Raw genomic sequence first — 112,828 nt, forward strand, 5'->3', positions numbered from 1 at the left:
GACATCAAATCATTTTGGATTTGAGTAGGGAATGCTGATCCATCATCCCAAAATACAAAACTTTTATTAAACTCAAAATCTTTCGAAATGTTCAGTAATACAGATCAACTATCATACAGAGCCATCATTACTTTTGCAAATGGTATATTACATACCCGCATCATAATCTTTTATGTAGATAAATTAAATTTTGTTCAGAAAACAGAAAAATGTTTGGTCATTGTATGTAATGTAAAACTAATATTGTTTGGAAACCACTTTTTCTTCATACATTCACAATCACCCTGACCTTTGACTTGTTCTACCCACCAAGTTTGTTGACTGGAGATGTTACAGAGAACTTGTCATTCACAATGAATACATTCAAATTTGATACCCTTGATCTATCTATTCAGTAACAAAACTGTACAATACAGAAAACACAAGTTGGCTGCATGCCATATGAATAACAGCTAATGTACTTCTGAAACTAAAGAACATAACACAGCAACTTACTGAGTAATGCCACAACCATAATTCCATGGGATAAAAACTTACCTATACTGTGGCATAACACATAGCAACTTTATTGAGTAATGCCAGAACTTCATGTGATAAAATCTATCTATACTGTGTCATAACACACTTAGGAATATTACACAGCTACTTTGTTTTGTAATCCAAAATCCTTCATGCGATAAAAATCATTAACCACACTGTGGCATAACACATAAAACATAATAATGCAACTGCGACTTCAAAGAGTAACAAAAGTCCTGGGTTGCATCTAGGAGCACAATTCTGATCCCAACCCCCCATTAAGATTTCCTGCAAAATGTCCAATTTTATGTGCAATGCTATGCAAATAATTAGAATTGTGAGCATTTTGTTGCAATGAAGGCACTATTGTTACACATCACTTTTTAATGTTAAAATCTTGGCTGATACAGTGGCCTTGTGTAGTTGTAAATCATGTCACATATTTCATGTGTATCTCATACTAAATTCTGATTGGTAACTAAGAAAGGCCTGGAGAACATGTCTGATGCAGAGGCTAGCTTGGTATGACAATGAATTCAAAGGCAATCCTATTTACAACCCTGACACTATTTAATCCTTTTAACAGTAATATTTTATTAAAAGTCAGAGTGCAGATATATCTGTCAATAGACAGTGATATATCTGTCAATAGGCACAGTGACTCTCTGGCTAATCATGTATTAAAGCTAGTGATGATGTGCTTAAAGATGGCAGCACTGAAACTGAGGGTCTATTCAAAGAAAATACTCTTTCAATTCCAGCTGATACAAATCTGATCATGGCAGGAAACAAATGGATTTTTTTATAGATGCTTTGCAATTGGTATGTAAACCTAGCAATGAAAATTCCTTCTCATTTTGAAATAAAACTATTGACAGACAAGTTAAATTACCAGTTCACACACAGGTGATTCAGGATTTCAAACTATGTGAAAATCTGAAAATTACATGCATGTGGCACACATGAAATGCAGGAGTTTTTCGTTTTTTTTTAAAGAATGATACAGAATGGACAAAGGAGTGGCATTATTTTCAAGATCGCATTTTATTCTTTAATGGCAAGTGTGTTCAGAAAATGCTGCTATTAAAAAACAAGACTTTGATTTCAGTTTTAAGTGTTATACTATAATATGCAGATCACATGTATTAAGGTCTTATATTGTAATGTACATAACAACTGATGTTCAGTTAATACATTTCCTATAATGGCTACTGCTCTGTTTGAATCTGTTTTTGCTTTGTTTTTACACACAAATGAGAGGCTACCCCACCCCTCAATCAAAGTGTTCACTTTGTTGAATACTCCAAGAAAATTGTCTCAAGTCATCCATGAAAATACATTTCATAAGCAAACGTTTAAGTCACTGGACTTGCCAGAAGGTCTGTGTTAAGACATACTGCAAAGTGGTAGTTAGGATCAACACAGTTTAGTTTGGAACTGGAGGGGAGAGATATCATTGCAGAAAACATAAGAACTTAAAAGCAGCGACAGCTCAGAAACAATCAGATTATCTGCAATCCTATTTTCAATCCTATTTTAAAGCTTTCCATGGCTAAATATGCTGTACTTTTCTTCAAAAGTAAACAAATCACTTTCTGTCTTGAATAAATAATACCGTTCACAAATAAATTGCATTTATAATAAAGTTTAAATGAGAAATTACATGGACGAAACAAGTACCACTACCATGTAAAGTTGCTAAGAAGTCCAACTGCAAACAACACACATTCAAATCTGTGTTGGCAATGCATGGTCTAAATTTTTTCCTCTAGTGAATACATATACTCCTAACACAATGTGTAGGTCTTCTGGCACATTATATCTGGGTCTGTGTAGTTTGCAGTTGGATGGGATAAGCTAGTATACACAGTACCTAGACAAAGATGTGATTACATTCAGTATCTTTACAATGGCAATTCTACACATGCAGATACCTTCTTTTACATTTTCTGTTGGAATATATTTGCCAGTACTGTATAGACACTCTACAGTAATCAGTTTACTTGGTTAAAGAAACCAATTTTTCCTAGTAAAATATGTTTCTTCAAAAATACTAACCCAATCATAATACCTTAGGAGAACTACCACTATCTCGCAAATCCAGATCTCACAGATGCTACATTTAGCTAAAGGGAGCTAAAAGTTGTCTGCCAGCCTATTGATGGTCAGGTGAGTGATCTTCCCTGACATCTAAGTCTTGGCAGCACAGTGTAAGAATATCCCAGTTATTACTGGAGTGGAGTGCACGCTCCCTATGGATGTAACTGCTATGAGGCTGGGAGGGTGTATTTGTATTATGATTGGGTGAGTATTTTTGAAGAAACATTTTACTAGGAAAAATTGTTTTCTTCTTCGAATTTGTTACACAAGCATAATACCATAGGAAAATAGTTAAGAGGTGGAGGGAGGTACATCCCCTTACCCCGATACCATCTCTGGTCCCCTAAGGTATTGAGACAGCTTCAAGGTAACCCGACTGTTGGGGCGCAGCTTCAAAAGGATCCTCCCACCCCACAAATCCAGCAGAAGTCATGAAGCCATATCTTGGGAAGCTGTCGATCGATCATGAATGGAGACCTGTTGAGCTACGGATAAAAGTTCTACCAGATCGAACTGGCATCTTAGGGATGACAGATCTCAGAGATAAAAGCTAGAGAATGTGGACTCGGATCTCCATCCCACAGTCTGATTGATATCAGTTACCTAACAGTTCCAGTCTGATGCTAGGTTGGTGGCAGCTGCTCTAACATCTCGAGTCAAAGTGTGTAAAAGTTCATTGAGCTGGAGCTATTTCCCTATATCCTGAGTGAATAACCTCCTTACTCCAGGACATATTTTGGTCCAATCGATTCTTGTCCTTTTATGAGAAGTAGAAAGAGGTGTGATCTTTCTTGATGCAGCAACTCTGTTCGTATTTACAAATTACCTGAAAGCCCGGACTGGATCTTGTAGATAACCAATTAGTTGATTAGTTGATGTGTCTACATGAGACAGAGGATTCGTGACAAAAGTTTAGCTACCCGTGTAAGGAAGACAGTTACATTTAAATCTGGTCTGCTGATAGGGCATGTATTTTGACAATTCTGCCTGCAGCTGCTAATGCCATGAGGAAGCTGGTCTTCTATGAAAAGGAGTGACTGAGATGCCATTGAAAATGATTCAGAAGGCGTCTTAATGAACCAGGTTAATACATAAAAAATGGTTCTGCTAGGGTTAACATTTCTGGCCATGTATACAAAAAGTGGGTGAAAAGGTCGGATAAGTCCTGGGTTTGTCTGATATTCTCTCTCCAATGATGATGAAAGGTGTCAGCAATTATTCAGCATTAACAATGGACTGTACTTGGCATTAACTTGCTCTCTTCAAAGAGCCAGAGGTGGAAGTTAGCTATCTGTGGTATTGATGCCTGGGCAGGTAAGATATGTTCGTTTGCACACCACTGGGTGAAACTTTGCCATTGACTTCATATACTTTTGGAGTGGAGGGCTGTTGCACCTGAGCAAGTCTCTCCACCACTGGTTGCGAAAATGTTTAATTCTGAGGGCCTGTTTGAGATGATACAGACATGCATGTTTGGGGCTACGGACAAGGATGAAACAACTACCATCATGGTTATATGAGTTGATGAAGGAAAACCCAAATTCTGCAGGGTTTCAAATGCAAGATTAATGAGGTAGTTAATCCAGAAAACCTCCTGACAGAGTGGTGTGATGAGGCTGAGGCTGATTTCCTTGCTTTCTGTATCACTTTGAAATCAGACATGTTGTGGGGTTGGCATACATGTTTAGGTCTGTCTAATCCAAAATTGGGAATCCACTGCCCAAGTTGTTGGGTCTGGGAAGGAAGAGACAAATGGTTGGGGTTTTGGCATTCCTAATCGTCACAAACAGGTCCACCAATGGTCAGTTCCATTGGGTACAGATCCGAGTAAGAACCAAGAGATGGAGACCATTCCTTCTGTTCAACTGTTCCAAGATGAAGGATCAGTCAGTGCACTGAGTCCACGGGACCTGTATGGTGAACCTGTATGGCTTGTTGATGACAACATTTTCACTTCAAACAGTCCCACACCATGACGCAAAGGCCCGGGGACTGGGATCCTCCTTGTTTGAGAAAAGTCTCACACCAAGATGCAAAGATCTGGGGACTGATGTCCTCCTTGTTGAATACAGATCACCATTGTAGGATTGAGTTCCTTGTTGTTGTTTGAAGTAAGTCCCACACCATGACACGAAGGTATGGGGACTGAGGTCCTCATTGCTGGAGATAAATCACTATTGTAGGATTGAGAAAATCCTTGTTGTTGAGACAAATCACTACTGTTGAGTTGTCAGACAGTATGACAACTCCCATGCCATCTAAATATTCTTGTCCCAAATGAAAGGCTTTCACAATGGCTGTCCTCACCAGAATTATTGATATGAAGATGTTGTTCCTGTGGAAAGCTGTCATCCTGAAATGATGGTAGTGGGCGTGCTCCCCAGCCTTTTGTACTTGCATCGGAACAGACTGTAATCTAATGTGAATGGACGAGTAGGTGCATACCCTATGTGAGCCACGTTAGGTTGCTTCAATTCCGCCAATGGTGTCTCAGATTTTGAGGGGATGGTCCAGTGGACAAACAAGAGAAATCCATTTGTGCAGCAAAATACAGTAGAAGTTGACCAAGAAACACGATGTCTGTTGCTGAGTGGAGTCATCTCATGCGGACAGACTTCCTCAAAAGTAAGGTGCTACCATGGATCGTTTAAATGCCCAATCCTGAGGTTCATGTCCTATGAGTGGCCCTTGAGTCCTTTTGTTGATTCCTGAAAGTATGTAACTCTAACTAAAGTCAGAACCTTCCTTTCTCCGCAAGATCAACAGATGCTGGCACGCTGATGCATGCTGTTGATGGAGTCGAAAGAGGACAAAGCTCCTGTGGTGGAAAAATGTCCTCAATGGAGGTTAAGAAGGCAGAATCTTCCCATGCCCTCGTGTACCGTAGAATAGATGATGGTACTGGTAGAACAAGCAACATCATCTTGGTTCTGTTTAGTGAGGCTATGGTCCCCTGTAACACATGAGACTTACATGGTGAAGAGGGACAAGGTCTGTCGCTCATTAAACTAGTAGAATGCTCTGAATTAGAAACCATGACTACAGTTGCTGAGTAAAAAGGCCCTTCATGTGGCAGAATGTAGAGAAATTGCAAAGAGACATCCGTTGAGGCACGAAAATCTACTCATAGTATCATGATGCATGAGTATCACAAGGTGGTATGAGTTAGACTGGTCCCTGCACATGTCTGCAAAAGTTGGGTTAAACGTACTGAAAGCCTGGGCTGTCATTGATTGAAACCATAATTTTGATGTTTGGCCCTTTGTAATCCCTAGTATATGGCCTAGGTCAATCACAATGGAAATAGGTCATCAGTATGAGGAGGATATCATTAGGATCATAAGTTGGTATGGGTTATGGTATATTTGATCTATGCAACCTGTCCATCTGTCAGCTGAATGAGAGGAAACTTGGCTGTTTGTTAGCTCTGTCCAATTCTGTAGGAGGAATCAAGTTGGACCCTGAGGAGGCAAGGAAAGGGGAGTTCCAAAAATGATGAGTACTGTGGTGTGACTTGGGTGCTGGAGCTGTTTCTGAGCAAGCCAATGTATGGCACTTTGTGGCTAAAGGGTATACTGAATTATCTCCCTTGTTCCCCCAAAGATTCACCCGAAGGAAAAAATCAGCATGCAGACTGGTGATGTCTTGGGTTATCTGCACTATGCCCATAATTCTAATCTGTAAGACAAAATAGAGCAAAACAGATAAAGCTGTAGCCTCACACGTCTTAGAATGCAATGTCTGTGCAGAGCTAAATCATTACCAGAGCGACCCAGAATTTGATAATTCTAATAAATCAAGGATGCATACAGGTAAAATCTAATGACAATACCAGCTGTTTATAAACCTGTGTGCCTACATGTGATGTTTGAATATTGTGTGGACGCTTAACTATACCAAATGATGGTTACCTGGAAAAAGTGATAGCTGATGATTCAATTACTATGCTTACCTGTAGGTAAGGTTAATGACAGCCTGACAGATAGAATCCTTGAAACATGGTGTTCCAAGGCTAAAAATACCATGGTAAAATAACTCACCTTTATATACAAAAAAGGATGGAATTATATATATTGAAGTTCTTCAGAGCATAAAGACATGGACACATGTAAATAATATAGCCCGACACAAACTTATGAAGTCGTATAGGCTACATGTGCAAGCAACTAAGTGCTTGATATATAAGATTTAAAGTTTATGCATATAAACTTGACTCAAGGGTCGCCAATAGAAACATGCATGTGCAAGAGGTGACTGAATAAACCATGTATAGAACCAGAATGAAATACAGAAATGTACCAGAGTGTCTACATTACACACAAAAAACCTTCACATAAAGGGAACTGAGGCACCATTACAGAGATGTACACAGTAGGTGCGACAAAATTCATTGAGGCAAAACTTGAAGGGAAAAAGACCCAGAGACTGCCCATACAAGTAAATACATTAAAGTTGGAACCTGAATTCTATGAAAGCCTTGGGTAGGAACTCACCAATATGTACCTGTTTGTAAAGGAATTACACTTATATAGGAGTTATATGAGCACTAGAGACTTGCATGTGTAAATATGTACAGCACAAGCTGACCAGAGTTGCCTAGGCTCAATGTGCAAGTACTTAAATGTGTGACGATGACAAAGTGTGGCAACTTGTAAAGGCAGAACTTAGTTGTGATAGAAAGAAAGAAAAAGTTGATAATATAGACGAAGTATACTTTCCTTAAAAGTGAAAAACTCCTCCAACTTTTAAGTGGTACATCTTCCACATAGCTTCTGGCTTTTGCAAGGTCTCTCTTGACAAGAATGTGCTTCTTACCATGAGTGGAAATAATAACTGGGATATTCTTGCACTGTGCTGCCAAGCCTTATATGCAAGGGGAGATCACTCTGCCAAATAGGTTAGCAGACAACTTTTAGCTCCCTTGAGCTAAAAGTAGTATCTGGTATGGCAGATTTTGTAAGGTAGTGGTAGTTCTCCTAAGGTACTGTGATTGGGTAATGTATTCAAAGAAACAACTACATCAGTTCACCCTAAGTATATCATATAAAAACTCAGTACTGTGAATGTCACTGTATATGCCTACCCCTTTAATATTTAATAACACACTATATGCATAACTTCAAAGTTTTGTGCAGAAATGAACATTTCTTTTTTCAGTCTCAAGGTCTTGAACTTTGGACCCCAAATCAATAAACTTTTTCCTTACCCACAAGTGTCAGCCATGTACAGTTTGGTGCAAATCTCTTACATACATCTAATGTTACCGTATGGAAACCATTTTCCTTCTATATCTCGCAGTAATCATGGCCTTTGATTTTTTTTAAAACCCCAAATCAACTGCCATCTGCCTTGCCCCAAGTGTAAGCCATCCACAAAACATGGCAACTGTAGGGCATGTAAAACTTAGTTACTGTCTGTAAACCAATTACTCTTCGAGTTACCATGACCTCAACTGTTGAGCTTTTACAAGACTGACTGATAGAAAACACAAAATGCCATCATAAGGCAGGTGTATGAAAAAATGCTGATAGGTGTTATATGGGAGATACTTCAATATACCCGAATATTACTTTAAAGCTGACCAGCTTCTGAATACATCTTAAATATTTTAAACTGTACTTGGAACCTTAATGTGATTCTGAATTGTAATGACAGTTACATTGTGATATTTCAAAGTAACAGGATACATGTGACCCCTAATGGTAGCTGCAATTATCATTCATAAACATGTGTGCACAGCATTATTCGACATGATGTATCAATATAGCATTATTCATATGCCAGTATCAGATTCCACACAGCATTATTCGACATGATGTATCAATATTGCATTATTCATATGCCAGTATCAGATTCCACACAGCATTCATGCCCTATCTATTGTTATATCTATTCTTTTCTGGGCTGCACTAAAAACAAAAGGCAGTGTTTTGCATCATGTGTGAATTGACTGAAGACATACAATCCTTATAGGTTCTCTGGTCAGAGAAATAAGAAATTTTAAGAACAGAGAAATAAGACATGTTCTCTTGTATCTGATTTATTCAAAATGATAGTAATAAGTGCATATAAATCAAAATATGTATAAAATCGGAGTAATTTCACATAATATTTACCTGTCAACTATCTCTAAGTTGCTTTATTCCTTAGATTTGACATAGTTTACTGAACAATTTGCTCAATTCATTATTTCTCGACAGATAGCTTTTTTGAAAGAATCTCATCTATTGGACCCTTCATGCTTGAACTTCAATAATCCACTGGGATTCAGTGAATGTTGATTCCAGAAAAAACATGATCCTGATTTTGTGACTCCTTATAGTATTATGAATTATGTTGCAACTTTTGATAGCGAGGAGTTGACAGTGTGACTTCTGAGAGGAAATGAAATGCTTTGATGGGATTAAAAATTTTGACTCTTGCTAGTAAACAAGACTCTTGATGGTGATATGGACTAAAACTTTTTACTCTTTATAGTAAATGTGACTCTTGACAGTGTTTGACATTAACAATGGGACTCCTGATAGTAACTGAGACCACTGATAGTGATTGGAGTTAACACTGGGACTCCCAAGAGTAACTGGAATTTACAATCAGACTCATGAGGGTAAATGGAAACAGCAATGTGTGTCTTATCACTCTTGACACACTATGGATCTATATGCAATTCCCAATTCTATACACAAGCGAGCAAGCAAGTGTACTGCTAACATTACAATGTCTCTCCAGATTACTATTAAGGATATCAGCTGTATATATTTATATCCTAATGCAAAATGAAATTAATAATCTTCAACACTTATTCCTGTCACAAATTATCAACTAAATTCTTTTTGTATAAAAGGAATCCAATCCTGCTCCAAAATTTTACAGCCATTGTTCAATAACTGCACAACTTGTCAGTTATTATCACATGATGATTTACATGTGTTACGTAATGGTCTATCAATTAAAATCACATGACAATGTATTCATTCCAATGATGTGACCGTCAAAATGGTCATTTTCACTGTTATCACTATATCAAAACCCATCACTGTCACATGACCATTCAACACTGCCACATAATGGTCTATTCCTCTTTGTCATGTGGATGTCTGTTCTTTGTATGGTGTGACAGTTTAATCACTGTCACTTTCACTGTCCTCACTGCTGCCCTCTCCTTCCTTGACATCTATGGTAAACTTGTACTCCTGATCACAGCCCATGTACGCATCACTCATGAAGAAGATGGTATAGCTGTAATGCCCTGGGGCTGGGGCAACAAAATCCAGTTTGACCTTTGCCTTCTGCTGTAGGGTTAGCCTCTTAATAGACAACAGGGAGTTGTTCTTACTGTCACCAATCACTACCCACCAACCCTCCTCACGTTTCTACAAGAGAGGAATGAAAAAGGATAAGAAAGAGAAATCTTTTGAATTTTTACAACAGTACAACCCATTTATCAAGTCTTACTTAATATTTTTTTTTAAAATTCCTATTATATACAGTTTTCTTATAAGAGCAAAAGAAGAAGACAAGAAAAGTTTCAACTCTTCACCACTTCATTTTTCACAGATGGAATTGTGTAGTCGTCAGTGAATTATGACTATTATGCCACCTGTTATTATGTCTGATTTCATCATCCACTAATTATGACATAATTATTCAGTATGTGTATACAAGTTACAAATAAACACCAAACATATCAAAATGTACTATCCCTGGATCCTATGGGAGAATGCTTGATAACATCAACAGAATCTTTAAACACAAATAAATAAAATATTATACTGGTTAGACAATTTTAATTTGTGTTCAACCAAGATTTGGGTTGTGGCACTCATTGTCTTGCCTGTAAGCACCAACCAATCCCTATACCATCTCAATCATGAACACATCACCAAGAAATGATGCAACAAAATTAGTGGTACGAGTGTAAGTACATAGCAGACTCATCCGCATTATTTTGATATAAGGGTATCTCAGTACAAGCCTGCTAAATATATCATGCTGATTGAAGCAAAGTTCTAAACTATAAAGAATAAAGTTATATAAAAAAATAAAAGACATACCATAACAATTCAAGTTAAATTTATAGTCCTTCATGCTAAAAGGCAATGATCTTAAAAAGGCTGTGTAAATATACTTTCAATACGATCAAGTCCTTATAGTATAAATTGTTTTTTTTTAAAAACTTTTTTTTATGTCAAAGATTTGTTCTAGAAAAAAGCTGCTTGATCGAGTCAACATAAAAAATTTCTTTTTTGCGATCTGGAGTTGACATTATAAAATTTCCTTTTTCACAGACTGCACATTCATACACTTATCAAGATGCGCTCCTCTGTCAATGAACACTGCTGTCATGGAACAAACTTAAGTCAAGGTTCACCCTTCATGTCTGCATGTGTCAGGTATGTGTTTCTTTTGTGTGGCCAATACAATTCCATCTTATTTTTGTGATTTTTTCTATATGAATTAGGGGTACATCAATATACCCAAAACCCATACTGTAATATATTATGATATACCAAACCCATATTTGTACAAAAATATGTGCACTGAACTGACAGTACTGAAGGCCAACCTTCTTACAGAACCCCAAGTGACCACAAGAATTCTCTCAATAATTACAGAATTTAAAATGACACATATCCTAATTTTATGTTAAACCCATTTTATATTGTTTACCAATTTCAAGTTCAGCATCTGATTCCTGAGAAGCAATTCTAAATACAGTTTGGTAAAAAGAATATCTTACAGCAGCAGCAGCAAAGATTATGACAACCTTCACCATGTTTACTAAAAATGTTGTAAACTGTTATTTCTTAATTTGAGTATATACACAGCTATGCATCTCTGTAAAGGTAATAACACTGATATGTGTTTTGTTATCATTTACCAATGTACATATTCACAACTACATTTTGAAATATGACTTGAAAGAAGAAAAACAAACACCGATTAGGAAACTTACCATGATGTTCGGTTAATCTTGTGTTAATGAAGATGTATGAATGGCACCTAACAGAATGTGAATAAAATCAATGTAATTTAATATCCAGTACTTTGTCCAAACTTGGAAGTTTCTAGCACTTTTAGTTAAAAAAGTTTACTAAACTTGGACATCAGATAAATCATGGCTACAACCAAGGTAAATAATGACTCGAGCCATCAAATTTCACTTCATTATCTCAATCTGTGTCAAACATTGCAAGAAGCCATATTAATATTCATCAATATTATTGGAATCACCCAAATTATCAAATTCAATGTGACAACCCTCACTACCAACATACAAGTTTACACCCAATATGTTATTCTATAGATCGATTTTCAAGCAAGCACTTTTCCAAACCAAATTTTTGTAAAATCTCACTGTGCAAGTGTGCTTTACCCATTTTCTTACCTGGTGATAAAATTCACAACTATTTGTGATGTAAAACACATGTTTCGATAGAGACAAGACATATACATAATAGAATACGACCAAAGGCGTATTTAGGATAAAATGGTTTACTATGACCGTATAAGTATTCAGGATAAAATGGGTTAAGCTAAGTTGTTTGCTATTTAAAAAATGTCCTTATTCCGTATCCATCAAAGTCTGGTTCCCCTGTATTCAACAACATTCATTCTAAACATGTAAGACTGCTTTTTCTTCAAATAAATTGGGGAAAGTAAACAAGAAATATATCATCAATGAATAATTTTGCTTGTTTTACCTGAGGGAAAAACGGAGCAACAACTGGTCCTGATACTTCATCCTCTCTGTCAAGGGAGACAATTACATTGACAGCTGATCCACTGAAATAGCAAACAGTCACATTTGCATATTCATGTATCATATACAAACAACACAAAACATTAAAGACAAAGAAACATTTCCTAGTCTAAATGATGGGTAGAGATGAGCCAAAATATATTATCTAACAATAGATAAATCTCAACCACTGTGGTTTCACTACACATGAAGTCAAAAGAAGAAATAAAAAGGTACACTTGTGTGACCAATGTTGGAAAATAAAACAAGTTATCATGCACTGGACATAAAATGAAACATATTCTAAGCACCAATCCATCTGATGGATACTGTGAATTCATTTGCAGAAAACAAAATTCTGTGTGTACTTTAAATGGCATATTAGAAGGGTTGTCTTCACAAGCTGATCAATGTTCATTATGTATTTAAATTTGTGGTCTTTTGCAACCACAAAATAAACAAAACTATGGTATCTCCCCCACCCCCATGACTGGGCCAACAGTTTATTATTTCACAGTTTTATGATTCTACTGTTTAGTCTGTAGTTTTAATTGAACAACAGTTCCATGAATGGCACAACATGTACCCACACTATGTTTAACAGTCCTCAATGTAGTCAACTGAAATTTTATCACTGATTTTCTTCATTCACAGTGACCTTGACCTATCAGCTTTTGATGCCCAACCAATTGGCTTCTTTCTTACTCTAAGCGCATGCCATCCACAATGTCTGAGCCAATTCTATTATGTAAAACTAATGTTATTTGTGTAGAAACCATGTTCTTATTACAATCAGTGACTTGATCTGTTACATTTAGAATCTAAAACCAATAGTGTTCTTCCTTACATCAAATGCAAGAAATCCACAAAGTCAGGAAATCATGGATGATGAATAACTCTAGTTATGATGTTGAAACCATTTTTCTTTTTTCAATCACCAATGACCATGACCTTTGATCTTTTACCTCCAAAATCAATTGTGTTCTTCCTTACAACAAGCCATCAACAAAGTTTGGGAACTAGATGATGGAGAACAAATTACTGAGCGGGATCTCTTAGAGTCCAAAATTGATGGGATTCTTCCTTATCCCTATTGGGAGCCAGGATTCTTCCTTATCCCTATTGGGAGCTATCCATAGTCTGGTAACTCTGGATGGGGGAGAAATCAAACTTGTTGCACCTTTTCCTTCTTTCAGTAACAATGACCACAACATTTGAGCAGGAAATCGATACAATCCTTCCTTAACCCATGTGCAAGCCATCCACTGACTTTGGTAATAGTAGATGGTGAAGAAATAAATTTATTGTGCAGAAACTGTAACAGATGAGCATGGCTGTAAAAAGTGTAACCTGACCCCAAGGTAAAAAGATGGTTCATGCATGTCACTAAATTAAATGTAATGATTTCATATCGATTCATATAAATTATGAAGAAAATCCATCAAAGGCTTTAGGAAATGTAAGCAAATGAAAAACTTTAAAGCCAAAACCTAAATGCCAATTTTCTATTACCGTATCCTGCCCTAACAGTCAAAGATGAAATCAAGCATATCACAGAATAAATTAGTCTAAATTTCGTACAAGCCATGTATGATGAGAATTTGTCAAAGGGTTTAAGAACTGCAGTCAAACCTGCCCTAATGGTCACCTTTACTCAGCGGTCACCTCTTAAAAATGGTCAATTTCCTGTAAATGTCCTGTATGTAATGGTCACATACCTTTAACAGTCAGCGTTCAAGTGTTCCCAAACCAAACAGTGGTTTCTCATTGCTTAAGCAGTCACCGACATGTATCTGTTCAGTGAATTACATCCCTTTTCTTTAGGGTCAGGGGTCATTCAATATTTCAAACTTCTCTATAAAGGAAGGTGAAGTTCCATCCATTGGTCACAAAGAATAGCCACACACTGCTTCTTTTGATTTCCTATTCATCACAGGTTTCTAACATAAGCCAACTGCCTTTTGATCTTGAAAAGCTGAGTAACTAGCTAATCCATATATTATTTTTAAAGCATGAACATCCGTTTCCAAATGAAACTTATGCAAGCTGGCTGAACACAGTCAGTCCTCTGTTTTACAGTTAAATATAGGCAGTCAATTAGTTGTGAAATTATTGTTTGGTCATGGTGCATAAAACAAACTAACATCAGTGATTAATTTAATGGTTCAGCTTACTGTATGGATTAAAATGAGCAGAATACAATAATCTTGTGTGGAACATACATTTGATAGACAACATCTACATAAATTTTATCATTTTGCTGAATAGTGCATATAAAACAATCCTGATAGTAATAATAATAACAATAATATTATTATTATTATTATTATTATTATTATTCAGTGCAAGGTATTTGTTAAAAAAACAATTTTGACAGGTGAACTATGTACCAGTTTTGCCTTTTCCTACAACCTGCTTTTACTAACAGGCTTGAAGATATACGCAAATGAAAAAAAATTAAACCTTGTAATATGGTTCATGGCAGCAAATATTGGGTAACGGATTGCTATGACTCACTTCCCACTAATATGGGCTTGATAATAAATCCATATCAGAAATTCCATACCAGAAACTACAGTCAATCAACCATACCACTAATACTATCAATATTTTGTTATCTTACAAAACATAATAAAAGAAAGCGGTTCTGTGTTGCAGTATCTACTGGTCTTCTGTCTGGATTACTTACTGACAGTATTTTGACCTCAATGCAACTCACTTTGGAACAAAAGGAAGGTGAATGAAAAGATGATAAAGATGAAGAAGACAATAATGATGATGATGATGATGAAGAAAATGATGAATTTTGCTTGTGAATAAAACTGCAGAATCAGCAGCAATACCTATGGACACTGTCTTTGTCTTGCACCTCAAACGACATTTCGATGTTGGGGTATCGGTTACAGAATCGGGCCACATCTGCCATCTGGGTTTCCGTCAGCATCAACAGATCATTGCGTTCTTCATCCTCCATTTCCATTACATCAAATATGCTCTCTATGTTCTGGGGATACAATAGCATGACATGGTAAGAAATGGTTCTCCCACTCCAAAAGGTGAGAAAAACCTGTAGCATGCAAGATTTACATTCCCACAATACATATCATGGACTGCTTTTTTCTCAAGTCACAATATAACATACAGTATTGGGGAAAAATGATTCTGTATGTATATCAGTACGGATACAGCATTCTAAATACTGAGAATTTTCTAACAGTTTTTACATCATTAGAAAGATAACGAAAATTTACATATCAAAATGTTTTTGGTAAACAAGCATTACTAGTAAAAAGTCAGCCAAATGTGTCTTTTCAATATAAAAAAACACCAACAAAACAAATTGCAGTGTTCATGATGTCATAGCAGTGACACAAAGAGAACTAGTATGGAAATGGTGTATTCCACATGACCCTCTAACATGGGCAAACTGTGTCACACACATAGGAATGAAAGAAAACGTATTCTCTTCACAATATACAGTTTCACAAGTTTACAACAATCTGGAAATATTGAGAGCAAAAATTTAAATGGCTGCCCCAAAATATATCCACCCAATATCCTTTCTCATGCTGAAAATTTACCTCAACTATTTCCTGTTCACAGATCCACTGATAGATGAAAAGATGGAGTTAACATAATGGGTTAACTCTAATTCTGATTTTACTGCTGAAATATAAGCTATAATGTCCGTATTTGGAATATAATAATAGTCCACATATAAAAATATGTTCAAGATTGACCCAACTCACCAACTAAACCAAAAAACAAATTAAAGTGTAGGTCTGTAGTCACTCCACCTCATAAAATTCTCCCAACAGACAAAATAAAACTATTTTTTTTTACAGAAATGGAACATGCAAGAGTAAAATTGAAAAACAAAAAAATCATGAAAAGAACGAATCAAAGCAAACTTTATCTTGACACCCCAACCCCACATTAAGTACAATTACTCAGAAATAAAATCACATGAAAGAATCAGTGTACCTTGCTAGAAATGCAAATAAAATGAAAATCAAACAGCTACAAAAGGATAATTTGATCAGAGACAAAACGTTACCAAATTGGTGTTGCCAGACTACTTAACTTCCCCAGAAAGATCTTGAAACTTCAAAAAACGTCAGTTCTACTACTAAGACAGGAGTTCTTGGACTGTATGGCCTAGCTGAACATCCAAGCCAGTTCTACTACTCATGAAAGAATTCTGGGACCGTATGGCTGTCATGGAATTGTGTAATTCCCTTTATTTATTAAACACATGTACTAGGGTTTAGTTTTTTGTGTACAATGATACCCAAGGGCGATTTATATATATATTGTACAATATTTCCAAACAGTGAGTTCAGTTCATCCTATGCTGCATGTGCGAAGTGTTTTCGATGGGAAAATCCGAATATTTCCAGTGCTCAGATGATGTATGACTGCATTGTCTGTGTATAAATGCCTCACCGTAAGACTAAATCTTCACATTACGGAACGTCTTGTCAGTGAGCGGTCTACTTTAAGGACTTGCACATCTTCAGCTGTAGAGGTATGTGACTTATTTATTAATTTCTTGTGTGTAAGTTATAGCTATTGTACTACCATGTTTATTTTTGTATATTTTCTATGTAGTTTTGACTTACGTGGTATAATGCAAATAATTTCTATTCTTGTTTGTGACTTAACAAGAGATTTATATTAGCAATATAATGTTGCATTTTTAAGAAACGTTTAGTACCATAGGATTCTTATCGGGCACAGGTAGGTTCACTTCTGAACCGGTTTATTGTTTTGTAATTATTGTGCTGATAATGTAATCTGTATAGCTTACTGTATATAACGTCATTACATTTTATTTTATATGCCCATGTCATGCATAGTACATGGTGTTAGATGTATTTTCAGTTGATCAGAGTAAATGTGGTATCAGCTGCAGAGCTAACCATATAAGCTGACCATAGCAGCTGTAAAGCTGAACCATAGCAGCCACAGAGCTGAGTGAACAGTATTGCTGGTCACGTAACAGGTGATCGGGTATTGCTGACTGATTGATAGACACCAACTGCTTGATTGTCCAAGGAATTTAATGGTGGTCTGTGACTACCTGGAATACTGACTGCTTGATTGACCAGTGTGACTGGTAGCCAAGTGTGCTGGTGATGGAGCGTGTAATTCCATATATGTAATCTTTTAACCATGGGCTAATTTTTGCGGTTAGTAATACCAAGTGTTTTGGGATTATAAAGATATTTTGTTTGATATCTGTTCCTTTGTTTTTATCATTTTACTATTTGAATAAAATACCTCATTTGTCACTATCTGAGTGAATTCATTTTTACTATTTGAGTAAATCACATCATTCTTTTCCTCGTGTGAAATTGCTGTGAATCATTCACCTTTGTCTGGTCGTTTATTTGTATAGGTTTGTGCTGATTATGTTAATTTGTCCAATATTTGGATCTTGTACACGCATGTATTAATCATAATTCTTTTTTCATTCAAGTCATTCATCATTAAACATTGTATTTGTATCATCATCCAAAGTGTTCTGTTATAAATCTGAAATCCAACCCTGTTATCTTGTTACAATGGCCTAGCTGAACAGCTTAGACAGTTCCACTACTAATAAATAGTTTTTGGACTTTATGGCCTAGCTGAATATCTAAGCTAGTTCCACTACTAATAAACAGTTTTGGGACTTTATGGCCTAGCTGAATATCTAAGTCAGTTCCACTACTAATAAATAGTTTTGGGACCTTATGGCCTAGCGGAATATCTAAGCCAGTTCCACTGCTAATAAATAGTTTTGGGACCTTATGGCCTAGCGGAATATCTAAGCCAGTTCCACTAATAATAAACAGTTTTGGGACCTTATGTCCTAGCTGAATATCTAAGCCAGTTCCACTACTAATAAATAGCTTTGGGACCTTATGGCCGAGCTGAATATCTAAGCCACTTCCACTACTAATAAATAGTTTTGGGACTTTATGGCCTAGCTAAATATCTAAGCCAGTTCCACTGCTAATAAATAGTTTTGGGACTTTATGGCCTAGCTGAATATCTAAGCCAGTTCCACTGCTAATAAGACAAGAGTTATGGCCTATATGAACATGTGGGGGCCAAAGGGAGGCTTCTGTGTGAGGTAGATGACATCACCTATGTGACAATCTGGATCAAATTACCTGTGCAACCATTTTGGGGTCTACCTACCTTTCCAAGACTTTTCAGGATTACTAGACCAAAGAGCAGCAGCTGCTTGAGTTAAAAGTTCATGGACCACATTGCCTGTGTCATGATATGGGCCAGTTCTACGTGCCTTCTCAGGAAATTATTAAAAAACTTCATGTGGAATGGGAAGGAGCTTTTCAATTTAGGACTCATGAACTGAATGGTCTAAATGGCCATCTTGGCAAGTTCTACTTGATTTCTGCTAACAGTATTTGATGATTTCATGTGTACAGTAGGAGAATCTTTTTTTGTTTGGGGTGGAAGCATTTGAATCAAACACACTGTGATCACTATTGCCATATGGTCCGTGTGAGCATCTAGAACAGTTCTACTTACCTTGTCCTGACAGCGCTTAATGATATCTGCTGTAAAGTGGGGCAGCTGTTTGAGGTATGAGTCCTTGGACCACATTGCCTGTGTGACCATCTGAGCCAATTCCATAGCAGCCAGAGCTGGACTAAGCCAACCATTACTACTTAACACGTCTACACATGCCTGGATCAGTCGGATAGCCTGCAGAGAGGAAAAATACAAATAAAAATCACATACCAGGGCAAAATCTGCACGTTTTACTATGTTGTTTAATATCACCATTATATTATACATATAACATATAAGTTATAGAATAATCAAATGGCAAAGATTTGTGTGTGTGATTTGGATTTTTGATGTAGATTTTAAAATTTTCCAGTCATACTGCTACGATGTCTGCAGTATGGCAGTTTATAGAGATGTCTAGCATTGGGGCATGATGCCGCAGACATGAAGCATGATGTCCCACCCAGTCATATTATCCTTACACAAGACCGACCAGTCCTAACACTAACCTCTTGGTATGACAGCCAGAGTTCAAACCTGTGACTTCTTGCATTTAAGGTGAACACTCTAACCACTTAGGCCACCAAAGCAGTCCCAATGGCTTAGATGGTTTGGCTTAAATCACTTTATTTGTAGTGCTATATAATACCAGCAGGTACTTAGTGGAAATAGAATGAGCAGTTGTATACTAATAAAATGGCCTACTAATTAGTTTTAAAAATATATTGCAGAGTGTTATAAAATGTCTCCAGTAACTCCTAATTTGTAACATGAAGCAACTATAGAGTGTGATAACCTTGCTGAGAATTTCCTCTGTGTCAGACTGGAGTTCTGCCGAAAGCTGCATGCGTGATAAGTGAGCCTGTAGCAGGAGATTGGTCTTCACATGAGGATCTGTGAACTTTGGATTATTTAGCTTGTTCGGCAGTCGACTGGACAGCTGAAAGTTAAAAAGTACATAAGAATTGTGAACTAACACCATTATTCACTGTCCATTGTGTGTCCATCAACAATTGTTATTCTAAACTTCTCAAACAGGTTGACTAAATCTTGTACAAAGCATCCTGGCATGAAGAGCTTTCAAATGTGTATAAATTATGTTGAGCTGCCATCATTTAAAAAAATTATACAAATAGTAAAAAAACCTTAAACAACTTCTCAAAAACACTTGAATAGAATTGGATTAAATTTGACAAGAAGTATCCTGGTCCTCAATTTGACAAAAAGTATCCTGGTCCTCAATTTTGTACAAGTGATGATGCTGATCTGTATTCAGATATGTCACAATGAAAAAAAAAAAAAAAGAAAAAAAAAATTTAAACAACAACTTTTTCAAATGGACCAAACCTAACAGAAAGTATCCTGGCATGAGGCGCTTTCAAGTTTTAACAACTAATACTAATCCACCACTGCAACATTACTACCATTACAAAAAATAGAAAACGATTAAATAACTTCTTTGCAAAAAGTTCTCAACAGAATTTTATCAGAAAACATCCTGGCAGGAAGATCTTTAAAGTCTGTACAAATGATGATGCTGAACCACCACCAAATGTCACAACCATTACTAAAAAAAAAAAAAAAAATCCTTTACACAGCTTCTTCTCACAAACAGAACTTCAAAAGCATTCTGGCAAACAGGGCTTTAAAGTCAATAAAAATGATCCCTATCTGCCATCAAATATGGTCACTATTACAAAAAATACAAGACTACTGTACTGGCTGGTTTGCCTATTAAAACATGACTATTCAGAATGAGAGGTGTGAAGTTATATGAGTTCTGTCATTCCTGAAAATTATTAAAGATTTACAAAACAAAATGTTTAATGCACAAATAATGCAAGTAGATGAAATTACAGATAAAATTAGCTTGCAAAACACCGAAGTACAAGGGAGTGAAATTTTGATCTATCATGTCCTTTGATAAAATACTTTGTTCTCATTAGCCAAGACACACTAACCAAAGCTGAACCATTAACTTAAAATCGTACCATGTTAAACTTTCTGAAATATTTTAGCTTTTAAGTTATTATGTGAATATGCATTATAACATTTCATTAGGTGTTATAGTAATAATAATATGAAGCATGTCATTATTAATCAAAATATTTCATCCAATTTTTCAGATGCCAACCCTAGAATCTTTCCATTACTACACAAGAAAATAAATATACAAAAAGAATTTCATATTTTCTTAATGTTCTGACCAGATTTAACATTATTTCATTCATAGGTAACAGTACTAGAGATCATGCTCACTAAGACGCTTACTATTTTTTCCAATATTTTATGCACTTACTGGACAAAAATCATGATCAATAACAACTACCCTTTGCATGCTGTTCCCTAATGACAGTTGCATCAAATCAACAGCAAGTTATATCAAATGAAAATTATTTTTACAAATATATAAACAGTGCATACCTATTATCTATCGTGCTTCCAAGTAATACTGACAAGATCTTTTCTTGAATAAAATTAGGTTATGCAACCATGATTCACTTTCAGTGAACGGACAGGGTAAAATGAGCATAAATAAATCTCATTTTAACTGACCCACCAATTATTCTGTAAAGCATGAAACAGAAACATCCCTATTTTTTTAGGATTAGCAGACAGGGTGGCAACTAAGTGCTCTTTTTCTCTCCAGAGTTTCAAAACATGTATGAATTTACTTTTACAAGTTTACATAAATCAGGTGCCCAGGTCAATGTGGGCCTCTTGGTAAAGTAAATATCAATGAAACATGTAAGTGATACCTTTGTTAACTGCAGTAAAGTTTCTATTGAGAGAGAGAGAGATAGTGCCTGTCTGGATATTATCTCAATGGGTCATACTCTACCAATAATAGATGCCACTGCTGTGAAGCAATTAAATCTGTGACAAGCTTGGGATACAGCTTCATTCAATCCAAGTACATTGCCTCAGGATATTCTTTAAGTGTTGTGACAAAGGGCAAAGACCATCCATTCTCTTTCAGTTGTTGGATCGCCTGATTCATGATTTGTTACCCTGGGTTGAACTACAAATGGGCAGGGTAATTGGTATTGCTAAGGATGCTGCATTGAATTACCTTAATTGGACTATTTCCGTGTCAATATATGCCAAAGGACAAACTCTGATACATGTACAATGGAGGTGATGAGGATTTTCCTATATATTTTCCTATATATCCACAATGGACAAGAATGGCATACAACACATCATGACCGTCTTACCATAATCAATTCAAGTGGCTGATTGTGAATTGAAGACAGTTTCATGTTTGACAGCAGTCTTTAAGAGCAATGAAAAGCATAATCATAATTATATCTGAGGGAATAAGATTCTTTGCTTTGATATAGGTGCAAAAAAGATATCAGCCTCTTTTTGATTTAGACTTAAGCATTTATTCTAAGGGCTATTCCATTTAAACATACATGGTATCCAGGGAAGGCACATTTTTAAAAAAATATATACTAGGGTATTCAGATTACCCAAAAGAGTTCATATGAAAGCAATAAAAACTCTAAATTGCATCTATGAGTCACCATTCTATATTAAAATTGCCTTCCCTGGGTCCCATGTATATTTTACAAGAACAGCCCTAAGCGTCCCTAATGAATAATTTCAATAATTACCCCAATTACAGCAGTGGGGATTATGCCTTTTTCCTCAGTATATTATTACAAGTAAATGACAACAAAATATTGTTCTCTCTTACCTGTTTGAGAATGGAATCCTCATGATGGCGGATAGGAATGTCTTCATACTCGGCAGCATTGGATACAATTTCTATCAGCCCCTTTATCTTGGTCTTGGCATTTAGAGACATACTGAACAACTCTGAAACAGAGATGGTATGGTGAGGATTAATGACAAAATGTCTACAGATGACAAATAACACTTACAAACAACACAAAATATAAAGCACGGAACTTGTAAATTCTTTAAGATTACATGTTAAGAGGACAAAATCAACAAGAGTGCTGTAAGATTTGCAGGATATCTAAGACATGAGGGGTCTGATATTACTTTCTTGCTGACATCTTACTCCAAGCCATGAACTGTTGGCCAATAAAATCTGGGTCTGTAGCACACAAAAATGTCCTCTAATGCTGTTAAATGCATATGTAATGAATAAATTTTTGAACTGTTTCATGGTTTCTCTTTTATCTTTTGACCTCTTCATCCATATCTGATAACACAAGTGCATCATTTGTCCAATATTGAAAAGGCCTCAAGGCCATGGTGTTTCCCATCAAATTACTTAAATTCTGTTGAGCAACTTTACTGAACAAAAATCTAAATTTTAGCAACAGCCGCCATATTTGATGGGCAAGATTTGTATAAATTTAAAAGGTTTTTAGGCTAGGACGCTTTGACAAATTTGGTTAAATCTTGCTGTTTGATTTTGACAAGCTGTTGCTAAACGTTTTATAGCTTTAGTAACTTCAGCCACACTGTGGTAGATGTGCATCATTTGTAAAAGTTTGAAAACTGATTTTATGCCAGGTTGCTTTCTGTCCAAATATGGTTGAGTGGATTTTTAGAAGTAGTTGTTTTTTCCTATTATTGTACCAACAACCATATTCAAAAGCAAATCATCATAATTTGCATGAAATTAAAAGCCCTTTATGATATGATGCTGTCAAATTTAGCAGGATTCTCTAAAGTGGTTTCTGAGAAGTCATTTAAATGGGGTTTTAAATTTTTTATTTATTGTGGTCATATTTGATGGCAGATCCGCATAATTTAGCAAAATCTGAAAGGCCTCTATACCAGGATGCTTTCTATTACATTTGGTCAAAGTCTTTTAAACAGTTTTTAAGAAGTCAATTACCGTATTTACCATATATGTTGGGACACTATATTTGTTGGGACACCATAAATTAACTTGAAAAGTAATTTTTTGTGCACTGCATGTTCTGGGACATATCATTTTTTCAAGTCAGTGGGACACCTTTAAAATCATTTGAAAATTACATGTCAGAAAATGGACTCCAAGTGAAATTTTATTTAGACAAATATAAAACAATGTACTTGATAAAACTTTAATTCACTGCAGCAGCATCTCATCAACACAACCCTTCTCCTGCATATGTACGATCCATTCTTTCACAACACAACATTAAATAAATCTGCAGCCTGATTTCAACATATGAAAAAAGAATCAGCTATAGGAATGAATTGCTCAGTTCTCTCCTTATATACACCTTCAAGAGTCCATTACCCCACATCACATATCTTAACACCCAATTTAATATTTCAAAATACCTATTCATTTTTGTAACCCATTAAATGGGAAATAACTTAACTCTTTTAAGAACCCACCAACCTGCCAATGAGAAATTACACCAAAGTCGTCAAGAGGTCTTATTCTTAGAAGCCTGACAACTATTTATAGGTCCTATGCAATCTACACTTGCAATATCTTAAAACAGAATTTTATGCCCGAGTACTAAAAAATTAGCTAATATCTTTACTGCAGCTGATCATTACAATTTATTGTCACAAATAAAAAATAAACATAATATAGACACAATCATGCACCAAGAATGACAAATAAATAGAAATACTGAACAATTATAAAACAAGTTACCAATTGTGGTGTAGTTGATATAGTAATAGGCAGCAATCATTCCAAGGTTCAGTGGGGAAACATCCATATCATCTTCAACACTGATACACTGAAATAAAAAAACCCCATATTTTTACATATGGACAACACTTGGATCTATTCAGAAGATAGGCTACAACAGATCACTGAACATAAATGCACTACCATTCCCCACGTGTGTTGGACAGTATAGTGTACTCACCAATATATTCACACAAAGTTTCATGACTGTGCAGCAAACAGTGCACAGTAAAGCGTATGGGAATCTGAATGAAATGGAAGAACTCAAAGTGAATGCGGTACAAAATGTAGGTCACCATGACCAACATTTAATAGGCATGTTGTCACATCAAGTATCATAAGGACTGTTCCATTGAAACATACATGAGACCCAGTGAAGGCAGTGGGGTGCTCACCCATAGATGCAATTTAGAATTTTCTTATCATTTTAATACAAAGTATTTTTAATCAAAGTACCCTGGCATATATTATTTTTAAAACTGCCTTCCCTGGGTACCATGTATGTTTAAATGTAATAGCCCTAATATGGAAACTAGAAAATGATATAACATTTTATTATGAGTTTATACCATGTTTAATGCTAACAAGAGTCCCTTGAAGGAAATAATGCTTTATTGAAACTGACCAAAAAGAATCCACCAAAAGTTTCTTCTGTCCTACTGTTCTTTTTAATGCATGAGTACTGAAACATTGCTGCCAATGCCAGAGTACACAAAAACTGACTGACTACGGTAAAAATAGTGATTTTCAAGAACAAATACAGCTTTTTCAAAACCTTTAATGTATATATAAGTATTTACAAAATTACAACCTACTTAATTATTTAATGTCAAAGATGCATGTATTGCACGTTCTGAATGGACACCATGTTCACACGCTGTTAATAGGAGCCTTTTCACGCCTTGTTTTTTCAATCATTATTGATTCCAATGTACCATTTTTCATTGATGATCTGAATTTTGTGTGATTTTTTTTCTAAACTGTTCTCATTCTAGCACATGATTAATCCACTGCAATTTTACTGTCTGGAAAGTGTGTAAAATAAACTGCCAGCAGCACTAGCAACTGAAAGAGGAAGGTTCATTTCTAAAAGAAATGTAGTAGAATGAAGTTCTGATCAAATTACATCAAGGTTCTTTCTGGTATTTAAAAATGTAAGTTCAGGCTGTGTTCTTGTTGCTGGTGCAGCAAGTAGATGTTGATAAGCTTTTCATGCTGTTTTATGTCATGGGTGCTTCCAGGACCAAAAGCAAAACCACAATCACACAATCTGAAAAACGCAAAGTTTCCTCCTTTACTAGCTGGTTTCATAAATCTAAACATGACTGCGTAATTGTCCTTATTGTTCTGTTTTCTTTTCTTTGTCTTTGTTGGAGAACATTCTGAATCTACTCCTTTCATTTTCGACATGAATGGAACCTGAATATTACATTCAGGACCAACTAGACATCACAAGATGTATTTTAGTGAAAACTCCATGTTGATATAACCATTCAGGACCAACTTGACATCACAAGATGTATTTTAGTGAAAACGTCATGTAGATATAACCATTCAGGACCAACTAGACATCACAAGATGAATTTTAATGAAAACTCCATGTTGATATAACCATTCAGGACCAACTAGACATCACAAGATGTATTTTAATGAAAACTCCATGTTGATATAACCATTCAGGACCAACTAGACATCACAAGATGTATTTTAGTGAAAACGTCATGCTGATATAACCATTCAGGACCAACTAGACATCACAAGATGAATTTTAATGAAAACTCCATGCTGATATAACCATTCAGGACCAACTAGACATCACAAGATGAATTTTAATGAAAACTCCATGTTGATATAACCATTCAGGACCAACTAGACATCACAAGATGTATTTTAATGAAAACTCCATGTTGATATAACCATTCAGGACCAACTAGACATCACAAGATGAATTTTAATGAAAACTCCATGTTGATATAACCATTCAGGACCAACTAGACATCACAAGATGTATTTTAGTGAAAACTCCATGTTGAAATAACCATTCAGGACCAACTAGACATCACAAGATGAATTTTAGTGAAAACATCATGTTGATATAACCATTTAGGACCAACTAGACATCACAAGATGTATTTTAGTGAAAACTCCATGTTGACATAACCATTCATTTAGGAGAAGCAGTGACAGGAAGATTTTCAAAAAAAACCACCATATTAGTTGTTTGAGGATCTGTTCAACATTTTCAATCCAGATCAACATGATAATAAGTCATGTTGATATGACCACATGTTAAGGAGTAGCAATACTGGGCATCATTTTCATTTAGGGCAAATCGACCTTGGGATGAAAGTGTGTGTGTTGTGTAAAGTAGCAATCTTCCAAGTAACTTATGAAGAGTAGCAATAACAAACATGTGTCGATGGTTGGATGCTGGATGATAGACAATCACATAACTTTTTCTGGCCTACGATCAACCGCATTAAAGAAAACATATGCAATTTAATTCGCTGCATAATCCCTTATCAATTGTGAGACTGGAAGTTCCTCCAAGAGGAGGCATATCTACATGTGACAAGTATGGCTCATAGCCTACATAAGCAATTTAAGTTACTGACATGATCTATACAATTTACCATTCAAATGACTTTTTCTATACTAACATATAACCAGAGTTAGGCAACCTAAAATCTGAAATAGCTACTAAAAGTTCCAAGTTGGTTAACATTTTATAACAAATGTTTAAAGGTACAAGGAGTGCTGTTGCACCCAAAAGTGTGATGGATATTGACTTTTTCATAAACCAAGTGATGCTGCCAGAAATTTAGGTGCACAACACCTAAATACAGAAAAAGGGAAGGAATGGTTTGCATGGGTGTGGAGAGATAGGGTAATAATACTGAATGACAGATGAAAGTTGCAAATCTAATATTTTAATGACTGTTCACAATTCACATGACAAGATGCCAAAGTGCCAGGCCATTGTTGCATAACAATGAGTTTAACAGACACACGACTATGACTGCTAGCTCTTACACAGGTAGGATTTACATGTCTTTCAACTTTTGTTTTATTCCACCATCTCTGATTTGATTTAAGACAAAAGATAATGAGATAATACAAAGCAGGCCTGATTTGAACTGAGCATAACACTACAACAGATACTGCTAATGGAGATCGCAACGCAGTTGACACTTTATTTGGTTCTCACAGAAACACTCATTGACATAGCTATGACAATAGATTGATATTTTTCACATTTGTACACATGAGAGATTATTGCATTTATGATCATTACATTCAAACCAATACAGAAGATAGAATTAACCAACATAGAAGATAGAACTAAAACCAGTACAGACGATAGAACTAAAACCAGTACAGACGATAGAACTAAACCATGAAATTCACTCAACAAAACTTATTTAATTGCTATTTAATTATTGAAGTGTCACCTGTATGCATTAGTGACATTTTCACTGACTGAAATTTTATTGAACATTGTTATTTACAATGTACTGAGGATGTGTTTTGAAATGAACATTTAATTAAATAGATGATTTATTATTAAAAGCTGGACATTTCATGAGATTCCTTCAAATTTCCAGGTCATAACCGTATTTTAGACAATAAAACAAGCGAAATATCAAGGTTTCATTTTCCAATTCTGATCACAATTTTCTTCAAGTTCAACAATGAGGGGCCAATTTTTGGGGTATTTTTTGGTTTTAAAAAATGGGATCCATGCCTGGCCCCACATTACAAGCGGGTGTGTGAGCTATCTGGGTGCAATTTATCAAGGCAAGGCAATGAAAGTTTTTAACTCTTTAAGGTGTAAGCAAACTGACCCCCCCCAAAAAAAACCCAGAAAAACAAACAACTTTGGAAGGGCAACCACATATCCATGTTAGAACTGGGAATCTTGGAATTGCTGATGTGGAAAGTAGGTACTATCCATGCCCTAAGAACAAAAATCTACATACCTTTGATTGTTCCAGATCATTAATTGTGTTTTCAACAAGTTCTGACAGGTGGTCTGATAAATGACGGTGGGACACACCTGACAAAAAAAAGCAAGAAAGGATATCAAATCTAAATGCATAGGGTTCTAGAAATTACATACTTGCACATAAAGTAATCTTAATAATATAATCTAACATTATCAAGCAAAGTCTCATATTGTGCTCATCTCCAAAGAAGCTGAATGAACAAACGTTTTACTGAATGTAGCATCTTGCTGGAGATCTGAGACTAATTTCAACACCGCTTTTCCAATCAACAGCATCACAGAGCATTTATATACAAATAGTGTAACTTTACCTTGCAGGTTGTAGTAATTAGGATTCTGAGTCATGCGTCTATAAAGGAAGGTCCAGGTCAGGTAATCCACTGCATCCTGCTTGTTTTCTATTGTCTTAGTAACAATTTCTGCACTGAAGTGGTCATGCAGACAGTGATCCAGGTGGCTCTGGAATTATTATCAGTATTATTATTAGCATTATTATTATTATAATATTTGCAAATGTCACTTTTATTATTACTGTGACCATCATCATCGTTATTACTTCTGTTAACCTGAGAATCCCAAAATACACAATTTCCATACATAACGTGAATTAAGTTATTTTTGTAGGTCTAAATGTTTCTGATTTTTACAAACAATTACATTTTTATAGTCACTTAATTTAATTTGTGGAGTGGATCCTATAATTTCCATGAAAGGATCTACATTTGTGTAATGGATCTTATAATTTCCATGAAAGGATCTGCATTTGTGTAATGGATCCTATAATTTCCATGAAAGGATCTGCATTTGTGTAATGGATCCTATAATTTCCATGAAAGGATCTGCATTTGTGTAATGGATCCTATAATTTCGAAGAAAGGATCTGCATTTGTGTAATGGATCCTATAATTTCGATGAAAGGATCTGCATTTGTGTAATGGATCCTACAATTTCCATGAAAGGTTCTGCATTTGTTGGGTCTGTAAATTTTTTTTTAGCAGCAAACACAAAATCAACTAAAAATATGGAAATGACAATACTTCAATCTTAACACACACTTATAACAACTAGTTAGTGATTATGTAATCCTCTATCAATGGTATAAGCAATATTCAAAAAACCCATATCAACCGTAGCACGGTTACACTTGCCCTAGGACCAAATGTGAATGGAATTGTTTAACTCTACTACACACTGGCAGGAACAGCAAATACCTTGTTAACCTTTATGCAATCCACACAGATTATCAAAGTTAAAGTAAATGGAAACTCACCTCTACTGGAAGGGGTTCATACAAAAATTTCTTGAAGAATTCTTTCTTGGAGCTTTGGCAAAGTATTACAGCTTTTCCTGTAAAGGAACCAATCACATAAGCATATTTACTGAGCCTGACAAAAGTAATGTTTTTAAGGCTCTTCTATTCAGAGGTATAAGTTTACTTACTTTCAAATATATATCGACCTCTTGCAACTTCAGTCTCTTGTTTATTTGTAAGGCTCCAAAATATTATGCTAACAATTCATAAGTTTTAAGGTGATTAATTACATTCCTTCTTCTTTATAATGATTACATGGAAGACATACAAGTGACCTGCATTACAACCAAGGTGGTCATACTAAGGGATGTTTCTAACAAGGTGATAGTCATACTAAGGGATGTTTCTAACAAGGTGATAGTCATACTAAGGGATGTTCTAAACAAGGTGAAAGTCATACTAAGGGATGTTCTAACAAGGTGATAGTCATACTAAGGGATGTTCTAACAAGGTGATAGTCATACTAAAGGATATTCTAACAAGGAGGTATTCATACTAAGGGATGTTCTAACAAGGTGATAGTCATACTAAGGGATGTTCTAACAAGGAGGTAGTCATACTAAGGGTGTTCTAACATGGTGATGGTCATACTATTAAGGGATGTTCTAACAATGCTCTGTCATATTAGAGCTTTAAAACACCACAATATTGTATTAAATCATGTGAAATCATATAACTGATTTTTATGAGTCAAGAATTAAAATACAGTGGGATAAATAAAGTAGCAATGAAACTTGACAAATTTAAAGGAGCAGATATAGTAAAACTTGATCAAACACACAACACCAAGAAAACATTGGGTCCAAAGGGTATTCGGTTTTGAGAGTTTCAATGTATATTGTATTAGGTGTAATTAAAATATGAAATCATTAACATCTCATGGTAGTGCAGAATGCTGTAATTTACCTGTGAACTCTGCTTTTAAGATAACCCTACATTGCATCATTTTTACTAACACACAACACCAAATGTTAACCTATATAGATTAGTCCCATAATAATCACTTTCAGAAATCACAAAACCCAATCTTATCCCAGATGGCAACAACAGTTTTGTAGGAAAAATTATGTCTATGTCTTGCCAAACAGGCTAACATGAATAAACTGACCTTCTTGGTCAATAAGGGGTCAATATGCTTTACACAAACTAGACAAATAAACTGACCTTCTTGGTCAATAAGGGGTCGATTTGCCCTGCTAATCATCTGTAGTACATCTGGTACTGGGTAATCTTCATATCTGGAATAAAAACATTTAAAAAAATTAATTTCATTACACTGAGAAATTATATTTTCAACAAACCGATCAACCGAATTAAAATCGAGATCTACTTATAATAAATAAGTATGAAAGACACTGATACAAGTTAATGTTTTGGTGGCCTTTGGAATTCTTGGTGAATTTATTTAAGTAACCTATCAGATAGATCACTGCATTTTGTTCCAAAAGTGTTACTGTAAGATACAATTTGCTCCAAATAATGTTGTTCACTTGGATAAATATGACACCTGTAAAATGAATAGTGAATTTACAGGTGAAAAGAATATGACCTAATATGGACAGAAATCAGATCTCTGTTATGTCCCAGACCTTGGTTTTAATCCGATTGGTAGTGCCAGCAATTAACTCGATAATATATATCCACAGCAATGGAATGTTCTAAATCTATATAACTTCCTTTTGTCCCATGTCCATATTATTCAAATCCATTTCATGATTCAAGTTACTCAAGAAAACACTGCAGCTTAAATTGATCAGTTTGTGGCATAGCTTGGTGAAGTGTTTAACTAACCAAATCCAGAATAATCTACGTTCTGACAAGAAGCAGATCTAATCAAGTAAACAAAGTCATTTTCTTATACTAAAGAATGAAATCAAAGTATCGCAAACACTCATGGGTTGAACTTTTGTTTTTGTTTGTGTAGACACCTCTCTGGTATTTAACAATGATAAACTAGTAGGTTTTGAGATGAAGTAATGACAATTTACATATAATTAAATGGAAGAACAAAGCTCCTGATATATTGCTTGACAAGGTCCTTCTTAGTGTCATAAAGAGAATGTCACTAGAAAACTTACACTAACATTTGAAACATCTGAGGAATGACTGTGGTGATTTTTTTCAAAGCATTTTCTACAATTGTTACAATTTTTACCATCAGTGTAACAATATCAGAGGGTCTTTAAAGGTCTAATCATTAAAATAAATATACATTGCCCCTCCTGACATTTGAATCTGACCAAAAGACCTGAAAAGCCAGTGTATCTGTGCACTGTTGCTCATTTGAATAAAACCAAACTGTCTTTTACTATTATCAGCAATTCCAGCAAAATTTAATAAAAATAAATAAACACTATACCAGGATTATAACCCCTTCAAGTCAAAAAGCTATTGTAAAATCATTTTAAAAAAACTGAAATATTTAAGTGAAGAACTAACGAGTGTGTTTTGCCATCATAGTACTGCGTGTCCATCACAATAACAAGGTGGGCAGATACATTCATCCCCCAAGCAAGACTACGTGAGGTGACAAGAACTTGTACTGCCCCTGTAGAGAACAACTGCTCCACAACTTTCCGCTCAATGTCACTCAGACCTTCATGAAGGTACGCAACACCATTACTCAATGTCTCCTTCAGGGTCTGAAATTTGAAAAGGGCATAAATGAATGGCTGTGTTCCCTTCCACTATGTCGCAGTGGTATGCCTTTGGTTTAAATTATCAAACTGCAGAAGGACAGTTACCCTGTCATGTTTTAAAACAAGTACGAATAAATTATTTATTAAATACATAAAAGAACTATATGTGGCATAATGTGGATTGAATATGGTGACTTCCTGCTCTGAGAAAATGATCTTTATGTTCTAACAATATATGTGGAATCTCACCAAGTGTTTTGACAGAAAAGTTATTTACTACTTTAATAAAGATATGGAGAATTTTAGTACACCGTGACAAAATTATATTTGCACAAAAACATGAACAGGTTTTAACATCAATCTACAATTGCTCTGAAGGCAATCTCAGAGCAAGGATTATATCTTACAGTAAATCCCACAACAAATAAGAAGTGAAACTTACTTTGTCGGATATCTTCTCAAGGAATGGATCTATATCTTCCTCCCTTACATGAAGGAAACGGCTCCTGGGAGTTTCCATTTCAGGCTGAATTTCAGCAGCACTGAATGTCAAAATGTCAATGGCAGTAAGCCTGGTTTGTTTTCTTGATGGAACAAACACTATGACTGGCTTTCTTGGTGAATGTCTGAGAATGGCCTGATACGTAGGCTTAGCCATGGCTATAATTCTAGACAAGTTGTGACTTATGTTGAAGCCCTGAAATTACACAAAAACAAGGTTATACAATTCTGCAATTATGATAGGGACTATTGTTCAACATAATATTAATATCAGATCATTTCAACATCTATATTGTTTATTTTACCTTCTATGAATTATATTTAGTCTCCTCTGAAATGCCGCCATTCCTGCAAAAAATGGTGCACAGATCATTTCAACATGCTTCTCATCAGTTTGAGAAATCTGTAAGTAAATGCCTCATGAATCAGGCGGATTTTGTGAGGAATGGCTTTCAATCATTTAGGTATGCTGAAAAACTCTTCCCTGTTTCATTTAGCGACATTTCCTTAACACTTGTATGGAAAACTCTGCCATGCTTCAGTTAGCAGTATTTCTTTAACACTTGTGAGACTATTTCGTGTGCAAATTATTGTGTCATTTCACAATATCTTTTATCTTTTTTCACAAAGTATGTTTACATGAAATGTTCACACAAATTTCAACTTGAATATATTCATGCATAAAAATAATTTTCAAATTCCTTCTTCAAAATAAAACTCAACAAAATATTTAACAAACTGATGTAAATTACAAAAGATTAAAAAAATACCAAAAATTAAATGCTAAGTGCAAAGTATCATGTGTATAATGACAGGGTTAACTGAAGAAATGCTAACAACTTTGCTATCACTTTATATTATCTCAGTTTAGAATTTTCAAAAAAGAGTGCCAATAGATATTTATCAAATGTTACAAAAAACAACAACAAATTTTGACCTAGTACTTTAAAATTTACGATCATTATTTCAAAACACTCTAACGTCCATAACATTAAACAAACATAATGACACGGCAACAGATGTGCACAATGCAACTGTCAGACATTAACACATTGCAAAGACTGGTCAATGGATGAAAAGACAGAAGTTGATTAGTCCTGATATTTCAGTGCACTTGGCTTATGTCTCTACACATGCCATTTCAGAGCACACCTCGCCTTTGATAACTTACGCCTGGATAACTTGCTAACCCACTTACAATGTGGTATCAGGTTTGGATTCCATTTTGTTAAATTAGAAAATACCCAGATTATTTGCCTCGATCTGTTGACCATGAGGAAAATGGCAAACAGAAATGGTAAATGAATCCTTCATATATAACTCATTTTAACTGCAACTTGTGTTTAGTGCCAGGAAGTTAAGAATATTTTGAAATTTGCAACATTTAATAAGAAATCACAAATTTTGTGAAATTTTCTGTATACACTTTCAAAAATAACATATGGCAAAACAGCAATCAATGAAAAATACTGGTAAATGTTAACAGGTGGCAACACTGTAGGAAATAAACATCTAATAATGTTTCCTACCTTAATATTTTCAGCATGTTTTTTGTTTTCTAATTTCATGGTGTTTGTTTTTGTGTAATCATATCATTATATATGCTTTTTATCTTACAGGTGTTGTCTAATGTAAAGCACTTAGAGCTTCTAAAGATTAGGTGCTATACAAAGTCCTCATTATTATTATTATTAAAGATAGAAATCATGATTTAATATTTTAATTCTGATTTAATATTTAATTCTGTTTCAATGAATGTTCTCTACTACTGCATATATGCCAAACCCTTGCAAGGAAAAAGTGTAATCCAAGTGGAAAAAAAGAGAAATTCGAGCAGAAAAAGAGTAATCCACATATAACATGATAAAAATTCAATGAGCATGTGTACAAAATGAATCATTTACCCCTTCTTGTCTTTTAACAACAATAACTGCTTCAAATTTTCCTTACATAGCACTCTGAGCTTTAAAAAAGCAACAGTCTCTTATACTGCATTTCAAAACACTTTGTACCAGCTGAGATTATGAATGTTTTGCACACCAGTAGAGAACCATGTGCTGGGTTACAGAGCCTGGATCTGAATTCAATTATTTTACGTTAACAATACTGAACAATCTCTCACAGTCACCATTAGAATGGTAAAGAACCAATATTCTTTTCATAACCTAAAAAAGAAGAGGAAATATATATCTTCCAGTTATTGAATCTTTTAGCTGGCAAATAAGGTGCCATTGCATGTCAACTCTGTCCACAAAAAGTACTTTGTCAGGTAGAAAGCCAAACCGATAATTCAAGGGTTCTCCTTCTAATGTATCAGCAGCCTTCCCTGCAGCAAGGTGCATCGTATGACAGGGACAACCTATGTACAATGATGGAGACATTTTTCAAAATACAGAATGCAACTCCTTTATGAATTCCAGTCATCACTGATGCATTGTCAGCTGAAAACCCCATACAGTTCTGCCAAGTTATGTTTATTCAAAGGATTATCAAGCAAATAAAAAACGTTTTCTCCAGTGGAATCTACTGTTAATTCTGGTAATGAAAGGTATTACAATGCACATAATAGGCTGTAGGTTAAATAACCGAGTCAATTATGAGAGAATAAGTAAAGTCAACATTTTGTAACTATCTAAATAGCATGATATCATTTTACAATATCCCTGCTAGCATAACTGGCTAAGTTCTGATATAATGCATGTCATGATCATGGGTGGCAATATGATCAAAGTGTGGCAAGGTTACTAGCATTACATGAATATACAAATTTTTCTGATTCCGCATAGAGTTTTCTTATTAACCACACAAAGCCTCTGCAATTATATGATTCCTGAAACATGAAACATTTCCCTACATGATCCATACATTCAGCTGAGGGATTTACTTTTAAAGCTTTGTGCCCCATTCTGGTTTTAGAAAAGCAATATCAGAGAGATGTTTTATCATGCTGACATGAAATCTACCAACTCTTATTCATTGAATTTGCAATAAAAATAGAAATGTTCATCATTTTACATAATCATATCCAATTAAAATACGATTTTGATGTTTTGTCCCTGAGATTGGTGGTTTCTATTGTTGAGTAGGGGAACTGGTTTGATAACTAATATCTAAATGGTTAATAATACACAAATGAACAGTGACAATATCTGAATACATTCAAGTAAGCAGGCATAAAGAGCTTCAATTGAATTTGTTCTCAACTTTAATACCTATATATTACAGTACATCAAGTACAACTAGTGATGTAATACTAGTGTGTATTGGGATATTCTGGCAGTGTAATTAGCACAGTGATACTGATACATGTCAATGAATTGTTATACCTATAATGCTTGCTCCATATCAAACACGGTGTAATAGTTACCTGAATGTGGAGTTCTAAGGGCACTGGGCGCACATTGGGGTGGAAATTGAAGAAGCCAGTAGTGGTACTGCCCAGCCACTGAGCAACATCTTTGGCATTGGAAAGAGAAGAGCTGAGAGCGATGATGCGGATATTTCTCTCCAACTGAGAGGAAATGTACCTCATTCTTGAGCAAATCACCTCTAAAACAGGCTGTAAGATAGACGCAGTGTAAATAAAAATCATTTTCATAATGTTGTTATTAACACCACTTTGATACAGCTTGTTGTTTGTACATTTGAAGAGGCAATTTACTTGCTACTTATCCTAATGTGGTTCAGATGTTGTGCAAAAGTTAAAGATTGTGTTAACAAAGCACTCTTTTGCTAAAAGATTCTTAATTATAACACTGTTTCTATTATAATGTATAGTCATGGGTCCCAGTTCATTTAGCAGTAGTGAAATAATATGTAGATTATACTTCATTATAAGGCAATCTCACAATAAGGTGGTGTACTCGATGACTCTCATGGAAATGATTAAAATGAGGAAGCAATGTTCATATATAATGTACTTCATTACAGGACAGTCTCACTATAAGGTGGTATACTCTAAGATTACCATGGGCCATGTTATAATGAGGGAGCAAAGTATATAAGGAAATGTACATGTATAATGTATTTCATTATAAGGAAATCTTACTATAAGACAGTATACTCCATGGCTCACATGGACAACATTATAATGAGGGAGCAATGTATATGTATAATAAGGCAATGTACATGTATAATGTATTTCATTTTAAAGAAATCATACTATAAGACAGTATACTCCATGGCTCAGATGGACAACATTATAATGAGGGAGCAATGTATATGTATAATAAGGCAATATACATGTATAATGTATTTCATTTTAAAGAAATCATAATATAAGACAGCATAATCTATGGCTCACATGGACAACAATTTAATGCTATCAGCTAAATATGTCAATACACGCTTAGCTACTAAGTTTTAAAAAGCAATGTGATAATATACTGTAGATGCTCCAAATAAAAATGTCATTTTACTTAATTAAACCACAGCCCTGGTTGCATGTAAAGTAGCTTTAGCATCATGAATATGTTACATGATGAAGATTATTTCAGGAACAAAAATCCCATAGGGTTCAAATAAAAGTGTACATCTGCAACTATATTTATTGCTTGTAAAAAATGCTCCCCCAAAATAATAACAAAACAATTAGGTTATGATGCGAGTAGATGACATCGATGACAATTCAATGTTTATATGAATCGTCCAACAACTGCCTCATTCAGAGATAGGAAACATTTTACACATGGAAAATGACACTGTAAACTTACCCCTACTTCTCCTCCAATCAAATGAAGTTCATCCACAATAAAGAGGTTGATGTTTTGGACATTTTTTCTTTGCTTCCACCTTCTGGACAAAACATCCCACTTCTCTGGAGTACTAATAATGATGTTGCCCTAAAAACAAAATTACAATCATTACAATCTCCCACTGACAGGAGTGTAATTGGCAGTATAGAGACTGGTAAGGAGGAAAATACCAGATGAGAGTATAAGGAATCTTTCATTTAGAAATGAGTGAAAGCAGGGCAGCTTTGGCTGCTTTATGTACCCTTTCATTACGATTTATACCAGTTGATCCCAACACCAAATCATGGAGAGTCGCCATGACTTTTGTTGAAATGGCAAAACTTATCAAAATGTGGAAACGGGGTTGTGAGGCTCAGAAAAAAATTATTTCTTAGGGTCATGGTCAAAAAGGTTGTAAACCACTGCTTTATACCTAAGTAACTAGGCAGTCAACAGTAAAGAATACTTCTGAATGAGATTATCATGTTTCTGTAATATCTGGGCTGTTGTCAGATCTAAGATTATGCAAGGGTTTCAGCATGGAAAGAAAATCTGAAAGTTTTATGCAGTTTGTATTTTGAGTGGTTTCAATGTAACTCAAAAGCTATGGGTATAACTGTGTAACTCAAAGCTATGAGTATAACTGTGTAACTCAAAGCTAGGAGTATAACTGTAACTCAAAGCTATGGGTATAACAGTAGATTTAGCAGAAAAACCTGTGGCTTTATCTGGTAACTGACATGAGATGGTGTTTTGCAATCGCATCTCCACCTTGGTCTCCATCTTTGAATTGAATATACAGGGATGTACAGCTATGATAGACCAAGGTGGAGATGCGATTGTAAAACACCATCTCATATCATTCAATTTACTCTGAAAAAATATTTGCTGGAGTCTTTTTGAATTGACACAGGTCTGATATTATTTTTGGAGATTTCGATAACCACTGCAGAATTTTATCACATCTGCAACATTGAGTCTGCTGCTTCAATGTGAGTGTGAATTCGTATGCGGTATATACCTTGTATGAGTACATGTTTATGTGTATATACCTTGTATGGGGGTACATGATTATGTGCATATACCTTGTATGAGTACATGTTTATGTGTACATACCTTGTATGGGTACATGATTATGTGTATATACCTTGTATGGGTACATGATTATGTGTATATACCTTGTATGGGTACATGGTTATGTGTATATACCTTGCATGGGTATATGGTTATGTGTTTTTACTTTGTATGGGTACATGATTATATGTATATACCTTGTGTGGGTACATGGTTATGTGTTTTTACCTTGTATGGGTACATGGTTATGTGTATATACCTTGTATGGGTACATGATTATATGTATATATCTTGTCAGACCTGCCAACCCTGACAAGTCCATCTCAGTAAGGCAGTTGATTTTCTTACCCGTAAGATTGACCAGTTTTCAGTAAGGTGTAACAAAATATCAATAATGGCAACTGTAAAGCTGGAAAACATAATTAAAAGTCGTTCCATCGACGATAAACATTATGTTCAACTGAAAACATGGGAACATGTGTATATGCCCTGTATGGGCACATGTTCATGTGTATATAAATTGTATGGGTACAAGTTCATTTGTATATATACACCTTGTATCCACCTTGTAAAGGGTACATGGTTATGTGTATATACCATTTATATACCTTGTATGTGTACATGTTCATATGTATATACCTTGTATGGGTACATGTTCATGTGTATATACCTTGTATGGGTACATGTTCATATGTATATACCTTGTATGGGTACATTTGTATGGGTACATACCTTGTATAGGTACATGTTCAAGTGTATATACCTTGAATGGGTACATGGTTATGTGTATTTAACTTTTATAGGTACATGTTCAAGTGTATATGCCTTGCATGGGTACTTTTTAATGGGTATATACTTTGTATGGGTACTTTTCATGGGTATATACCTTGCATGCGTACATACTTGTACTTACCTTAGCTAAAAGCTTCAGGTCTGTTCCAGTCTCACCAGTCAACAAAACTACCTTCTTCCCCAACTGTAGAGCAAATTTGTTATACCAACCACTGTACATCTGGAAATCAAACACTGAATTTTAAGTACTGTCAATGTTTGCAACAAACAAAAAGAACCCAACTAACAATTTGCACTCAGAACATGTAACATTTAATGGCACTAGATCATAGAAGTGGTCACATGGTGCCAATATACTCAGAATACATCATAATTTCATTCTCATACAAAGCTGAATTACATATATACTTAACAGATGGTGCAATGTTTTAGTGCATGTTGTTGGTTAAGTGGTGTGATGCTGCTCAAATGCAGTACTCACACAGATTGTTCTATACTGGGTATGGCCAAAATGCACCGTATTTACATTCTAATTCATCAACCTTCAATGGTATCAGTGTCCAAAATGACCTTACTTCACTAGAAATCATAGAGACTGCAGAAAACGTAACTCATTTTGAGATGACAGATCACCTAGGTTCACATCTTATGTCAAGTTTCCCACTTAAAGTATCCTGCAGCACTCTCAATACACAATTTATGCTACACTTTGCTTCCATTAAAATATACAAAATATTTAAAGAAAAAAGTTTTTAGTATCAAAAGACATCTCTACACAACTTGCTTGATACATGAATAAAGTTTGTTGAAAAATCTTGAACGGTTTACAAATTATCCTCTGGAAATAAAAATATTTTTGGAGAGAGAAAAAGACAGACAGACAGACAGACTGACAGGCATCTACATGCCCTGCCTTGCCAAAATGTCTGCAGGCTGTTTTACTATTTCACTGTATTACAGTAACCTGTTTTGACAGATTCCTTCTGCCAATAAAAAGCAATAGTCCAAGAGAGGTGACCTCTCATAGATCTGTGCAGAAGGGACAGATTAGAGTCAAAATTCAACTGGGTTTAAGAAGGAAAATCTGGGTCACAGTTACCTATCTTTGTGATGAGGATGTAAAACTCACCAAGTTTCATGATTCAAAGTATAATGATACACATACAGGAAGTAGTGACCTTTTTTGTCATCAGCTGAATACAAGAACTTACCTAAGCCAGTAAAGAGTGTAATGTACGTGGCTGACATTTTTTGTTGTAAGAATGTGGTACTATTAGGTACGTATACAAATCGGCTTAAAATTAACTAATGCCAGGAATCATGAAATGTGGGTCATAGTGATGTTCTTTTGTGATGACAATGTAAAACTTGTCAAGTTGCATCCCCTTACCAAGTTTCATGAATCCAGTTTGAACACTATTTATACAGCATGCAAAAAGCCTGAGCTTAATACAAACACATTACCACGAATGTACAAATAATGTACATGTATCAGCAATGTAAGGCCCCTCCTCAAAGAGTGGGTGCTGTGAAACCCACTAAACTGTCATCTAGGATCTCTGTAGGAAGAATAGTTTATTATGCTTTTATATGGCCAGACAATCATTACTATGTACTTGTGAGCTAAAATCGGGAAACTTTGGGTATAGGTGGAGTTTCATGAAGAACTCAAGGCTGGACTTTTAAAATATAATGCACTCATATGGTTGATTTTTCAGTGTGATCCTTTGAAAATTTGCATGAATCCCATAAATACACATCCTTTAACAGATCCTATATGCATGAATCCCATAAACAAACATCCTTTAACAGATCCTATATGCATGAATCCAATAAACACACATCCTTTAACAGATCCTATATGCATTTTAAATTTCATTCAGATAACTTGAACAGTTTAATATTTATGATCCAGAAACAAAATTGCTTACACACATTCAGACTGAGTAACAGATATACCCCACCACCACCAACATAACATTCAGTGGGTGGGTGGAGAAATATTAAGAAAAGAATAGACAAAAAGACAACAAAGAGATGTAGAGAGAACTCGTAAAGAGAAGGACTGATTATAATGGAGGCACTTTATGTGGAAAAATATGCAAATGATATAATGTTGCTGCGAATAATCTTGAAAATGTATTTCATTTTGGTAGTAAAACAAAAGTACATCAAATTTAAATGCAATATCAAGTACAAATAAACATGTAGGAAATAAAAGGAAAATAACAGTTACTTTAGTGATCTAGTGAGGAACATGCATGTATTTCTGTGCAGCTAGAGCAATTTCAAAGAATAAAGATATTTTTTTAGATCCATCTTTGGAAATCCTTTCTTTCTGATCAGTTATTCTTAAACTTTCTGACGAGAATTTTATCATTAAATTGAAATCCATTGATACCTGGTTGGCTAAGGGTTCCAACGGTGTGACAAACACACATCTTCCCTCTGGGTTGTGTGTGAACATTCTCAAAACTGCAAACTCTGCACAAATCGTCTTCCCACTGCCTGAAGGTGCCCCAACAAACACATTGTCATCACTGTTGTAGATTGCATTGAAAACTGAAAAATATAAAAACAACCTGGATAACATAACAGTTTAAAGCTTTGCTGAGCAGGTATATAGAGTAGAGTTAAGAACAGAGGCTATGTAATCTTTCTCTCAAACTTTATATCATGCTGATTAGACTTATTTGACAATATCCTAATATAAACTCTCTCTAAAGATGTACAGTTTCTTTTTCATAACAGAAGTCAAATATGTTCACGATAATAAACCGATTACAAATATGGCTAATAAAATGTGGTAAGAGCCGAAGTCAGTGAGATGCATTGATCTCACTCATTCTTGAAACAGTCTAAGGTCTTGAATATACACCTCTCCCTCGATAACTTGATCACATCGGGGTCCAAAAACATCGAATGCACTATAAGTGAGGCACGAGTTATCGAGGGACCTATAAAAAAAAGCCAAAACCAATAAAGGGATTGATGTAAAGTCAAAAGGGGGTGGGGGTGGATTGGCAGGTTATAGTGTTGAATACTCAATTTATAATCGTGCTGAGATTAACTGTGAATAAATATCTCTTCATAACGGTGTACTTTATTTTTTCCTCATAGAGCAACATTAATTTCAGGATACATTATAGTATATTCTGGAGATCATCAAAAACATTATTCCACATGGTTTCCGTTCGCTTAGCATGTGTAACACTTCACAAATTGTGTACTATGTCACTAATTTGTGTGTTGGATTGGATACATTCTAGTTTTATTGTCTGATCCAAATTAGACGTTTTTTTTTTCAATACAAAAGATCCACACTCTTGAGAAACATTGTCAATCGAACGAAAGATCGATAGATAGATTTTATTGTAGTAGAAGTAAAATGAAAAAAAAAAAATCACAAGTGTTAATCATTACCAACATGAATTTAATGGGTCTACAAATTTAAAACAATATCAATTGGAACATGATAATACATGCCATTTGTGTACAAACCTGACAAATATAACTTCACATTTTGAAAAAAATCAGTTAATTTTTTGTGTTACTCCTTGATTTCTCTGCTGCCAAGCAAATTCCAGCAGATTTTTCAACTGTATGATCTTTACATAGTCAACATTTTGGGTCTCCAGCCACTGTATGGCAATATTAAAAGGTGTGATTGCTTCCTGTGCAGAGAGGGGAGGTGGGAGGTGGTGCAACATCTGCGTTTGCATCACACTCAACATTGTTGGTACCAATGTTGGAATCATCTTTTGGTACAAATTTGTTCATTATAGAATTAATAAATTTTTCATCTGACATTTATTTGGCTGTGGGACAGTCACTGTCAGCACAAATCTACTCCTCCATATCATCAAGGGAAATGCCCATCTCAGGACCATGAGTCTGTACGAATTTCTCCGAAACAGCCTTGCCATTAATGACATCAGTTTCACTGAAACCTTCAAAGTCACTATCATCGTCACTGTCTCTGTCACTGTTTTGGTTTACGTCAAAGACAGCTCCAAGACCCTTAATCCAGCACACCTCTATGATCTTAGGAGTGATTGCTTTCCAAGCCTGACCACCCATGAATACAGCCTTTTTTAAATTCACACTCTTGAGAAAGGTCATAACACCTTCTCCACTGTTCAGCATTTACTGTATTAACAGCCGACAGTAATTCTGTTTAAAAGTGCTGATAATTACTTGATCCAGTGGCTGGATTAGAGATGTATTTCTAGGGAGGTATTCCACCCGGATCTTTCAATCACTTGTTACGAGTGAATCAGCGGGGGGGCTGGGCAATTATCCAATAAAAGTAGAGCTTTCTCCTCTAAGCCCCTGGATCGCTGGTGGTTTCTGACGGCTGGGACAAACAACTTGAAAAACCACTCCGTAAACATGGTCGCAATCATCCACTCATTTCCAATGTTTCTGTATACAAATGGAAGACTGTCCATGTTCATATGATGGAAACAACGAGGGGATTTGTATCTTCCAATACATAATGGTTTCATCTTGTGTGTACCAGTTTTGTTCACAAAAAACAAAAGTGTTAATCTCTCTTTGATCAGATTGAAGCCCTCATTTTTGTGTGGGTCATCTCTGGTAACAAGAGTTTTGTCTGGCATCATTCTGTAGCAAAGACCAGACTCATCACAGTTGTAAATTTGGTCTTCTGTGTATTGTCCACAGATGATTATCTCTCTGAGCTGGTTTGGATAATTACATGTGGCTTCCTGAATCGCTGAACGTATCTCTCTTGACAACAAATTTTGTTTAATTCCATGTCAGTGCTGGAATCTCCAAAGCCATCCTTGGCTTGCCCTAAAATGAGATTCACTGTCCATAATTTTTTGCCATTTTCTCTGCTTGGGCCTTGAGAATTGTTCCAGAGATGGGAACACCTTGTTCATGTTGCTGTGTGAACCATGTGTACACAGCATCATTCAATTTGGTATCTTGTGCAGTCCGTGCTCGTTTTCATTTGATCCTGTCATCTGAATCAACATCATATAAGTAATCCCGAAGTTTCTGCTCATCATTAAGCCAACCTTGAAGTGTCGACTCAGCAATTTTTAGTTCATTGCAAACTTTGGCACTTGCTTCACCATTATGAATCCTATCTATGATGCACAGCTTTTCAGTCACTGAGTATGCCTTTCGCTTGATTCCTTTACTCTCCATGGTCACATGTACAAATGAGTAAGACACATTACTGATTGGTAATATATACTTTAATGACGTTAAGTACATACAAATGTGAAACCATTTTTGATTGGTCAAATAAAATGAATTTTGATAATGGTAGTGACCACAAGAACTTATGCTCAGATTTGCATACCTCTGAAATTTTTTTTTGTATCTCCCTTGCTTGATTTGATACAAAAGACATATTCAAAGTGATAAAACAACACAGGTCTCTCTGAATTGATTTTTTTATGCAACAAACACTTCCCCAAGTTGTTGATCAAAACAAAGCTGGCATGTAATTAGGTTCTCACAGAAGTACTCATGGGTATCGATGTGACAGTCGATTGACTCTTTTCATGTTTTCATAGAACAGAATATGTTGCGATTATAATGTTTACAATGAAATGGAATTAATGGATTAGAATGTGACTTTCACATAGCAAGACATCTAACTGGTGTTTATTTCATTCTCTGTTGCCACCTGTTAGCATTTACCAAAAGTTTTCTTTGATCGTTATTTCACCAGACTGTTTATTTACAGTGTATTGACAACTATTTATCATTAAAAAAATTACATAATATGATATCTTATTTAGAACTTGCAAATTTTACAATATGGATTCTATCTTTATGGGCATTAATCACCATTTTCGATGATAAATGAGTGATGTATCAAGGTTCAATTTACCAATTCTTATCGTAATTTTTTCACGTTCAGCATATTTTAAAGATATTAAAAATATATTTTCTTTGGAAAAAATAGGAAACCGTGCATGACACCGTGTTATTGCGAGTTATCCGGGTGCGAGTTATTGAGGGAGTTGCGTAGAAGCATATATTTCAAGTCGGATGAAAATCAGATCAGAAATATGGCTTCCCGAGTGGCAACAAACTCAGTCAATCAGATGCAGGATTACATCATTAACATCCATGCATGTCAACTCGTTATCAAACTTGTCCAAAAGCTTGATGATATTGATGACAAAAGCCAATATTTAGAGTGGTAACAAAGTCAGCCATTCAGATGCAAGATTATCTCATAAATAGGCAAGGACCTTGCTTACTATCCAAGGTATTTCAAGTTTCATTCTCATCGGATGACAAAGTGGTCTACACCAGGTTGATTGCAGACATGAGGCAGGGCTTGAAATTAGGATTTTGTTAACTAACCAACTGCAAGACCATATTAACATTTAACTGATCCTGTCTGTGTCACCGATCTGTGCACTTTCCTATTTGTCATAAAACTCAGATCATCAAGACGTCGGATCCTTTTCTGGGTTGTATTTCAGCCATGGGTTCATTTTTCCAAGATTTCTGGCACCTTCTCTTACTCTCATTTGATCATATATATATAACAACACTCATTCCTTTTTTGGTTATTATTTTATTTCTGATCTTTTGGTGGTGACTGTGCACATTACAAGAGCTTTCCCATATTTCCAAAATGCAGTGAATATGCATTACAATGACATAAATGTAAAACCCTATTACTCAATATGATCCTGCATTATTTGTCAAGTCAGCCATCAGGCCAAGTTGTGGAACTCGCTAGAGATCATTTGTCAGTATTAAAATTACTGAAGTATCATCAATTTTTGTGGGGGACCAATTTTCGTGGTTTCATTGTTGCCCCAAACCAAGAATTTAAATCCCCAATGAAAAATGAGCCATTCAGGATGATGCCACCCCCAATTTTTAGTGTTTCATTCCTAGAGACAGTGTATCCCCCAAGGGTGTAAAACTGAGGGTTAAAAAAACCTTTGAGTCCGAACTGGGGGTCAAATAAAAAATGTGGGGGTCAAAAATGTACTGACAAATTTTCATCTGACTTTTTCAGCTTGAAATAGGATATTGCAACTTGCACAACATACTCTCTCTCTCTCCTCTCTCTCTAAACATAGAAATAAACCAACATGCACAATTAACAAACAAATGAACTGTCCATTCAAAAAATAATTTTATTAGTTCATTTTTCTTTTAAAGTCGTAATTTTATTAGTCTCATTATAATCTCTTTGAAGCATTATTATAGATCAACACATTACATACAAGCCAATACAAAAAGCCTACTAAATCTTTCAACCAAATGGTAGTTAATTTACTGCCTGTCATAAAATGTGTACTATCATCGGTTTCATTGTACTTCGTCCTAGAACAAATTTATCCAAAAATCAAGAAGGCTACTGATTCATCTTGTTTCTAATAAGTTACACTTGAACTTTAAGATCTTTCTTTTACTGCAGCAAAGTTAAAACCCAATAAATGCATTTGTCTCGGCAAGTTTACTGATTTCTTTGTTGTGAAAGAATGTTTTGGGTTATAATGTGTTCTCCGGATATCTTGTGGCGAACGAGTGCAGATTTTTTAAAATTCTTAAACCCTGTCACAAAAGGATTATTCACTTTTGCATTCTTCGCAATCATGTGATCAGAAGTCACACCGGTATTAATCATAATGGATGTGTCATATTTCAGTAAAGGGAATTATTTTCTCCATTTTCATTAAAGTTAGATCCACAGTTACTCTTTTGTGTTCTGCTTCTTTCACTTTCTTCGCTAATGATTCTTAGTGCATGACGTTTTAATCTGGAGATCACTTTCTAGTGCAACAAGCATTGAGATTAAACATCAAGATAACATCTTGCTGAGCTTGATGGAAATCATGTGAGAGCTCGTGAGATTAGGGGAAGCTACTCCGTCATAACAATGCCTATGCTTGACTGGTTCCTTATTTCATATGTTCCTTGCATTGCACTCCACTATACGAAGAGAGGAGTGCAACACAGGGTAGCGGGGAACCAGATAATGCCTATGCTCAAAGTATACATCATGCCACCCAATGTCCAATGCATTGGATATTATATAAATCCTGATCGCATTATGCGAATCCTTTGCATAAAAAAATGCACGGCAACGAAACATGTGTGCCAATTTTCTCCAGCGTTTGTCCCTGACACACAAATGTGCGTAAAGGGAAATGCTGTAGAATTAACATAGCTACTAGTATTGATAAATCAAGGTCAATACTGTAATCTGGTAATTAAATAGTAGCTTTTACGTGGGTTTTATTTTTTATTTTAACCTTCTGAAACAAGAATTATAAATCATTTTATAATGTTTCAATGTACATGTTTGATAAGGTATCCGATAGCTATAATTTTACACTCACTGCCTTAAATCAATATGTGAGGTAAGTAAGGATATAGAAAAAGAGAAATAGCATAAGGTATTCAAACAATAATGCTGAAAAGGAAAGAAAAAATAATACAAAATAACAGTATATGAAAATTAAATTAATACTTATTTCAGATCAGTCCTTCATTTGAGTACAACTGTTGTTGAAACATTTAAACCGCTCTGTTGGCCTAGTGGTTAGAGCGTCCGCCTCGGATGCAGAAGGTCGTGGGTTCGATCCCCAGCCAAGTCATACCAAAAATTTACAAAAATGGTACTAACAGCTTCCTTGCTTGGCACTCAGCATTAAGAGGTCTGCCTGGTGTCAGGATAATGTGACTGGGTGGGACATCATGAACATGTCTGCAGCATGATGCCCCAGTGCTAGACATCACTATAAACTGACAAACTGCAGACATTGTAGTGATATGACTGAAAAATTGTTAAAGCTACGTTAAAAATCCAAATCATACACAGACACATGCGAAACGTTTAAATCCTTCTGAAAGCACATTTCATTTTATCCATGAATTTTTAATCCAAAAGAACAACAATCCTGTAAAATACTATAACTATTTCTTGAAACACTATTATTAATGAAACACTGTGTATTTACACTAATTACAGCAGAATATTAAAACTCATGCTTCACAGATTTTTTGACAAAGCCACTGTATCAACATCATGTCAATTAAGTCTCATGTTACTTGCAAATGCTTCTCAGGGCAATAATCCCCTAATTGCTGAATTAAACAAGTCCAGCTTTCTCAAAACCACTGATAATTAGGTATGATCTTTCAATCATTGTTGCGTGAGCTGCAATTATCCATTCAGCGTGATTTGGCTTCATTAATGAGGTTGCAATGGTTTACTAATACTGTGCACTGATCGTCCCCAGTAACATCTTTTTTCGTAATGGCGTCCATGACATGATTAGCATACCACTTGTGAAAGTGTGACTTTAATTCTTCTTTGTACTCTTTATTTACTGTCAATTCTAGTTGTTAAAGTCAGTCTGTACAAGAGGCAGGCACAAACAAAGGAGTAATTCCACTGTCTTTCAATTTACTTAGCATCTTCGCGCTATGGTGGGCTCTAAATACATCAAATACTGCCACTGCTTGCTGACTGCATTGTGCAAGGGGCAGCCGGTCACGTGTTTTGTTCACATATGGAACGATGACATTATCCACATAACGTATCATAGATTCTCCTTACTCCAGTGCAAGTATGTTTGAGTCACATCCCAATGTTCATGAAACCTACACCCTTAGGCATGCAACTGTCAGTCTTCCCTGCGTAAATGACTTGTGGGGGCAGGAGAGTTCTGGATTTTGTAATTACAAGTAAAATCATAATTTGCCTCTTGTCATCAAGTGTGGAAACTGACACTTGCTTTGATCCATGGGCTTCCATCATCCAGTTGCCACCTGTCACCAGTTGGCATCCAGTCTGATGCCAATTTATTATAAGACAGTTTGGAATATTGCGGTGTTAACTTTCTCCAAGAACGTTTTCTTAATGACTTCAAAATCATGAGGCAGCTGTTTTACACTTTCGGTCCTTTCTGCTTAACAAATCCTATATGGCGATGTAGCGACCTTGCCCAATGCTTGGTGATGCTGATCTGTCCACCATAATGTGCCAGCTGGCTGCAAGCATGCTTGGTGATCACAGCCTCTGCCCCTGCCATTACAATCCTAATATTGATCACTCCTCCATTAATTCTAACTTTCTTAATCTAATCTTGTATCTCCACATCAAGCATGCTTCCTAGCATCAAAGGATTACCCCAGGTAGATTTGGATAAATTAGAAAATTCTTGCCCATGTTGCTTTTTTAACTTTATGTATTGGTCCCACATATTCCATACAGTAGTCTCACCGATTGTACAAGTCAGATCATTACTAAATTTGCAGGCTGCCTTGGCAACACCATTATCAATAGAAAATCTGGCTATCTTTGCCTTGCTTTCCTCGTTATAACTGTTATACTCTCCTTGTTTTCTTTTCTGGGACAGTGACTGAAGCAGGGGTTCTACTGTGTCATTAGCTGCCTGGTAAGCAAGTGCCTGCAAAGTGTTTGCAGCTTCTGATGGGTTAGGAAGTCCAGGAACCAAGGTGGGGGTTATAAGTTGAATTTTACCACTCTTAAGCCATTGTGTTAACAATATGATCATCAGAAAGTACTTATGGTGCAACTTGATGGACAGTGGTTTCAGTAAGACATATGTACTTTAATAACCAATTGTCCTAGTTTTGTTGGCTGCATCGGCTTCCTTCGATGTTTAGCACTCAAACGAAAACATGGCAAAAGTGATTAATCTTGACAGCTGTTTTATGTGTGCTCATAGAGATGATAGTATTGTTTTAGTGTTGTTGGCTGCGACGGTTTGAGTGATGTTATTATTCACTTGGTCTAAAACACGGTGGAAGTATTGAACTTGCAAGATCTTTGATTTGTGCTCATACAGGTGGTAGTATTGTTTTAAACATTAAAGTGACAATCGTTTGCACCGGCATAGTTTTATTCTTCTGTATTCTTTATTTTGGGTATTAAACCATGAAATTAAACACCTATTAATATGCAAAACCACGAATTTAAGTACCTATGAAAATGCTTTTACAAAACCAGGAAAACTGAGCCCAACAAAAATAAATGATACTACAGTAATCCAATGGGGCAATCAATCAATGCCCTCATTTACTTGATGTATGGAAGAACACACAAACATTTTTACTGCAGGCATTCAATGAACCTCTAAATTGGTAAACAAAAGAGGGACAATTCAAACAATTACAACTGTGGATGAGGGAATCTAAAGCATCAAGAACCTCTACAATGTATTTCTTCAAGTGAATATGCACCAACTGTACACTCAGATCCACTGTTACATTACATGCTAATAGCTAAAGACCTCTGCTGTTCAAAATAAGGTTTTCATTACAGCATGCAAAACACTGCCTGATCGTTGGTTGGTGTTGAATCGCACAATAGCACATAAAATGGCTACATAATGACGAGGCAAGAGGAATAAAATGTGTTGCTCAGAAACACACCAAAGCAGCTGATCAGGATTCATCTGTATAAGATCTGAATCCACAACATTTCGCATGCAAATTTGGCATGTTATCCACTGAGCCACATGGTATGTACAGTTTGTTTTTACTGACCTTGTGTCTGGATTGGGTTGAAGAAGGGAAATTTGTCACTGAAGAGAACTTCAAATCCTGGGTTCCTTAGGGCTGAGACTGGGAGGGGCTGAAGGTCCAAAAGTTCAGTGGGAGGAGGATATTTCTCTGGTAAAATAAGGTGTCGGAATGACACAGGCAACTGGGTCTCAGCTCCTGAAACGATGAATAAAGGATGTCAAGGAAGTGAAAAAGGAAATTCACATTAGCAATAAACAATGTGGTTTTTTTTTTTAATGAAATTAGAATGGACTTTACAATTTCAAGGTTTGATTATAGGTCATAATTATATGCAGTCTTGAGCAGGTAATTCAGTTCATCTACATTCTTGATGACAGACATAAACCTATCTACATAGTTTTAGTGAAAATGGATGAGAGATATAGTCTCTCGATTCAGAGAAATAATAAACTCAGATCGTCTCATTAATATGTGCAGATCTCACTTATCATAGAAATGGCCAGAGCTTATCAGGAATTCTAACATCAATTTAGCTGTCTGGAATTAAAAATACCTGTGTTAAAGTATCAAACTTCTATCTAATTATATTGCATCTACCTGTGCATAGATACATACCTGTAATCTGTCAGTAGCAATTCCAGGTAAATGAGAATAAATGATGTATCTATTCCTCCAATTCCTGAACCATGAATTCCTTTCAAGATTTCTTTTGCAAATTGTTAACCATAAACACGAGTTTTTCTCAGGAATTATCTGCATCTTATTCTCCTTATCTTTGCTGCCATTTTTCACCAATTTATAGCTGAACCAAATTTTTCTTACTACTTATATTCAGTATTTTAAACAGTTAAACTACATTTTTGTATCAGTCAATCATACTGTGTGTTTTCTGTGTTGAAAGTTTTGGATATTGGTTTCTTTAGCACCAATCAAGTGCAAGATAATCTCATTAATATGAATGGATTTTGCTAATTACTGAACTCATCTGAAAGTGATAGCATAAACCTATATTAAATGTTTGAACAAAATCAGATCCGAAATATGGCATCATGATTGATAACTGTTGATATGTCGATAGGGCCATACCATACAATCACTTGGTTTTATGGCCTGGTGAGATACAAAATATTTTTAAAATGAAACATACCATATATACTCGCATATAAACCAAATAATTTAGAAAAAAATAAAGGCCTGGAAGAAGGGGGGGGGGGGTCGGCTTATCTGTGGGCCAATGTGTAAACTTGACAGATTTTAGGTCTTTTTGTTGACTACTGTAATGGCTGTAAATCTTGGACACGAAACAATATTTGTTTCCATGTCCTAAGACATAGGCAGTAAAAATGTAACTTTTGGTGACCCGACAATTATTAAACTGTTATAAAGTACTATGATTGATTTTGTTATTATTTTGCATGTGCATGTTTTCTGATTTCTCCAACATGAAGTTAAATAAAGGTAAATACAGACTTTATAACTCGCAGGCCAGTTGAGTTTACCAGGGAGACCATGCTGAATTATAATGTACAGTACTTACACAGTGCAAAGCATGCATAGCATCACTTAAATCCTTACTTATTCCCAAACATAGATGCAGATTTTGCTTTATTCATTGTTTCGAACAAATTGCATTCTTCCAGATAACATTTCAACTAGTCCTTAATATCTGTTTCATTTACGTTGAATCATGCGCTCACGAGTTACTCATTTTCAATGATAGAAGCAATCCTATGAACTGAGGTAATATTTTTAAAAACATACACACGATTATTTGTACAAGGCACATAACCATCATAATTTACATGTTCACGCAGAGTGGTAATAATAAAGGCTAAAATTCTCATAGAGATCAACTAAGATCAACATCAATCAATTTTAGTTTTGTGTTTTAGATGAACAAACATAACTTTCCACACAATGGAAAGCCTGATGTTACTAAATTTTGACCGGTAACTATACCAGCTTAACATTGGTATATATGGTATAAAAATGCCAGGTGTTCATTCGTGTAAGTTTCTTTCGTGGGAATGGAGCTATAGCATATAGAGTTACAGCATTTGTAGTGATCATTCTTGGGACTGAAATTAATTGTGGACAATTTATTGTTGGTTTTTTTTTTTGTTCTGGTTTATTTCTTTATTTTTGCATTATTGTAGAGGTCAAAACAATCATTAATTTATGTGAATAATTATTTCATCACAACAATAATTCACAGGTGATACAACAGAACATGTAGGACTTTTCTTGTTTAGAAGAAATGAAAATCGAAGACATAATGTAATAAGCAGGAGTTCTCTGCAAAAATCTGAAGATATTATAAAATCGTAAGGGAGGCGTGGAGCGATCCCAAAAATTGGGAGTTTTTTTCTCCCTCCCAGAGTGAAAGTTGACAGGTATGGTGTAAGGTTGCTTACATCAAAGTAAACTACAACTCAGCTTTTACAGAGTTAGCATAATTTTCGAAGCATTATTTCCGAAACTTTATAAGAAAACAGAAAATTAAATAAATTACTTTTCAAACAAGTTTTGTACTATTTCTTTTTAATGATTATGCACACCAACCTCAAGATAAGGATACATGTAATTTTTTAAAATACAAGTTTGCCTAAACAAAGGCATTCAGAACTTACCTTGTGCATCTCGAGATACCTCGGAGTTACAAATCAGCTTATAAGTGGGTCATGCACCTTTTCGTGTTTATACCTGTTCAGTTTGGGGGTCGGCTTATATGCAAACAGGCTTATACACAAGTATATACAGTATTTTTAAACAATGAAGAAATATATATTTAAATTGAATTATATGTTTGTCAGCAGCTTTACTTCTCTAATAAAAAGTGGTCAGAATTGAACTATCAATTTTAGATCAGCAGAAATGCATCACTAATTGTTCCAATGTACCTATCAATTTTTAACAAATCTGGATCACTAGTTGTTCCAATGGATCTATCAATTTTAGTCAAGCAAAAATGCATTGCTAATTGTTACAATGTATCTTCAATTTTAGACAAGAAATATCAATGCCTAATTGCCTCAAGAGATCTATCAAATTTAGAAAAGCAAAAATACATCACTAATTGTTCTAAGAGATCAATCAATTTTAGAAAAGCAAAAATATATCACTCATTGTTCTAAGAGATCTATCAATTTTAGACAAGAAATACAAATGCCTAATTGTTCTATCAAATTTAGAAAAGCAAAAATACATCACTAATTGTTCCAAGAGATCAATCAATTTTAGAAAAGCAAAAATACATCACTAATTGTTCCAAGAGATCTATCAATTTTAGAAAAGCAAAAATACATCACTAATTGTTCCAAAAGATCTATAAATTTAAGAAAAGCAAAAATACATTACTAATTGTTCCAAGAGATCTATCAATTTTAGAACAGCTAAAATACATTACTAATTGTTCCAATCAATATAGCTGTTCATACCTATCCATCTATCCGACACCACTCGAATGAAGTACTGCGGAGGTAGAGGCTCAAACACAGGTACAAAGAACTTCACAACATGCTCATCCTGGGCAAATTTGCTGAAAAGAAATTGTAAAGGTATAAACAAGAAGACTCAAAGTAATGCCACTGTAAATGTCCAGGTAAAAAAAAGTCCATGTTGGAACATGGTGATCTTGAGGTATTCACTTCAAAGATATCCAGGAATGGAAAGTAGCTGCAGCTGGTATTAGGTCACAGAAGAGCTGGAACCAGTGTCTGACCTGACCAGGGCCAGTCTATAATACTTTTATGGGTTCAGAAAGGTTTTCATGTGGGAGAATGGTTCACCAAATCTGATACCAGTTAAAGGTCAAGGCTGTGTGGAGCTGGAATGGACATGGCAAAGGGCCAGCTGACGTCTGGAGCCAAAGTCGACTAGTTTTATTGCTGGATTGATCATCATTGCATGCACCGGTTCTGCATGTGTTTGGGAGATTGAAAGGACTAAATCCTTCTGTGACTTTCAGTTTGTTAATTAGACTTTTTAAGCAGTTGTTCATAAAACAAGCAAAAAGATACAGTGAACATCTTTCATACCTTGGTTGGACTGAATTTGTGAGGTAGTGGATGTAATTCCAACATTTTTGAAGAAATCACATTTTCATGGGAATAAATTCAAAAATCAAAAAAGGGGTCCAAAATTTTTATATAAAAGTATTCTTGTTCACTGACTACGTAATTTTTGGTTTGTTGCAATAATGAAATCCACAATACAGGTGCCTCACAATAATAGTGAATTCCCATTATTTACTCTTGCCTTAAGAAATATTAAGATAGCTTTTCAAGTAGGGTGTAAACAAGAAAACTATTAAAAAAAGCTTGGCACTGTCACTCAAGCATATATGACAGATTGTTTAATTCAGCTTCTGATAATTTTATTTGCTTTAAAGAAATTAATGAAATTCCTATTAACAAACAAAATGAACTCTTTGAACCTAGTTCTACCTAAAGAAATCAAATGAAACACAAATCCACCTAAAAGTCTGGCAGTAATGAAACTGCTTGAACCTAACTCCCCTTATAAATAAAACCAGTAGTAATGAGCTCTATGAACTCTACCTGATGAAACCTGGCAGTAATGAACTCCATGGACCTACCTCTACCTCAAAAAACCTGGTAGTAATGAACTCCATGGACCTACCTCTAACTCAAGAAACCTGGCAGTAATGAACTCCATGGACCTACCTCTACCTGATGAAACTTGGCAGTAATGAACTCCATGGACCTACCTCTAACTCAAGAAACCTGGTAGTAATGAACTCCATGGACCTACCTCTAACTCAAGAAACCTGGCAGTAATGAACTCCATGGATCTACCTCTACCTCAAGAAACCTGGTAGTAGTGAACTTGAATTGAACATAACCTAAAGAAAACTGGAAGTAGTGAATTACTTGAACTGAACACAACCTAAAGAAACCTGGTAATAATGTACTCCATCGACCTATCTCTACCTAAACAAACCTAGTAGAAGTGAACTCCTTGAAATGAACACAACCTAATCAAAACTGTTAGTAGTTTATTTCCTGAACTGAACACAGCTATGTATAATTACTCAGCTCACCTCTACACAGCTTTAAGTATTCTTCAACACAGTAATAAATAATTTTCTTGAAGAAAAAAATTCATACTGAAGTGAGCATGTGAATGAAACAATTATCTTGTGGAAAAAGTCAGACTAAAGTGAGCCTGCCAATGAAAAAATTATCAAGCAGAAAAGATATTCAGGCTAAAGTGAACCTGCCAATGAAATAATTATCATGCAGAAAAGAAATTCTGACTAAAGTGACAAGCCTGACAATGAAATATTAGCTTGCTTTGTAAAATTAATCATTTTATGCATTTTTTTATCTTGACATTTGTAAAATTTAGCTTCTAATTCACATAATTCACATAATATTGTCCTGATGTACTGGTAAGAGCATAATGACAAAAATCAATAAAAAGAACATTTGTCTGCATGGTGTCAAATCAGAGGAACTATAATGAACTGAAAAAGTGAGTAAATGGCAACTTATATGCTCATCAGTGTTTAATAGTTCATGATACTAAGTATGCCAATCAATATATATATATATATATATATATATATATATATATATATATATATATATATATATATATATATATATATATATATATATATGGCCACCATGTATAGCCTATCGTGTGCTGAAAAATGGCGTTAAACCTTACAACAACAACAACAAAAACTTGTGTGGTCAAGAGTTCAATGCAAACACTTACTCTAAACCACTTAAATGTCAAATACAAGGCACAGTAGTAACACAAATGGTACCAAGAGAGATGTATATAACCATACAGATAATTGATTCCAGCATGAATAGATAAAACTAAAATTATGTCCTGTTAGCAACACATAAAGCTTACATCACAGTGGTCTTTTTGGGTAGCAAGGGCAGGGTACTAACAGAAATGCATCAAATTATCAAGTTTCATGATTAAGACATAGCACCCAATAAATGAACTTCAAACACAAAATTCAAAAAGTCAATGAAGCATTAAATCTAATTTACAGAGACCTCATTTTGTAACAAAAGATTTAATACTTACCAAGACAGATCACCTCACATGCTTCATGATCCCCTGTATAACATGTATACAGGGTACATTAAAAAAACTATTTGCTCATGCACTTAATGCAAACACTTAAAGCCAGTAAAAAAGAAAAATGTGAAATGACGTTCTCAGTAGCCTTTTTTCATTATGAGCCAATGAAACAATATATAGACATGATGACCAACTTTTGTAATGTGTATGTATTACCCTTCAAAATTTATCTCCTGACCAAGTTTCATGATTCCATGTATTTATAAAGTGAGTCATAAACCTCAGCAATAAAATTTAACCAAGAAGATACAACATGACTGTATGTACAAGGCTGGCCACACTGCCCCTCTCCATGAGTGGATGCTATGGCATCCATTCCAAATGACTGCCTAGGACCTAGGATGAAACAACAGCCGAGATGCATTGAGGCTGTACATATCTTCATTTATATATGCAGACACAGATGTTGATGCTGAGGCAACAACTTTCCTCTACTTCAGAAATATCGGCTAAAACCTTGGACACTGGCTTTAATAGGGTCTGGTTGTTATTGTTATGGGGTTTAACGCCATTTTTCAGCACAAGATAGGCTATACATGGCAGCTAGTATTAATGGTAGAGGAAGAAACCGGGAAAACCCCGGAAAGAACCACCAACCCACGAGAAGCTACTGGCAAATTTTCTCACCTACCAACACTGGCCAAATCCAAGACTCGAACCAATAGGGTCTGGACAGATGGACACAAAAAAGTGTCATACTGATCATCTGTCACAGCAATCTTGAAAAAATATAGGTATTGCATGTACTTGAACTGTGACTGAATTTCATATTATTAAGATGTACATACCTTTTCAAAAGGAAGTATTCATGATGCAGAACAACTTCACTGTCAACATCTTCAACTAGAATCCAAAATGCCTGAATAACACAAAAAAGTATTTTCATTTATAGAAAACAAAAAATTCCAAAGAATTATATGTCTGGCTTCTTTTATTAAATTTATACAGATGTATTTTCTCTTTTAAATGATACTAAACATGCATGAAAGTCAGACAGATGGTTTGAATAGAGGGATGAATATGAATGGACAAAGCTTCCTAGTTGTAGTAAAAGTATGATATTTATTCCTCCCAAGGTTTGGGACCTAAGACCACTGAGAAAACTTAACCACTGGAGGAATGACAAGCAGTGTCCCTCCCATAGTGAATTCCTACCATGATGGAGGTGAATCTAACAAGAGCCCCATCAAAGGAATGATTCTCTACTGTCCTAAAAAAATAATCAAAGAATTTAGTATAATACTATTTCTTCTTTATAAATGCGAGTGTTGAAACCATTTCTGATATTCTCAAGATTTTTAAATTGCTGCTACAGCCACATTAGATGTAAGATCAGCCCCATTTCAAGCCCTGTAGTAATAAGATTTTCAAGATGGCTGTTCACTGGATGACAGTTGAGCACCATTTTCATTTAGGACCAACTAGTCATCATAAGAAGTCTTTAGATCAAAAATTTTTGCTGATATGACAATCCATTAGTAGCAAAACAGCGTATTCAAGAAGGCCACTGAGATGGCTATACTAGATGTTCGACGACCAGAACCATTTTCATTTAGGACCAACTCAACATCATAAGAAGTCTTTTGGTGAAAACCCCATCCTGATATTATCATCCATTCAGAAGAAGTATCAAACACAAGATTTTTATGATGGCTGTTGAGATGGTCATATTGGATGTATAAGCAGCAGCATTTTCATTTGAGCCCAACTAGACCAATGCACGAATGTGTTTAAAATTTCACGGCAATCCACCAAGTAGTTTCTATTGAGTAGTGATGACAAACTTGCGCTAATGGATGGATAGACAGATGATGGACGACATACAACTGATTGATAATGGATGACAGGCCATCCCATAGTCTTCTGGTCCAAGACCAGTAAAGCTAAAAATTACAGGAACAAAGTGGTTTGATGGAATTTGTTCTAAGGAGTGCTAGACAGAAGGAAGGATGGATGGATTAACATGAAAATTACTACATACAAACACCTCTAGAGAGATGGGAGTAAAACAAGTAGTCAAGGTTGCATAAATATTAAAGTATGATTGTTACTGTTAAATAGGTTTTTGGGACCTATCACCAGAACTTTATCCAAAAACTTCATCTGCATAAGGATAAAAAGAGAAGGGAACAGCAGCATGGGTAGAGCTTGATTCTTCAGTTCAAGTATGGTAGGTATCATTTCTGGGTTTGAGACTATTAAGAAAAAATTAATTGAAAACTTGATCAAGATTTTAAAACTGCCATAACCTTGCCCGAGCTAAATGTCAAAGGAATGTAACAGATTCACAGAAGGCAGTCTCTTGATTTTACTGCATAACAGTAAACTTTACATTTTCTGGATGGCTACAGGTAGGGTGGGGTAGGGTGAAGATTGAAGACCAATGTTTACTGATGGTCAAAGTATGAAAGCAATCTCTGAAAGGGTTAGGTTCTTGTAACCACACAAAATAACTTTACCAAATCCTTAACATTGATATCATCACTGCCCTGCCACCAAAAATCAAACAGAATGACCCTTATACCTCATCTACACTATCTGACACATGGAAAAAAATGACACATTTGTCTCATCCATGCTAAACTAATGTCATTAACATGTCAGCTTTTACAATAATCGCAATATTTGTAACAAACCCTGAAACAAATAAAATAAATACAAATAATATAGTCAAATTTCTTTACTCTAAAATGTCATTGACCAAAATATTCTAAGGGTATTGTTCTTATTTAGTGAGAAAGAAGTGAAAGTTGTTAAAATCATTTATAGAAGACTAGTGTACAAGCTAATTATTTTCATCAATGCAAATTATAAGTCATGTCATATTTTTGACAATTAACAATCTGAAGCATAGAGTTTTTTATATAAATATTAGGGCTGCATATACAAGTAAAGGATAACAAGTTTTCTATGGTATCTTATATTAATGGTGTAGATAAACACAAGCAAAAAAAATTGTTATATCACTAAATTTTTAATGACATAAAAATGACAAAGATCTGACAAATGAATGATTAATAAAATGTCAGTTACTATACATAATGGCCTTTAACATGGAAAATATTTTTGAGAATTGTTTACTCAATAAATCTGTGACAAATTTTCTGCTCATGAAAACATAGATAATGGTATACAACGCATTCCCTCACTAACCTCTGACTGTCCATGAACCTTTTCCTCCCACTGGAAGTCTGGTGTTATGGTCAACTCAACTCGCAGTGTAGAGCGTGTCATAGGTTGGATGTGAACTGCAAGCTCCAGTTTGGGAAATTGGTGGATATACTTGTGAAGGGTTTTCCCCATTTTGGGCATTCGCACAAGTTCACCAATTTCATGCTGTGTCAAATCATACATCCGCTCAAATGGAAGATTCTTCTTTTCAATCTTCCGTATGACTTCATCTGGAAGCTTTTTGAACTGTCGCAGCGGTGTCATGGACTGCCACCTGAGGAAGGAGAGTATTAGTGGTCAGTACCATTTTAATGGAGGCAGCATGGTCAAGTATTATGCAATATGGACACTGGATAGGAAAATCCTGGGTTTGACCCTCACCTCCACCCTTTTAAGTGCTACCATTCTCTAAAGCAAGACACTTAGTTCTACAGGTTCCATCTGACCTTGGGGTCTAAATGGATGCCTCCTTTAACTCAGGGGAAGGTTCACCTGCAGTGGGCTGGCACCACACCAAGGAAAGCAATGCATGCTAAATTGCATTACCAAATAGTAAGAAGTTAAAAGGCTGGAAAATACTTTAAACACTGTGTCTTACATAGTAACAAAACCATAACATGAAGTCTGTTTTATAACTTCATATAACTACAGTGAATATCGCTGCAAAAAAAATAATTTCAGACCATGACATTTTTTCTTAACTTACACTAGATATGCTTGCTGCATATGACCTTGACCTAAATGGGTGTCAGCTTTAACCTGGGAAGGGGGGGGGGGTAAAGTTCACCAGCTGTGGGCTGACATCCCACCACCCTGAGAAACAAAGCATGTTAAAGTGCTTCACCAAATAGTAAGCTTGTAAAACCGCTAGTAGGCTGGAGAACACTGTAAACACTGTGTCTTAAACAATAATGTCAACCATAACTTCAATTATATTTCTACAACTACAGTGATATTGCTGCAGAAAATCCCACTTTAGCAATGTCAAATTTTCTAAGCTCCTAATGGTACACTTGCTGTGAATACAATTGTTTTCAATGGTATACTTTTTTCTTATTTTGGGAACATTTACATCTTCATAGGGACTTGCATTTATCCATTTGTGAAAGAATTTGTTGTTTCCACAGAAGGGATCCTGTTGTTTCCATGGATGGGATCCTTATGTTTCCACAGAATGAACATTATTTGTTGGGTCTTTCAGATCATGGTTTGAAGTAACCATGAAATCCACTAAAATTGTTACAGCACAAAAAAAAAATATAAACAGTGAAATCACAGTAACTGATTTGCAAAAAAAAATTAAATGCTTAAACAAAAGATGAAAAGTGAAAGAATGAACCAATGTATATTGTTAATTACACAAAAGCCACAATATTCCACCAGTACCAGTACTTTTGCACTCAAATATGTAAAACAAACATATGCAGCATTGCTTCAAACACTTTTTAATGTTAATATTTCATGTTAAGTATATGTCATTATAGCATAGTCATCTTAATAACTTTCAAGCCACCTCCATGTTAGGCCCTTGGGAATTAAGTTTCCTGCTACCTCTATGTTAGGCCCTTGGGAAATAAGTTTCCTGCTACCTCTATGTTAGGCCCTAGGGAATTAATTTTCCTGTTAGCTCTTTGTTAGGCCCTTGGGAATTAATTTTCCTGCAACCTCTATGTTAGGCCCTTGGAAATTAATTTTCAAGCCATCACTATGTTAGGTCACAGGGAATTTATTTTTAAGCCACCTCTGTTAGGTCCCAGGGAATTAATTCTCAAGCCACCTTCATGTTAAGCCCCAAGGAATGAATTTTTAAGCTATCTCTGTGTTAGGGCCCAGAGACTTCAATTTCATGCACCTTAATGTTAAACTCCAAGGAATTAATTTAAGTACCTTACGTGTTAGATTTCATCTTCACTAGCCAAAGCTCATCAATCAACTTTCTTCTACAATGACCATTGCAATATCTAGCTAACCAAAACTGTTTTGAACAAGTGTTCTGTTTCGGATGAAAGAGTTACTGCCCAAAGGAAGTGAAATCAACTGCCCAATGAGAGAACTCATTACATGACCCATTTGGTAATTAATATGCTGACTTCCATGGCATTTATGTTCCTAGACTTGAAAGAAAAACTTGCATAGGAAAGTTTAAATCAGAGAAACTTACATGCCATTGTCTACCACTGCTGCTGAGTTTACTTCCAACCATTATTTTATTATAAATGTGATGAGCAATCTGACTGTATCTCTTTCTTTCAGCTGTATCCGAGCAGTATCAACAAGAACAGATTTAATGACTTAATAATGTTTACTTCCTTAATTATTGTCAGCATGTTTTTGTTTGGTAATTTCATGATGTTTGCTTTAGCAATTTTGTCACTGTATTATTGTACAGTACTTAGAGCTACTTAAGATTAGGCAATCTACTAAGTCCATATCATGTTGCCATCAACACCATGTCCCTCTAATGATAATGCATCTAAACACAGTAGTCATACCATGTTGCCATCAACACCATGTCCCTCTAATGATAATGCATCTAAACAGAGTAGTCATACCATGTTGCCGTCAACACCATGTCCCTCTAATGATAATGCATCTAAACACAGTAGTCATACCATGTTGCCATCAACACCATGTCCCTCTAATGATAATGCATCTAAACAGAGTAGTCATATCATGTTGCCATCAACACCATGTCCCTCTAACGATAATGCATCTAAACAGAGTAGTCATACCATGTTGCCATCAACACCATGTCCCTCTAATGATAATGCATCTAAACAGAGTAGTCATACCATGTTGCCGTCAACACCATGTCCCTCTAATAATGCATCTAAACACAGTAGTCATACCATGTTGCCATCAACACCATGTCCCTCTAATGATAATGCATCTAAACAGAGTAGTCATACCATGTTGCCGTCAACACCATGTCCCTCTAATAATGCATCTAAACACAGTAGTCATACCATGTTGCCATCAACACCATGTCCCTCTAATGATAATGCATCTAAACAGAGTAGTCATACCATGTTGCCGTCAACACCATGTCCCTCTAATAATGCATCTAAGCACAGTAGTCATACCATGTTGCCATCAACACCATGTCCCTCTAATGATAATGCATCTAAACACAGTAGTCATATCATGTTGCCATTAACACCATGTCCCTCTAATGATAATGCATCTAAACATAGTCATATCATGTTGCCATCAACACCATGTCCCTCTGATAATGCATCTAAACACAGTAGTCATACCATGTTGCCATCAACACCATGTCCCTCTAATGATAATGCATCTAAACAACAGTAGTCATATCATGTTGCCATCAACACCATGTCCCTCTAATGATAATGCATCTAAACACAGTAGTCATACCATGTTGCCATCAACACCATGTCCCTCTAATGATAATGCATCTAAACATAGTAGTCATATCATGTTGCCATCAACACCATGTCGCTCTAATGATAATGCATCTAAACACAGTAGTCATACCATGTTGCCATCAACACCATGTCCCTCTAATGATAATGCATCTAAACACAGTAGTCATATCATATTGCCATCAACACCATGTCTCTCTAACAATAAACATTTAAAACAGTAGTCATATGTTGCAATCAACAATTTGTCTATCTAACAATAAAACAGAGTAGTCATATCAGGTTGCCATCAACACTATGTCCCTTTAGTCATAAAACAACTGAACATAGCAGTCATATCCTGTTGTCATCAACACCAGATCTCTCTAACCATACAACATCTAAATAGTTGCCATCAACACCATATCCCTCTAACTATAAAATCCTACAAAGTACTTACATTCTTTTGTCCACCATTTTACAGAGTGCAAGAGCCTTGTCAACAAGCTGTGCCCAGCCTCGGTGAAGGACTATCTCAGATATGGCCCTCATTAGTCGTCCTGCAGACTGGGTTATGAAGACCATATCAGCCATCAAAGCAAATCCCTCCAGTTTGAGTTGGGAGATGTAGGCTTGAAGAAGAACATTCACCTACAAAATACAAATCAGACATATGTGCAGAGACCAAAAGTCAATCTTTGTCCATCTCTTCCCAGTTTTATAAAGTAAGTCTACCTTTACCTTTATCAACAAACAATATATTTTCAAGAACATGAAAAGGAAAAACGGTGTCTGACTGTATTTATTAAACTTTAAATCATATAAAACTCTGTGCAAAATGAGCTGGCTTACACAAAAGTAAATGTACAAACTTTAACTGTGACTTGTATTACTTTACAGAAGAATCTATCCCAGAACTGTTAGTTTGAATATTTACCCATATCTCCGCTCATAAATTACAATCTCTACTTCTGTGATCAAGTACATATATAACCCATTTAATTTTTATTTAAAAAAATGTTCACGTTTTAACAAAATCTACTTGTTCATGCAAAAGGCTTATGTCTTATAGTTATTCCTACTGGCACATACAGCTGGCCCAGAAATGTTACATTTATTATAATTATTCAAACATTTTCTTCCCTGTGACTTATATTTATATTAACAAACTGTGCACTCTGTGTATATCAAGTCTACTTTTGTGAACAGCCAATTCGAACCTAATATTAATAGTCAAACTGTTTTGTGCCATGGTCAGAAGGGTAGGTGAGGAAATGCTGCACATGCAAGGTTATAGTGGGGATCATTCCAAAATAAATAGAAATAATTCAAACACACAATTTACGAAAACAGTATATGTATCAATCTTCTGCAGTAAAATACACTTTTTGAATTTCTCTGTTGTATAAATCAATGTGCAGGAACACAGTAAAAATTGACTAAGAAGGAGAAGAAAACATTTTGCAAATTAAAGTTTTCTGCCAGGACTTATCTGGTCTTTAACATAACCCAAGTACTGTCTGTACTGCATAAGCAGTTCCTGAATCAGGTGGTACGTCCTAAGTGCAGGTTAATTCCAAGTACAAGTGCTATGTGTATACATAATTATGAGGTCAGAGTTGGCTGTGATAGAAAGTCAACTAAACCCATCTTTACAGGGAATGCTTTTGGACAATTTATATAACTTGTACTGTAGCTGACAATAAATTAAAACAGTTAACAGACTATGCAAATGTAAAATTCCTTGTGTATTTATGTAAACCTATTAGACTGACCACTGTAGTATCAAAACTTTACAACACTTGGCAGATTTTGGGCAAAAGTGGTCCAACAAGAAATCAAACTGACTGTAATTATTATACCCTTCCACGTCCAAGACTTTACAGTCTGCAAATTTTTTTTATTTTATGATAATCTGATTTTATTTACTTATAGAAACAGATAATAGCTTTATGCTAAGGTTTTTCTACCTTAGCACTTGGTTCCTCAATGCTCTCCTTGATTGGAATGGGGACTCTTTCTAGCAATTTAGTAAGCTCTAACTTCTCCTCCTGAAATAAAAAGGTCAATTTTATACTGATCCAAAGAGAGAAAAAATTTAATAAATGAACGTACAAATAAAGGAATGAACTAATAAATTAACCAACTAAACGAAAAAAATGAAAACTATAGGCTTATGACACTGATTCGCAACCACAAATATTAATGCCCACCAAAAGCAATTATAGCCAAATCTCGCTGCATAGTCAAACCATTTTGATCCTGTTGGTTTGAAGCATTTAGTTAAAGCAAATCCAATCAAGAAAGGATTTACTGAACAGCAAGTTCTCAATGAACACAAGACTAAAATCAATAGTAAAACTTGCAGAAGTCACATGTATAAATGTGGATATCCTGAAAATATTCAACCAAAGAATAATGATTTAGCAGAAAAAGGCATTCACTCATAAACAAGAATTAGCTTGCCATTAGAAGTAGCTGACAATATGTAGACTAATACAAAAGAAAATGCTATAGCCATTCAAACCTGAAAATTAGATCACAGTGGTCTACATTTGATATAATTGAGTTATTCATCTTGAAATGCATTCACATACCAATTTTCATGAGTGAAAGTGAAATAGGGTCAAAATATTGACGGTTTAATTAACAGCTGAAAATATGAAAGTCACATGAGCATAAAAATTAAGAAACAATGGACAAGTTACTTTGCCCAGATATATTTACATACCATTTTGCATGAGTTTGGGTGAAATTAGAGTCCAAGATATTGATGGCGTAACAAATGAACAGCTGAAAATACCAATGTCACTAAAGCAAAGAAATTAGGTCATAGTTACTTAATTTTAGTACGATGAGTTACTTTCATTTCATATGATAGCTGCAATAGAGTTCAAGATATGAAAAGTATAATGAAGAGCTGAAAATACAAAAGTCAAATGAGCATGCAAATTAGGTCAAACTGACCTTCTTTTTATAGGAATGAGTTATTTCATCCAGATGCATCTACATACCAGTTTTTAAGACTGTAAGTAAAATAGAGTCCAAAATATTGGGGCTGTAATGAATTAACAAATACAAATACAAAACCCACTTAATTGCGCAAATTACATCATGGTGACCTATTTTGGTACCAAATACCACTTTTCACAAGTATAGGTGAATTATGGATCAGACACTGAAGGGGTGATTAATATTGACAGGACAAAGTATGAACAAACAAAAAAAAACATGAATGAGAAAAATTCACCCCCAAGTTGTAAGCGAGATGATAATTAAAATATGTTGAACAGAGCAAAATTTGCTAATTCTTTTAAATTTAAGGGAATCCATAATGAACTAAATAATTTAAAATTATTACCTCACGAACAGTGATGTGCTTGAACTCTGATGAGAGAGAGAATACACGAAAGAGCTCTATCTCACTTAGGGTTGGTTTCAACAGCTGGTTGTAGGTTGCCATTGTCTCATGAGTCAGGTAATAATGACTTGCAATCCGACCCAGCTCTGTCACCTGGAAGCTTCCTGTCTTCTTCTCATATTTAATCAGATTGTGTTTGTCTAGTGTGCAAGCTGCTGTGTGAATTAGATTTTTCCGGTGTTGATGTAGCAGTGAATCTTCTTTAAGCTGGTCATGACTGATTCCATACAATGTGGGGGCCCTTAGCATACGGATGTACAGGTATGTGTAACCTGAAAATCAATTAATTAAAACCGCATGTAAATTAAACACTTTATTACAGTGCTTCTTCCTACGTATTTATTCCATCAGTTGTTTTTAAATTCATTTACAATGTTAATCAATTATTGTATAACTGAAACAGTTAACTAACATCAAGCTTAAATGAGACAAAAACTACGCAATCAATATATTTTAATGGAGGTGGAAATAAATCATTTTTTTTAAAATGATTAATAACATCTATCAAAATCAATACCCAAATTTGAACTTCTGTCATTCCATTCAACTATGATTTCAAACAAAATTGTGAAACATGCTATATTCTATTGCTGGCAAGAATGGCAGTGAAACAAACATGCATATCCAATGCTGTGTGATCCAGAAATAAGCTTTTTAAGTATGGCAGTGAAACAGACATGCCAATCAAATGACAATTAAATAAAAATGTTCCCATTCTACACTTAACACTAATAATAAAGAAAAAGATCAGAAAAAAGAAGAGTAGTTTAATTTAGACTTGCCTCATTTCATTTAGCGCTTTCGCCTAATGCCTGAATTTTCAAATCATATGTACCTATCTCTCAGTATAAATCATCCGATTGTAAATACATTACACTGAATTGATAAAAGCAGATTACATTTAAGTGCAAGTTGAAACATGTACATATGCATGCACATGTACATAAAACAAAAACAAAACAAAGACATGGACATACCTAGCCAATCCACTGCTTCTCTAACATTCTGAACTGTCCCAAGCACAATCTCAGCATTAAGATTGTCAACAATTTTGCAGATAAACTGACTTTCTATGGGCAACTGCTGGTTCATGAGAGACAAGTAATATTGCAGTTCACTGTGGTTTGTCAGCATGATCCCCTCCCCCTTTGTGTCATACTGTGGACGACCTGCTCGACCCAGCATCTGACAAAGAGAGAAATACAATAAACCTTATATATACATTTTCATTAATGTCTAAATGGTTGTTACATTCTGTGCTTTACTGTACAAATGTGCATGTAATATATGTAAAAGGTAACATCAGCAATACTTCAATCATGCAGATACAAACTAAATTATAATAGTGTAAAAAAAGAGTCCTGCAAATGGTACATTAACAATATATAAAACTCTTTTATTTGCCAGACACCAAGGTGATAAAACACAGTACCCATTTACCTCATGTATTCTGTCACACCTGTTATGGGACACTGGCCAAGCAATAATGAATGATACAATTCCAACTTACCAATAAACATTTTAAATGTCTCAAATTCAAGTCATCCACAAGTCATCATTTTTCTTTTTTCAGTTTCAGTGACCCTGGCTTTTGTTACTTATCCCAAAATGGCAAGTCATTTTGTGGAAACTGTTTCCTTTCTTGGAGATCCTCTGATCATATTCATTGACATTTTAGCCCCCCCCCATCTTCCTTCTCTTAAATGCAAGTCATTTACAAAGTTTAGTCAAGGCATGGGATACAGTACTTAAGTAGTTTTGTAGTGCCTTCTTTCAATCCAAGACTTTGCTCTGCAAGCAAGTTTAGCTATCCTCACAAAGTTATACAAAAATGATACATTTTTAACAAGAGGTCCAGGTGGGCCTGATACTGTTCACCTGGCTTACAAAACTTAACAACTGACCATCTCATTAAGAAAGCTTATGCAGTACAGTAAGAACACAGGCTATGCAAACAACCTCCCAAATGTTATATGTCCACTTCACCAATTTTACCATAGTCTGATATAATTAATACCCATTGTCTCTTGCTCATAATCGAAGTCACCTGAGATCTTTCAAAGTTAAGTTTACAAGCAAAGCTTTAATTTGTGACAGAGTCATAGGACTTTCACACTGGATGTAATTATAAATCGCACCAAGGTGGACAGATAACTTTATGCTATTTAGCTGAACATTTTAACCTTTGAGGGCTGGATTTAAGAGGTATTAGTAGTTCTCCAAAGGTATTATGATTGGGTAATGTATTTGAAGAACAAAATATCACTTTCTCAGCTGGAACATCAGCATAGTACAAAACCTAGGTAAAAAAAAGGTTACCTGTATTAATCACTTTATATGACATGTAATCTTCTGCAATTATTATTTACCTGCATAACATCCAGAGCACTTAGTTCCACCCAGCGTCCCCTTTCTGGATTGTATATTTGGGTTCCCTTGATGATGACTGTGTGTGCTGGAAGGTTCACTCCCCATGCCAGAGTGGAAGTTGATACCAACACCTGGATGTGTCTATCATCAAACAAATCCTCCACCAGAGTTCTATCAACTCTGAAATATTTCAATGTTTGCAACTGTCATATAAAATTCACACCAATTAGTATTAAAACATCACATATCATCTTTCAACAATACCTCTCGAGATCACAATGCAGTATCTGACTGTAAGACGTTTAGCCATGTATCACAAAGCAGTGTTATTTAGTAACTGGAGTCTCTAAACTGACAAGTTCATCAGAAGAAAATATGTAAATAAAAGAAAGGATAATGATCCTTGCTGAAAAACACAATATGCAATAAGCTACTTCCTAGTGACATATGATATCAATGAGCTTGTTTCATAAATTTCACACAATAAAAAACCATTCATACAAGATCTTCTGTGTATGATAAAGCAATTTTTTAAAATAAATTATGATTTTCCAAAAATACTTTATCCATACAAATCACATTAGGAATATTAGTATGCTTCCTCATAAATCAAGCCATACTAAAAGACAAAAAAGTCTTTTTTCCTTCTATTTCAATAGACAAGGGGCAATAACTATTGCCCATTACCTCCCCTTGTGAGCACCATGTGTTGCTAGATTTTAGCTGATCAAGATGCTAACAAGGATGCTTGCATGTCTAAGTGGTTGGGAGGGTTTTGAAATAATGTGACTTGGGTAAGTATTCTCAGAGAAACATAATTTCCTTAAAAATTGCTCTCTTCTTCGAATACATACCCTAATTACATTACATTAGGAGAATAAATAATAGGAAGGGATGCTGAGCTTCCAACCGCTACCTCGTGTATTCTGGATTCCCCATGTAAACAATAACCTGTTCTACTAATTAGACAAGGAACAAAGCCTGGAATCACTTGACCTGTGACCCTAACATACAGTTAAGAAGAATAATAATGAAACCTCACCAACAAAATTTCAGTGGTGAAAGCTAACAGGCTGTGTTTGATTCATCTAGTTGGGTCTGGTGGCCATCTGTGCTGCTGCCACAGGACCTACCAGATTCAAGGCTTGCCTCTGCAATGCTAAATCTCTGAGATGAAGGCTCAAAAAGGATAATCCTGCATGCCAGCAAACATCTCGGATTGAAGCGTTGAATTCAAACACGAGACTTGCCAAGATGGCTCATAGTTTCTAATCCATAATCTTCATGAGGCAACTCTTATCTTGTGAGACATCATAATAAACAAAGCTTACAACCCACTTCAACAACAAGGCAAGGACTTGAGGGGTGTACTAGCTCTCTGTGTATTTCAAGCAGTGCTTGAGACCACAAGCAGGATCTTTAACGGCTGTGGTTTTTTACCTGTCTATGGAAGCGAGCGAGTAAGCACTCTTTGATTGCTAACTGACGGTAACCTATCTGGGCTACAAAGCCTGGTTGTGTCAACAGAACCACGAAACTCTCCAATCTGAACTGAAAAGTACTTACCCTGCAAGTGGAAGCTAAAGCTATCAGGAAACATGATTTGTATGATAGTGCCATGTTAAAACCCAACAATTTTTTCCATTCGGAAACGGAATGATTTTGGTTGACTGAGACCAAAACGGGCTAAATATCTGATAAATCTGTATCATGCTCAAAATTATGTCTGCCTTGATGCCGGAATGTGACCAATATCATATAGCAGTAGCCTTTGATAGAGATTGGGGCCAACTGTTTCTCCTCAAAAAGACAGAAGAAAAAAGTTGGCCAGTTGAAGGAATGCAGAGGGATAATGTTGATGTTATGTCATTCGCTCTTGAAAACACACCACTTTCTTCTGTAAGCCTTCAGAGTGTAGGGTCTTCTTACTCCCAAGATTCTCTCCACTACTATAGAATGAATTATTTGTCTTAGAAGGCTGTCCTGATAAGCTGCTGCTGTGGGGTTTAACGCCATCTTTCAGCACACGATAGGCTATTTATGGCGGCCAGTATTAATGGTGGAGGAAGAACCCGGGAAAACCCCGGAAAGAACCACTGACCCACGAGAAGCTACTGGCAAGCTTTCTCACATACCCACATTGGTCGAATCCTAGACTCGAACCCATGCAGACAGAGGTGAGATGGCAGTGATTGTCCTGATAAGAGCCGAGCATACAGAAGAGGACAGTCTGGGCAGAGAAGGACCACCCATAACCGTGGTTGCTGGTCAGATCTATTACTAGAATGAGTAGATCAGTGACCCAAGACTTGTCCCATCTGAGAGGGGCTATCAGAATCATCTTGCTATTATGACCCTGTAACATCTGGATTATATTCAGTATTCAAATTTGGCAGAAATTGTAAAAAAGAATATAAACAACCTGCAGCAGAATGATTAATCCAGACAATAAATCCAAAAGGAATGTTTGATGAGTCAGAACACAAAAATGGCTTGGATTGTCAGAGGATAAACTGTATGATGTTATCCAGTACATCAACGAAGCTAAAGACTGGTGACATTTGGTGGTGCTAAGGGGAGGTAATGGGCAAGAGTTATTGCCCTTTGTCTATTGAACTAGATCAAGATGATTTTTATCTACAAGAAATGGATTCGCAAGTTAGCAAGCTAATATTCCTAATGTAATGTGATTGGGGAACGTCTCTGAAGGAGAAATGTGTAATTTCTTTCAGAAACTGATGGACATCAGAAAGGATGACTAAATGCAAATAAAGCATTCTGAAAACTAATGAGATGCATGACAGTAATTGGTGAACTGTGTTACAATGTAAATATACTGTATATTTTTTTCAAACACTTGAACACAACACTTTAAACAAAACCACCACTAAAAAATTGATACCTATTCATTAAATGCTTTATGCTGGCTCAGCAATCTGTACCCACATGATCTTACAGTTGGACACAAAATTCAACAATCTGTACTCACATGATCTTACAGTTGGACACAAAATTCAACAATCTGTACTCACATGATCTTACAGTTGGACACAAGAATTCAACAATCTATACTCACATGATCTTACAGTTGGACACAAAAACTTAACAATCTGTACTCACATGATCTTATAGTTGGACACAATAATTCAACAATCTTTACCCACAAAGAACATTATATTGATCTTACAGTTGTGAAATTTTCGAATAAACAGTCTATCCAAGATGGTGTATTAAAGCAACAAATTGATCAACTGATGAGGAGTAAATAAGAACTAGTCATAGGATGCAAGTTATTTGTCTGTATGTAAAATAATAGGTAAACACTCACTTTGTCATCCCAGCATGATGGATGGCAAAACCGTAGGGAAGCAGATCCTTCAGTTCAAGATTCTGCAACACAAATATACAAATTAAATATACACCAACACAGCACGACTTTTCCAAGAATGCAACCAAAATATATTTCCTAAAATCTATAACCAGGTAAGCTGCTTGTTCTGGTGTCAAAATGAATGCAAATAACATGGTGACTGTGTGAGATTTTTATTACTTGAATAGTCCATCCACTAAGTAATACTCTTGTAACTCATATTCAGTTTATCAGTAGTTTGCTAGTGTCTTGTCTGTAATATTCGCCACTTGTCTTTAGTCACTCATATTAATGCTCATACCAGGTCCAAAATGAACAAATATTAAATGCTAAATAGACCCTTTCTTGTGATAAAAACAGACAGGATACCTTCACTTGTTCTGCTTCAGTCCTTAGAATTTCTGTCGAGGCTGAGCTCTCCTTCAGGAACATACCCAGGGTGTCTTTCTCCAAGCACATATCTCGAATAGCACGAGCTGTCTTGCCTGTCTCCTTTCTCGAATGAACAAATATTAGCACCTACATCAGAAAACAAATTACACATATTAAGTCAAAAGCTAATTTTAAGAAAGTAAGTTTTGTGTAAATAATGACTCCTATTAATGAGGATAATTATATAAGTATACATGTGATGTGTGATGTGATTTTGGATTTTTAACATAGCTTTAACAATTTTTAATTCATATCGCTATGATGTCTGCAATGTGGCAGTTTATAGTGATGTCTAGCACTGGGGCATCATGTCGCAGACATGTAGCATGATGCCCCACCCAGTCACATTATCCTGACATCAGGACGACCAGTCCTAACACTAACCTCTTAGTGCTGAATGCCCAGTGAGGCAGCTGTTAGTACCATTTTTGTAAGTCTTTGGTATGGCTCGGCCGGGGACTGAACCCATGACCTACCGCATCCGAGGTGTATAAGTATATAAATAAAGAACAAATTCCACAGCTTGCTAATAATATATGTAATGAACAAGACTGGCACCTTCCTCACATCCAAGGCAACAGTAAATCATTAATGTGCTGTTCTCCTTACATACTTGAAAATACATCAACTATATTTATACACATGTAAGTCTGTAAATACATCACTAGCAGCATAAAATCTCCTCTTAAAATTAAAAAAACGAAGAGTCCCTTGAAAGGACAGATGCTCCACTGTATATAAAAAATCACCATGAATACAAGATCAGACCATTTCTTCTAACTGCTAAGAGCTGAAACCACCACTGATGTTCTTGAGCAAGAGGATTTTTAAATTTGCACCATGGCAGCCATACTGGATGTAAGATCAGTACCAATTTCTTGTGGGACAAGCTCGCCACCATTAGAAGTTTTGGGTGAAAATGACATGTCAATATGACTTTTATTTAGATGGAGTAAGTAGAAGTACATTTTCAAGATGGATGTCATGGTGTTCATATGTATGTTCAAATCAGCATCATCCTGATTTAGAACTAACTAGATATCAAATGTTTCAAATGAGAAACTATGTTAATGTCACCTTCCATCAATGAGATGTAACAAGATTATTAAGACGGCTGCTATGGAGGCTATATTGGATATCAGATTGACAAAAAAATTTCTTAAAGCAAACTATGCCATAAAAGGTCTTCCAGTGGAACCTCCATGCCGATATGATATTCCATTCAGGAAGAGGAGATTTAGCAAGATTTTCAAGTTGGTTGCTGTGGTGGCCATAATAGATGTCAGTTGGCAACATTTTCATGTAGGCAAACTAGACTTCATAAGAATCTTTCAGTGAAAACCCATACTGATCTGACTATCCATTCTGGTGGAGTAACAATAAAAAAAAAATTCAAGATGGATCCTGTTGTGGCCCTAATGGGTGTCCTGGGTGCACCATTTTCATTTGGGATCAAGCAGACATCATAAGAAGTCTTCTGGTAAGAACCTATGCCATTATGACTTACTTTTCAGGAGGAGTACAAATAACATGATTTTCAAGATGGCTGCAATATCAGCCATACTGGACATCAGATTGGCACCTTTTTTATTTAGGAACAACTAATTTTCACAATTAGTCCTCTGGTGAAAACTCCATGTTTATACAGCCATCCATTGAGGAGGTGTGTGTGTGTGTTTTGGCTTTTTAATGTATCTTTAAAACAATTTCAGTCATATCGCTATGAAGTCTGCAGTGTGGCAGTTAACAGTGATGGCTAGCACTGGGGCATCATGCTGCAGACATGCAGCATGATGTCCCATCCTGTCACATTATCCTGAGACCAGTCCAACCAGTCCTAACACTAACCTCTTAACGCTAAGCACCTAGTGAGATAGCTGTTAGTATCATAAATCTTTGGGATGACTTGACCAGGGTTCGAACCCACGACCTCCCCCATCTGAGGTGGACATTCTAACCCCTAGGCCACCGAACTCCATTGAGGAGGAGAAGCAATATACAAGATTTTCAAGATGACAACTGTGGCAGCCATATTTAATAGAGATGCTGCCAACCTGCTTGTCACCAAAATATGGCAGGAGAAGAAAAAATATAGGGGTGGGAATGGCCTTAGTTCAATATTAACCTAATATTTAAATATCCATCTTTCTTCCTGGTTCACTGTCAGAGGTCTCCTGAAATCAAAATTCTCAAATGATGTTTCCTCAAGTTGTATAAGCATAATCTTTTGATTGTTTCTGATCTTAGTCTGTTCCTTATCTAGATATGAATATTGTTCTGTGCTGAGAACCCCCTTTCTCAGTCAACCTAGGAAAGGCATATGTCCAGCTTACTTAGTCAGCCTGAACACTTGAAATGAAAAATTGCTCTCTATTCTTTAACTTGTCTGTATTTTAATTAGGCTTTGTATTCTGCCTGTTCAAAGCTGAATAGAGGGGTGATGGGCATACTAAATCTAGGATAACTTATTCCTTATAATACTGCCATTACCATTTTGTAATGTTTTGCTCATCTACATCATATATTTAAGCTGCATCATGGTATAATTTCATTGAGTATGCTATAACTGTTAGAAAATGTCTTTACAAAAAAAGAAAACACATTAGACAACATCTGAGACTATAAAATATTTAGTAACCGGTAGGTCTTTCAAATTATTTTCTCACTTGATTTTTGCCAGCATGCTCCATGACTTTCTCATATACAATGTCATTCATGATCTGAAATCTTTTTACAGCCTTCTTCTCAGTGATTCCAATAAACTGCTGTTCTAGAGGCACAGGGCGGAAACTGTTGTCGAAGAAAAACAGTCCTTCGGATGATTCTACTCTCAGGAATGTGGCGACATCCTCATAATTGGGAAGGGTTGCGCTGAGACCAACCAACCTCACATCCTCCTGGGTTGTCTCAATATTTCTTATGGTTCTGTTTTAAAACAGTTTTGAATAAAAAGTGCAAATCTCATATATTGTAAGTGGCTATAGCTACATCAAGTACAAAATTCAACATATTCTGATCTTCACCTGTGAAAATGGCACACAAATTACAAATCTTCCTAAGATATCCTACAATAACTCAGTTAAAACAGGTAAGATGATTTAGTCCATGAGCTAATTCCTCTCGTCAATATCAAATGGAACAACTTCCTTGCAACTAGTTTCTAATGCAAATGAAACTCTAGTGGACTATACAATCATCTGAAAATTACAAAAGCAATGAATTGTTGCACTTTGCAATATCATGGTTCTTCTAATAGGGTTTTTTAAATACAATTACTTCAATAAAATTATTCATATACCCCTAAAATAACAAAGTACATCATGGTGAATATATAAAAATGATCTATCTTGTAAAAATTATATAATGAAACTGTAAAATTCGTAAAAATGTATTGCAAACTATGCATGGAAAGATGCCATACTAATGTATCTAAGCAAGCGAACCTATCAAACCCTAAACAAACCTGGCCACAAGAGATTCAAGAACTGGTCCACGGTCGTCATGCAGTAAGTGTATTTCATCCTGCAAAATAGATAGAAATATGTAAATATAAAAATAATTAAAGACCTGCTCCACCCCATCCATGAAAGAGTATCAAGCGGAGTAAGGAAATAAAACTTCAATATTCTAATTCTAACCATTAAGAGATTATTGCCGCTTGATGATTGAGATTCAAAAACTAATGCTACACAGGTATAAAAAAGTCTGAGTGGAATTGCAGGAATATATAGGTACCTGAGTTTTTTTTTTATTAACTTTTAAGCTTCAACAAAACAAAAACAAATCTAAATCAACTTATTTTTCAGGTTTAATAATCTATTGTCCTATAACATTGCATTGATGACTGTCCAGTTTATTCAATGCCCAAGTCCCTTACTTTTCATCAAAGCTCTCTCTTGCTGATATGGAGAATTTCAATCTTCAACTAGTGTATGATACATTTCAATAAAGCCTTGAGAAATACAAGATGAAAAGAATTATTTACTTACGAAGATCATAAGCCTAACAAGCTGTGTGTATGTTCTCTCTCCACCTTTTCTGGTAATGATGTCCCACTTTTCAGGGGTACATACAATTATCTGGGTTGCATTAATCTGTTCTTTAGTCAACTGATGATCACCTGACAATTCATCTACCTTAATTCCATAAGACTTCAGCCTCTGAAAACACAATTCATTCATCAGCTTGTGCATTTTACAAATCTCTCAAAAATGCAATTTTCCTTTTAGTAAAATGTTTCTTCAATAATAATGACCCAATAGTAATACTTAGGAAAACAACTACTACCTCACAAATCCAGCCCATCTGAGTTAAAGACTGTTAGCTAAAAAGCTAAAAGTTGTCTGCCCACCTAGGTGGCAGTCATGCAGAGTAATCTCCCCTTGGCAGAGGTATTAGTGCCAAATCCTGTAAAATCATCAGTTAATAATGGAGCAGAAGACATTCTCTCTATATGGATGTAACAGCAGGGAGGCTGGGAGGGTGTATGTGTATTATAATTGAGTAAGTATTATCAAAGAAACATATTTTACAATAGAAAATTGGTTTCTTCTTCAAATACATTACCCAATCATATTACCTGTAGAGGGAGATACACCGCCTCACCATGGAGAGACCATCTCTAGTCCCCTAACATATGTGAAACAGCTTCTTATCACCTGACTGGAAAAGACTCCATCTGTCTCAGAGTGGCATACTCTTGCAAATTCAGCCAAAGTTGTGAAGCTACCAGTATGAAGCTGTCAAAAGGCCAAGAAGAGTAACCTTTGTACCATCTCCAGACTGACTTCAGCCTTTTAGGAGAAAGAGCTCTGATAAGAACTGGAAAAGTGTACTCAGATTTCCAGAACCGTATGGGTGGAAATAGAAACTGACAATTTCATGAGATTAGGTGCCAATCCATATACCAAGGAGAGGTCACTCTGCCTGACTGTCACCTAGGTGGGCAGACAACTTTTAGCTTTTTAGCTAAAAGTTTTTAGCCTAAGAGGGCTGGATTTGTAAGGCACTGGTAGATCGCCTAAGGTATTATGATTGAGTAATGTATTTTTGAAGAAGAAATCAACATCAATGCATTCAATCAGTTCTGAGACAATTATTTCTATTCTCTTACTGTATTGGATGTTTATATGGCAATGCAACAACTTGACATGATAAATCTGATCTTGTTAAAAAGCCATACAAGATTAGTATTTATTATTTCACACAAAATTGCAGTGCAAGGTGCTTGTCCAAAATCAATAATGAATTAACTATGTTAACCATTTGCAATTACTTTCTGTCTCATGTTTTTATACACCTTGTTAATGGTTAGCTGATATATAATACATTTTCACAAGAATATACCATGACATGCACATGACCTGGACATTTCATGATTAACCTAAAGTTATAAATCCAGTTGCTTCAAACCAAAGGCTGAAACAAGGGTACATTGCCAAATAAAAAAATGCATGAGCATCATACCTCTGTAAAGTTTCCAACCATTTCCTGTACCAGTGACTTCATGGGAGCAATGTAGATGATTTTGAATTCATCAGTGTTAATGGATCCATCAGCATTGACATGTTTGCCTATCTCCCTCAGCATGCATAGGAGAGCTACATTGGTCTTACCAGCACCCTGAAATATAGTGCCACATACTGTATGAGTAATTGGTAGTTTGATTGTTATTAGTTAACATTGACAAATAGATGAAAACAATCTCTGATCCCTGTGATATTTCTGAGTAACAAAGAGGCCAAGACTGCAATTCAAATCCACAATCAAATCATTGATCATTGAGACATTCCTGCAAAACCTAGAGGCCAGGGCTGCACATCTGTCTTTGTAAAGTTATTTCAAAGACTTGCACCCTATCCTCACTGATTTATTGAAGAAAAAAAACCAGCCCTGTACTAAGCACTTCATAATTACATAGAGTTTGTTGCTTTCTCATCTGACTTTCATGCTTGTGTGAATAGGCAGTTCTAGCAAGAGGGCCAACCACTTGATTTTTTTTTTAATGAAGGCACTTATGACATGAAGTTGTCTTTGAGGCAAAAATGTTCACCTGCTGTGATCTTCAGATAATATGAGAACTGGGATACCCTTGAAAATATCAAATACATCATGAAAATCTTAAACAATGCAGCAACTGATTAAACCCTGGATCAGAGAGGTGTGTAAAAAGGGACAAAGAAAAATATGTGACTAGTTTTCCCACATGCTGTCTACCAGCATTAAGTTTGACTAAATCAGCAACTTGAGCAAACTATCAAGACAAATGTTTGTTTGTAACTGAGTAATACCCTTTCAAAAAGCCCATGTCTTGGATGCATATTGTACATGACAATATATATTCAATATTCATTTCATTCATAAAACTATGATTGACTACACCAACTTTAGAAGAATTTGATACTTTTAACATAAGATCATTGGGTCTTAAATTAAAAATGTGTGCAGCAATTCTGCCATGTCAGTTTAATGTCTACAATGCAGGCTACTTAATTTCTTGTGGTGGTAAGCAAGAAAGTGCTGACACCAAATACATTAATGCAAACAAGGCTTGCTTCTTAAATAATCATCAAGTGCAAAAGGAGACACGCACCTGACAACACATTAGCTCTGTGCTTTAAGCCCACACATTGGAAATATTAGGGTCATGGGACAAGTGGGAACTGAAATATGCATCATCTACAATTGTCGTCTGTACTGCAACTTAGTCGTTTGGTGGAAGTATAGCCACACAACATGATAACACCCTGATTCTGTGCAAGCATGCCCTTTGGGGATTTTGGTATATTAGACAAGTGGGAATTAACCCACACACTTGTCTTTGGCTGTCCATGTACGCCAAACATCCAGCGAGACCCCAAATGTTGACCAGAACTTTTCGTTAACACCACTGGAGTGCACACAGGTCAAATTTATCTAATTTAGGTTATTCCCTATTAAAAATTTTGTATTAGACACATTTATAATTTGAGTAATGCTCATTTAAATTTTAAAAAAATAATATGGATAGATTTTGGCCCAAAAGATCACATCTGAGTTATCAAGACAGTTGGATCAGAAAGGTTTTCAAGACAAAATGAAAATCCTACTTAAGAGGCAAATTGGTCAGTACTCTTAAAACAGGACACTGACAATATTTCTCCCCAAGTCAGCTTATGTCCCCTGCAGAAAGTTGGGTTTTTCTCTTTTGGCCAAAGAGCCCTCCCTTCTTTGTTTCTTGTCAGCATCCAGGATAGTTCATAGGTTTTCTGTGTGCCTTTGTGTTAACAATCTGTTCTCCATTAGCACTCCCATGCCCCATTCCTCTGTCTGGAAGCAAAAGTACTCTGCCAGTTCAGTTCTCTGTCTAAGAGTTCCTTTAAGCTGTGGATCTGGTAGAGTCGAGTTTCTCTGGTTATGCTCATGGATTGGACAGTCTTGACATTGACAGCTGAGATTGATGCTGATGTTGCTGAAATTGTTGCTGATGTCACTGCTCATGGTGGTTGCTGTCTCTTAGGCTCTAGCTGACTCTTGGTTTCATCTTGAGCCTCTTGTTTCCTATCTTTCTTCTCTGTTTCTGCTTCAACCCTCACTTGTTTTGTGCCTTGCTGCTTTGGTGCCTCTAATATTTTTGGCATTGAGGGTTCCTTCCAGGTGTCAATTATAGGCAGAAATGTTGGTGTTTCTTGTTAAAGAAGTGGGTGGACAGGTTGTTGTCAGAGATCTCTTGCTTCAGGAGCTAGGTAACTGTAGAGTCTGCACAGATCGCTACTTCTATGGTTTCTCGTATCTTTTTCCCAAATCAAGAGAAGAGTAGTCCTCTTCACACTGGCTCCACCCCTTTGCAATCAAAAGGACTAGATCTTTCAGTGTGCTCAGGGCTGTGGTGGGAAACATATCTATCCCAAGCATCATTCTGCTGTTCATGTCTTTCTTCTCGCTTGCTGCTGACTGACTGAATGAATGTTGAAATAAGATATGAATTTGCCAATTTTCTGAATATTTTCTAACATGAATACAGGTCCTTTAAGTTATCAATAAAGGTATTCTGTATCTAACATGAATACAGGTCCTTTAAGTTATCAATAAAGGTATCCTGTTTCTAACATGAATACAGGTCCTTTAAGTTATTAATAAAGGTATTCTGTATCTAACATGAATACAGGTCCTTTAAGTTATCAAGACAAGTATTCTGTATCTAACATGAATACAGGTAATTCAAGTTATCAAGACAAGTGTAGTGTATCTAACATGAACCTGGCCAGAGAATTTTAAAATGCTTGAACGAAGTTGGGTTTATTTTTTTGTCTGACCGATCACAAATAACATTACTTTTCGAAAGGTTGTATCCAACTGATTGTGAGTTAAAGCTCAATGTAAAACTCCAGCTCCAAGTTTTATGCTCTCCAGTTGCAATGAGGCATCTCTCCTCCACTTTAAATGCAAGACATTAATTTGTATGACTGCCAGTGGATAGTTTTGTCTCACAATATGAATGAAGGTGTGATAATAATGCACCTCTCACTTGATAACTCGCACACAACGGGATCCACAAGCATAGATCGTACTATAAGCAAGGGTGTTACTGAGGGACCTCAAAAATTGAAACAATCAGTTTAGACATCGAGAAAACCATGGAAGGGGGGAACTGGGCTGTTTAATGACTGAATCCTTGTTTTATAATCACGTAGTTAATAATTGTTAATAATGCACTTTTTCTAATGAGGTCATTCATTATTCTGGATAAGTAACATTTATTTTCAAAATGTCTAACATGTGAAAGATTGGTCCAACTGGTTTCAACAACCATCACAAGTATGTGAAAACATCTGTGTATTACATCACTGCTTTTTGTTGTATTGATTAGTCGGGTTCCCAGAGTGCATACATGCCAACCCCTGATGACGGAAAAGTGTAATCCAAGTGGACAAAAAGAGAAATCCATGCAGAAAGAGGAATCCACATATAACATGATAAAAATTTAATAAACAGTGATTTATTTGCCCCTCTCGTCTTTTAACATCTTTTACTGCTTCAAGTTTTCATATGTAGCACTTTTAGCTTTCGAAAGCAACAGATTTTCATGTTGCATTTTAAAACACTTTGTACCAGCTGAGACCATGAATGTTTTGCACACCAGTAGAGCACAAAGTGCTGGGTTACTGAGCCTGGATCGGAATTCACTTTTATTTTTGTTAACAATACTGAACAATCTCTCAGTCAGCATTAGAATGATAAAGAACTAATATTCCTTTCATAACCTGACAAAGAAGAGGAAATTTATATCTTCCAGTGATTGTGTCTTTTAGCTGGGAAATAAGGTGCCACTGCACATCAACTCTATCTGCATTAAGCATACTGTCAGGTAGAATCTCAACTTTATACTTCAGGAATTCTCCTTCCAGATGATCCAAGGTAGGCAAGGATGGTAATAGAAAGGGATATCTCTTGACAAAGAATCTAACACTTTTGAAGCTTTTGACTGTCTCTCATTTACATCAGCAATTGAAGCATTTAAAAGCACTTCATCTCCATAGGGGAATTTCTGGAGCATGTAATCACAGGCTGTAGCATAATAATCTCTAACATTATCAGAAAACACCTTCACAGCCAGAGTAGAATTGTGTTCTATGAATTCTCTTGCTTCTGCACCAATAGCAAGATCTTCATTATCTTTCTATTAAGAACTCGGTAAATAACACCTCTGCATTTATAACATTCGTGTCCGCAATTTAGTTCTGCTGTAGATAAGAAGTTACCTTAGTATTCGAGTTCGTAAGACGAGCTAATTTGATGTGTTTCTTTGTTTTCAAGTGTTTCTCCACATAAAATTTACCACCATGCCCAATAATAAAATCATTTCCATACAGACTGCAATGAGCATGATGCTGCCCTGGAATACTGGGAATCGTATCGTTGCTTAAAACTGACCTGTCATACTATATAGTACATGTACAATAGGTCAATTTTAAGAAATGATACGAGCCCCTGTGCCCGAGAATGGAACGCTATATTATGCCATTCATGTATTCATCTTTGAAGGATTCATTTTATTATTGTCTTTTTCTGATCCACCTGTGAAATTCTTTGAAAAAATATATGTGCTCTAATATAAACATCGACTAAAATACATCTGAAGACTTTTAGTGCCAAATAGTAAAATTATTTCCACATAGCCTGCAATAGACGTCACGTGATGCTGCCCTCATGTCCTCATCTTTGGAGGATTCTGTTCTTTTGTTTCGTTTATTTTTGGCTTTTTCTAATCCATCTGTGAAATTATTTGAAAGAAGACATTTTTGCATTTTTGCTCTCCTACACGCATCGATTAAAATAAATTATACTTTTTAGCGCCAAATACCTATAGACTGGTTCTGTACTAAATATAAATTAGAAAAAAGAATCTGTGAGTAAAGATTAAAAATTAAAAAACCAGTCTGTTCTCTTCTCACTAAGCCACACAGCTGCTATAAATAGAATACGAGGTCTAAAGTTTGAAAGTAGAACCAGCATGTTTCTGGGTAATATGATAGTTGCTATAAATAGAACAAAATACTGTTAGGAAAGTGCACGGACAAGCATACTCTTAAATTGTAGTTATGTAGAAGCCGTCTTTTCTAAACTACGGTCTGTGGGATTAATGGGATGTTAATAAAAATGAGAAAACAAACAACTGATTTTTTTGGGAAGGTGGATATACCGAAAAAGCGTAATCCATATACATTTACACATAAGGCGTAATTTAGTGAAAAAAGGTGTAATGATTATGCCAAAAGCGTAATGGTTGGCATGTATGAGAGTGGTATATATTAGTATAGTACTCATCGGAGTCAAAGTAGCCAGGAACTTGACTGACTGTTGATACACCACCAAACAAAATTCCATTTTTAAAAAAAATATAGCAACATTTAATTCATGAGACAATCGTCTACATCAAAACTAAATTTCTGTATTGTTTAATTAGTCCAATATTGATATCATGAGCTCATGGGAATAGTGAAACTTCTTACCATCCTTGGAGATATCTCAAAGTGCCAGTTCAGGAATTTTCTGAAACTCGCTTGCCCACAATGGACTGTATGTTAAACCAAGTTCTTTATTTTACAAAGTATTCATTTCACTTGGTTGCCTTGCTATCTTTGATCACAGATATGAATGAGTTGGTTAATTTAAGGTAGTTTTATTATGTTACATACACAATAACATTTACAAGTGTTCAAGTGATCAACTGAAGTAAGTTCACTGACATTCCACCCGGGCCGCTAGATTTTAAGTATGTTGGATTTGCATGCCTTTTAACTTTTCTTTTATTCCACCACCTTTATTTGATTCAAAAGACACAATTAAAGTGATAATACAAAGGAGACCAGCTTTTTGATTCAGTGCAACAATACAACAAATACTTTTGCAAGTCAGTTATCAAAACACGGTTGGCATTTAATTAGGTTCTCAGAGAAACTCTTGTGGACATAGCTGTTATGGTAGACTGACACATTTTACATTTAAAAATGCATTGCATCATGATGATTACACTTAAGAGAAACTAAAAAACAGAATTAAAACACAAATTTCATTTAATAAAAGTTATTAATTGGCATTTAGATATTAATGTACTGCCTACACTAGGTGTAAGTGACATTTTCATTGATCGAAATTTCCTTGAATATCTTTAATTGCAGTGTACTAAGAATGTCAGTTGGAAAGAAAATGTAACCAATTATATGTCTTCTTATTAAAAGTTGATAATTTCAAAATGTTGATTAAAATTTCCAGGGGCTTTCTATCATTTTCGACCATAAAATGGGTGATATGTAAACGTTTCAGTTACCAATTTCAAGTTCAAGAAATAGGAATATATTTTTTTTTGTATTTTCTGGTTTAAAAAAATGAGATCCATGCCTGACCTTGCATTATAAGCAGGTTCACGAGTTATCAGGGTGCGAGTTATTGAGGGAGTGGTGTAATTAACAAAAGATATTTTAATTTGAACTACTGAGAAAAATATTATGCACATCTGTCAACAAAATCCACTTACAGTTGGTGCACAGAGCAGAAGATTCTGGTCAGACTCCATGGCTGCCTTGAACAGTCTGCTCTGAATTCTGTTGAGGCTTTTGAACCCTTCAAATGCTGGCTGCGCATATTTAGGTAGTCGATCAACAGCAACCAAGGACTGCAAGAAAACAGTAATAAAATCAATTAACTAATTAGATATCAATATGACATTTATGCTCCACCAATACGATGCAAGTGAAGGGGAAAATTCTATAGGCAATACCTCAAGTTGGTCAAAAAGGAAATTTATAAGCAAATTATGTTTCTCTGATAGTATTTACCCAGTCTTACTGACAAAGAAACTCCGCTATGTCCCAAATCCAGCTCTACCAAAAAGATAAAACAATTTGTCTTTTCATTTTCTTTGATCAACAAAATGAAGGGAAATAACTGTTACAAAGGCCTTCCCCTTACCCTCTGCTAGGTAGCCAACCATATACTAGATGATTTTAAGTTTAAACTTGAACAGAACCAACAGCAAGCATGCTCACATCTGGTTTAACGGCAATGCGATCTAGTAAGTATTCTTGGAGACATAATTTACTAAACACTGTACGTTCACTGTCAAATGCACTGACCATTCACATTAACAGTAGAAAAAGGGGTAAGAGAAAGAAACGCAAGAGCAACCAACCTCTACTATAGCGACATTCAAGTGGCAATATGAGTACATCCTCAAGAGAAACAATTTAACTTCTCTACTAATGTGGAGACAGCACAAATGAGAGAGTATGAATTCAATAATCATGAGTGCTAACCCCTGTAGGGTTAAGCATGAGCTTGTTGACTTACCAAAGAACATTTCCTCATGTGAATCCTGCAAAAGCTATAAACCCCATAGAAAGACCAAGGGTTGTGCATCCATTTATGGGGCCTCATGATTGTCTGTACAGCCACCACAGAATCCACAAGGTTCAACATTCATCATTCTGATAACATACTGTGTAGCTAGAAACTGGAGAAAGTCAACTGTACATGCCTGCCAGCCGACTCAAATGAAGATATTATATTCAGATGTAAGACTCATCAAAATCAATAGAATTTCATGAGCTGAGACCTTCATGAGGCATACTTGATTCTAACAGAGCTCAGAATTCTCTGATCAAATGAATCACTTGTGCCATGAGTCCATTGCTGGAGAGGTTATCTTGCTTTCCTGCTTTAATGCGCATTAAGAGCTGCTGTTGCAGACCCATTTTGTTCACCTCAGACAGCACTTGAGTGCACGAATAACATCCTGCAGCCTTGCCCCCATCAAAGGATCAGCTGAGAAGAGAGGGCAAATGATTGTTTCTGAATATCTGTAAACAGCAATCTGTTCTTGGAGACATTGCCACACTGCATAATCAAGATGACTGACACGTTTAATTAGGAGTTGGAGATACTTCAGGTCTACAAACAAGGCATGCAGGCTGAAGCTAAATCAATCGGGAAACAAGTCTTATAAGATAGCCGCATCAGTGCTGCCAAATAAACAGGATCAAAATGAGGTGAACTGAGCCATGTTAACACTCATAGATGTTCCACATCGAAAACAAGTTAAATCAGCAGGGCCTGAATGTGCCAAAACTGGACAACAGGTCAAACAGATCTATATTTTAATGTAGATATATGAACCATGCAGTCTGAAATACACTCATATTTCAATTTAATTAAATTATTGCAATTAAATTTAGATAAACAAGTCATGCAGTCTGAAATACACATTTTAATTTAGATGTGTGAGCCATGCTGTCTGAAATAAACTTATATTTTCATTTAAGTATATGAGCTATGCAGTATGAAATACACTATTTTAATTTAAATACATGAGAAATGCAGTCTGAAATAAAGAATTATTATTATATAATAACAAATGTGTACCTTTAAGTTAGAAAACTTCTCCAAGGATATTTATTTAGTAACACATGTGTACCTTTAAGTTAGAAAACTTCCCCAAGGATATTTATTTAGTAACACATGTGTACCTTTAAGTTAGGAAACTTCCCCAAGGATAATTATTTAGTAACACATGTGTACCTTTAAGTTAGGAAACTTCCCCAAGGATATTTATTTAGTAACACATGTGTACCTTTAAGTTAGGAAACTTCCCCAAGGATAATTATTTAGTAACACATGTGTACCTTTAAGTTAGAAAACTTCCCCAAGGATATTTATTTAGTAACACATGTGTACCTTTAAGTCAGAAAACTTCCCCAAGGATATTTATTTAGTAACACATGTGTACCTTTAAGTCAGAAAACTTCCCCAAGGATATTTATTTAGCAACACATGTGTACCTTTAAGTCAGAACACTTTTCTCAAGAATATTTAATTAGTATCATGTGCAGCTTTAAAATAAAACACTTTCCTCAATGACATTTAAATACCAACATGTGTGTAAGATCCCTGAGACAAAACCACCTCGACCAAGTCAATTTAATTGGAATCTTACTTACCTCATCTGAGTCAAATGGTTTTGGCTTTAATGCTGGTACATGTACTTCTTCATAACCTAAAATGAATATGTAGATACAAAAGGTTACAAACAGTAGACTACTTCATAGTATAAAAATAACTGCAGATACATAAATCATCATCGTCATCTCTCTCTCACACAGACACACTCATTTCCCAGGTGAGTCTGTGTCTTACTGTTTCTCCATATATTCCCACCCCTGACCCTTTTCTCTAGTTAGTCTGTGCATCTCCATCCTCCAATCCCACCCCAAGTCCCCCATTTCAACACCTCCTGAAGAAGTGATATCTATGTCTCACAATGCTAATGCAAGTGAAACAAACAAAAGGAAAATAAGACACAGGTCCCATAAAGGTACTGACTCCACTGGGTGAAATGATTTTCCCATAATTCAAGAAAAGACCATTTTTCCCCCTTGTAAATATTAATTGTTGAAAGCATCTTTGATATTCTTCAGCAATAACAAGATTTTCAAATTAGCTGCTGAGGTACACATACTCAGTGGATGTCAGTGTAGATCATTTAGAGCAAAGTGAAAATCAATGTCAGTGTTTTTGTGAAAACCATGTCATAATGATCAGCCAGTAGAGTAGAGACAACAACATTTTTGACAGTCACCATGATTGCCATACTGGATGTAAGACTTGCTGAATATTCATTTAGGACAAAAAAGTATCAAAAAAAGTCTGTTGGTGAAAAACAAGTTGATACAGCCATCCATACTGGAGAAGTAGAGAAAACAATATTTTCAAGTTATGATTTTCCATTCATCAGAAGCAGCAATAACAAGACTGTCAAGAAAGGTAGTTTCATGTCTGATTGGCACAGTTTTCATTAAAGACCAGATGGACATCATATGAAGTCTTCTAGTGAAAAGCCACATACCAATGTGACTTTCTATTCTGGGAGAGTTGTGATAACAAGATTTTTAAGAATGCTGCCATAGTGGCATAATGGATGTCATTTTTATGAAGCCTTTAATTTATAAGCCAACGCTGATATGACCATTCATGTAGAACGAGTAGCAATAACATGATTTTAAAGATGGCCAATGTCGCTGCTATAATGGATGTCAGATCTGTACTATTTTCATTTAAGGTCAACTAAATGACGTAACAGGTCTCCTAGTGAAAAACCCATGTTAATACCACCATCCATGTAGAAGTAGCAATAATAAGATTTCCCAGATGGCTGACATTATGGCTATATTGAGTATTTGGTTAGAACCATATTTATTTACGACCAACAAAACAAATCTTTTAGTGAAAACCCCATGTTGATATGGCAATGACTGTAGGAGGGTTACCTATAAATACATTTTCCTGATGGCCACTGTGGTGGCCATACTTGATCTCCAAGCAACACCATTTTCATCTAGAACCAACTAGACCATGGAATAAATGTGTGTGAAAAGTTTTGTGGCAATCCTTCACAGAGTTTACATTTACAAAGGCTAGTGAAAACAAACTTGTGCTAATGGATGGATAGCCAACAGACAACAAATTATAACATAAGCTCTTCTGGTCTTTGACCAGTAGACCTAAAAATAAACAGCTTTTCATTTAGGGCATCACAACACCAATTACTTTCCTTACATACTTCTTTCATTTTCTACATTTTTAAAAAAATGAAATCCAGTTCATATGAACTAATAGTATGACAGACACTAACTTGGACACAGCATATCAAACAAGGTCATGTCCAGCCCAAGACCAATGCCTTGCAGAATGAAATGAGAGAGTTTCAAAATGATTCATACCAAGCACTAAAAAAATTCATTGAGGGCTTAGGATTTATAAGTAAAATAAAATATTTAAATCAAAACCTTGAAGCAGATTTTCCATGACAGACCCTGACCACCAAGGAAAAAGGGGCAAGGAAGCATACCGTAAAATGAATTATCTTATCATCATAAAGATTCCTGACAAGTATGATGGAAATCTATCATGGCAATTAGGAAATACATGCAAATGAAAATCTATCAAGGCAAACAGGAAACATGCAAATGAAAATCTTGAATGTAAACCTTAAAAAACTGTTGAGAATGCAGATGCTGACAGAAAAGTGTGAGTTATGTTTCACTTTAATCTAATGTAATCACACCTTATTCAGCAATCAATCAGTATTTATGAATGAGAGAAAATAATAAAGTATGAACCAGTTTGACTAATAATTTAGAAATATCTTTTCCTAACATTCTAAACCTGTATGTTCACTGAGTACAGCTCGAAGGCAATCTCTAGTGTTTGTTTTGACTAATGTGAAAATGGCCACAAAATCTCCAGTTAGACAAATAGAAAAAAAATGTATCTCTAAACACCAAGCTACAAATAATATGAATAGAAGCAAGGCATTCACAAAAGGATACATATGATTCGTCAAGGTTTCCACTTTCAACAATTGGAGTTATTTGGTGAAATCATTTAAAACAAAATTTTATTGTAAATAATGTTTCTCTAAAAATACTTACCAAATACATTAACGTTAGAATTACTTATTCTACCTCCAGAATCTAGACTCACATAGACTTGAAAAGTCTCTCTTCCTATACTGTGTAGAGACAAACTAACTCTTACAGATTACTTCACTAAGTGGCGCTCTGTAAACAACTTATGTTTTAACTTTTGATGCAAACTGTCAACAAGCCTCAGAAATCTGTAGATTTCTAATTTATTCTGTTAGCCATCCAAGTGTCTACTATATTTTTGTGTACTTTGGTGAAATTTCTGATACTTTTCGTGGATTTATTACTTCTTCATATGTTGGTAAAACCATATCTACAGGTACATAGTACCGCAAGTACAGCTTGTTCTTGTTCATAGGTTCACATATTTGCATACATTATCCCTTTATTCTGATAAATTTGTAAAAATATTCTTCATATTATCAGCATTTATTACCATTTCACTTTAGCCTTATTCAATTTGATCGATATCTGATTTCATTTTCTATTCTAAAATATTCTTTATATTATCATCATTTATTACCATTTCATTTTAACCTCATGCAATTTGATCGATATCTGATTTCATGTACTGGCAAAGATGGAACAGCTGGTATACTTTTATGCTACAAATGCAAATCAACCAATTTCAGAAAAAATGAATGAGTTTCTGACCTTTACCACAGCAGCATTGTAAATGAACAATGTCACAAGCCAACACCATGACACTAGTGTAATCCACCATTCCAATATCACCACAGTCAATTACCAATTTAATCCACACACATTTAACTACTTTGGTCCAGAGTTACTTACAAAGTAAATACTTCAGATGTTCAATATATTTTGTTTAGTGACTTGGCTGAAGTGAAAACATTTCAAAATCCAAATCAAGCCAGCACTCAGTGAACAATTAATTTGGTTATTGTTATTAACAAAATGAAAGCTGATACTAATCTCTATGAAGCAAGAAAGAGGGTTGCTTAATATTTTTACTGTTTCATGCAACAGCAATTAATTCCACTCAATAGTACCAGAAGGAAAGTTGGGCTATCTTTTTGACAACTTCAGGCATTGTTTTGACAGCAACTATCACACATTCAGACATTGTGGACAGCTTGACATTGCTAACAAACTTTGATCTATCCTGAGATCACTCATTAATCCTGTTACCAAAGTGGGACCTATCATGGGTCTTGACATGGCTCAAGTCTTTTACGTTCACTGATGTTGTTCTAGGGTTTAATGTCATTTTTCAGTACAACATAGGCTATACATGGTAGCCAGTAAAACTGGTGGAGGAAGAACCCGGGAAAACCCCAACCCACAAGAAACTACTGGCAAGCTTTCTCACATGCCCAAGTTAGCCAAGCCTGAGACTTGAACCCACGCAGACAGAGGTGAGATAGCAGTGATCCAGAACTGTGAGTGCCTCAGACCACTAGGCCACTCATAGAACTTTTCTAAGTTCACTGAAGCAACTATCATATAAGACATGCTTCCTGCCAGCCTTGGCTTCAGCATCAAGAAAAAGTGAGCTCTGTTTTCTGTCTGCTGATCTAAACTATGTAAAGTTTCATTCTGATGGTTCATTCATTTTTAATGACACCAGGTTTCATCACTATGAATAGGTTTCCACTTACTGGAAACCAGAAAAACAACTGTATGCCCCCTCTTGTCTACTGATCCTAGACGAGGTCACAGGAACATGTCTGTACCCTACAAATGCACAAAATCCATCCAGTCTGGATGCCAGAGACATTTCCTCCCACTTAAACCATGGAAACAGAACATAATAACACACAAGAATTATTGGCCTCGCCTGGCTAAAGGGAGTCATCCAATCAGCATACTCTGATCTCTGTTTGGAACAGGTATGTCTAATGAGGACTTCAGCTCATCAAATACAAGCTATTTCTACAAGCCTTGCCATTCAACGCAATGCTCAATTATTGTGTGTGTGCGTGTGTGCAGCTGTTAGTGCCATTTTTGTAAGTCTTTGGTATGACTCGGCTGGGGATCGAACCTACGACCTCTCGCATCCGGATCAGACGCTCTACCCACTAGGCCACCAGAGCGGTGCAATGCTCAATTAAACATAATGGAGTCACATTCCTAGTCCAATGTTTCCTCTTTCTATTAGCATGATATGGCTTCATAAAACTGAGAATTTAGTCACCTGAATTCAAAACTGCCTTCTCCTGATTCCATGTATGTTTAAATGGAACATCCTTAAGCTCACTGTTGTTGGCAACATGTCTTTTTTAATTAGGGACCAAGCTAAATAAATTTTGTTCTTAAGATCTTTTATGTGCTGACACCAACACATAAAACAGACTCTGGGGCACCTGTTCATTTATAATGTCTGTTAAGTACAGGAGATAAGCTTTCATGCCTCTAGTGTCTTGTGCTTTATGTCTTGTTGTTGTTGTTGTGGGGTTTAACGCCATTTTTCAGCACGATAGGCTATACATGGCGGCCAGTATTAATGGTGGAGGAAGAACCCGGAAAACCCCGGAAAGAACCACCGACCCACGAGAAGCTACTGGCAGGCTTTCTCACATGCCCACATTGGCTGAATCTTAGACTCGAACCGCCGCAGACAGAGGTGAGATGGCAGTGATCCGTAACGAAGAGCGCTTTAGACCACTCGGGGCCCCGTGCTTTATGTCTAAGTAGTGTTTAAACAAATGAGAATATTTAATAACCAATCAACTCCATGGGACTATTATGGGCACCTTATCTCCAATGTCTGGCAAATATGGCAAATTTTATTATCCCTGATGTGGAATAGTATTTCTGATGAAATAACAGCCAACACACCACAAGATTTCCTAGTAAGATGATAAAGAGGAAGAGGTGGAGTAAGAAAATGAGAGGCATCAGAATTTGTGCCCTAGTTTTACCCTTTCTTTGTTTTCTGAAGGATCCATCGGGTAGCTGACATCTCTTGTTAGCCATCAAGTGACTACCCTGAGAGAAAGTCAAGTCTTCTATATCAAGCATCTGAACAAAACCCAGCTCCTGCAAAGTCAATATGGCAAAAATCATTACTCTCTTGGTGGTACATTATTCACATATCAATATATCAAAAACCACAATTTATCTTACTCTAAAATGCAGAGATTCTTGTTTCCAAGGTCACATATGTGATATCAACTAAATATGTTTTAATGTATTGCAAATCTAACACTTTTATCTGGAGCTAACTGCATTTTAAAATAATTTTATTTGTAAAGTTTGTGAGCACCTTATACTATAAATTCCTATACTTTATTTTCAAAACATTTATTATGTCTTTGAGAATGTATCAAACAGTGTAGTGACCAAGACTGGCTGTGGGTGCATTTGATTTTTGGGCCAATTTGGTGACTGCCCTGTCCTATCCATTCAAAACAGTGTCTGGAACTTGTCCAATTTACCTGGAACTTGTCCCATTTCAGCCCTTTTAGACACAAATGTATATCAGTTGATTGATAAAGCCATAATTTTAGTCAACAGTCCATAGTTCATGCCAATAATAATACCTTAAAAGTTCACAACAAGTAAGAAAAGACTGCAACACTTACGTATGTAAACAGCTTAATTTAGTTTAAACATCTACAAAATCAGCTCATGTGTAAACTGTAAAAACATGCATATGGCTGTAAATGACAGGAATTTCCTTTTGAATAAATTAAATATTTTGCAACTCCTGTTTAAGAGGATTATTTAGAAAGATTTTTCTGTTAATTCTTTTCTTAAAGTATGTATCAATGACTTTCATTATACATTAGGCTCATTTAATGAAAATACTGAAATTTCTTCACAGTATTTACTTTTAATTAACATGCTTTAAACTGAACCTTGGATAAGTAACATTTTAAAGTTTTCTAAGACACTATACTGAGTATCCACTGAAGATCCTACAAAAGCATCCCTTGCACATGTCCAGCATTAGGTCTGTTTCCATCATAATTTATTTTTTTAATCAAGTCAATATAAGCTGGAAACAATGCCATAACAACCAATGGGATGTTTTACTGAAACTGGCAGACATATTCAACAAAGACATGTCTTACAAAATAAATACTGTCATAGGTGGTAGAAGATACAGCATGCACATTATACCAGCTTTCAGCTGTTCAGTAAGCATAATGGTCAGAGAGGGGGAATGGTTAAGTTCCTAGCCTAATGGTCAGAGAGGGGGAATGGTTAAGTTCCGAGCATAATGGTCAGAGAGGGGGAATGGTTAAGTTTCTAGCCTAATGGTCAGAGAGGGAGAATGGTCAAGTGCCTATCCTAATGGCCAGATAGATGGGGAATGGTTAAGTTCCTAGCATAATGGTCAGAGAGGGGGAATGGTTAAGTTCCTAGCCTAATGGTCAGAGAGGGGGAATGGTTAAGTTTCTAGCCTAATGGTCAGAGAGGGAGAAAGGTCAAGTGCCTATCCTAATGGCCAGATAGATGGGAAAATTGTTCAGTTTCTAACCTAATGGTCAGATATGGGGCAAGTTTCTAGCCTAATGGTCAGAGAGGGGGAATGGTTGAGTTCTAGCCTAATGGTCAGAGAGGGGGAATGGTCGAGTTTCTAGCCTATTGATCAGATCAGTTTCTAGCCTAATGGTTAAATAGAGGGAAATGGTTGAGTTTCTAGCCTACTGGTCAGAGAGAGGGGATGGTTTTCTTATCAGCTGACACCCTTGCCCATGCTTCTATACCAACCAAAGGATAAACTGGCTAAGTCAAAGACACAATTTTGTATGCATATGTTTGTTTCTAACATGCAAACCTTTATTGTTAATAATTTCTCATCTGTTATCCATGGTGAGCATAAATCCAAATGCTTCATCTTACTTGTAAACAGTTAATCACCACATCAAATTTGCAGGCTTAACCTCCTTCATAAACATTCAAAAGCTTGAATTTAATGCAAAAAAGAACTGCCAAGCATTTTATTGATAGTGCTGAAAAGGCTACTAAATTGATAGAAATCTGGCATACTGCATCTTGGTAGGAAAAGACTCTGTTCATAAAATTGTTACCTTAAGCCGCATCCAGTATTTTCATGAAAACTAATCTGTAATCATAGCGACTGCTTTGGTGGCCTAAGTTGTTAAAGCATCTGTCTTTGATGCGTGAGGTCACAGGTTCAAACCCTGGCCGAGTTGCAAAAGACAAAAATGGTGCCAGCAGTTGCTTTGCTTGGCATTCAGTATTAAGAGGTTTGTGCTAGGACTGGTGGGTCTGGTGTCAGGATAATGTGACTGGGTGGGACATGATGTTATGTGTCTGTGGCATGATGCCCCAGTGCTAGAAATCACTATAAACTGGCAGACTGCAGACATTGTAGCAATATGACTGAAACTTTTTTTAAAGCTATGCTAAAATTCCAAATCACACACATGTTAATCATAACAGTCAACAGGTCCTCTCCTCCAACTGTTTAAATGAATCAAGTGTTGCATAATAAAACTCTACCTTGAAGATATACCCATACAACTTTGGACTAAATGCTTCAAGAGACTCTACTATAAACTGTTTGAATTGTTTTATGTAATTTTAGTAGATCTGTTGTACAATGTGTGCATTTTTGTTGCTTATTTAGAGCAATTACAATCTTTATTGGAGTAAAAACCTTTAATTAGATAATATAATGGCAACCGAATTATTCCAAAGTTTAAACAAATATTTATCCATGACATAAATTCAAAATCTAACTGCCTTCCTAAATAAAAAAGAAAATCACCTCCTCATCATCCACATCCATTGCCTCAATATCTGCCGCCATTCTGTTCTGCCTTGCCTGTTGCCTTCGAGATCTTTCCTCAGAGACTATGTCTTCTTTATCTGTTACTTGAAGTGCATTCAGAATTGGTTTCAACTCTGGGTCACTCTCCATTTTCTCAACAATTCGATTCTTCTCAGTCTCATTTTGGGCTTGGGCAAGCAATGTGCAATACAGGACTGGAAACGAAAAGCATTATACAATGTTAAAGAACATGATACAATGTTCAAGTTTAAATTTTGTTACATCCAGGCATGGATGTTTGCATCATCTGAAAAACAAATTAAAAAAGTGAGCTCACATATAAAGAATTACACATATTTTGATGATTATTATATTAACTACCCTTTGTCTATGAAACAAAAGCTGATCAACAATACAATGCTTCTGTACTAAATTTTCTACTGACTTTTAGATAATTTTGGTGCATGCCTCATGTAGCAATCTGCTCTTTGTGAGAAATGTGTATCAATGTATTATGGGATTAAATGGCACATCAGTACAATAATGACTCTACAGCAGTGAGTAAAAGTTAGGTTGTAAAAATGTAATGGAAAAAAACTGCACAAATGTTACGAAGATGACACATTCCAAATACAAGTAAATATACATTCCAGTTAAATAAAAGAACAAAAGATATTCAAGCTCTTTATATGGTATACAAAAAAAAACAAGATAAAATCAGTAGGGTTGACATTTTTTATTTAAACCACATTGTTTTGACAGGTTTATGAGTTTCTCTGGTGGTACATCATCAAACAACTTTGTGATCACGTTGATATCAAATCTTCTGATTCAATGTGTGGAAGCCAATACACTCAGCAAGTGGACATTGACACGGCACTCACTCCAGGTTCACCATGTATGGAAGTTGATACACTCAGCAAGAATGCAATCCATTATCAGTGGACACTGACAAGGCATTCACTCCATCTGGAGATCACCCTGTGTGGAAGCTGATACACTCAGCAAGAATATAATCCATTGTCAGTGGACCCTGACAAGGCATTCACTCCAGTTGGGGTTCACCCTTCAGGAGGAAACATGGGTCAGACTCGCGTACCTTATACAAAAGCAACACAATACCACCTCAACACACCTGTTTGCCACTTTCACAATAACGAGTTTGATGTCCCAAAATGTTGCACTTTCATTCTACATTTTCCCAATTAGATAAAATATACAGATTAATGTAATATTTATAGAATCCTCCATTTCAAAATGGCAAATCAGCACCACAAAGATGCAGACTATAAGATGACATTCTTATGTTAATAATTCTTACTCTTCCTCAAAAAAGGCCAGTGAAAAACAACTTAAGTTCATCTGGCACAGCTCAACAGTCAGAATGAGAAAAGAGAAACACTTTCTGCCTTTGAAGAAACTAAATTGTGAACACTGCTCAACACTTATTCAAATGATATCAACATCCAGACTTACTCATTTGTCTGTGCTGCCTCAGGACTTTGATGAAGTCGAAAGATGTCACTCCAAGAAGAAAAACCAACTGATTTTCCACCTCTCTATCATCACTGGAGTTCTGTAAGCAAACAAACTTCCTGTTACAATAGTTAATTATTAAAAACAAATTCTAACACACAAGTTTCTAAATTTTTCCTTTCTTGTAATATTTTCTACTATATATTTCATCACTGTACCACTCACCTCCTACACACACCCAGAATTTTCCCTAATTTGGATCCTTGGTTAAGAACTGAAATATTGAGGGGCATACAAGGTTTTTAAAAAAACAAAACATGGCCGAACACCACCTCTGGGCATCGTACAAAGACATACATCATAAAATGAATTATTTAACGAGTTGTAAAAACTAATGACTAGCATAGGTTTTTTTTAGTTTCATTATTAAATATTTTCATTTTCACTTTGATACACAATATTACATTTTAACAACAGACATATTTATGACCTTGCAAAACCTTCCACTGCTCAATGCAAATATAATCATTGTAAATATCTTAAGCAGCTAATAGGGTTCAAAAACTACAATCATGAAGAATTACGTATTTATTTTGTGTCTGACATTCCCCAAGTATAATGAGGGATTTTCTTCATGTCTGGCATACAAAGAATGATGATTTGTTGATGTTTGGCAGGCACCAGAGCAGAATGGAGGATTTATTTGGTGACTGGCATACACCAGAGCAGAATGGAGGATTTGTTTGGTGACTGCCACACACCAGAGCAGACTGATGGATTTGTTTGGTGTCTAGCATACACCAGAGCAGACTGATTAATTGTTTCAGGTATACTAATCACTTTGCAACAACAACATACATATATAAAAAACTCAACAAACTTTCAAAACTTTCATAAACGTTTCTTTTTGGCTAGTAATTTATGACATCATTTGTCTGGGAGCATTTTGTTTATGAAATCTGCAACAACATCCACACTTAACACGAGTCTGACATACACTGTATTTAATGAATTAATCATAAACAAGGAAATCACGTGTTTCTGGTTGACCAACCTTTCTGAAAACAAAGATTAGAATGAAATAAATACACTGCTCATTTAACTAAAAGGTCAGATTGCTAGAATACTATACCCATAAACTATACAGACTGCTAGAGACTCATATCAAGGTGTTGGGAGTTAAAAGCCTTGAAATGTGAGATGTGACATAATAGGTTTCAAACCGATCAAACATTTCAAGTCCAAGTTAATAACAAGCCACTATGCTGAGGAAGGAAACAATAATACAATAGACTACTCATTAATATACATCAGAAAATATTCATTAGTGTAGACTGAAAGCAAAGTTTGATTAATCTTGATATAACTGGGTAAACAAGAGTCTATTGCCATCACTGCTGCTCCCCTGTCCAAAATGAATTACCAGGAATTCAAGATAGGACCATTTCTTCTTTTTAACTGATGAGTGTTGAAACCATATTCTTGAATGACAAGATTTGCATATTGTGGCAGCTATAGTGGATATAAGATGGGCCACATTTTCATTTAAGACAAAGCAGATAACATTATAAGAATTTTGGTGAAAATCCCACATTGATCTGACCATCCAATCTTAAAAATTAAAGGTTACATCTTCAATATATTCACTGGGGCAGCCATATTTGAGGTCAGATGGGAATCGTTTTCTGTAAGGACCAACTAGATATCATAATTAGTCTTGTGGTGGAAATCTTCATGTTATGAGTTTCCACTAAAGAGCAATAATAAGATTGTCAAGATGGCTGCCATGATGACCATCAGATTGGTACCACATTTATTCAGTACTATGACAACATATTAGCTGTCTGCTGAAATGCCCATGTCAATATGACCTTCTGTTTTGAAGATGCCATAAAAAGAAATTCTAGATGGCTGTCAAAGGTAGCCATTTGGTACATCAGATTGGCACCATTTCCATTTGGGACCAACTAGACATCAAAAAAAGTCTTTTAGTGAAAGCATCATGTTGAAATAACCATCCATTCAGAAAATGTAGAAATAACAAGATCTTCAATATGGCCACCATGGCAGCCATATTAGATGTCCAAAAGCAGAACTATTTTCATTTTGCAAAACTAGACATTGTAAGTTCTCTGTTCAAAAGCCCAGATTTACATCACTCTTCATTCAGCAGGATTAGTGACAACAAAATTTTTAAGATGGATGATGTGGTTGCTATACTGGAAATCAGATCAGTATGATTTCCATTTTGAACCACCATGACCTTTGGATATTGTATGTGTAATGTTTCATGGCAATCCTCAAAGTAGTTTCTGAGTATTAGTTATAACAAATTTCTGCTCACAGGTGGATAGATGTTTGATGATGGGCATCATGCATTCCCATAAGCTAATTTGGTCTATGGTCAATAGAACTTGAAATTACCATGAAACCTTTCTGCATAAAAATTCATTTGTATACAAGAAAATTTTGCATAAGATGGGTTCATATACATCATTCAAGGAAACATGTTAACACAATTTTCAACAGGAGGTTAAATAGATCAACAGTGGTCATACGCATCTTTCTGCAGAAAAATCAAGTAAATTAAATGTATTTGTAGTCTGTTTTTCACAACATTCACATATTTTTTTGCAGAAACAATTGCATGGAGCAATAAAGATAGGATCAGCAAGTGGATTATTCTGAAATTGATTTAAGTCGGACTTTCTGCACATTCACACCTAAATACTAAAATAAACATTACAGAAAATAACAACACTGGATATTTGGAACATAAGTGATTCCAGAAGTTGTCACTAACTTCCTCCTTTCTCCATGTTGAGTGGGGTTTTTTTTGTGCACAATGTCCAAACAGTCAAAAATCATTGTTAACAATAGGAAATTTCTTCAGGGGCATGAAAATCTAGTCAGATATCCTACAGATAAATTCAATCATGCCTAATATATTTCATTTGTCTATGTCAAGTCAATTTTGTGATGTACAATCTGAATCACTGTAACATTAAGAAAATCTAATCAAACACACCTATCAGATTTAGTTATCAACATGCTCCACTGCAAACAATGCACACAATATTAAGTGTACTGTACACAAAGCAATATACCAGAGACTTGCCTTAAGAATTTCCAGGACTTCTCCTGCCTTGGTCTGTGCCATTGTGGGATCATCAGGATAATACTTGCTCAGCTTTCTCTGCAGCCAGAAGGCATCAATATCTCGAGGATGAAGTTTGTCACCAGACTTTTTGGACATGTCATCACCACCTGCCAACTGTAAGACAAACAATTTCTGGTAATTTCACATACTGAAGTGAAATCAAATTATCAATTAATGTGGTTGTCAGGTAAAGAACTCTTAAAGTTTCAGACACTTTTTAACGGCTTCTTGCATTTACATTTCTCTTTGATGATTATTGCTGGACATAAGTTCAAGATCATAACATGGTTAACATAGGCTAAACATAGATATTATCAATTCACACACAAAGAGAAAGTAACCTTGAACAAAACAGGGTAACAGATGAATACTGAAAAATCATGTGACAGTAGATCACTTCCTGTATAAAACTTAGACCACTATCTCTAATGAGAAGGCGTGCATTAGAATCCAAGGTGCAATTAGACCACATAAAAACATGCAAACTAAGATGGTATGGTCACATATGCTCATCTGGCCTGTAAATGACAATCCTACTGGGCACAGTGAGAGGAAAGAACAAAACAATGCAGACAGAGATACGGGATGAAAACACCAAACAGTGGACAGACATGGACCTTGCAAAGTTCCAGAAAGCAGTGGAGAACAGGGCAAAATGGAGACAGAAAGTTGCAAAGTCAGCAGTGGCACCCCTAAAACCAGCCAGGTTATGGGAGAGATTTTAAAAAAATAACTAATAACCAAACAGCATGTACTGTCAGGTTATGAGGCCCTAATAGTAACCAAATGGCATGCAGCAGACTATGAGACTGTATTAATAACCAAACAGCATGCAAGTGTCAGGTTATAAGGCTGTATTAATAACCAAACAGCATGCAAGTGTCAGGTTATGAGACTGCAACTAATAACCAAACAGCCTGAAAGTGTCAGGTTACGAGACTGTACTAATAACCAAACAGCATGCAAGTGTCAGGTTATGAGACTGCAACTAATAACCAAACAGCCTGAAAGTGTCAGGTTACGAGACTGTACTAATAACAAAACAGCATGCAAGTGTCAGAAGATGAGGCATAGTAATAACAAAACAGTAGTATTAGCATGGACATGGATGGTGTATGCTGTCAGATCAGGAAATCATTGTATCATTTTTGTTTATTTTAAAATAGTTGACAGGAGTTTTGAGACATTGATGGAAGGAACTGCTGATACTGAGAAATATGTCCCCACACTCTGAAGGTTCTCATGTGTAAGCCAATGAGATGCAAGATTACCTCGTTAGTATGCACAAATCTAGCTCGTTATCAAATACATCCAAAACCTTAATGAATATAAACCAACAATGACTGCATGATTTATCAAAATAAGATCAGAAATATAGCATCAAGATAGGCAACATCTCAAATCATAACATGGTTAACAAAGGCTAAATATGAACTCAAGACTGGTAACAAGCAATTTTTGATGAATGGATGCCTGACTGACAGCCAGTCTGATGCAAGATCACTCTATCAGTATGCATTATTACACTCATCAAAGATATAATGATAAATATGTACTCTGATAAAAAACATGGCCTCCAGAGTTGTAAACACAGTTAGGCAATTAGATTCTAGACAAATCTTGCTCATTATCAAACTCATATGCGATTCTGATGATATAAACCTATATTCCAAGTTTAACTGACATTTTATCAGAAATATGGACTCCATATTCCATGTCTGATTGACACTGGATTAGAAATATGAACTACAGACTGGTAACAAGCAATTGTTAATGAACGGATACCTGACAGACAATGTACTATGAATGCATTGCAAAACCATAAACGCACATGGCCTTTACCAGTCGAGTTAAAAATTTATCATAAACCAGTAAAATGTGAAACATAGGTCAAAGTGACCTTTCATTAAATTTGTGGTAATGGTGTGATACTAATACAGAATCACACAATCACCATCAAGTTTGATGATTCTGGGATGAACAGAACATGAGAAATAAACTTAAATAATAAAAATTTAACCAAAGTCAGTAAAGCATGAAATATAGGTTAGTGAACTACTTTTGATGGCTTAATACTCAGCAAGATGTACCTCCTCACCAGGTATCATGAGTTAAACGTTACCATTATTTAAACTGTGTGCAAAAATTCTGAACCGAATGTAGAATGTACAACTATATAAATTGTTTAAAGTCAGCCTACTACTCAACCCCATTCCCAGGGGGTAGGTGCTATGAAACTTACTCCAAAACTGCAGACTAGGAAATATGAAGAAAGAATCCCATCCATTCAGTAAGGATGTAAATATGTACATGCTTTTGTTCATATGGATGCTGACACCAGAGTACTGCAACAGCTTACCTTTACTTTGTAAAGGTGAACCAGTACTTAGTCATACAGTAGACAAAAATAATGCACAAAAGAAATTTTCAGAGGTATGTCGTGTCATGTTTTAATTAATTTCTTACATTTGCTTGAAGTGTAACATCTAATTCTGCCTCCTCTCCCTCATTTTCCTCCTCTTCTTCTTCCTTGATCTCTCCATATACATCAGCATCATCCTGTAGTACACAGAATACATTACAGTACAAATTCGAATTCACTCAATGCTGCCACATTGGCTTCTTTGCTTCTGAACTTTTTAAAGTTTGTTCACAATAAAAACTTAAATGTGAAATAATGATCCAAATTAAGTGTGAAAATGTCCTGAGCTATTCATCTCAGGAGGACCATTCAGCAGGATTGTTTTGTAAATTCTTAAGCATGGATTATTTTCATTCAAATGTGGAATAGGTAGGAAAACAGACACTTTTATCACAATTATGTTTCATAGAGAATGTGTGCTGAGAAATTAAAAGCAAAAGAAAGCAAAAGAAAGAAGACCAATGATACTTTAATGAAGTACAAAAGCAATTTAATTTAATTATCACTGAAATCATTAATGGCACTATTTTATTGCAATAGACATAAGCAGCAATCTAATAGATAAAAGGAAACCACAAGAATATCATCAGTATCAAAAGTCGTTTGTTACATTATTAAGAATACGCATGTACTCCTGTTGTTATCATGATCATTTTATGCACCTAAAAAGCTACATGCCTATCTCAGCCACCTGAAAGCTGGTGCCCCCAAAAATACTGTCAAATTTACTTAATCCAGAACTTCCAACATTGAAATGGCTTGAAAAGGGCACGTTAATGAGATTTAACAGTTATCTTAATTTCAGATTTTGTAAATTTGGATTAGGTGGTAATTTAAATAGCACTGCACAGCCAGCAAGCACTGTCTTATGCAAAGCATTAGCAACCTGAATAAATGATGAGTTCTAATTCTCAAACTGATAATTATTCATCTACAGAAGGACATCTGAGACATTAAATAAAATCACAGGCAGGTGGGCATGAGTCAGAGCAAAACACATTCCCTCTCCTCCAATCTAATAATCAAATTCAAATTTTGAACTTCAATCTTTATCACTGAGAACAGTTGATGACAAATAACTTACCTCTTTCTCTCAAATAAAGTGCCTCGGTACCCAACTTCCCTCCAACACCTGTTGAATTTTTCCACCTTTATGTTATTTAGAACCCGATCAATGTGAAAATTATTGCTTCCAAAAGGTCTAAATGTCATGCTAAAATTACATGCATATAGATTACAATACCAACCATTCCCTCTTAAAAAAAGTACATAAAATCTAGTCCAAGTGTTTATACATATGAGAAATGTCCTGCATTATACGATTTTCAAAATAAAAAAAAATTATTACCTCGTCTTCTGACTCCTCAAACTGAACATTTACTCCATATGTTTCATCAATGTTCTCATCTGCAAAAATGTGACAAAAAAACAAAAGATTAGGGATCCAGACACTGTGTAAAATGTAACAATCAATGGATAATGAACTATCAGAATGAAAACCTGTGAAATCATTTTTATGGAAGAATTCTTTTCCAAAAAAAATCTCATCTTGTGACATGAAGGATGCAACTAAACTAGAGGATTAAATATAAGCGAACCTTAAAAGGTATCATTCAAAACTTGTTCGAGGTGTAATGCCTGAGAAAAAAAACCTTTTTCCCTATTGAACTGGTTTAAAATTAGGGTAGATGGATTGGTTTTTCATCTTTTAAACATTATATATATTTACCATGATATTTTTTCTTCTCTTTTACCAGTGGGGACAATAAGAGACAGTTGGCCGACTAAAAACACATTTTGAGGGCCTGACAAATATCAGGGGTGAAAAAAATTTCAAAAAATTTGGGCACCCAACTAGACTAGTTCAGATCACACTATAATTCAGTCCTTTGCATGTCACTTCCATTAAACAAAGAGTTAACACAATTATCAAATAAAATTCAATTTGTTCTAGACTACAAAGGAATAATAATTTAAAATAAAAATGTTTTTTTTTAATTCACTATGCATAATTTATCAACCAACACAAGTGGCCAAGAAATATCATTTATTAATAAGGAGGTCTGGTATAGAAAAAGGAAGTTAATATCTCAACGTAATACTTACCTGCTACAAACTGCAGTAGATTTATCCCTTGTATTAGTAATAGGCATTTTGGTAACTATATTCTATAATTTTTGGTTCCAGTTCCAATTTTTATTTTGTAGTTATCATTCAGTCTATATTATGTTGCAGGGTGTGGATAAATATGGGCATAAGCAGCAAAATATGACAACCACCCCACCCGCGTATCATGTACCAAGTGTATATATACAGACAACTGCCTTGTTGCTTTGGGCAAGATGCAGTGTGAACTTGGTGGTGTTGGGGGGGGGGGGGGAAGTTGCTACACTTAAAAAGGAAGCAAGAAGGGTCCCTCTTCCTCCTCTTTATCTCAGGACAATCCCTTCTATTCCCAGAAGGAGTCTACAATGCTCTCTGTTTCAGAAAGTTACCAACTCCAGCTGCAGACTGAGAAAAGAGCATTTTCACCAAAAACAAGCACTTTTTAAGATGAATATATTCTTAGGTATTCAATGGGCATGTTGCTAACTGACTTCAAAGTTTGGATATCAATTACTTTACCGACAGATAAAAACCTTGAATATCAGGTATTGAGAGAACATATTTAATGGCTTACTCTGGTCTTCATGAGAAAGAGGTAGAGAGGAGGCAGATGGAGGTTATTAGGAACACGTGGAACTCCTCTATTTCTATCCAAGTAAGCATTGCATATGTATGAAGATAAAAAAAAAAATTACCTGTTTGCATTTTTTCATCCTGACCCCAGTCAGTGATTTTCTTGCCAAGGTTCACAAGAAGAGCAAACCTCTCCTCTGCTAGTGGTCCCAAGAGGTTCTCAACCTCTTTCTTTTTCTCCTTTTCACGCATCTTTTCATTCTTCAGCACAATCAATACCTCATCTGCAGCTCCACACAAAATATCACGAGGCTGTAATAATACCAAATGTATGTGTTAGTTTTAATGCACATCAGCACAAAACCTGCTATGTAGTGCCAACGAAAGGTTCATTTCAATAAATGCAAAAGTTAGCTGCACAAATATCTCTCTATGAAATTAGCAGTTATCAATCAACTCCACTGTCAGAAATACCAAGGCTTCCAAAACATTGAAATTTTTTAATTATTTTTTTAAAATAAAAATTCCACGATTATTCAAGGCCCTTGAAATTTATTTTTTAACTGCAAAACTTCTCCTGGATTCCAGGATCCCCAGGAATCCAGTATCTTGTAAACTTCATGCCATTAAAAAGTTCATCCTTATACAGTATCTTTACCAGTTCACATCAAAATCTTCCATCTCACACAGTGGAAATTGACACACCTGACAAGAATGTGCTCCATTATCAGTGGACACAGGCACGGTACAGAGTTTGGTTGTGGTTCACCCTTAAGGAGGTATGCACGAGTCAGGTATGTGACTGGCACAAAGGCACCTCATCACATGATTTTTTTTCCTATATAGTGGACACTGCTCATGGAAACTGTTCATAAACAGTAGGTTTGATGTTCTTAAGTTTTTCTGTGGAGTTTTCATTCCTCATATTTTGCCAGTGCAATAATAATAATCATGAAGGTGATGATGATGATGACAATGACGATAGTAAGGATCATCAAGAGTTAACTAAAATCAATATATACCATAGTTTATCTAGAGTTTTACTGCCACAAATACTTCATACTTAACCAGTTCTGACAGTGAAATAGATTCATGGACAAAAAGTATATTTTGAAATGCTTAGTTAAGACAAGAATAATGATACAGTGACACAATGCTTCATCATTAAATACTATGGATTTTATTGATTTGTAAGCTTTGATGCTCTGTAAATATATGCATCTGACAGTGATGTAAAGTATGTAAATATTTATACATGACAGTGAGATAAACTCTGTAAATATTTGTATCTGACAAGAATGTAAAGTATGCAAATATTTGTATCTGACAAGAATGTAAACTATGCAAATATCTGTATCTGACAAGAATGTAAACTATGTAAATATTTGTATCTGACAAGGCTGTGAAGTATGTAAATATTTGTATCTGATAAGAATGTAAAGTATGTAAATATTGTATCTGACAGTGATGTTGTTGTTGTGGAGTTTAACGACATTTTTCAGTACATGATAGGCTATGCATGGCGGCCAGCATTAATGGTGGAGAAAGAAGCCAAGAAAACCCCCAGAAGAACCACCTACCCATGAGAAGCTATTGGCAAGCTTTCTCACATACCCCCATTGGCCGAATCCTAGACTTGAACCCATGCAGACAGAGGTGAGATGGAAGTGATCCGTAATGGAGACCGCTTTAGACCACTCGGGGCCCCTTCTGACAGTGATGTAAAGTATGTAAATATTTGTATCTGACAGTGAGATAAGCTCTGTAAATATTTGTACCTGACTGATGTAAAGTATGTAAATATCTGTATCTGACAGTGATGTAAAGTATGTAAATATTTGTACCTGACAATAAGATAAACTCTTGTAAATATTTGTATCTGACAGTGATGTAAACGCTGTAAACATCTGTATCTGACAAAAATGTAAACTATGCAAATATTTGTATCTGACAAGAATATAAGCTATGTAAATATTTGTATCTGGCAGTGAGATAAACTCTGTAAATATCTGTATCTGATAAGAATGTAAACTATGCAAATATCTGTACCTGACAGTGATGTCAACTCTGTAAATATTTATACCTGACAGTCAGATAAACTCTGTAAATATTTGTATCTGACACTGATGTAAAAACTTTGTATCTTTATCCTTAAAAGGTTATACTTTTGGAGCATATTTTTGGAATCAGATTCAGTAAATCTAAACAAGCTTAAAAACTTGTGCTACTATATGTAAAAATTTGTGCTACTATATGCAAATTATTAAAAAGTAAAAATACCTGATCTCCAATGGCAGCTTGCATAAAGCTGAGAAGAATTTCATAAGTCTGTCTCGTCTCTGGGGTTTTAGGTCGATACAAAATTCCAACCATATCTGTCACTCCCTCAGAAAGTAGAGAGGCTCCCTTCATCTTAAGCATATCTCTCTGGGCTTCATCTCTCTTTTGCCGCCTCAGAGAATAACGAAAATATTACTATTGTAAATTTTCCGCTAGAAAAATATCATTGTGCTTGACATATAAGGGTATCAAACTATAACAATACAATGCAAATATCAGGAATACTATGATGGCATTAGTTGTATAAAGGGATCAAGTTGTAACTTTTTATCGGATTTAGACAAATGTATCCCATAGGGATGCAAGATTGTGAGTAAAAAATCTCCTTGGTGTCGGATTCAGTAAAGAGCATACCTTGGTGTCAAAACCGGGGAGGGGGGATGGATGACACATTTAGGGTTTCAAATAAGGGCAAAGGCAAACACTGGTCATCTATCAAAGTACCATTTAATTCATCCATCCAAATCTGGATTTAGTCAAAACCAATCCTGTCAGTCTGCGCTAACAAAACTCAATGCTGAATGACTGCTTGCAATGTAGAATTGGTTTGAACACTATACCCTGATTTTAAGAAGGCATCTGACTTGGGTTGGAATAATATACTTGCTTGGAAACTAAAATATACTTCTGTTTTCACTTATCACTCTCATGGTTCAGATCATAACTATATGAAGAAGCCATCATACTGTTATTAGTAACATCAAATGAGTGCTGATGTCCATCAACAAAGGAGTTCCACTGGGATCTATCTTACTGCTTGTATTATTCATATTGTTTAAAAATGACTTGCCTCTGTATGTACAACATTCAAAAAACTGATAAATATGCTGACGATACTACTTTGCTTAACACTGATTCTAGTGTTGCAATTTTGAACCAAACATTGGGTGAAAATTTATATCAAATTAAATATTGGAGCTCTATGATTAACACCAATTTCAAGTATTTATATTCTACAGAGAATAATAAGTTATCTACCATTCAACTAATGGAAATTATCTTACAATGCACTAATTCTTCCTCTTGGGAAAATACAACTGATGGCAATATTGAAACAATCCACAAACTTTAAAAAATGAGCAACAAGAATTATCTTTAATTTACCATCTGATACTTTATCCAAAACTCTAGTCTCAAAATTTAAATTCCAAAATCATAGCCAATCAAAACACCATATTAATATCCCCAATATTTGCATTCATTTAAGTCAAAAGAACAGTTCCATGAACCTAAATTGAGATCAATTACTTATGATCAGTGCAGAACAATATTTCCCAAAATAAATACTTTAAATAAATTATTTGCTTCTCTAATATTATTAACCGCTGGAAAGAAAATTGTTGTCAAAGTTTTAAATGAATTTCAAATCTACCATCATATACCATCTTATTCTATTATATGCTTATTTCGACCTCAACATGCAGTAAGTTGTTTTTAGGCTGATCTTAAAAAATTACCGACTTGCCATGTCTGTGTGTTACCTTTTAGTTAGGAACAGTTAAACATACAACATATAAAAAGTTGTAAACTAAATCTATGCATGTTGCACAGAACTCTTGAGTACTTTACACACTTTATGAATTTGTGAAATGCAACTTGTCAAATTTCTCTGATTTTAGTTATTTTCCTGGAAACATAACTTTTGTAACTTAAAACAACTGACTTCACAGCTATGTTTTGTAATATTATTAGATTATCGGTTGCTCTGAATCATGTTGAAATGAAATGAGATCAGAAGTGTTGTAATTTCTGTCCTCCTCAGTACCCTATCACACTGTTATTTTGAAGACTAGCTGGAATACTAACTGAACTCAAAATTCTGATAAAAATATGCATACTTGTTTTTTCTTTCTTCCATTTGAGGTGGCCGGGTTCGCTGTGCCTTATCTCCCATTCTGGTGCCTAGCAATTTCCCAGCAAGGGTCTGAACTTCACCTGTAGGTTCATCTCGACCACGCCGATCTATTAAAGACCTATCGGCTTGAAGTACAAGATTTGAGTTCTGGAAAAACAAAAAAGAAGAATGGTAAAACTGAGTTCATTAACTTACTTATCCAGTTATTTTTTTAAGACTTTATTGGAAATGCAAAATTCAGAGGAAAAGGAGGCAAATGCAAATGCAGTGAGAGAGGATAGAGAAAAAACAAGTCTAGAATGGGGAAAGGAAGGTACAGCGAGGAAGAGAAAAGAAATATAAATGCAGATAGAGAAACATGAGAAGCAGGGTGAAAAAAGATGAGAAAAATTAAATACAGATTAAAAGAATTTGAACTGGCAGCACTCCCTTCCCCTTTACAGTCAGATTTAGATGTTGCCAGAAATAGTATATTAATTCCCCACTTTAAAAGAATTGGACACACAATTTCTGAAAACTTCAAACTGCCAACAGAGCATTTGACTTTATTATTACAAAGTGTACTTACTGATGAATCTCCTAAAGTCAACACTTCAATATTGGTATATAAAAAAAAAAAAATGATTGCTGATTACCATGTGGTTAAATGAATGGATTTGAAGGGTTATAAGCTGGTACCTGAGGCATACTGATAAAGGTTTAGACTCTCTAGAAAAGAAACTGGACAAACCAGTCAAATCAGCAAGGTGGTGCTCAGCCAGAAATGTTGATTAAGATTACCATAACATTAGACAGTTCATATTAATAGAAGAGCTCAATAACTGCATCATAGTGACGTCAAGATCTATCTTGATCTGTAAAATGTGGAAACTTTGGAAAATGCTGCTCATACACTTGACATTTATTACCTGACTCACCAAGTTTCATCTGTCAGCAAGCCTTTATCTTAACATTTTTTTCAGTGCATCATTTATAATTATTACTACAACTTAAATAATAAGCAACAGAATAGAAATGGGGCTATTCCAACTGCTCTTATATCAAAGAGATTCAAGTCATGGTCTTGCACTGAAAGCAATGTATTCATTGGGTCAAATAAGCTCCTGTGTGATTCTATTTTGGTGATTTATGAACCATGCATATCGGACCTATTGATGGCATTCATTTTTTTATTAGGCAATTTTCCCACAGTACCACTCGACATGTACCTGATCACGCCCGCTTAATATGCAAGAACAATGCACTGAATGGAATACAGTCCTCTCATTGGTTAAAACAAAATGATTTCCTGTATTTATTTATAACTTATTTTCAGTTGGCCAATGAGAAGGTAGTATTCCATTCAGGGCATTGTTTTTGCATATTAGGCGGGCGCGATCAGGTACATGTAGAGCGGTACCATGGGAAAATAATTTGGCATTCCTTAAAGGTATGATATTAAGTCAAACTTTTGATAGGGATACACAGCTGAATGCCTGAGCTAAACATCGGTACCAAATTTATTATGCTACGCGAAATGTGGCTTGAAATAACAGCGTTTATTTATAAATGGGTCGCGCGAGAAAGGAGAGAAGTGTCCTCCCTTGTAGTTATTATATAGTACATGTATGACAGGTCAATTTTAAGCGATGATACGAGCCCCTGTGTGATAGAGAGGGTCCTATGTTAGAACGGGTCATAGGGGTAATCTAAGGTATTTTTGTCACTCTGTATGATTTTTTTCCCCCTTCAGATTATTGTTTTTTTTTCTTCTCAATATCAAGTTCGCGTCGAGCACCCGTGTGTAGGACTACAATTTGTGGTACAAATCAGCATGAATACAACACCGACATTAGAAACATCATGAAAAATATAACATGATTTAGAAGTATAGTCAGTCGACCTGGGAACACGCTAAACAACGCCGTTTATTTAGACACTAAGAAGTCGACCAAAACAATAATATCAGAGTAGATGTCTTACGTTTAAAAAGCAAATTTTAAGCTACGGCACGAGCCCATGTACATTCCCATAACTATCAGCTTTGTCATTCAAAAAACATTACTTTGTGATAAATCTTACCGCTTTATACTCGTACTGTAACGATCTAGCAGCAGCATCTGCCATCTTTGGTGTTCTTCACTTCAACACCAAAATATTCCAACGTGAACTGCACGTTTGAAATCGTAAAATCCACAAAATGGCGTCCCAAGTAACCGCTTATATCATTACTACATTAGGTAAGAAAAACAAAACTAAGACTCCATAAAATTTTGTGTGTGAGCAGTTGATTACAAACAAAATGAAAAATTTTGTAGAAGAATAATCTCATTATAATCTGAATTTGTATTTATGTTGGTTTATTTGTTAATGATATGAAACTTCTTGTCTGGTTTGCAAACTTCGCAAGTTCCGGTGTGTTTCAAAAGCGGCGGATGGGTTTAAAACGAGAAAAGACTCCTCTTTGCTACAAGACAGAGACAAATTATATTTGAAGTCGAAGCATGCATTGCGTAATAAGAAACACTAGCTCGTTGGAACTACTTTACCGACTATAAGCAATAAATAGCACTTTATTCAACAATCAGGTTTTTGTCTTACATTATCTTTAGACTGCTTAAATTACTCATGCTCAAAGGTTGGCCAATTGCGCTCGACCAGGCCCGGCCCTAGGATGAGCGGGACCCTAAAGCACACACACAAAAAATGCATTGCGGAGTTGATTTTCTGAAAGCGCGGGGCCCAAGGCGGTTGCCTCGTTCGCTTTACCCTTGGGCCGGGCCTGTACTCGACGCGTGTTTGATGTTGGAAAAAAAATCGGACGGAAAAAAGAAAATCATACCAAATGACAAAATTGCCTTAGATTACCCCCACGACCCGTTCTGACATAGGACCTTGACTTTCATACTATAAAAGA

General features: G+C 35.6%; 1 protein-coding gene across 1 annotated transcript; it reads right to left on the reverse strand.

Annotated features, from left to right (window-relative positions):
* Positions 1-8,643: 8,643 nt before the first annotated feature.
* On the reverse strand, positions 8,644-112,148 carry LOC149794782 (U5 small nuclear ribonucleoprotein 200 kDa helicase-like). The gene is made up of 44 exons (XM_089964431.1): positions 111,994-112,148; positions 109,916-110,079; positions 108,018-108,189; positions 105,860-106,049; positions 104,407-104,465; positions 103,103-103,195; positions 100,595-100,750; positions 97,477-97,576; positions 95,998-96,215; positions 93,176-93,293; positions 87,807-87,862; positions 85,349-85,486; positions 78,799-78,954; positions 77,322-77,492; positions 76,796-76,854; positions 75,999-76,257; positions 73,270-73,419; positions 72,859-72,920; positions 69,530-69,710; positions 68,138-68,345; positions 67,101-67,432; positions 65,710-65,790; positions 64,200-64,390; positions 60,357-60,648; positions 57,992-58,062; positions 54,512-54,612; positions 51,096-51,269; positions 41,965-42,125; positions 39,685-39,783; positions 37,677-37,805; positions 36,332-36,523; positions 32,906-33,160; positions 32,264-32,466; positions 30,989-31,062; positions 29,783-29,859; positions 28,824-28,971; positions 28,487-28,563; positions 24,468-24,555; positions 22,590-22,711; positions 19,683-19,826; positions 18,905-19,081; positions 15,205-15,365; positions 12,324-12,405; positions 8,644-9,992 (listed from the first exon to the last, which is right to left on the reverse strand). The coding sequence occupies exons 1-44, from the start codon at positions 112,036-112,038 to the stop codon at positions 9,741-9,743; spliced, it is 6,438 nt and encodes a 2,145-aa protein (XP_089820557.1). The 5' UTR covers positions 112,039-112,148; the 3' UTR covers positions 8,644-9,740.
* Between the last annotated feature and the right edge of the window lie 680 nt (positions 112,149-112,828).

The sequence above is a fragment of the Sinohyriopsis cumingii genome, chromosome 7 (assembly GCF_028554795.1).
Source record: "Sinohyriopsis cumingii isolate HCF-2022 chromosome 7, ASM2855479v2, whole genome shotgun sequence".
Classification (NCBI taxonomy): domain Eukaryota; kingdom Metazoa; phylum Mollusca; class Bivalvia; order Unionida; family Unionidae; genus Sinohyriopsis; species Sinohyriopsis cumingii.

Bases quoted from the DNA above. Each gene is read 5' to 3' on its own strand.
- LOC149794782 (XM_089964431.1), bottom strand. From the start codon at position 112,038: ATGGCAGATGCTGCTGCTAGATCGTTACAGTACGAGTATAAAGCG. The intron at 93,294-95,997 runs GTGATTTTCTTT...TTGACTTTGCAG, and splicing joins TGGATGTGGATGATGAGGAG to GAGCTGGGTTTTGTTCAGAT. The intron at 78,955-85,348 runs GTAAGTGGATTT...ACTATATTTCAG, and splicing joins TTCTGCTCTGTGCACCAACT to GGTGCTGGTAAGACCAATGT.